The 144,179-nt window shown below is 36.6% G+C and overlaps 1 protein-coding gene across 1 annotated transcript; it reads left to right on the top strand.

Moving 5' to 3' along the window:
- The first annotated feature begins 27,118 nt into the window (after positions 1–27,118).
- Positions 27,119–100,134, top strand: LOC118851723 (solute carrier organic anion transporter family member 1B1-like). Its single transcript, XM_036761234.1, has 14 exons — positions 27,119–27,166; positions 42,208–42,348; positions 44,328–44,469; positions 45,498–45,630; positions 57,011–57,132; positions 57,395–57,541; positions 67,245–67,343; positions 80,133–80,378; positions 82,545–82,709; positions 88,852–89,047; positions 89,841–90,006; positions 91,162–91,346; positions 95,788–95,851; positions 100,047–100,134. Exons 2-13 carry the CDS (start codon positions 42,232–42,234, stop codon positions 95,810–95,812), a joined length of 1,743 nt encoding a protein of 580 aa, XP_036617129.1. The 5' UTR covers positions 27,119–27,166; positions 42,208–42,231; the 3' UTR covers positions 95,813–95,851; positions 100,047–100,134.
- Positions 100,135–144,179: the final 44,045 nt, after the last annotated feature.

The following is a 144,179-nucleotide window of genomic DNA, read 5'->3' as shown; positions in this document are numbered from 1 at the left end:
AAGCAGTGAGGGGAAATTGCAAAGAATCAAATTTAGCTTTAAGGGTTTAGGAAATATTTGCTACTAAGCAGAGCTACCTAAAATTGGATTGGGTTGCTTCAGTAGATACCATGTTCCCCTCCATAATGGTCTTCTAAGGTTGTTCTAAATCGTAATCGATTCTCATAAGAGTAAAAGGCTGATAGGATGACTGAGGCTGGTAGAGCAAATTGCCTCAACATTAGAGACTTTTCTTTGCTGGGCTGGCAATGTGTTTCTCTTTTGCCTCTCTCCATCTTCCTTGGCTTCTTTGTATATCACTGTTAATATTTTATCTGACACATTTACCTCTAAACTACCTTACCCCTTCAGTTTCTGTAGATTCCCTGTTGTTGATAATATGTATGGACTTTGGTCTTCCAATCCAGTTCTTTTGTACAGCATTGGTGTCCTTTTAGCTTTTATTTGCTTATTGGATTTGTGATTACTGTTGCTTAACCTTTCCTTCTTTTTTTTCTTTTTTGTACACTCGACTTGCATGCCCAAACATGACAGGCTTTGAATTATGTCCAAATATAACAGTGATCCATGATTCTGTACCCCACCTTCCCGCTACCTGAAGGTTAGATGTATTGTATTTAACTCCTCCCTGCAGGATTCTCCAGGATCCCGAAAAACTGAGAATGAGGTGGTTCTATTCTCCACCATTGACTAAAGGCCCCACTGATGATGTAGCCATTATTTTAAGGTAATAGGTAAACCAAGTGTCCTAGTTACATTCAACACACTAAGTCCAATTAGCTTTTACAGGGGAATATTTATTCCAAAGGTATCATAAGAACAGACATAAACATTACACAATCTCCTTTATACCACCTTAGTTTCTGGGAATGAGGAGATCAGTTTCAGTTTAACATAATCCTATACATCATTAGTTCCATTATATTCAAGTCCAAATCCTTCCTTAGGCTAATATCCCAGGACTATGAATTCTCAAGGGTTCTCTGCTAGTCTGGCTACAATACCCAGCCTTGATTCTTGGTCTCCAAGGTTTCCATAGGTCTAGTTCTCATGTCTAGGACTCTATTCCTTGTGCTTAGAACTGAAAATGACAAATAAAGCAAAATTCCAATTCAATTTTATGAGACCATGGGACCTAGAGCATAGGGTGACCTTCAGACTTGCTCTCCTTATCACATGGTATTACCTGCTGTAAATAAATGAATCTATACCCCTGAAGGTAGTCATGTTGAAGAGGTTTGGGGTTGAGGGGTGCTTGACACCCCAAAGTACTGACACACCAGGTTCTGCCAAAAGAATTCGACTCAAGCCTTCTCAGCCAAGGGAAAAGACAAAGTTTATTAAGGGTTTGCCATAATGGGTTGTCTTAAGAAATCCCACCCTTTGTGATGCCTGTTTCCACAAGCAGACCAGATTCAATCTACTGAGCCAAGTTGAATCTGAGCACCTTCGTGGAGGCAAGATGGAGATTATATACACAAAGATTGTGGGAGGGATTGAGGGGTGGTGTGGGGTGACTAGAGAAGGGGTTTAGGGAAGGACTTGAGGAGGAGTCTAAGGAGGAGCTTGATGGGACTGAGATGAGGTCAGACTCCATGGTGGGAAATAGCCGAAGGCTACATGGAGACATACAGACAATAGGGGGCAAGGGTAACAGAGCTAGGGTATAGACATTTTGATCAGGATTAAGTGCGGGGAAACAGCTGGACAATAGAGGGCTAGGCTAGGCAGAGACTTGGGCCCAATGATAATGCAAGGCCCATGGCCTTAGGGGAAGGCCAGATCTAGTTGGAAGACTCAAGGAGAGTTCAAGGGGGCTCCCAGAGACTGTACTCCAGGTTCAAGGGGGTTCCCAGAGACTTTGCCCTCATCAATGTAATCTTAAAAGCACAGGCAATTCTGGCTAAGGAGCCAATGGAAAGATTCACAACATAGGCCAATGTGGAATATACACTTGTCAGTTCTTCTGTCTCTCAGAGCATTTCCCCTCTACCTCCTGATATCATTTTAGGTGGGCACACACACACACACACACACACACACACACACAATTATTTTCAGACACAATTCAGATAAGAGATCACTTCAATGGTCCTAGTTGTCCTTTCTACATCCAGTGTTTCTCCTTTCTAATCCATCTTTCACAATTACCAGACTAGCCTAATTAAAGAATAATTTCAAATGACTCCTTGGATGAAAAATGTTCAGTAGCTTTGGTGGCACATAGAATCTGAGAATCCCCTTGAACTCCCCTTGAATCTTGCCACTTGATGAGCCTTTTGCCTGGGACTATAAACCTTCCATTATCACTAGACCCAAATGCGTGTTACCCTCAAACTACTCTAGCCCTCCTTATTCTGTTATCTCCAAGTAACCTTCAGCTATTTCCCACCCTTGATCCTATCAAAATATCTATGAACAAATATGCTACCCTTAAACTAGGGGGGGGGGGGCCTCCATTGTCTGTTACCTCTAGATTGCCTCTGGCAACTTCCCACTCCATACCATCAAAATCTCATTTTCTTAGTTCCTGGAGTCTGACCTCTTATCACCCCAGTCCCATCAAGATCCTCCTTAGATTCCTCCTCAAAACCCTCCCTAAACCCCTCCTCCCATCACCCCAGAACCACCCCCTAGATCCCTCCCACAGTCTTTCTGCATATAAGATCTATCTTGCCTCCATGAAGACACTGAGATGCAATCTGGCTGAGATTCAATTTACCTCAGCAAATTGAATCTGCAAATTGAATCTGGCCTGCTTGTCAATATTGACAGTTTGTCAGTATTTTGGGATCCTGAGCATCCCTAAAAACCTCAACATATGTTTCCCTGACCTCAACAGCTTGTCATCAGCTTTCAGATTATAAAGTACTGAACTACATTGAAAGATGAAATTCCTTTAACTGGGAATTGCCAAGTCCAGTGAAATCACAGGTCTAATCCCTATCCTTCTTCTCCATTGGATTCTTTTTAAAAATAATTTATTTCTTTCCAATTATATATAAAATATTTTTAACATTCTTTTTTTAAAATTTTGAGTTCCAAATACTTGCCTCCTTCCTTCCCTCCCTCCCTCCCTTCCCCTCTCATTGTGAAAGCAAACAATCTGATATAGGTTATAACTGTGCAATCATACAAAACATATTTTCATATTAGTCATGTAATAAAAATAACAGACCCCCTCCCCCCACAAAAAGAAAAAGTTTAAAAAAGTATGCTTCAAGCAGCATTCAGACTATCAGTTCTCTCTCTGGAGGTGGATGGCATTTTCCATCATTGGTCCTTTGGAATTGTCTTAGATAATTGTACTGCTGAGAATAGCAAAGTTATTCATAGTTGGCCATTGCACAATATTTCTGTTAATGTGTACAATGTTCTCCTGGTTCTGCTCACTTCACTTTGCATCAGTTCATGTAAGTCATTACAGGTTTTCCTGAAAACATCCTGCTCATTCTTTCTTTTTTTTTCTCTTTTTTTCAAAGGGTCAAGGTTTATTGTAATACCAATAGAAGTGGGCAAGATTCTTAGGCAATCTGCAACTCAATGGTGATGAGACTGATGCTTATATATAAAAAGGACAATGAAAGGATCTGGATGGGATTAAGGAGTGATAAATAGCCTGGGGTGGCCCAGGTACAACAGTGCAAGCAATATCACATAGGCTAATAAGGTGATCTAGATAGGATTAAGGTGTAGTAGGCATATGCATATAGTCTGGGGTGGGCCAAGAACTACAGTGAAAGGAACATCAAGTAAGCTAATTAGGTGACCTATGCGGGCTGGGGTGGGCCAATTGCCTGGGACTGAGATCAGAGATCTGGGCTGCTGGAATGTATGGAAAAATTCGGGGACTGGGTTGCTTTCAAAGACATGGTCTTTTCCTTTTAGGGTTCCAAGTCCCATCACTCCATCATTCTAACCTCTAGCAAAGAGGACAAAAAATCTTTTGGGGTAAGGGGCAAAGGTCTTGCCTTCTGAAACTGCTTCCTGCTGGCAAGGAACGAAGAGTTGTTCCTGCCTCCAGGGGGTCCCAGGGAAGAGATTCACTGGAACCTTGCATGGACTGCATCAAGGGGATGATGGTTGGACATGGGCTGGTACCCACCATTTGCCACCAACTATAAGTGAATGGCCCATAGTCTGGAAGACAAAAATCTGACAAGAAACTTCAATATCTAGGGCCCAAATATAAGGAGACTTAAAAGTGATGTCTGAGGGGCATCTAGGTGGTGCAGTGAGTAAAGCATAGGCCTTAGAGTCAGGAGGACCTGAGTTCAAATCCGGCCTCAGACACTTGACACATGTACTAGCATGTGACCTTGGGCAAGTCACTTAACCCCAATTGCCCTGCCAAAAAACAAAAAATAAAAAAAAATAGGTTTTAAAAGTGATGTCAGAATGGGGGAAAACAAGAGCCCCATTAGAATCATTCACATTTGACATACAGGATTATTTGATCACATTTATTCAAAAGTTTCCATTCTGATTCCAATTCTTTTAGGAGGATCAGATGCTATTGGGATTCAATCCTATACAGGAGAATATAAGTAACAACATTTTTGCATGTAAAAGTTTTTCACCCTTGAGTTCAATTTCAATACAAATGAATTTGCCAGGGACTGCCTTTTATTCAAATTATAACAAGAGATTTTGAAGGATACTTAAGTAATGACTGGGCCAAATTTTTCTATAGGTTACTTTGCTTTAAGAAAATTGATTGCACTAAAACTCTCTTCCCCAAACCAAACTGAAGATGTCTCTAATTTAAGTTTAGTAATTAATAGCAATACCCAATTACTAAGTTGTTAAGGATATAGAAAGGAGCAATTTTGGGCTGAATAGCTCAGATCTTAAACACACATTTTATTATCCCAGCCTTAATCTATGGGATACTAAGTCACATGACTATGCCAGCATGCAGATACCAAGCCTGAGAACTAATTTACCCAGTTGTTTGGAATATGGAATGACTACACATTCAAAACAGCAAGATCTCACATACTTGCATTGTGCTCATATCTTTTATTGACCATTTGCTCTGATTATAGAAATTTGCTATAAAGGGATAAAGAAAGGATATGATTATTAATTACACCTAATAGCTAGACTCAGGAATAGCCAGGTGGGTAACATTCCTTTTCAAAGCAATACAATGGGGAAACTGACCCAGGAGGATCCCATGTTAGATTGAGGCTAAAATTGTCCTCTCACTTTTCCAGCTGCAGAGCTCCACCTGTATCATATTCCCTCTGAGTGTGACATTTCTCTCAGATGGTGGTTTATGAACTATTGATCATCAATGGATTATTACGATCCAATAGACAACTCAAAATAAAATCAGTTACAATCTCAAGAGCTTTTACATCAAACAGCAAGCTTAGGGAAACTTTTACCATGACTTATATCACAAATTTAAAATTTTCCCTTGTGTAAAGGCCAATATTAGAGATCATTTCTGTATACCTGCAGATCCTCAGCAAGCCAAGTTCATTGTTTAGGAACTACATAACCAAATAAACACTTTTGAAAGAGTACAAAATAAGGGGGATCAACAGGGAACCCTGAGAAGGGGATTACTGCCCACCCCATTCACCCTTAGAGCTGCTGTGGGCTGGGCCTTTTGACTAGCCCTGAGGACTGCTCTGAATGGGCAGAACCTATCTGGATAAGACTTGCACCTCATCCCCTCCTTTCCACACAAACAGTAATCAATTATCACTTTTGGTTTCAGCATTAAAAATAACGCAAATATCTTAGTTAACCATCTTATAATTTTCATAAGTGAGAGCCAAATGGTTTTAGCTGCAACTTCCTCTTAACTATAGGCTAAGGTGAAAAAACAGTTTTCTTTTTTTTAATTAGATTTTTTATTTTTAGTTTACAACACTTAGTTTTACATGTTCTTGAGTTTCAAATTTTCTTCCCTTCCCTGCCCTCCCTCCACCCCCAACCCAAGACGGCATGCAGTCTAATATAGATTCTACATAAACCTTCACATTAAACTTATTTACATAATAGTCAAGTTGCAAAGAAGAATTATAACCAGTGGAAGGAATCGTGAGAGAGAAGAAACACAACCAAAAAAAAAGAGGAAAAAAAAAGGAGAACAAATAGTTTGCCTCAATCTGCATTCAAACTCCATAGTTCTTTCTCTGGATGTACTTAACTTTTTCAATCATGAGTGCTTTGGAGCTGTCTTTGAGCCTTGTATTGCTGAGGAGATCCAAGTCTATAAAAGATAGTGATCACAGATTCAATGTGTCTGTTGTTGCATATAATGTTCTCCTGGTTCTGCTCCTCTCACTCAGCATCAGATCATGTAGGTCTTTCCAGGTTATTATGAAGTCCGTATCTTCCTCATTTCTTATAGCACAATAGTATTCCATTACATTCATATACCACAATTTGTTTAGCCATTCCCCAATTGAAGGACATCCCCTTGATTTCCAATTCTTTGCTACCACAATAAGAGCTGCTATAAGTATTTTTGTACATACAGGTCCCATTCCAATTTGTGTGATCTCTTTAGGATACAGCCCTAGAAGTGGCGTTGCTGGGGCAAAGGGTATGCATATTTTTATAGCCTTTTGGGCATAGTTCCAAATTGCTCTCCAGAATGGCTGGATTAGTTCACAACTCCATCAACAATGTAATAGAGTTCCAATTTTCCCACATCCTCTCCATCATTTATCATTTTCCTGTTTTGTCATGTTAGTCAATCTGACAGGAGAGATGTGGTACCTAAGAATTGTTATGATTTGCATTTCTCTAATAAAAGTGATTTGGAGCATTTTTTCACATACCTATAGATGTCTTTAATTTCTTCCTCTGAACACTGCCTGTTCATATCTTTTGACCATTTCTCAATTGGGGAATGCCTTTTATTCCTAAAAATTTGGCTCGGTTCCATGTATATTTTATATGTGAGGCCTTTATTAGAGACATTGGTTTTAAAGATTTTCTCCCAATTTTCTGCTTCCCTCCTAATCTTTGTTGCATTGGTTTTGTTTACACAAAACTTTTCAGTTTAGCATGATCAAAATTATCCATTTTGCATTTTTTAATGCTCTCTATCTCTTGTTGGGTCATGAATTCTTCCCTTTCCCATAAATCTGACAGGTAAACTATTTCTTGCTCTCCCAAATTGCTTATAGTATCAGACTTTATTCCTAAATCATGTACCCATATTGACTTTATTGTGGTATATGGTGTAAGATCTTGGCTATGCCTCGTTTCTGCCATACCATTTTCCAATTTTCCCAGCAGTTTTTGTGAAATAGTGAATTCTTGGCCCAGAAGCTGGCCTCTTTAGGTTTATCAAAGAGTAGATTGCTGTAGTTGGTGAATTCTGCATCTTGTGTACCTACCTATTCCACTGATGTACCACTCTTTTTCTTAGCCAGTACCAGGCAGTTTTGAGGACTGTTGCTTTATAGTACAACCTGATATCTGGTATGGCTAGGCTACCCTCCCTAGCACTTCTTTTCGTTAATTCCCTTGATATTCTGGACTTTTTGTTCTTCCAAATGAATTTTGTTATTATTTTATCCAGCTCTGTAAAATAATTTTTTGGTAGTTCTATTGGTATGGCACTGAATAAGTAAATTAATTTAGGTAAAATTGTCATTTTTATTATATTAGCTCAGCCTAACCACATGAGCAACTGATGATATTCCATTTAATTAGATCAGACTTTATTTGTGTGAGAAGTGTTTCATAATGGTGTTCATAAAGGCCCTGGGTTTGTCTTGGCAGGTAGACTCCCAAATATTTTACAGTGTCTACAGTAACTTTAAATGGAATTTCTATTTCTATTTCTTACTGTTGGGCTTTGTTAGTGATGTATAGGAATGCCAAGGATTTATGTGGGTTTATTCTATATCTTGCAACTTTGCTAAAGTTGTTTATTATTTCAAGTAGTTTTTTACTTGAATCTCTAGCATCCTCAAACTAAATCATCATATAGTCTGCAAAAAGTGATAATTTAGTTTCTTCTTTGTCTATTCTAATTCCATAAATTTCTTTTTCTTCCATTAATGCTAAAGCTAACATTTCTAGTACCAAATGGAATAATAGGGATGATAATGGACATCTTTATGTCACCCTGGATCTTATTGGTAATGCATTGAGCTTATCTGCATTACATATAATGCTTGCTGATAGTTTTAGGTAGATGCTATTTATAATTTTAAGGAAGACTCAGTTTATTCTTATGCATTCTAGTGTTTTTAAAAGGAATGGCTGTTGTATTTTGTGAAGAGCTTTTTCTGCATCAATTGAGATAATCGTATGGTTTCTGCAAGTTTTGTTATTGATGTAATCAATTATGCTGATAGTTTTCCTAATATTGAAGCAGCCTTGCATTCCTGGAATAAATCCTATCTGGTCATAGCATATTATTCTCCTAATGAGTTGCTGCAATCTTTTTGCTAATATTTTATTTAAAAATTTTGCATCGATATTCATTAGGGAAATTGGTCTATAATTTTCTTTCTCTGCTTTGACTCTTCCTGGTTTAGGTATTAGTACCATATTTGTATCATAAAAAGAATTTGGTAGGTAAAATCATCTGGCCCTGGAGATTTTTTCCTAGTGAGTTCATTGATGGCTTGCTCAACTTCTTTTTCTGAGATAGGGTTATTTAGGTAATTTACTTCCTCTTCTATTAACATGGGCAATTTGTATTTTTGTAAATATTCATCCATTTGTTTGAGACTGTCAAATTTATGGGCATACAATCGGGAAAAATAATTCCTAATTTTGGGTTTAATTTTCTCTTCATTGGAGGTGAATTCACTCTTTTCATTTTTTGATGCTGGTAATTTGGTTTTCTTCTTTCTTTTTTTAATCAAATTGACCAAGGATTTATCAATTTTATTGTTTTTTCCATAAAATCAGCTCTTAGTTTTATTTGTAAGTTCAATAGTTTTCTTGATTTCAATTTTATTTTACTTTTTTTCCAGAGGTCAAACTCATCAATTAATTAGTTTTAGGAGATGATGACATGTAATGTATTGCCACTCTTGTGACAAAATCTTCAACAACATGTAGCGTCTTTTTAAAATTATTTATTTAATATTTTTAGTTTTGAGCATTGATTTCCACAAGACTTGGAATTGCAAATTTTCTCCCCATTTCTACCCTCCCTCCTCACTCCAAGATGGCATATATTCTGATTGCCCTGTTCCCCAGTCAGCCCTCCCTTCTGTCACCCAACTCCCCCCCATCTCCTTTTCCCTTACTTTCTTCTAGTGGCAAGATAGATTTCTATGCCCCATTGCCCATATATCTTATTTCCCAGTTCCATGCAAAAACAACTCTTTTTTTGGACATGTGCTTTTTAAAACTTTGAGTTCCAAATTCTCTCCCCTCTTTTCTCCCCACCCACCCTCCCTAAGAAGGCAAGGAATTCAACATAGGTCACATATGTATCATTATATAAAACCCTTCCACAGTACTCATGTTGTGAAAGACTAACTATATTTTGCTCCCTCCTATCCAGTCCCCTTTTATTCGGTTTCTCCCTTGACCCTATCCCTTTTCAAAAGTGTTGGCTTTTGATTATCTCCTCCCCCTATCTGCCCTCCCTTCTATTGTTCCCCCTTTTATATCCCATTCCTCCTTCTTTCCTGTGGGGTAAGACACCCAATTGAGTGTGTATGTTATTCCCTCCTCAGGTCAAATCCGATGAGAGCAAGATATCACTCATTCCCCCTCACCTGCCCCCTCACCCCTTCTTACAGAACTGCTTTTTCTTGCCACTTTTATGTGAGATAATTTACTCTATTTTATCTCTCCCTTTTTCCCTCTCTCAATATATTCCTCCCTCATCCCTTAATTTGATATTATTTTTTTAGATATCATCCCTTTGTATTCAACTCACCCTGTGCCCGCTGTCTACATATATATATATATATATATATATATATATATATATATATATATATATATATATGTATGTATGTATGCATGTATGTATGTATGTATATTCCCTTCAGCTACCCTAATACTGAGGTCTCATGAGTTATACACATCATCTTTACAGGTAGGAATGTAAACAAAACAGTTCAACTTTAGTAAGTCCTTTATGATTTCTCTTTCTTGTTTACCTTTTCATGCTTCTCTTGATTCTTCTGTTTGAAAGTCAAATTTTCTATTCAGCTCTGGTCTTTTCACTGAGAAAGCTTGAAAATCCTCTATTTTATTGAAAATCCATATTTTGCTTTGGAGCATGATACTCAGTTTTGCTGGGTAGTTGATTCTTGGTTTTAATCCTAGTTCCATTGACCTCCGGAATATCATATTCCAAGCCCTTCAATCCCTTAAAGTAGAAGCTGTTAGATCTTGTGTTTTCCTAATTGTGTTTCCACAGTACTCAAATTGTTTCTTTCTGGCTGCTTGCAGTATTTTCTCCTTGATGTGGAAGCTCTAGAATTTGACAACAATGTTCCTAGGTGTCCTCTTTTGGGGATCCTTTTGAGGAGGTGATTGGTGGATTCTTTAAGTTTCTATTTTTCCCTCTGGCTCTAGAATATCAGGGAAGTTCTCCTTGATAATTTCTTGAAATATGATATCTAGGCTCCTTTTTTGATCATAGCTTTCAGGTAGTCCAATAATGTTTACATTATCTCTCCTGGATCTATTCTCCAGGTCAGTGGTTTTTCCAATTAGATATTTCACATTGTCTTCCATTTTTTCATTCCTTTGTTTCTGTTTTACAATACCTTGATTTCTCATAAAGTCACTAACTTCTACTTGCTCCAATCTAATTTTTAAGGTAGATGGTTTTCTCGCATCACTCTCATTTCTCTTCCTAATTTTTCCTCTACTTCTCTTACTTGCTTTTCCAAATCCTTTTTGAGCTCTTCCATGGCCTGAGATCAATTCATATTTTTCTTGGAGGCTTTTGATGTAGGCTCTTTGACTTTGTTGACTTCTTCTGGCTGTATGTTTTGGTCTTCTTTGCCACCAAAAAGAGATTCCAAAGTCTGAGTCTGAATCTGAGACCATTTTCACTGCCTGTTCATGTTTCCAGCCAACTACTTGACCCTTGAGCTTTTCCTCAGGGTACAACTGCTGGTAGAGTAGAGAATACTTTGTCCCAAGATTGAGGGGCTGTGCTGCTATTTTCAGAGTTACTTCTACACAGCAAACTCTGCCACACCTGTGTGCTACCTCCCCCAAGAACTGCAACCCTGGACCGCTACCCAGATGCAAGCAGGCTTTGCACTCCCGCTCTAATCTGCCGCTTAACTCCTCCCACACAGTGGGCCTGGTGCTGGAAGCAACTGCAGCAGTAGCTTTGGAAGCAGCCTCAGCGCTGCATCACCTCTGCTGTCCCCTGGGCAGCGGCAGACTGCGAACTCCTTTCACTCTGTCCCAGCAGCTTTTCCCACTAACCTTCTCTGTTGTATTTGGTGTTTGGGGGTTATGAAGTCTGGTCACTGCCACAGCTCACTGATTAAGGGCGCTACGCCTATTCCATCTGGCTTCCAGTCTGGTTGGTCCTGGCATGGCCCACTCTGGACTCTGCTGTGCTCTGCTCCTAGCTCTGTATGATAGACCATTCCCAGCAACCATCCAGGCTGTCCCTTTGGTATTCCGTCAGTTCTGCAGCTCTAGAATTTGTTCCGAGCCACTTTTTATAGGTGTTTGGAGGGATCTGGGGCAGGGGGAGCTTAAGCAAGTCCCTGTTTTCCAGCTGCCATCTTGGCTCCACTCCTCCCCCCCACCCCGCCCAGTGTCTTGATTTCAATTTTATTAATCTCTCCTTTGATTTTCAGCATTTCTAATTTGGTATTTAATTGGGGATTTTCAATTTGTTCTTTTTCTAGTTTTTTCAGTTGCATGCCCATTTCATTGATCTCCTTTTTATCTATTTTATTCATGTAAGCATTTAGAGATATAAAACTTCCCCTAAGAACTGCTTTTGCTGCATCCCATAACTTTTGGTATGTTGTCTCATTATTGTCATTCTCTTGAATGAAGTTATTAATTGTTTCTATGATTTGTTCTTTGGCCCACTCATTCTTTAGGATTAGATTCTTTAGTTTCCAATTAATTTTTTATATCTTTTCCATAGTCCTTTATTACAAATAATTTTTATTGTGTCATGATCTGAGAAGCATGCATTGACTATTTCAGCCTTTCTACACTGGATTGTGAGGTTTTTATGCCCCAGAACATGTCCAATTTTTGATTATGTGCCATGTACCACTGAGAAAAAAGTATATTCCTTTTTATCTCCATTCAGTTTTCTCCAGAGATCTGCCATATCTGCCTTTTCTAAAATTCTATTCACCTCCTTAACTTCTTTCTTGTTTATTTTGAGTTTAGATTTATCAAGTTCAGAGAGGGGGAGGTTGAGGTCCCTCACTAGTACAGTTTTGCTGACGATTTCTTCCTGTTTCTCCTTTAACTTCTCCTCTAAGAAATTACATGCTATACCACTTGCTGCATATATGTTAAATAATGATATTGCTTCATTTTGTATGGTGCCTTTTAGCAGGATATAGTGTACTTCCTTATCCCTTTTAATTAGATCTATATTTGCTTTTGCTTTGTCTGAAATTAGGATTGCTACTCCTGCTTTTTTAACTTTTGCTGAAGCACAATATATTCCACTCCATCCTTTTACTTTTACCCTGTGTGTATACCCCTTTTACAAATGTGATTCTTGTAAACAACATATTGTAGGATTATGGTTTTAATCCATTCTGCAATCTGCCTCTGTTTTATGGGAGTGTTCATCCCATTCACATTCACAGTTATGATTACAAGCTGTGTCTTTTTCTCCATCCTGTTTCTCCCACATTTATGCTTTTATTTCTGCTTCCCCCTTCTGCTCCTCAAAAGAGTTTTGCTTTTGATTGCTGCCTTCCTCAATTTACCCTCCCTCTTTATTTCCCTCTCTTATCTTACCCTTTTCTCCTTGCTACTTCTTCCCTACCTTCTGACACACCCCACCCACCCCCGCCCCCCCGCCTTTTCTTTCCCCTTTCCCCTCCTACTGCCTGTAGGACAAGTTTGATTTCTATACTTTTCAGAGTATGTTATTCTCTTCTTGAACCAAATTCAATGAGAGTAAAGCTCATATGTTTTTGTTCCTTTTCATTTGATGTAATTTACCCTTTTCTACTACCTCCTTACCTCTTCTCCTAGAACCCTCCTTTCACATTTCTTAATTATGTTTTTTATCATTATATCAGTTATCTTATACTGACACCCACAGTCTATGTGTATCCCTTTCAATTGTCATAATTGTACTATTCTCAATATCGACAATTTCTGCTGTCATTTAATGTAGAAGCTGAAAGATCTTGCGTGCTCCATGATATTTGAATTGCAGTATTTTCTCCTTGACTTTGTAATTCTGAAATTTGGCTATAATATTTCTTAGTGTTTTCAATTTGGGATCTCTTTCAGGGGGTGATTGGTGAATTCTTTCAATGAATATTTTACCCTCTGGTTCTAGGACCTCTGGGCAGTTGTATTTGATATTTTCTTCAAAGATACTGTCCAGGCTCTTTTTTTCATCGTGGCTTTCTGATAGACCAATACATCTTAAATTGTCTCTCCTGAATCTATTTTCCAGGTCAGTTGTGTTTCCAATCAGATATTTCATGTTTTCTTCTATTTTTTTCATTCTTTATATTTTGTTTGACTACTTCTTGATGCCTCACAGAGTCATTAGCTTCCACTTGCTCAATTCTAATTTTTAATGAGTTGCTGTCTTCATTTTGCTTTTGAGTCTCCTTTTCCAATTGGTTGATTTTACCTTTCAGGGTGTCATTTTCTCTATTTAGATTCTGAATCTCCTCAGCCATTTCACTAATTTTACTTTTTAAAGATTTGATCTCATCCATGTTTTTTTTCCCATTTTTTCTTTTACCTCCCTAATTTGGTTTTTAAAATCCTCCTTTAGATCTTCCAGGAATGCTTTTTGGGCTTGAATCCAGTTCATACTCCCTTTTGAGGTATCAGATGTGGGTATAGCGTCAATGCTGTCCTCTTCTGAATTGGTATTTTGGTCTTCCCTGTCTCTATAAAAGGTCCTCGGTTTTTTTGTGTCCTTCTTCATGTTGGTTAGCTTTTTCCTGGCTTTACAGTGGATTTCTGCTTTTGGGGCTCAGGAATTGCTGTCCCAGTTTTCTTGTTCTGGGAATCATAAGCCTAGTTACTGGCTTTGTGTATTATGGCCTTTGGTTTCCTGAGATGTGGGGGAGGGGCCGTCTGGCTGCCAGAAGTTTCTTCTTCCCCTGGGCATGCTCTCCAGCACCAGTGGTCTCAGCTGTTGTCTGTGCTGGTGTCTGCCACTGTATAAAGGCACATCTGGGTTCCTGGTGTTGACCCTTGATGGCTCCACCCTTCTGGGATTCAGGGATTCCCACTGTTTGGATACTGAAACCCCACTTCTGTCTCCACTATTCCAGCATTTTTCCTGAGGAATTCTCAGGGTCAGTGAGGGAGGGAGGGATGACAGCTGTTTACCATTATGTCTCCTGGAAGTTCAAAAAGGTTTGTTTTAAACCTTTGGGCTGCAAGCCTCAGAACTGAGCTACTGCCTCTTGCCACTTCAACAGACTTGTCCTGTGTTGGGAGGCCTGGGGATCTCCACAGGTTTCAGGCCCCCAGCTTTCTCTCAGTCTGGATCACTAGCTGGTTTCCACAGCTGCTTCCCCTTTGGTTCTGTCTGGTGCAACTCTGAACTCCAGGCCCTCTCTCAGCCTATAAATCCATCCTGTTGACCTTTTGGACTCTCCTGGCTTGGAAATTTGCCCCACTCAGTCTACTAGTGGCTTCTAACTCTTTCAAATCTGCTCAGATTCACATTTTTAGAGGTATCTGACAGAACTTGTGAGAGAGCTCTGGTAAGATGCTGTTTTCATGTGGCCATTTTCGCTCCTTGAAAAAAAAAACAGTTTTCTAAATGGCAGTTGCAAAACATGATAAGCCAAGGTTAGCAGGGAAACAACTTTTTCCACTGCCTTTTTAGTTTCTCTCATTTCATACTCTAATGACATCCAAGTAATAAAAAGATGCTTGACATAACTGATACAAAAATTTACCAATTTGAAACTTGAAACAAATCCATTACCAATCAGGTGACTTCAATTTTGTTGAATTCATTTCCCAATTATTTTACACAGAAAATAGGCATCTCATGATTAACATGTTAAAACTACAACTTTAGCAAAGTGGGCTTACCAAGTGCAGAGGCTAACTGACCTCCTCATACTGCCTTAATCTGTCCCATCTTCTTCTTGGCTGCTGGGGGTGGGTGGGTAAACAGGATGTGCTGAAACTTTCAGGCTTTTGGGGGAGTGGGGGAGGGCTACAGGGTGCCCAGGGTCCAGGGCAGTTGCCAGTGGGTCTCTCACTGTAGCTGCTGCCCTACCTCCCCCCAACTTCCTTTTGTCAGGTGGTGGAGGGTTATTTTGCACGTGACCTAAGTTCCCTACCACTCTCCAGCACTTTCTTTTCTTAATCTGATCAGGGATGATATGGGGTTAACAGGAAAATGGGGGCTATTTGCAATGCCCAAACTGAGATACCCTCTGGAGTCAAAGGAAAGGAGTGACCATGATTGTAAAGAGATGTTTCAAAACTCCTTAACGATCATTTTCAAAACTTCCAGAATCTGCTAAGATGTTTTTGGCTCTTCTAACTTTTCACTATAGCTTTTGGTTAGAGCTGAAACTACAAGAATAAGACTCTTAAGAATTTTTTTTTATTTTTACTCAAAAAACTTCACTTCTATATCCATTCCTTAAAAATTTAGAGTGGGGCATTGCACTTGCTAGTCAGGTGAGATGGGACATCTGGAAAAAAATCCAGTTGGTGTCTTTTCACTGGTAGTGGACAGTTTCAAGGCTTCACTTTTAAGGCATCTCTTTTTGAGATCTTATAAGCTGAATTTGTTCCATTTTCAAGAGACTGTCTAGTGGGAGCAATGTTACACAAAAGCTTTTCTTTAGGTGAGGCAGGAAATTGTTATGTACTAGTTACCCTGCCTCTTTTTGATCTGAAAGGAAAAAGGTTTCCCCTTTTTATCCTTTGTCTGTCTCTTCAGTTTCAGAACTTGGCTAGAATTCTAATGGAGAGAAGGGGAAAGAGAGAGAGAGAGAGAGTTAGCTAGTTAGTTTTTAATAAACAATTTTTTCTTTCCAAAAGTTTCCAAACCATTGTCCAAACCTATGTACACAATGTTCATGCCCCTCTCATTTCTGCATGCTACAATTTTCTTGGCTTTCCTTCTATCTACTTATTTCTCTGGTGGACTTTGATTAAAGCCCCTTTAAAACTGCACATATCTTATTTCTTTCTAATTCTGATCTGACACTTCTCTTACTGTCCTCTGTTTGCCTTTATAAATAATATAACCTAAACAAACTGTTTTTCTTTCTCTTTCTCTGTCTCATCTTCCCAATCTTCTTTTTAAAATTTATTATTCATTTATTTAATATTTTTAGTTTTCAGCATTGATTTTCACAAGAGTTTGAATTACAAATTTTCTCCCCATTTCTACCCTCCCCTCCCCACTCCAAGATGGCATATATTCTGATTGCCCCATTCCCTAGTCAGCCCTTCCTTCTGTCACCCCACTCCCCCCACACCCTTTTCCCTTACTTTCTTGTAGGGCAAGATAGATTGCTATGCCCCATTGAGTGTATGTCTTATTTCCTAGTTGCATGCAAAAACTTTTTTTTTTGAACACCTGCTTTTAAAACTTCACGTTCCAAATTCTCTCCCCTCTTCCCTCCTCACCCACCCTCCCTAAGAAGGCATGTAATACAACATAGGCCACATGTGTATCATTGTGCAAAACCCTTCCACAATACTCATGTTGTGAAAGACTAGCTATATTTTGCTCCTTCCTATCCTATTTCCCTTTATTCAATTTTCTCCCTTGACCCTGTTCCTTTTCAAAAGTGTTTGCTTTTGATTACCTCCTCCCCCTATCTGTTCTCCCTTCTATCATCCCCACTTTTTTATCTGATTCCTCCTTCTTTCCTGTGGGGTAAGATACCCAATTCTGTGTGTATGTTATTCCCTCCTCAGATCAAATCCGATGAGAGCAAGATTCACTCATTCCCCCTCACCTGCCCCCTCTTCCCTTCCTACAGAACTGCTTTTTCTTGCCACTTTTATGTGAGATACTATCTCACATGCTATCTTTCCCTTTCTCACTCTCTCAATATATTCCTCCCTCATCCCTTAATTTGATTTTTTTAGATATCATCTGTGTTGGTAAGCAAAATGGGCTCCTTAGCACTTAGTTCAACAAGTGCCCTTGAATAGTTTGGCTTTTGTTCCCTTTTGAGTAATTTAGTTTATTTCATTGAGCCTTACTAGGTGCTAAACCCCAGGCCCAAACCCCTATTAGGTATAAAACCTTAGTGGATGTGGATTGGCAACCAAGGTGGGGCCCAAGGTGGGGCTAACTCCAGGGAGGGCCTAGTTTACATGTCTGGGAGAGCAGAGGCTCTTAGACCACGTGGGTTTAAGTCACCTCTTTGTGACGATTCTAGGTCACGTGGGTGAGTCGCATGTGTGACTCACCCCTGACGCTGAAAAAGATATAAAAAAAGGGGTTGGCCTCCTCTTCCTTGGAGCTGTTTCCCGAAGCAGTGGTAGCACGTGTGACTCTGGGCCAGCCCTTGTTCTGAGCTCCCGGGCTGAACCTAGATGTTGGTAACTATGAATCTGTATTGGGTCTGTCTGTTGATGTTTGCACTTTATAATTTGCTCTGAAGTTCAGTGTGCTGGGCTCTTCCCCTGAACTAAGTGAATGAAATTTGTATGCTGAATTAAAGTAAGCTTGTCAACCCCTTCACCTTGCTTTCCTTAGTTAAGCTGATCAAAAGAACCTGTGCTGTTGGCAGCTTTCTGGGTGCTGGCTGTGGGTGGATCTTACACCCCCACAGAAGCTGCTAGCTGGATTGTTGAAACATAATCCCTTCATATTCAACTCACCCTGTGCATTCTGTCCATATATATATGTATGTATGTAAGTATGTATGTATGTGTGTGTATGTATGTATATTCCCTTCAGCTACCCTAATACTGAGGTCTCATGAATTATACATGTTATCTTTCCATGTAGGAATGTAAGCAAAACAGCTCAACTTTAGTAAGTCCCTTATGATTTCTCTTTCTTGTTTACCTTTTCATGCTTCTCTTGATTCTTGTGTTTGAAAGTCAAATTTTCTATTCAGCTCCGGTCTTTTCACTGAGAAAGATTGAAAGTCCTCTATTTTATTGAAAATCCATATTTTGCCTCGGAGCATGATACTCAGTTTTGCTGGGTAGGTGATTCTTGGTTTTAATCCTAGTTCCATTGACCTCCAGAATATCATATTCCAAGCCCTTTGATCCCTTAAAGTAGAAGCTGCTACATCTTCTATTATTCTGATTGGGTTTCCACAATACTCAAATTGTTTCTTTCTGGCTGCTTGCAGTATTTTCTCCTTGATCTGGGAGCTCTGGAATTTGGTGACAATATTCCTAGGAGTTTTCTTTTTGGGATCTTTTTGAGGCAGTGATCAATGGATTATTTTAATATCTATTTTGCCCTCTGGTTCTAGAATATCAGGGCAGTTCTCCTTGATAATTTCTTGAAAGATGATATCTAGGCTCCTTTTTTGATCATAGCTTTCAGGTAGTCCAATAATTTTTAAATTATCTCTCCTGGATCTATTCTCCAGGTCAGTGGTTTTTCCAATGAAATATTTCACATTGTCTTCCACTTTCTCATTCCTTTGGTTCTGTTTTATAATATCTTGATTTCTCATAAAGTCACTAGCTTCCACTTGCTCCAGTCTAATTTTTAAGGTAGTATTTTTTTTCAGTGGTCTTTTGGACCTCCTTTTCCATTTGGCTAATTCTGCCTTTCAGGGCATTCTTCTCCTCATTGGCTTTGTGGAGCTCTTTTGCCATTTGGGTTAGTTTATTTTTTAAGGTGTTATTTTCTTCAGCATTTTTTTGGGTCTCCTTTAGGAAGTCATTGACCTGTTTTTCATGTTTTTCTTGCATCACTCTCATTTCTCTTCCCAGTCTTTCTTCTACTTCTCTAACTTGCTTTCCCAAATCCTTTTTGAGCTCTTCCATGGCCTGAGACCAGTTCATGTTTTCCTTAAAGGCTTTTAATGTAGGCTCTTTGACTTTGTTGACTTCTTCTGGCTGTATGTTTTGGTCTTCTTTGTCAACAAAGAAAGATTGCAAAGTCTGAGTCTGAATTTGAGTCCATTTTCACTGCCTAGCAATGTTCCCAGCCAACTACTTGACCCTTGAGTTTTTCATTGGGGTATGACTGCTTGTACAGTAGAGAGTACTTTGTCCCAAGCTTAAGGGGCTGCACCATTGTTTTCAGAGCTATTTCTAAACATCAAGCTCTGCCATACCAGTAATCCTTCTCCCCCAAGGACCACCAACCAGGACCATGACTCAGATCTGAGCAGGCTCTGCACTCCCACTCTGATCTGCCACTTAATTCCTCCTACCAGGTGGGCCTAGGGCTGGAAGCAACTGCAGCTGTAGTTCTGTAAGCTTGCCTTAGAGCCACACCACCTCTTCTGCCCCTCGGCCAGTGGCCAAACCGTGAATTCCAGTCCCCACAGCTTTTCCCACTAACTTTCTCTGTTGTCTTTGGTGTTTGTGTGTTGAGAAGTCTGGTAACTGCCACTGCTCACTGATTCAGGGCACTAGGGCCTATTCTGCCCTGCTCCAGGTCTGGTTGGTCCATGCTGGGCTCTGCTCCGTTCTGTTCCCAGCTCTGTATGATAGACCTTACCTAGTGACCATCCAGGCTGTCCTGGGCAGGAGACCTGCTTCCCTCTGCTATTTCATGGGTTCTGCAGTTCTAGAATTTGCTCAGAGCCATTTTTATAGGTGTTTGGAGAGTCCTGGGGGAGAGCTTTGGGCAAGTCCCTGCTTTCCAGCTGCCATCTTGGCTCTGCCCCCCATCTTCCCAGTCCTTTGAGGCTGCTGCAGTGAGGGAGAGAAGAGAAAGAGAGAGGCATTCCAAAGAAAATTCTAGCTACAGTCCTTAGAGGCTTCTCTTGCTTGCTGGCTGCATTTTAAACTTTACATAATGTCAGATTATGCACAGACACTCACACCACACAGAGACATATATAGAACAGATTAACAGGACAAACAGACAAAGTGATGCATATAATGACAGGGGAAAATTCAAAAGCTCAGAGAGGCTTGTCAAAAATTCCCTACATAAATCAGGCATTTTTTCCTTGGCCCTCTTGATTGTGTTAAGGCCAGGCACAAAGCTTTCCTTTTCAAGGTCTTGAAGACTGAGCTTTTTCCATTTCTGTGAAAGATAACTAGGGCAAATTTCAGGGAAGTCCTGTTCAGTTTGGCTTCACATCTGAGGCTCTGGGGGACATGAGGCAAGAGGAGAAGTGAGATCCAGCAGGCAGGGTCATGGGGACTGGGAATCCTTCCGTGAAGGAGGATCCCACAGTGTAGCGGGAGTAGGCCTCAGGAAACCAAAAGCACCTGTAGTTTCTCAATTCCCTAGCACCCTAGAGAATTGAGAGAATTGCACATATGCTTCCAGATAGGGTGTCCCCTATGTGGCAGAAAGTGTGCCCGGGTCCAAGGAATTGAACTAGTATACCTGAATGGAGCCTGAGAGCCATAGGCTCAAAAATCACCTCTAAACCTTCCTAGGTGCTTGGAGAGCAACCCCTGACTGAAGAGTAAAAAAGAAGTAGAGAGAGAGAGAAGGCTTATGTACCTTCCAGTCTTGACTAGAGGAGGGCTTAAAGGTGTCAGGCAATTCCCCATAAGAGGGCAACCAAAAATGATGCAGTTTGGGGTTGCTGGGGACCCTGAAATGTGAGGGTATAGGGAGTCTGCCTAGAAAGAATTCAAGTACTGAAAACATCCTCCAATCAAAGTGGCAAGTTTTATTGTAATAGCTATAGAAGTGGGCAAGTTTCTAAGGGAATCTGTGTGCTCATCATTTCTTGTAGCAAATAGTATTCCATCAAAATCATAGACCACAACTTTTCAGTCATTAACCAAATGAGGGACATCTCCTCAATTTCCAGTTCCTTGCCACTACAAAAAGAGGTCCATATAGATCTTTTTAATTTTTTTAAAAAAATTTCCTTTTGATATAGACCTAGTAATGGTATTGCTGGGTTAAAGGGTACATAAAGTTTTGTAGACTTTTGGTCAAATTTCAAGACCGCTCTCAAGTCCCCATTGGCTTCTGAATAGTTTTTACTCTTGTTCCTAGCATTCAAGACCATCCATAATCTGTTTCAACCTTGCCTTTCTGTCCCAAAAACCCATTGCTATGGGATTCTATCCTTATTGGTGGAGATGAATCCCCTGCCATGTATTAGGGGGTAGAGTTGGTGAGTGGGGAGTGAGTAGAGAATGAGTTGGTGACCTCAAGCTTTTGCCAGGCCCATTTCAAGACTCTTCAAAGGTAATACACCTTCAAGACTCTGTGGGGTCAGTTCCCTTTGGGTACCCATCAAGTTTCAAGCCTTCTTTAGGATTCTTCAAGTTGAGCCATGTTAGGCACTTTTGGCTTCCAGTTTCAAGAAAGAAGATAGAAAATGCCAATCCCACTTCAATTGGCTGAAAGAAAAGACTGGGAAAACAGGAGAGGAGCAAGCAATCTCCAACATGTCCCTATTTTAGCTATCTCAGGTAAAGGTTTTGGGGAATATCCCACTGGATGAGATCAAGGACGTTCTCTGTTGTTTGAGCTAAGGTATCTCATTCTTATTAGAGAGCTCTTTTACTCTGTTTTTTTTTTTCTAGTATATATTCCTCTAAGTATACCTTGTCAGGATCCCCATGCCAAGACCACCTTTCTCTTTTCATTCCTCTGTTTTACTATTGGGAGACATCTTGTTTTCCTGACCTAAGGCCCAGCAATCAAGCTGTACCCTGAGTTTGGCATAACAACAATCCTTTGTGCTAACCCTCTGGATGAATTCCATTGTTACTAAATCAGAGAACTCATGGCCTCTGAGTTTGGGCAACCAGCAGCAAGCCCGGACATGAAGCGTCCCTCCTGACAGATAGATAGATACATAGATACATAGACATAGGTTTAGCCTCACTGCCTTGTTTCTGCTAATAATCATTGTTAGCTTTTTTTGGATTTATGCTATTTTATTTTGTGGATCATAGTTAACAGTTGGTACATTACCTCTGTGATCCATTTTATCTATTTTTCTATTTTTGTGATCTATTTTTGATCTAATTTGATCTATTTTTCAGACATAACAGTGGTTGCAGAAGCTCTGTGACTCTTTGATCATTTATTTTCAGGGTTTGACAGTTTGATGCCAGAAGTGGGATCAGAAAGAGTTAATTCCCCCCTGCCCTACCCCCAGTGCAACCTGAAGTACAATACCTACAAAGGCCCTATGAGCTTGACTCAATTCACACTTGGAGAATGGCCATGAGTGATATTTCTTTCTCTGAACCTAAAGCTCCCATGGTTGATCAAGTTCTGCTCCCTTGGAGGACTGAAACTTTAGTTGCAACTAAAGAAAGCATTGATCCATCTGCTCTTGGTGAAGTATCTCAACTTCTTTGGAATAGGTACTTTTGTGTTCATCTCCCTTTGGTTATAATATGGGAAACTTGGTAACTAAGAATGAGCTACTAAAAAAATTGGCTGCAGGGCATATGCAAGTTTCTTAAGTAATTGCCAGAATTTGACATCATTAGCCAACTTGGGGTTCTTTTGTTTGGGATAAAATAAATTACTTTAAGAAATGTCAATATAACCAACAAGAAAATTAAATGGTCCAAATGAGATGTTTTTAGTAAATGGCTACTCAAAACCACCAAGCAAGAAACCTACTGTAACTTGGATTCTTTTAAGGGAAGCTTAGATAGAATTATGCTGCCTTATCATTTTGTCGGCATTTATTAATGAGCTTTCATATATGAAGCAATGTTCTCAGTAAGCAGGAGTAACTCCCCTTTTAGGCTTTCCAGGGGAGATTAGTTTATAAGAAAAGAGGAAAAAAATCCTACCCGGCAATGTTTTTTTCTCTGATTTCCGCATTGACTACATTGGAATTACAGAAAAAGTCAGATAATCAAGGTTTGTAGAATTGCTTAAAAGACATAGAAAATTTTTGAATGTTTGGGGATCAAGGACTTTAGAAATTAATCATTTTAATATTGTAGGGGAGAAATCCCAGGACTTTGGGTATTTCCAGGTACTTACACCCTTCTGAAATATCTTATTGAGTTTTGGGGTACCACTCTGTAGAATTTGTTTTAAGGAAAAATAAGAATTAAATTCTATAAAATTCTATAAAAGTAAATGGCCCTTAGATATTTTTTCCCATAGAGGTTAGATAATTTTGCCCCCTAAAGATTAATGGCCTCATTTTAGGGCAATGAAGGAAGGCGACTAGTTTGGAAAGAATCCCAGCATAAAGAGAAAAAGCAGGTATATGGTTTGCACCTTATAGCCACCTTTTGTTAATGCTTCCCTGACCATGAAAATAGATAATATTGCTTAACCCAAAGATCTCCTTTAACTCCACCAGATCATGCTAATGAGAAACATTCTGTTTGCCTTGGGCTGGAGTCAGATATTTCAGTAGTAGAAACAAAACATGGAAGAGATACCTTTCCTATAATTGTTGCATTTTGGTGTGACCCAAGGACTACACAGGACCAGTAAAAGGTGGTTGGCAGAAAATCAATGTCTTCTGCAGGTAGCCAGCTTTCCATGAGCACCAGAAGATGGGAAAAGTGTGAGATGAAATAGGAATAAAAGGAATTTGTCAACAATGAAGCAGAGATCCCAAGGAGACAATGGGATGGGAAAACAGAACATGGATTATGGAGAGGAGAGGGATAAGGCACACATAGTTGCAAGTCCAGAGGTGAAAATGAATGCTTATTAATTGTTCATATTTCTATACAATCTGAGATAGATAAATACCTTACCTCCTGTGAGGTAAGGTTTTCAAGTATCATTTCTATTTTAAAGACAAGGAAAGAGAAGTTAAGAAGAGGTTAAGTGTACTATTGTCACAGAGCTAGCAAGTGGATCCAAACTATGGTCTCTTTAAGAAAAAATAAAGTTTTATTGATATTTTAAAAAAATAAAGTAGGGAATCTGCTTCCAGGGTGGAGGTTGCATTGTCTTAAGCTTCATGAGTTTTGTGCAGCTGTTTTCAGAGAAACTTCTAGGGACCTATAAGTTTTCAGTTCTTCCAAGCTTGTATGATCTAAGGAGGGGTTATGTTTAGTACATTTCTGGCCTATGATCTGGTCTGTGAGTGAGCACAAGCATTCTTTTCTGCCATGGAACTGTGAGGAGGGTCCCAGTTCCACTATGGAAGTATAGTGCTCCTCCTTGCCCTGGGACTGACACCCAGGACTTCAACTTGGATCCAAGTATGGGCAAAGCATCCTGCCCCTAGCACTAGCAAAGAGACCCCTGTAGTCTCCTTCTAACCAGTTGTTTGACCCCCTTTACTTCTGTGGGCTGAGAGCTCTGGAAACAGCCTTTGCACCTGCTAATTCAGTGGCTCCCAAGGCCCTCTTTTAGTTTACTGGGGCCTGGTCTGTGCTAGCATGTCCTGCACTCCACTCTCACCTCAGTGAAGAGACCTTTCCTGCCTACTTTCTAAATTGTCTTGGATTGGAAAATTGTCTCACCTCATCTTTTTGTGGGTTTTGCTACCCCAGAATTTGTTTTAGGCCATTATTTAAAATCTTTGGAGGAGTTTTGGGGAGAGCTCAGGTAAGTGACTGCCTTTCCTCCGCCATCTTGGCTCTTCCCCCTCCCCACTGTGTGATTCTCATATGTATTCTCCCAAAAGTTCACCATTAGAAGGAGTTCACCCAGTATTCTGGAGGCATTCCTGGCTTTGTCTAAACATTTGACATTTGAAATATCAGTCTGACTGCTCATGGAGTGGAACCAGATCACCTTCTCTCCCTGTCACACAATTCCTTGATAACATCTTTTTCAGAGTTCCTCTTTGGTTATATGTGGCAACCACTTTATACCCAACATACACTTTTCCATTGCCATCTTGGTAATAATCATCTTTAGGTCTTTAGAGGCAGTGATGTTATGCATCTTTCTGCTGTGTTACACCACCAAGAAAATGTTAGTATTGAAGAGAGTAGCCTTTGCTTTCATCGAAAGCTTGGGGTTAGTAAAAAGAGCTTTGCATATCCATTTGTACTGTCTGTCCTACTACACTGAATTCTATCTTATGAACATGATGAAATTGAATGAGGCATTCTTTACATACTTGGTCTTTCTATGTGGATGAACAAGCCAAATTCCTTTTAGTGAAAGTAGTTTTCTTCCAGGAGGCTCTGTAATATGCTGATACTTAATGTAATCTTTTTTTTCAAATATATATATATATATATGTATATGTATATATGTGTGTGTGTGTACATATATATATACATAAAACTTAAATGCACAAGAAAAGAAAAAGAAACATATTACAAACTTAAATACTCAAACTTAAATAAACATTTTTAAAAAGCATTGCCATGTGCACAGCATAATGTAAGAGAGGATTCAAAATACGCAGCAATAAATTTCCATTTCAAGGTCTATGTAATAATTACTGAACATTGTGTCTCCACCATTTCTTTTCTTCCTTGTAAGTTTTCTTTTGTTCTCTGGCACTTTTTACCTTGTTCTTTTTCCTACATTCTGCCTCCCTCCACCAAGATGGCTACAATTAAGCATGGATATATAAGTGTGTGTGTGAGACACATGTGTGTATATGTATATATATGTATATAAACACAAACACATGTACATATATACACACAAACATCTATATACATACATATACAAATACACTTATGTACACATACATAGATATCCATAATCATACTCATATGTAGACATACACATTCATATACATCTATGTGAGTCCAAACTATATTTGTTTTTCCTCTGTTTGTCTGAGGGTAGATAATATCTTCCTTCATAGGTTCAAGTCTTTCCTTATTTTTCTAAGACCATCACCTCATAATTTCCTATAGCACAGCAATATCCCAACCTTATACTGTCTAGTTATTTTAAATAGTCTAAAACAATATTGATTAACATGGCTGACATGTACTGTAGTTTCCCTACTTTTCTCTTTTGACTAAATCTATTTTAGCTTTCACTTTGAGATCAGGACTACTCTCTCTGCTTTTTTCCCCTAATAAATTCTACTCCTCATCTTTATTTTATTTTTGTTTGTATCTCTTACTTTTTATCCCTCTTCACTCCTCTACATTATTTCTACCCACTACCTTGACATAATAATTTGGAGATCTTATCACATGGGCAAACAGTCTTATATTTCTAGCAGGGAATTGAGCATCAGCATTGTATTGGCATTTGGAACTGCAGAGGGCATTAGAATAGGGATGTTTAACTTGAAGTTTTTTAAAAAATAATTTTGATAATATTGTTTCAATATTTTTCATTTTCTTTATTATTTCATGTATTTTGTTTTATTTTTTTTTCCCTGAGGAGGGGTCCATAATGTATCACCAAACTTCCAAAGGGATCTATGACACAAAAAAGTTCAAAACTCCTGCATTAGAATATTATGAGAAAAAATAGTGAATTTTATATTGCTAAGAGCTAAAAGAACTTGTAGAAGTAATAACTTTTTTCCCTAAATTCAATTCTTTTTTATTGAATGACTCAAAATAATTGGGAGAATTTGAGAAAAATATTGTCTTGGAGTAGAAACACAAGGTGACTATCATAACTCACCAATATTGACCAATGGTAGCCCATAAATAATTCTTGGAGCTAAAATCAAGTTAACAAGCATTTATTTAATGTCTATTATGTTCCAAGTACTGTGCAAAGCTTAGGTGATGAAATTGAATGTATTTTAACCTTTTCTGAAAATACCAGTGTGATCATTTTATTGACATAAGTTTATAATCCATGGAAGTAGCTGGGAAAAATAAATGCCCATTTCCAAAGTTTTAATTAAAGAGGCACTTTGCTTCTATTTATCTAGGACTATGGCCAGACAAATGGTTAATGCTCACTGGAATATCTGAAAACAAACAAATAAGCTGACTATTTAAAGACAGTCTGTTTTATGTTAGCACATAAAGGCATAGAGCTGCAGCTGCTGGATTTTAATTCTAAGTCTAGGTAAGAATATCTGTATTTGTTAATCTAAATATTTTTTTCCCTATCCAACAATTTGGGTAAGCATTATGAATGATCATTGAAAAGGTTTTGCTTTATGTACCTGATGCTTCTTTTAAAAAATCCTTGCTCCACTTACTTAAAGCTTGTTAAATATTTATGTTCTGGTTTTACTTTTTCCTTAAACTTGAGAATTTTGCATGAATCAATTTTGAAGGGAGAAGCACTGTTTATGTTCTTAAGTAGCTAAGTTAGAGTTATACCAAGAAGATAAGGTAGGATGGGTTAATGTAGGAAGTCTAAATGGGGTTCCAATTCTCATCCTTTTTTCAAGTAATTCCTACTTCATTGTTCCCCAATCTCCTATGTGCCTACAATCTATTTAGTCAAATTATTCATAAAGGAAGCCCATCTATGCCAGAGATAATATCATAGATAAGGTCCTAAGGAGCAAAGGCACTGATGATAATTGAGATGAGGGGAACTGAGAAATAGTTGACTGAAAATAGAAAGATGCCAGGAAACATCTGAACTCATTCTGGGATATTTTTTTTTTCATTTTGACAACAATAAATATCAGTACAGGAATAATTAAAATTCCAAAGGAAATAATAGAAAGTAAGAATAGTATCTCTTTTCCCTCCTCTTCAACTGCCAGAGATTCATGGCCTTCTCTTTGCAGGATTCTCAAAGGCATATTTAAATTCTATCTAGTTGCTCTTTGGGTTTCAGAAAGTTTTTATATATACAGATGGCATGTTTATTGAGAGGAATTGTGGTTGAATAGAAAGAATTGAGATTACTAGGTAATACTTCCAGCTATGCTATCAGCTAACTATATTCATACTCAGGAAATTCATTAAACCCACTACCTCAAATCAGCTTGTTTGATTTGTTCTCTAAGTTCCTTCTTAGCTCTAAAATTAAATTGTGTGCTCCAATTCTATAAGAAAACTTTTCTTGTGGTTTCCTTTGTTTTGTTTGTTTTAATTTGATGTCTTAACCAATTTAAAATATCTATTAAGATATGTTAATCAAACATACTAAATATCTATTAAAATGTTTGTTATTCAAATATACTCAAAGACCAAATAAATATAAACTGTGCTAGACCAAAAGCCTCAATTGTTAACTCAAACATCATTTATGTATTTCCCTTTTAATGGTTCTGAATAAAATATAACAATTAATTGAAATACTGTGTTGGGGAACCAATGTAATTCATTAAGTAACCATATTTGATCAATTGCGCATTACTTTTCCCTTTTACTAAATGTGTTATCAAGCAATCAATTTAAGGTGTTTTAAGTAATTCATTTCTACTAATGTTATTTCACTAAAATATCTTCACAATATCCTACCATTCCTACTTGTGATCTTATTGTATCTTTCATATTCTCATGAGCTAAAGTCTCTGGAAAAGTCACCTACAATCAGTGTCCCTACTTCTCCTTCCAAACTGTTCTAAACCTATACAAACTGACTTCTGTCCTCAATGTCCAAATGAAACTCATCTCAAAAAAGTTACCAATGATCTGTTTATTAACATCCAATTTTTAAATTTTGAGTTCCAAATTCTCTCTTCCTCTTACCACTCCCTCACCAACTGAAAAAGCAAGTAATATAATATCAATTATATATATGAAGTCATGCAAAACATATTTCTACATTAGCATTTTTTTTAAATCAAGAAAGATAAAGATCATGGAAAAATATGCTTCAATCTGTATTCGGAATTCAACAGATCTTTCTCTCTCCGAAGGTGGGTAGTAATTTTCATCATGGATTCCTTGAAATTGTCTTGGATCATTGTTTTGGTCAGAGTAGCAAGTCATTCACATTTGAGCATTATTACAATATTGCTATTACTGTTTATAACATTTTCTTGCGTCTCCTCATTTCACTTATCAGAAGTTCATATAATTCTTCCCAGGTTTTTTGAAACCATCTTACTCACCATTTCTTACAACACAGTAGTATTCCATCATAATCATATGCCACATTATGTACAGCCATTCCGCCTTTGATGGGCAGCCCTTCAATTTCCAATTTTTGCCAGTATAAAGAGGTGCTATAAATATCTTTGTACATATAGGTCCTTTCCCTTTTTCTTATCTATCCATTTCTTTTTTACATATAATCACAACATAATCAACTAACTCCTGTGCTCTCTGTCTATGTAGAGCCTTTCTAACTGTGTCAATAATCATAAAGTTTTTAGGAATTACATGTATCATCTTCCCATCTAGGAATGCAAACAGTTTAACCTTATAAGTCTTTTATGCTTTATTTTCCCTGTTTACCATTTTATGCTTCTCTTGTATCTTGTAGTTGAAAGTGGAAATTTCTATTTCTATCTCTGGTCTTTTCATCAAGAATGATGGAAATAAGTCTATTTCATTACATATCCATTTGTTCTCACAAAGGATTATACTCAGTTTTGCTGGGAAGGTTATTCTTGATTGTGATACTGTTTTTTGCCTTCTAGAATATGATACTCCAAGGCCTCTACTTTAAAATGATAGTTGCTAAGTCTTGTGTGAAACTGACTGTGGCTCCATGATATTTGAATGGTTTATCTCTGGCTACTTGAAGTATTTTCTCTTTGACCTGTGAGCTCTATAATTTTGCTATAATATTCCTGGGAGTTCTCATTTTAGGAAGTAATTGGTGGACTATTTACATTTATAGTTTATCCTCTTGTCCTAGGATACTCGGGCAGTTTTCTTTCATAATTTCCTGAAATAACGCCTTGGCTTTTCCTTTGATCATGGCTGTCAGGCAGTCCAATCATTCTTATATTATCTCTCTTTGATCTATTTTCCAGGTAAATTGTTTTTCTCAAATGAGGTATATCATGTTTTCTTCTATTTTTCATTCTTTTGATTTTGTTTGATTGTTTCTGCATGTCCCATGGAGCCAGTAGCTTCCACATGTACAATTTAATTTTTAAAGTATTGTTTTTTCATTGAGCTTTTGTGCCTACTTTTCCATTTGGCCAGTTACACTTTTTAGGAAGTTGTTTTCATTTGGCCAATTTTACTTGTTAAAGAATTCTTTTCTTTAGTGAATTTTCATACATCTCTTCCCATTTTTTTGTACTTCCTTTACCCCAGCTGTTGACTCTTTTTGCATGATTCGCTTCCATCACTTTCATTTCTTTCCCCAATTTTTTTCTACCTCTCTTATTTGATTTTTAAAATACTTTTTGAGCTCTTCCAGGAGTTCTTTTTGGGCCTGACACAAATTCACATTTTTCTTTGAGGTTTCACATGTAGCCCTTTTGACATTGTCATCTTCGTCTGAGTTTTTGATCTTCCTTGTCACTAAAATAACTTTCTATGGTAAAATTCTGTTTTGTTGTTTGTTCATTTTTGTAGCCTACTTCTTGACTTTGAACATTATGTTAAAGTTGGGCTCTGCTCCAGGGGTTGAGGTGGTACTGTCCCAAGCTTCAGGTGTTTCATACTGTTATTTTCAGAGATAATTCTGGAGGCTGAAGTTTTCAGTTGTTACAAGGTTATATGATCTAAGGAGAGGTTTGGTCACTGCTCTCAGCTTGTGCTCTGATGACCACAAGCCCTTTTTCACATGTTGGACCTGTAACAAGGATGTCTGCTCCCCCACAGCCTCATGCTCCGGTGGGTTAAAGGTCCTCCTCAACCTCAGCTTGTGACCTGAGTCTGTGGAACAGATCCCCTTTCAGGCAATGCAAGAGTCCTGCATCCAATGCCAGCAAAGGGTCCCATGTAATCTCCGTCTGACAAGTTGTCTGACCCCCCTTAACGTTTGTGGGCTAAGAACTCCAGGAGTGTCTGTTGATGATTTACTCGCCCCCAAGGCCTACACTGGTTTCCTGGGGTGGGGCCTCACTACTGGGTTCCGGGGACATGGCCTGTTGCTGGCTTGCATGGACCACCTGTTCTGAACTGTGCTTCACTCTCATGTCAGTGAGACAGACATTTCCTGTTGACCTCCTAAGTTGCCGTGGGCTGGAAAATTGTTTCACCTTTTTATTTTTTTTTTTGGTTCTGCCACTCTAGAATTCATTTTGAGGAGTTGTTCTAAAGTTGTTTGGAGGAGGATTTGGGACAGCTCAGACAAGTTTTTGCCTTACTCCATCTTTGTTTCTATTCCATTTCTGGCTTTTTTTTTGCACTATTTTTAGAGCTAGTTCAGAAGGTTTGTAAGTTTTTGATGCTTCAAAGTTGATGTGATCCAAAAAGAGGTATGATCGCCACTCCATTGATACTTCAGGCAATTCTGTTCTTAGGACCCCTGCTCCCTTGGGACAGCCAATGCTCCTTTCAGCGCTGGTATAGGTCATGGGGTACGCCAAAATTTACCCTGTATTGCACTCAGTGCTACCCTGGGTGTCCTCTGTAATCTCTTTCTGACCACTTGCCATATTCACTTAGTGTCTCTGTCTTGTGAGTTCCCAAATTCACTATTTATGTTGTTTCCACCAAAATACCCACCACTGATATTGTGCCACATGGGCTCTGGGTCGATCACCACACTAGTATCACAGACATTTCTTTCTGACCTTCTAAGTTGTGTTGAGCTGGAAAAATGCCTCACTCCAACCTTTTGTTGGCTTTGCCACTCCAGAATTTGATTCTGGGTGTTATTTTAAAATTTGTTTATAGGGGAATTTGGACAGGTCATGGCTCCTTCTTCTACTCTGCCTTCTTGGCTCCACCACCAGAAGTCTCCTCAATGATCTCTTTATTACCAAATCTGTGCTTTTCCAGGAGAACTTTTGGGCCTGGGACTAATTCATATTTCTCTTTGAGGCTTTGTATTTAAGTGTTTTGACATTGCGGTCCTCTTCTAAGAGAAAGGAGAGCATTCCAGGCATGGGTAACAGCTAGAAAAAAATGACTGAAGCCGAAAGATGGAGTGTGTTGTTTAAAGAACAGCAAGGAGGTTAGTGTCACTGGACTGAAGAGAACATGTTAGGGAGTAAAGTAGGACAGGGATAGGCTATAAAGGGCTTTGAATGTCAAAAAGAGCATTTTGAATTTGCTCTTAGAGGAAAGAGGAAATCACTGGGATTTATTGAGTAAGGGGTGTATGTGACATAATCAGATCTGCATTTTAGGAAAATTCCTTCAGTGGTTGACTGGAGAATGAATTAGAATGAGAAGATTCTGATTTACATGTGTTGTCTACCCCATGAAGATGTTGGCTTCTTGAAGCAAGGAGTGTTTTTGCTTTTTTTTTTAATCCCTAGAACTTAGCATAGTGCCTGGCTTATAGTAAGTGCTTAGTAAATGTTTGTTAATTGGCTGGTCTTTCCGAATTCATCCTCAAACAAGAGACACAGTTTTGGCTGTGAAGTCTATGTTCAAAGTTCTTCTAACTTAGGAAGATGCCAATCACACATTGATGTGTATATTTTAAATGAACTTGGTTTATCTTAGATTTCTTCTTTTCATATTTATTCCATCTTCTGGCACCAAAAGAGGCCTGGACAATAACCACCTCTCCCAGAATACATGTCTTCCCTACTTTCTTCTTTTCCCATATCCCTGTTACAACATTGACACTTTTAGGCCCTGCCTCTACATCACTTTCTCAGGATCTCTGTGAAAGTTATTGACCAACCCTCAGCTCATTCTCCTTCTTTTCTCAAGAACAAAAATAAAACGTTCCTCTTTGCCATAGCCTCTACCTTAATCATAAAGAACTTAATCATAGATAGAGAGGCAGAATGATATAAATAGATATATTCATGATATGTTAAATACTCCAACTTTCCAATTCACAAATCTCCTCCCAAGACCTCTACCTTCACTGTAACTACAATGAGCAAAATAAACAACAACAAAATAAATCAAAAAAGAACCTGACCCTTGAAAATTACTCTGATGACAGAGAAGAACAAAACACAAACTATGTCTGTATCCCAAAAGGTAAAAAAAAAGAAGAAAAATGACCTATATGTAAAAAAAAGTATTTATAGAAGCTTTTTTGTGGTGTCAAAGAATTGGAAATTAAGAGGATGACCATCAATTGCGGAATGCCTGAACAGGTTGTGGTATATGATTCTGATGGAATATTATCTTTATTGTACTATAAGAAATGATTGCCAAGATGCTATCAGAAAAACCTAGAAAGACTTACATGAACTGATGCAAAGTATAATGAGCAGAACTAGGAGAATATTGTACAATGTTGTACAATGATCAATTGTGAATGACTTAGCTATTCTCAGCAATACAAAGATCCAAGACAATTCCAAAAGACTTATGATGAAAAATGCTATCTCCAGAAAAAGAACATATGGTGTCTTAATTCAGATCAAACCATACTTTTTAAACATTATCTTTCTTGGGTTTTTGGGCTTTTTTTTCTTTTACAGTGTGACTAATATGGAAATATGTTTTGCATGACTGCACATGTATAACTTAGATCAAATTTCTTGCCTTCTCAATTAGGAGAGGAGAGAGGAAGGAAGGTAATTCAGAACTCAAAGTTGTAAAAGAATGTTAAAAATTGTTTTTACACATAATTGGAAAAATAAAATGTTGAATATATTTTTAAAAGCTCACTGAAGAAAATAATTCCCTAAAAATTAAATTTGGGCAAATGGAAGTTAATGATTCCAGGAGACATCAAGAAGCAATAAAAAAGGTCAAAAGGATGAAAAAAAGAAAAAAAATGAAGTATCTCATGGAAAAACAACTGACCTAGAAATAGAATGAGGGAATATAATTTAAGGATTAATCAACTACCTAAAAACCATGATAAAAAAACAGCCTATAAAGAGGGTGCACAGGTGATAGGATGGAAGGAAATGCACATTAATAATAACTGTGAATGTGAATGGTTGAACTCACTCATACAATGAATGTGGATAGCAAAATGGGTTAAAAAACACAATCTAACAATGTATTGTTTACAAGAAACACTGTCAAAATGGAGACACCCAAAGAGTTAAAATAAGGAGCTAGAGTGTATTATATATTTGCTTTAACTGATTAAAAAAAAGGCAGTAGTAGCAATCATAACCTCAGACACAAATGCAAAACTATTTTTAATTAAAAGAGATAAGTAGAGAAACTACACTTTTGTTAAATAGTACCATAGGCAATGAGGTAATACCAATACTAAAAATATTCACACCAAATGGCATAGCATCCAAATTCTTAAAAGAAAAGTTAAAAGAGCTACAAGAGGAAATAGAGAGTAAAATTATAAAAGTTAGGGACCTCAACTTTGCCCTCTCAAAACTAGATGAATCTGGCCCCAAAATAAAGAAGAAAGAACTTAAGGAGACTAATAGAATATTAGAAAAATTTGATATGATAGTTTTCTAGAGAAAATCCAATGGGAATAAAAAGAAATATAACTTTTCTCAGGACTATATGGTGCCTACACAAAAACTGACCATACAATAGGGCATAAAAGTCTCACAACCAAATGCAGGAAAGCTGAAATAGTAAATGGCTCCTTTTCAGACCATAAAGCAATAAAAATTACCTTCAATAAGAGGCCATTGAAACAAAGATTAAAAACTAATGGGAAGCTAAATAATCTAATCCTAAAAAAACAAGTAGATCAAAGAACAAATCATAGAGAGTATAACTAATTAGGTTAAAGAGAAAGGCAATACTGACATAACATACAAAAATTTATTAGATGCACTTAAAGCAGTATTTAGGGGAAAATTTATATATCTAAACACTTATGTGAATAAAATAGAGAAAGAATAGAGCAATGAACTGGGCATCCAAATTAAAAAAAAAAACTAGAAAAGGAACAGATTAAAAGTCCCCAACAAACACAAAATTGGAAAAGAGAGATTAATAAAATTGAAGGTAAGAAAACCATTGAACTAATAAATAAAAGTAGGAGCTGCTTCTATGACAAAACATCATAATACATAAACCATTGCTTAATTTGATTTTAAAAAAAAGACAGGACCAGGACTTCTGAGAGCTAAGATGGCAGAGAAATCAGCAAAAAAGCTGTCACTCTCCTATATTGACCTCTGAAAAAGCAGAAAATAGCACTCCAGGAAAAATCTTAGAACAGCAGAGCCAGTGGAAAGATGGAGTGGAATAGTCTTTAAGCCCAGGAAAGTTGGAGGATCAGCAAGAAAGGTACCTTTCACTCGAGTAAAAGGGGAACACATTCCAGGACTGGAAGCATCTCAGCAAGCCAGCTTCAACCCAACCTCAGCAAACCTGTGGGAGATCCTTAGTGCCAGTATGGTGGAACAGGCAAATGCCAACACCAGGATGCCCCCCCCCCACCGCCAAAGGCCTTAGCATAGCAAGGAGAACTGGCAGACTCCAGCTCTGAGAACCACACCATGTGTCAGTGCAACCCCAGGCAGGCAGGCTTCCTACAAAGGCCAGGTCGCCATGTGCTTCAGTGATTGTTGGATCTCCCCATGATTCAGTGTAGACCTGGGGAAATGCAGAAAAACCCCACCTGGCCTCAGCACACACCAGACACCACCACTAGGATGCCAGCTCAGTATGAGATAAGCTGCCAGACCCCTATAGCCTCCAGTTGCCAACATCTGAGGTCCCAGCACACAAAGCCAGTGACCAGACCCCTCTCCCCCAGCACAGAAAGCTTGAAACAGTGCTCCCTGTGCTTCAGCAGGATAGCTCAACTTTAAAAGCCAGGAAGTAGGCAAATGAGATGAGAAAGAAGCAAAAATGAACATTGGCCATTGAGAATTAACTATGGTAACAAGGAAGATCAAAACATAAACTGAGAAGAGGACAATATTGTCAATACACCTACATCAGAAACCTCAAAGGGGAATATGAATTGATCTTAAGCTCCAGAATCCCTCCTGAAAGAGGTCAAGAAGAATTTTAAAAGTCAAATAGGAGAAATAAAAGATAAATTGGAAAAAGAAATGAGAGGTATACAAGAAAGAGTCAACAGTTTGGGAAAGGGAGTACAAAAATTGACTGAAGAAAACAATTCCTTCAAAAATACAATTGGCCAAATTGGGGAAAAGTCCACTGAAGAAAACACCTGCTTTAAAAGTAGAATTGGCCAAATTGAAAAGAAAGCACAAAAGCTAACTGAAAAAAAATCCTTAAAAATTAGAATTGTGCAAATGGAAGCTAATGACTCTTTGTGACACTAACAACCAGTCAAACAAAATAAAAGGAATGAAAAAAGAAGAAAATTTAAAATACTTCATTAGAAAATAACTTTCCTGGAAAATAGATCCAAGAGAGCTAATATAAGAATTATTGGACTACCTGAAGGCTATGCTCAAAAAAAGACTCTGGACAGGCTCTTTCAGGAAATTATCAAGGAAAATTGTCCTGATATCCTATAACCACAGGGTAAAATAGAAATTGAAAGAATGCCTCAATCACCTCCTGAAAGAGGACCCAGAATGAAAACTCCAAGGGATATTGGAGCCAAATTCCAGAATTATCAGGTCAAGGAAAATATATAGCAAGCAGCCAGAAAGAAACAGTTCAAATAACAAGGAGCCACAATCAGGATTACACAGAACTTACCAGTTTCTACATTAAAGGATCAGAGGGCTTGGAATATAATATTCTGGAAGACAAAGGAGCTTTTATAACCACCAAGAATCAACTACACAGCAAAATTAAGCATAATCTTTCAGGAGAAAAGATGGACATTCAATGATCTAAACAGGAAATTTGATCTTCCAATACAAGACTCAAGAGAGTTGTACAAAATTAAACAGGAAAGAAAGACAAAATAAACCATGTTATTCAAGGTTAAATTGTTTATATCCCTACATGGACATATGATACTTATAACTCTGGAGACCTGTATCTCTTTTAGGGCAGTTAGATGGAGTATACATAGAGAGAAGGTGATTATCTTGAATATCCTTCATTAGACAGAGATCCTTAAAAGCAGGGACTCTCTTTGGCCTTTCTTTGTATCCCTTGCACTTAGCCACTTAACATTGTACCTGGCACATAGTAGGTACTTAATAAATCCTATTGACTGTTTGACTAACTGTGAGAGATGGTGAGATTTCAGTTGTGATTCCTGAAGGTGAGAAATTAATAAAAACAGCCTCAGGGCTGGTGACTGGAAGACTGCTAATGGAACCTGTATTTGAGATTTTTTTAAACCAAGGATTTTAATGCAAGTTCATTAAAAGCATATATGGAATGGGGGTTGAGAAGGTGCAGTGAGAGGTGGAGGGGGGGTGTCTCTGGCACTGACTAGAAAACTAGAAGACTGTTGTTTCCTTGAAAGGCTACATGAGGAACCCAGAAATCTCAGGCCTGTGTGGGCAAAACTTTGCTAACCTCTAGAAGGGCACCTAAACTGACAGTGCAAGCAGCCAGGGCCTAGCAGCATCAATTTAGGAATTCCAGGAGAGAGGTAGAGGAGAGACACCATCCTGGGGATCTATCAATTTGTATAGAAATAGATCTCCCATGAAAAACAGAATAATTACCTGTTTCTATTCCATATGGTAGTAATGGACTTTGAGGTTGACTTTGATGTGATGATACAACACAAAATTAAGAGGTGAAAAAAGGATCGTACTGGAAGGAAGGGAAAGGAGGAAGCAGAATGGGGTAAATTACATCATATGAAGAGGCACAAAATATCTATTACAGTAGCTGGAAAGAAGGGAGAGGAGGAGAGCATTGTTTGACCCTCTCATTGGATTTGGCTCAAAGCAGGAATAATATACACAGTCATTAGGTTATAGAAATTTATTTTACCCTATAGAGAAGTAGGAGGGAAAAGGGGGGAAGGGGAGCTGGGGCTGATAGAAGGGAGGAAAGATTGATGGAGCTGGTGGTCACAAGCAAAACATTGGTGAGAAGGCACAGAGAGAAAGGAGAGGGAAAAGTATGAATAAGGGGGAAATGGGAATAGGAAACAGGAAAAAGACATTGTTAGTAAGCATAATTCTAAATGTGAATGTGAATGAACTCTCCTATAAAAGAGAAGTGGATAGCTAAAAACCAGAATCCTACAATATGTTGTTTACAAGAAACACATCTGAAGAAGAGAAATACACACAGAGTAAAGGTAAAAGGCTGAAGCAGAATATGCTTCAGTTGAAATAAAAAAAAAGCAGGGGTAGCAAATCTGATCTCAGACAAATCAAAAGGAAAAATAGATCTAGTTAAAAGAGAGAAAGAAGGAAATTACATCTTGCTAAAAGGTACTATAGATAATGAAGCAAAATCAATACTAAACATGTATGCACCAAATAGTAGAGCAACTAGATTCTTGGAGAAGTTAAGTGAGTTACAGGAATAAACAACAAAACTATACTAGTTGGGGACCTCAACCTCCCCCTCTCAGAATTAGATAAATCTAACCACAAAATAAACAAGAAAAAAGTTAAGGTAGTGAACAGAGTTTTAGAAAAGTTAGGTATGATAGACCTCTGGAGAAAAATGAATGGGAATAGAAAGGTATATACATTTTCTCAGTGTTAAATGACACCTATATAAAAATTGACCACATATTAGGACATAAAAGTTCACTATCAAATGCAAAAAGGCAGAAATATTGAATGCACACTTTTTGTTGATGATGCAATAATAATTACATGTAATAAAGGGCCATAGAAAGATAGATTAAAAACAAATTGGAAACTAAATAATCTAATCCTAAAGAATGAGTGGATCATACAAGAAATCATCAAAACAATAAATGATTTCATCAAAGAGTGTGACAAGAATGAGACAATGTACCAAAATTATGGAATGCAACCAAAGCAGTATTTAGGGGAAATTTTATATTTCTAAATGTTTATGTGAATAAAATAGAGAAAGAGGAAGTCAATGAATTGGGCATGCAACAAAAAAAAGCTAAAAAAAGAAAAATTAAAAATCCCTAAATAAACAACAAATTAGAGATTCTGACAAGCAAAATAGAAAATAAAATTGAAGGTAAGAAAATGAATTATTTTTTAAAAAAACCTAAGAACTGGTTTTATGGAGATAAACAATAAAATAGATGAACCTTTGGTTAATTTGATTTTAAAAAAAGAAAGAAGAAAATCAAATTACCAGCATCAAAAATGTAAAGGGTGAATTCACCACCACTGAAAAGGAAATTAAAGTAATAATTAGGAGATATTTTGCTGAACTGTTTGCCAATAAATCTGAAAATCTAAGTGAAACAAATGAATATTTGAAAAAAATGAATCACCCAGATTAACAGAAAAAGAAATTGAACAAGCCATCACTGAACTCTCTAAGAAAAAATCTCCAGATGAATTTACAAGTGAATTCTACCAAACATTCAAAGAACAATTAATTCCAATACTTTATAAACCCTTTGGGAAAATAGGTGAAGAAATTCTACCAAATTTCTTTTATGATACAAATATGGTGCTAATACCTAAACCAGAAAGAGCCCAAACAGAGAAAGAAAATAAAGATGAATTTCCCTAATGCATATTAATGAAAAAATTTTAAATAAAATATTAACAAAAAGATTAACCAATTTATCGTGAGCATAATACACTATGACCAGGTGGGATTTTTACCAGGAATGCATGAATTGTTCAATATTAGGAAAACTATCAGTATAATTGACCTTATCAATAAGAAAACTAACAGAAATTATGTGAATATCTCAATAAATTCAGAAAAGGCTTTTGACAAAATATAGCACCCATTCAGTTTTCCTAAAAATGAACAGTAGTATCTATCTAAAATCATTGGCAAGCATTATATGTAATGGGGATAAGCTAGAAGCTTTCCCAATAAGATCCAGGGTGAAACAAGGTTGCCCATTATCACCACTATTATTCAGTATTGTACTAGAAATGTTAGGTTTAGTAATGAGAAGAAAAAGAAATTGATGGTATTAGAATAGGAATAGGAAACAAAACTATCAAATTCTTTGGAGAAGGGAAGAATTTATGACCAAACAAAAGTTAGAGAACATTATTAAATGTAAAATGGATAATTTTGATTACATTAAATTAAAAAGTTTTTGCACAAAACCAATGCAACCAAGATTAGGAGGAAAGCAGAAAGCTGGGAAACATTTTTTTTACAGTCAGTGTTTCTGATAAAGGCTTCCTTTCTTAAATATGATGAGACTTGAATCAAATTTATAAGAATATAAATCATTTCCCAATTGATAAATGGTCAAAATATATGAACAGGTAGTTTTCAGATAGAGAAATTAAGGCTATTTATAGTCATATGAAAAAATGTTCAAAATCACTATTGATTAGAGAAATGCAAATTAAAATAACTGAGGTAGCACCTTATACCTATCAGATTGGCTAATATGACAGAACAGGGAAATTAAAATTGTTGGAGAAGTTGTGGAAAAATTGGAACACTAATACATTGTTGGTGGAGTTATGAACTGATCCAACTATTCTGGAGAGTAATTTGGAACTATGTCTGAAGAGCCATAAAAGCATGCATCCCCTTTGATCCAGCAATACCACCACTAGGTCTGTACCCCAAAGACATTATTAAAAGGTGAAAAGGATCCACATGTACAAAAATACTTATAATAGCTCTTTTGCAGTGGCAAAGAATTGGAAGTTGAGTGGGTGCCCATCAATTTAGGCAATGGCTGAACAAAAAAATGCACTTTTGATTAAATTCCATCTAATAAATATTTACTGTCTTTATAGAGCATAGATTTCCAGGCTTAGAGCCTAGAAGTACAAGGTATTTAGAGAATATATTCTCTGAACTCATAGAAGTTGCAATCTAGTAGGGGATTGTTTCATATACATACATAAATAAAATACATGATAAAATAAGTGCATTTGAGAATTGCAAGTAAATTGCTTCAAGAGTTCTGAGGAGGTAAATTTTTTACTAAGTGGCATGTCAAGAAAGGACTTCAGAGGAGAGTTGAAGGAATATTTCATTGGGGCTTGAAAAAGTGAGTGGGAATTCAAGAGTTTGAAAACTGTGTATATGTAGGAGGGATGACAGCATTATAGGCACCAAGCTGGAGATCCATATGTACAACATGTAAATGAAAAAACTGTGCTCAGTATGGTCTGGTGAAAGATTGGCATTCTTAGAAAATCAAGGGCACCAAGATAACCAAGATGGATTTCCATTTATTTGGGCTTGAATTTGGGCCCATTATAGAAAAAGTTTCAGTGTAGATTCTCCCTCTGAAGAATGCTCATAGCATCTTCTCTCTTTTCTAATTATCCAAATCTTATCCAAAGGACAAGGACTAATTTAAGTCCCACCTCCTCTATCAGGTCTATTTCATCCCACAATGATCTCTGCAATCTCTGAATTCTAGTTTCCACTACACAACCCAACACGCAATATTATACATTTTGGTGCTATCTTTCTGCTGTTTCTTGTGTATAAGTATTGTCTTTCCATTTGCATTACACATTACTCAAGGGAAAGCTTATTATTTTATAGTTTCCTTATGTCTATCTACTGATAAATTAAAGAGCTGGAAGTAAGTACTGTTCAACAAACATTTATTATGAAGGCACTATGTTTGATACTGGGGATAAACAAAAGTATGACCCTGTCCCTAAGGAACTTAGATTTTATATGGAAGTAACCTTAGAATCAGGTCATTTAACCTAACTTCATAATTTTTCAGATGAGAAAACTGAGATCCCAAAATATCAAGTACCATCGTGTGTGGTACAAGGTCACACGAATAGTTACAAATCTGGGAATAGAAACCAATGTTCTTTTTCCAAAATTCTTTCTCTAAATCATGCTATTTCACAATAAGACCTACAAAGGTACTGATCTGACAGCAGACTTTCCAGAAATTCTTGGTATTTGATTGCTGTGGAGATAATGACTACAGCAAAACATAGGAGGAAAAGTGTTCTGGGTTTTATTCCAGCTCTCTTAGTAAGATTAGCTATGTGACCTAATAAAGTCATTTTACCTGAGTCTTAGTTCTTCATTTATAAAATAAGAGGAGTTGATTGGGTGTTGCCAAACATCCCAAGTAGTGTTCATAGTTGTTGTTCCTATTATATACAGATGTGTATCACAACTGGGTTTCGGAAAAATGTTTCTATCCCTTCGCACATTAAAATTATACAAAATTTGATCTTCTCCCTCCAGGTAATAGTTTCAAGAGAAGAAAGAATGACAGCAGAAACAGAAAACTCAGATTCCGGAAAAGATGCAAATAAAAATTCAACTGAGAAAACAAACATGGATTCATCAGTCAAGGAGAAAACCAAATGCTTCAGTAGCTTTAAGGTTCAATGAATTATATTTTTTTCAGCATAAAAATAATTACACCTGTAATTTTAGTTGAAAAAAAAATTCCAATTGGAAGGGAAGGATGCTTTCTAGGGGAGGCAGTGTTGCAGAGTGGATTGAGAACTATTCTAGGAGTCAAGAAGCTCTGGGTTCAAGTCTCACCTCTGAAACATACTGCCTATGTGGCCCTGGGCAATTCATTGAACCTCTTGGTGCCATGGGAAATTCTCTAAGGCTAAGTTGCAGAAAAGGTGTTTATATTGCTAGAAGGCATTGCCTCACTGTATTTTCTCATATTGGTGAAATCCTAGGTTTGGGGGTAGGGATGGAAGTTTCCAGTATATTCCTAATTTGAATAAAGTCCTCAAAATCTAAAATCCTCCTTCACATTTCAATTTAACATGAAACTCAGAACCTTCAGATAGGCTTGGAAATCTTTCAGTGATGGTTCCTTAGTTAAACTACATATTTAGAGCTGACTGAGTTTGGAAAGCTGAAACTCAGTATTTTGGTACCTTCAATCTACTCCTTGGAAGATAAAAGTACAGATTTGAGGGAAAATGCAAGGTACTTTTTATTTTAATAGATCTAGTTAAAAATGTATCAGGATGGGTTTATTCACTCATAAGCAAAAACTGGCCTTGCCAAAACAGTGAGCCATGAATACCATGTTTGAGACTTTCTCAGTGGGAGCAAGATCATCTCAGAAAGAAAAATAATTTTGTGCTCCAGAGAATAGTGGTATGTGCTCCAAGGTGGAATGAGATGAAAGACCAGTGCTGAACAGAAGAAGAAGTGAAAAATATTGCTTGTTTTCACTCTTTGCTGAGGGGTACCAAAATGGTTATATATTGAGCAGACACAATTGGCTTGCTATCTTACTGAGACATATATGTCAATCAATAAATCAATCAATTAATGAAGTGGATGGTGGAATGTATAAATAAAAAAGTAATCAGACCCTTACTCTATGCCAAGAACGATGCTAGATGGTGGAGATACAAATACAAAAGCCAAACAGTCCCCATCCTCAAATAGCCAATCTAATGGAGAGACAACACATATAGGGCAGTGGGGCCCCTGAAAAGAGGTTCTAGTCTGGTGGGTAGACACTTTAGGGGAGATTAAACAATCACCAGGGTGAATGGTGAGATGTGACATAAATCATGATCTAGTCTGGAGCCAGCTAAATTGAGTGGGATAGGTGAATTTGCTCTCAGTTATCAATCAAGATAGCTCAAGCCCAAGGCAGAAGTTCTGAAGCTTAGTGGATTGAGTCCATCAGGGAATGGAAGCATGATTTCAAGAGATCTAATGCCAGAGTGCTATCCCAGATGGGAAGAGCAAAAGTAGTGTCAGAAAAGGCAGTAATATGGAGTTACAACAATCATAAACTGATCAATAGATTGGGATGGTGGTGAATCTATGATAGCATAGTAGAGGGAGCACTACAACTGAGCTCTCCTCATATTCTCCTCCAAACAACTTTCAAATAACACCTCAAATCAGTTTCTGCAGTAACAGAGACAACAAAAGATCAGGTTGAGACTTTTTGCCAGCTCAAGAAAACTTGGAAACTTGGAAGAAGATGTTTGAAACACCGGGGTAGGAACCAGCCCAGTGGGTCTTAGTGGGAGCTACAGAAGCAGCAACAGCTTCAGAAGCTCTCAAGACAGGGACATGCCAGTGCATAAAAGAACGCTTGCAGTCACAAGAACTTATGAGCCCTGAGGAGCAGTGTTGTTTGCAGTCACAAGGGATTAGGAGCCCTGAGAAGCAGTAACATGTGCAGCTGCAAGGGAATGGAGGCCTTTTCTTGGTGAGAATGAGAGTGGAACAAACAGTGGCCACACCTTAAAAGTGAATGGCCTTGTCTGAGTGAGGTAAAGATAACCTAAGTTAATGTATGCAAATACAGAAACTCCTCTAAGTTTTTGTTCAAACATGTTTTCCTTTTCATTTTATCCCCTATACAGATGTTCATGGTTGCCATTATCTGTAGCTTTATGTGCAAAGCACTACTAGCAATTTTAATGAAAAGTTCCATCACTCATATAGAAAGAAGATTTGACATAAAAACATCTGAAGCTGGTTTAATTGATGGAAGCTTTGAAATAGGTAATTTTATTTAATTAAAATTAGTAAGATATATCAGTGCATGAAAAGAGAAAGAACTTTATAGGTCTGTACTTTATTAACAACAATCATTTGTCATCTAGTTTCAAAGTATGTCTTTGACACTTTTTTCTCTCTTTCTCCCTCTCCTGATTTCTCTTCCTTCCTCAGTTCTTTCCATAGCTTGCCATATACAAATAAGCAATTGCTGTCTCAGCACTCTGAATAAGACAACTCAGAACCTTCAGGGAGTCTTATTTTTATTCTAAAGATTAAATGGACTCACACAATACATTGTCCCATTTTGACATTTTATTTGTTCTTTTTTTTTTTTTTGGAGGTGGGAAGGCAGGGCAATTGAGGTTAAATGACTTGCCCAAGGTCACACAGCCAGTAAGTGTGTCAAGCAGCTGAGGCTGAATTTGAACTCAGGTCCTCCCCACTCCAGGGCCAGTGTTCTACTCACCACGCCACCCAGCTGCCCCCATTGGTACTTTTTAAAACTCTATTTTCCTTCAGTTTTGTTACCTCTGATTTTGTGTGTTATCCCATTTTAATTTGACCAGGTGATGGCCTATCCTTACATATGACCTTGTTATTGTCCTGGCATTTCTTGCTCACCCCAATCATTTGAACTATTTTGCCATATTAAATAACAGATATCCTGTTCATTCTCATCTTTTTCATGAAATTTTGTTAATATTCTTTCTTTTTTTCTTCAAATAACCCCTAATAAAACTTTAATAATCAGCATAAGTTCCACAAACTGCATGAGTCTTTCCTTGATTATTTTCCCTTATTTGAACTCAATATTATTGTACTTAGCATCAGTTTTACTTCATATATGTAAGTTCTGTGTCCTTCGCTAGATCATAAGATACTTGCGTATAGAGGTAATAGCCACATTGTTCCGTATTTCGTCTATCCTCCTTTAGTGCTTACCAAAGTAATAGCCTTACATTACTAGGTGCTCAAGTCATCTTGTATTTATTGAATAACATCATACTGAAATACAATTTTTCTTCCTCTAGGCAATTTGCTGGTAATTACCCTGGTAAGTCATTATGGACCCAAATTTCACATACCAAGATTAATTGGAATTGGGTGTTTCGTTATGGGAATTGGAAGTATTTTAACTGCATTGCCTCATTTCTTCATGGGATAGTAAGTATTAAGCAATTATAACAAAAGCTTCTATTTCAGAAGAGCTAAATTTGTGAAAATAAGGGGTTAGCTTTTTACTTGTATTTGTTCATATTAGAGCTTGCATAAGCTTATAAACAAGAAAAATGCTTAAGAATAATAGGAAAGTGAATGAGGTGTTTATAACTTTCCATGCAATGTGTACTTCATTTCAATGTTCAGCAACCAGTAGTTTTATCAGTGAGGGGAGGAGAAAAAAAGCATCAGTAAAGCAGGTCAATTGATTAAATGAATATTTCCCTTATCTTAGAATATATGACACAGGAAAAAAGCAAAGGGCTTAATTCCAAATTAAATATTGTCTGTGTAGCAATTTTCAAAATATTTAACTTTGTAAAGAATCTGTGATGTCATTAGTGTAGGGAATTCCTGATAAGGAAATTCCCTCTAACAATGATAACTGGTACCAGCTTTGCAATTTATAATTTTAAAGGATTGCCAGGAGCACTGAGAAGTTCAATGATTTTTCCTGAGTTACACAGCAAAAATGTATCAGGAACACAAGATGAATCTGGATCTTCTTGATACTAAAGCCACCTATCCATTTTTCAACATTGCACATCTGAAATTTTTTAAATGAAAACATGACTCAGGTGTTGTTTAGATGGCGCAAGTCCTGTTTCATCCTTGATAGGTAGGATAAACTATTTTATCTCACTGATTTGATGTTATTCTCATTTCCAACTCTTAACCTAGACTTATGGGCTGACTAGCCATATGGCTAGTGAATTGATGAACCCTCATGACTCTTTGAGGAGCATGATAATTAAAATGCTTGTGGTACCCTATCAATGTGTTTTGTAAGCATTTTACTGGTTTACTTCTATGTGGCAAAAGAATCCTCTAAATTTAGTTTGCAATCAGTATACAACAGAACAATAGGATCTATTGTAAATAACATAGGCCCTGGAATGAGGGCAATTGTACCCAAGTTTTGGCTCTGTCTTTACTAGCTGAGTGACCCTAGAAAAGGCCCTACAACTCTCTGAGCTTTAGCTTTACAGCATCTGTAAAATTAAGGGATTGTATGGAGTATATAGATGGTCTTTAAATTTCCTGAGATTTCCCACATTCTATACATGACATTAGTCTGAAACATTTATGGTGGCCATTTCATGCTTTTTTATTTGTTTGTTTTTTTCCATATAGGCTTTTCAGAGTACTTTTAAATATAATATTACAACCTTCAATGGACAAAGTACCTTGAAAGATCCCCCAGTTTTGTGTGCTTTTAATTTTTTTACTCTAATCATTCTTCTAGTATGTCAGGTTCATAACCTTGATGTTATCATTGACTCCTCACTATCCCTTACCCTGAATATTTTGGTATGATGAATAGAGTGCTAGACATGAAATATAGAAAAATTGACTTTTTCAATCCTGCCTGTGTTAAAATTATATCCTATCCTGGTCCCCCTAGCCACCTCTCCAATTCAAGTTAGTAGAATAAGTATAAAGTAGCCAGAATAAAGGGGCATTAGCAGGAAATAAGATTGCAAGGGGAAACTGGAAGTCATATACAAACCATCCCAAAGATTGAAGGAGTATAATTTATAAATTGTGTCATCGACTAACTCAAATTCACATCCTAGTAATATTCACTGAATCGGGAGAAGCCATCTAGGTGCCCTTTGGTCCTATTGTATGTAAATCCCAGACAAATTCCAGACCTCCATAGTAAAGACCTACAGATCACTAAATGTTGCTGAAAATTTTGAGATGTTGTGGACACATTAATTTTAAAGTTTTATTGACAACTTTGAAATGATTTTGGATATGTTAGTGTACTAACCCTGCTTCTTTCAAAAAAAAACCCAATAAAATAAACCTTTAAACTCTTGCTCTCTGAGCACTCTTCCATCTCTATTGGGGTCCATGCTGACTAGTGCTCCCAACACAGATCCATGTTTATGTGAGTGATACTCTCTGACTTTCCACTTTCCAACCTCTTCTTCCTGCTGTCTGACTTCCTTTACTATTTCATCCCCTGTCCCCACATCATTTGCCTTTTGATTGTATATATACACATACGTGTATGTATGTATATATACACACACACATATGTGTGTGCATAAATTTATTCATTCATCCTCTAACTGATGTGCATTCTCTGTTTACAATTTTTTCTTTCAACACTTCAACCAAAAGAGCTGATTATAAGTACACACAGAGGGGTGTGTGTGTGTGTGTGTGTGTGTGTGTGTGTGTGTGTAAAATAACCTTATCCTCATTCTTTGATCTTTTTCTGGTATAGTCCTGGTAATGGTATTGCTGGGTCACAGGGTATGCATAGTTTAATAGGTTTTGCTTTAAAGAACCTGTTTTTCTGGTGGGTGCTCCAGCATCTGTCATTTTCCTGTGGTGTTTTTCATTTTAGCTAATCTGATGAGTGTGAGATGGTGCCTCAAAGGTGACTTAATTTTAATTTCTCTAATTATTAGTGATTTAAAGCATTTTTACATGTATTGATGGCTTAGATTTCTTCTGAAAACTGCCTATTCATAGCTTTTGACCATTTATTAGTTAGGAAATAACTCCTTAAAATTTTGACTTAGTTACCTATGATTATTACAAATGAGACTTTTTTACAGAGAAATTTACTGCAAAGATTTGTTTCAAGTTTCCTTATTTTCTTCTAATTTTAGCTACATATTTTATTTGTGCAAAACTAATTTATGCAATAAAAATTGTCCATTTTACCTCCTATGTATATCTCTATCTCTTGTACGGTCATGAATGCTTTCCCAATCCTTTGATCTGACAGGTAGTTTCTTTCATGGTCCCCTAACTTCATCATGTCATCCTTTATGTCTAAATAATGCATGTACCCATTTAATATTTATGTATCATAATATGTATATGCAATATACATATTATGTAATATGTAATATATACATTATAATATATGTAATATCTTATATATAACAATACAAATAATTTATGTAATATAATATATATATACATACAGAAAGAGAGAATGTTGATCTTAATTTATACCTAGATAAATGTAAACATGAAATTAATAAGAAATAAGTTTAAAATATAATATTAGAAAATTTAGGTATGATAGAAGTCCGGGGAATATCGTATGAAGATAGAAAAGAACGCATCTATTTCTCCACTGTGTATGGCACCTTCAAAAAATTGACCATTATTAGGGCATAAAAAAACTCACAAACAAATGCAAAAAAGAACTCTTAAATGTAACTTTTCCCAACCATGATTCAATAAAAATTACATTCAATAGAGGACTTTTAAAGCAAAGATTATCAATTAGTCAGAAACTGAATAACAATCCTAAAGAATGAATGGGTCAAGGATTTCTGGAAGTGGAGCCAAGATGACAGAGTAGAGGAAGTACCCAGCCAACCTCTCTCAACATTTTCCTTCAAACGACTTAAAAATATTGCCTCTGAGAGAATTATGGAGAAGCAAAGTTAACAAAAGGACAGGATGAGATATTCTTCCAACCAAAGACAATTGAGTAGGCTGGAAGGAGAGATCTCTAACATAGGGGTAGAATCTGGCTTCAAGTTTGCATGAATGAGACCCCAATGGGAAAACTAGGTGGTGACAAAAGGAGCAGCAGGAGCTTCAGGAGCTCTTGAGTTAGAGATTTTAAGGGAACCTGGCAACTGGTAAAAAATTTTACAGGGGGCACCTTTGCTAGTACTAGATTACAACCAAGAATAACCTACTCAACAAAATCGAGTATAGTCCTTTTTTGGCAGGGGGTGGGGAATGGACATTTAACAAAATAGCAGATGTTCAAGCTTTCTTCATGAAAAGACCAGAGATGAATAGAAAATTAAACTTTCCAAAACAAGACTGAAGAGAACCATAAAATGATAAACGTGAAAGGGAATCAAAAGAGACTCAATAAGAATAAACTATTTACCTTTCTCTATGAGAAGATGATACATGTATCTTCTAAGAACTTTATCATTATTAGAACAATTAGAACAATGCTACCCAGAAAGAGGGAAAGGGAGGTGGCTCATTATGTTGAGATGATGAAAAAGTAGATAGGCAAGAAAGATGAATGCCCTGGGAGGCAGGGCAAGGGAGGGGAAAGAATATGAAAAGTTATCTCACTAAAAGAGGCACAAAGGAGCTTTTACAATTGAGGGGAAATTGGAGGTTGGGGGAGTGCATATAATGTTTGAAACTCACCCATAAAAGAAATTTGGATAGCAGATTGAATTAAAAACCAGAATTCTACAACATCTTGTTCACAAGAAACACTCAGAACCCAGAGACACACACAGAATTGAAATAATGGGCTAGAGCAGAATCTACTATGCTTCAGCTGATATAAAAAAGAAGGGGCAGCAACCATAATCTTAGACAAAACAAAAGGAAAAATAGACCTAATAAAAAAGAATAAGCAGGGAAACCATATCTTACTAAAAGGTACCATAGAAGATAAAGTAATATCAATGCTAAATATATATGAACGAAATTGCATGGCATCTACCTTCTTTTAAAATGTTAAAATACAAGATGAAATGAACAGTAAAAATATGCTATTTGGGGAACTCAGTTTTATCTCCTTAGATATAGCTAAATTTAGTCATAAAATAAATAAGAAAGAAGTTAAGGAGATGAATAGAATCTTAGAAAAGATAGATTTGATAGACCACCAGAGAAAACTGAATGGAAATAGAAAGGGGCACACTTTTTGTCAGCTGTACATGGCACCTTCACAGAAATTGACCATATATTAGGGCATTAAAGTCTCACAAACAAATGCAGAAAAGCAAAAATATTAAATGCACCCCTTTCAGGGAATGATATAATTAAAATTAAATTAAATAAAGGGACATAGAAGCATAGATTAAAAATTAATTAGAAACTAAAAATTTTAATTCTAAAGAATGAATGGGTCACAGGACAAATGAAAGATACAACCAATAATTTCATTAAAGACAATTACAACAATGAGGCAACATTCCACAATTTGGGGGTTGCTATCAAAGTAGTACTTAGGAGAAATATATACCTCAACACATGCATCAATAAAAGAGAGAAAGAGATCAATGAATTGAGCATGCCACTAAAAAAAAACCTAGAAAAGGTACAAATTAAAAATCCTCAATTAAACACCAAAATGGAAATTCTGAAAATAAAAGAAAGTACTAATAAAATTGAGAAAAGATTGAACTAATAAATGAACCAAGCAGATTGTTTTATGAAAAAACAATAAAATAGATATTTAGTTATTCTTTTTAGAAGGAATGAAGATACACAAATTATTTGTCTCAAAAATGAAAGGAGTGAATGAATCACAATCAAAGATGAAATGAAAGCATATATTAGGAGTTATTTTGCCCAATTATATGCCAGTAAAATTGACAATCTAAGTGAAATGAAGGAATATTTAAAGAAACATAAACTCCCCAGATTAACAGAAGAGGAAAGAAAATAATTAAATAGCCCAATCTTAGAAAAAAGTAATTAAACAAGCCATAAGTGTGATTCATAAGGAAGAATCTTCAGAACCAGATGGATTTATGACTGAATTCTACCAAATCTTAACAAAAACAGATAATACTAATACTATATAAACTATTTGAAAAAATATGGAAGGTAGGAGTCTTACCAAATTCCTACTATGATACAAACAAGGTTTTGATACCTAAACCAGTGAGAGCTAAAACAAAGAAAGAAAACTATAGACCAACTTCCTTAACGAATATTTCTTTAAATAAAACAGTAACAAGGAGGTTATAACAACATATAATATTTTAAAAATCATATATTGTGGCCAAGTAAGTTTTACAACAGGAATGCAAGACTGATTCAATATTAGTAAAGAAAAAAATATATAAGCATTATTGACAATGTCAATAACAAAAACAATAAGAAACCATATGACTATCTTAATAGATGAAAAAAAAAACCTTTTTAGAAAATGCAATACCCATTCCTACTAAAAACACTAAAAAGCTTAGGAATAAATGGAGTCATTCTTAAAATTATAAGTAGTATCTATCTAAAACCAAGAGCAAGTATTATATGTAACAGGGATAAATTTAAAGCCCACCAATAAAGTGCTAATGGTAAGCAAGAATATCCATTATTATTCAATGTCATGCTATAAATGCTAGTTGTAGCAATGAAACAAGAAAAGGAAATTGAAGTAATAAAAAATAGGCAATGAGGAAGCAAAACTTCACTGTTTGCAAATGATATGATGGTATTCATAAGGAATGCTGGAGAATCAACAAAAACACTAATTGAAACAACAACTTTAGTGAAGTTGCAGAATATAAAATAAATCCAAGTAAATCATCAGCATTTCTATATACCAACAAAATCCATCAGGAAAGGATAGAAATAGAAATACTAAAATTTAAAATTACTGCAGACAATATAAAATACTTTCCCAAGTAGAAGACAAACCCAGGGATGATATAAACACAATTACTCTAGACTTTTCACACAAATAAAGTCATATCTAAACAACTGGAAAAATATTTATTGCTCATGGGAAACCTGAGCCAGTATAATACAAATCATGATTACATGTAAATTAATTTACTCACTCATTGCCATACCAATCAAACTACTCAAATATATCACATAGAGCTAGAAAAACTAATAGCAATACTTATGTGAAAGAACAAAGGGCCAAGATTATAAAGGGAATCAATTTTAAAAAGGGAAGGAAGGTGGTTTAGCTTTACCACATCCTAAAATGTATTACAAAGGGGTAATCATCAAAACAATCTGGTATTGGTTAAGAAATAGAGTGGTGAATCAGTGGAATGGATTAGATACACAATACACAATAGTAAATGACTATAATAATTTAGTATTTGATAAATCCAAAGAACAAAGCTTCAGGGACAAGAACTCACTATTTGACAAAAACTGCAGAGAAAACTGGAAAGCAGTTTGGCAAAAGACTAGATATAGACCAAAATCTCACACCCTATACCAAAATGAAGTCAAAATGGGTTCACGATTTAGACATAAAAAGTGGTAGCATAAGCAAATTAGGGGAGCATGGAAAATTTTACCTGTCATATCTATAAATAAGGAAAGAATTTAAGGCCAAACCAGTGATAAAAAGTCTCATGGAATATAAAAAGGATAATTTTGATCATGTTAAATTAAAAAGGTTTTTTTTTCCACAAACACGACTAATACAGCCAAAATGAGAGGAAACCAGGAAACTTGGGGGAAATTTTACAGTGAATTTCTATGACAAATATATCATAGGGAAAGAAGGCAAATATATTAAAATGAGCCATTCCCCAATTGATAAAAGGTAAAAGGATATGAAAAGGCAGTTTACAGAAAAACAAATCAAAGTTATCGATAGTCACATGAAAGGGGCAGCTAGGTGGCACAGTGAGTAGAGCACCAGCCCTGGAGTCAGGAGGACCTAAGTTCAAATCTGGCCTCAGACACTTGACACACTTACTGGCTGTGTGACCTTGAGAAAGTCATTTAACCACAATTGTCCTGCCTTCTGTCCTGCAAAAAGAAAAGGCACATAAATCATTACTGATTAGAAAAAAATGTAAATTAAAACAACTCTTAGATACTATATCATACCTATCAAATTGTCTAACATGACATGAAAGGAAAATGATAAATGCTAAAGGAGGTTTGGAAAAATTGGGACACTAATTCACTCTTGGTAGAGTTGCAAATTAATTCAGTCATTCCGGAGGCCAATATGGAACTCTGTCTAAAGGGCTATAAAACCATACATATCCTTTGACCCAGCAATACCACAACGAGGTCTGTATCCCAAAGAGATTAAGAAAAGAGAAAAATTCTCTACTTGTACAAAAATACTTAGAGCATCCCTTTTTGTGGTGGCAAAGAATTGGAAGTTGAAGGGATGCCCATCAATGGGGAATAGATGAATAAGTTGTGATATATGACTGTGATGGAATGCTATTGTGCCACAAGAAATGATAAGCAGGATGGTTTCAGAAAAAAAATTGAATGTCAAAAAATGTTACATGTAATCTGGAAATATTAATGAAGTAAATGTTAAAAAAGAGTAATGGGTAATGAAACAAATCACAGAAACAATTGATAAATTCTGCAAATAAAATTGAAATAATAATACAACATAAAATACCAAACTTTATGGGATGCAGCTAATTCAACAATGCATATCTCTACTCACTTGTATTAATAAAAGAGGTAAAAAATTGGTTATGCACCCAAAAAACCATAGAAAGCAAAAAAATTAAACCACCCAATTAAACAACAAAATAGGAATTCTGAAAATTAAAAGTTAGATTAACAAAATTAAAAGTTAAAACTTATTGAAAGAACAAATGAAATGGATTGTTTTGAAAAACAGCAGTAAAATAGGTAAAACTTTATCTAATTTGATTTAAAAATGAAAATCAACTTACTAGTACCAAAAATAAAAAAATGTAAATTCATGACTGATAAAGAAGAAATAAAACTATTAGGCTCTATTTTGCCCAATTATATACAAGTAAAGTTGACAATCTAAATTAAATAGATGAATATTCACAAATATATTAATTTCTCATATTATAAGATGAAACATAATGCTTAAATAACCAAATCTTAGAAAATGAAATTGAACAAGATATACATGAACTCCTCGAGGGGAAAAACGTATTACTAGATGGAATTACATGTGAATTCTACCAAATATTTAACAAGCAATTAATTCCAATATTACATACACCATTTGAAAAAAGATAATGGGGTAATCATTGCTTTTCTTTGGATAGAACTGGGTAAGCTGAGGAATGAGATCCAAATATAGATTGAAAGGGGGGAGGAGTGAATGAGAGGAAAAGGAATGAAAGCAACAAATGTAGACAGTTTCTTCTATGAGTTTGGTTGAGAAAAGGAGGAGAAACAGGAGTACTGCTCAAAGTGATGGTAAGGTTTATTTGTTGTTTGCTTGCTTGTTTGCTTTAGAATGGGGAAGATATGTGCATGTTTGAAGACAACCTAAAAGGATCCATAAGATAGAGAGAAACTTAAGATTACAAAAGTGGGAATTATAGATGTAATACTTTATATGCAGTATCAATACTGTATGCCCTATAATATGTGGTAGTGCTTAAACTGAAATATATTCAGGTACATTCAAATACATACACATACATACATGTACATATGTGTATATATACATATATGTATATATGTATGTTATTATATATTAAATAGATATTTTGTCAGCAAAATATTTGTTCAAAAACTGTATTGCATTTAGAAGAATGGGATGAGGATATAAAAGATATCAAAAGAAGGATGACCCAGTAAATCTGGTTTAGAACTTTAAGGGCCTAAGACAAAACCACGCCCGCAGTTAATCTAACTACAGAGTTTCATGATAGCAAACTTTGAGCAGTCATACAAGAATGGTAAGAGATATGTACACCACTACCTCACTCCTATTCCAGTGCCTCACATATCTGATTTGAGGGAGTAAAGTCCCATATGTGTATGGGAGATGACAAGACTTGATAGAATTCAAGCTGCTATTGCCTCACTTCCCTCCTCCTCCTCTTCCTCCTTCACCTGCTCCTCCACCTTCTTCTTCTTCTTCTTCTTCTTCTTCTTCTTCTTCTTCTTCTTCTTCTTCTTCTTCTTCTTCTTCTTCTTCTTCTTCTTCTTCTTCTTCTTCTTCTTCTTCTTCTTCTTCTCCTCCTCCTCCTCCTGCTGCTCCTCCTCCTCCTCCTCCTCTTCCTCCTCCTCCTCTTCCTCCTCCTCCTCCTCTTCCTCCTGTGCTAAGTGTTTACAATTTTTATCCCATGTGGTCATCACAACTATGGGAAGAAGATGCTTGTATTATCCTATTTTATGATGAGAAAACTGAGGCAAACAGGTTAAATGACTTGCCCAGGGCCACACAGTGTTTGAAGCTGAATTTGAACTTACATCTTCCTGACTCCAGGTCCAGCACCCTATTCACTATGCCACCTAGCTGGTCTACCATGTATACACGTTGCCTTTCCTAAAACAATTTAAAATCCTTGAAGATAGGGATTGTTTCATTTTTACCTTTTACTCCTAGAATCTTATGCATAGTAGGAATTAGTAAATTTGTTTTGGTTAATTGAGTTAAGGGCTATGCTCATAAATATACATCAATCACACTCTCTTTCACTCTTCATGTCCCTTCTTCTCATCCTGTAGGCAAAAGGGCTAGGTCCAAATGGCCTACATTAAGTGAAGTAAATTATCTTTTTGAGAAAGCACAATCTACTTTTCCCTCTCTTTTTAGGGTTTTAGAACTTTGAGTTATTTGTGATCTCTGCACAGGACAATCCCTTTGTTCCCCCAATGGCTAAATGACTGACCAATTTGATGGGTAAATAGGAACTAACATATTCCTGTACTAACTTGTGGATCTCTATGGCCTTGGACTCATTTTCACATATGTCATGTTAAAGGTACACAAACACAAATGATACAGAAGAGAATTTTTTCATCCCTTTAACTGTACTTAAGGGCTTCTTTGGCCTTTAGTTGCTGATATTACTTGAGAAAGACTGTTGTTATTCCTGAGGGGCATTCTTTGTCCATCATCACCCACTAATTCTAAAAGACAGACAGAAAAGCAGAGTAAAGTTCAATGTGTAAGTGTATTGGGGTGAGAAAATTGTAAGATGAAATTGGTCTACAGCAGAGGTTCCCAATCATATTTGGTCTACGGTCCCCTTTAAAAAAATTACTCAGCTCTCTGCACCCCCCCCACAACCTACTTTCTTTAGCCCTTTAGCTTTTTTTTTGAAATTTGCATCATTTCAAACAATACATATAAAATATTTTCAAATGACGCATCTTAAATTTAATAATTTATTGTAAATTTGTTGTATTTACCTGCATTAAAATTTTGCTGATGTGATGTTATGTAATGTAACAATATAGTATCAATATCATATTGTAAACAAGTTATTACATCATTATATGCACATATTCCTTCCAATGCATGCTGTACTTCCTGACGATGCGCCACATGCTCACCTGCCAACATTTGCTTGTTAAGACTTGTCAGTGTACTTTACCACTGATCAGTTATAACTTGAAGCTTATTTGGAAAATAATGTAATTGTTACAACTTTAACTCTGTTACACAACAGATGAAACATGTAAGAATGGCTTTTCAAAACTTTCTTATATTTTTGTCTTTCCTTATGCTTCTGCCGTGCCTTTATTTTTCTTCAAAGACCTCCAACTGTACTTGAGACTACTACTGCCCCCTGGATCATTCCAGCCCCCCCCCCCAGTGGTATTGATCACTTTGGGAACCTATGACAGGATGAGGGTATATGAAATTGTGAATACCTTATAACTTAGTATTCTGAATATATTATCCTAGCTACACGTATGATACATCATTAGATGGTAAAGCACTTGATAACTCAACGGTTACCTACTTTCCTTGCACAACTGATCAACATTCAGCTGGAAATACGACATCGCCAATACTACTAGAATCAAGTAAGTATCATTATTCATGCATTAGGCATTATTCTTTAATTTAAAAAATTTTAAGAATGGTTCAATAAAAGAAATATTTCTTTTTTAAAGAGAGGATTTGATAAACTGTGAGACTGAATCTGGTCTCTAGTTGAACCAATAAAATAAAGTCAAATTAAAGACGTAATGAGTATTATATGTTCAGGCAAAACAAAGATATAGCTGCATAATTAAGTATATTATGGTAAAAATAAAAAAAAACCCTGATTTCTTGTGTTCCAAGGTTGCAAAAATGAATCTACTTCACCCATGTGGATATATGTAATGTTGGGAAACATGCTACGTGGGATTGGAGAAAGTCCACTTGGACCTTTGGGAATCGCATATATTGATAACTTTGCTAAAGAAGGCCATTCTCCTTTTTACATAGGTAATGTACTTTTGTGATCCTTTTGTCTGTTTTATCCTTTCAATCTATTCCTTTTTCCAGAAACAAATAATATACTTGACCCATTAGAAACAACTACTGTGATTAGTTCACCTCAGTTTAAAAAATATTAATCATTTATTTATTTTTAACATTTTTTTGTGTTCCACATTTTCTCCCCCCCCACCTTCCTCTCTCCCACCCACTGAGAAGACAAGTAATATTATAGCCTTTATAGATGTGAAAGAATGCAAAACATTTGCACATTACCCATATCACAAAAAGCAAGAAAATAAAGTGAGAAAACTGTACTTCAATTTATACTCAGAGTTCAGAAATTCTTTTTCTGGAGGTGATAGCATTTTCATCATGAGTCCTTTGGAATTAGCCAAGTCTTTCACAGTTGATCACCATTAAAATAATGTTGTTACTATATACAATAACCCAGTTTTGCTCACTTCACTTTGCATCAATTCATAGAGGTCTTCCCATTTTTTTTGAAACCACTGCCCTCATTATTTTTTATAGCATAATAGCAACCCATCTCAATCACGTGTCACAATTTGTTCAGCCACTCTCTAATTGCTGAGTTTCTCCTCAATCACCAATTGTTTGCCACCACAAAAGATTTTCTAGGAGTATTTTTGTGCATATAGGTTCTTATTTTATTTGGTGAGCTTTTGGACTTCATTTTCTATTTGGCCAATTCTGCCTTTTAAGGCATTCTTCTCCTCATTGGCTTTTTGGAGCTCTTTTACCATTTGGGTTAGTTTATTTTTTAAGGTGCTGTTTTCTTTGTATTTTGGGTTTTTCCTTTAGCAAGCTGTTGACTCATTTTTCATGATTTTCTTGCATTCCTCTCATTTCTTTTCCCAATTTTTCCTCTACTTCTCTTACTTTATTTTCAAAATCCTTTTTGAGCTCTTCCATGGCCTGCAACCAATTCGTATTTTTCTTGGAGGCTTTTTATATAGGATCTTTGACTTTGTTGTCTTCTTCACCCTGTATGTTTTCATTTTCTTTGTCACCAAAGTAAGATTCTGTAGTCTGATCTTTTTTATGCTGTCTGCTCATTTTCCCAGCCAATTACTTGACTTTTGAGCTCTTTGTCATGGTATGATTGTTTCCAGAGTGGAGAGTGCTCTGTCCCAAACTTCAGGGGTTTTGCCCAGCTGTTTTCTGAGTTACTTGTAGGCACCTGTGAATTTTCAGTTCTGCTGAGGTGGTATGATTCAAGAAAAGGTGTTTACTCCTCTCCTGGCCTGTGCTCTGGTCTGTGAGTTGTCCCAAGCACTCTTTTCTGCCTTGGAACTGCTAGGAGGACGCCCTGTCCATGACCACCACAAGCTCTACTACACCAGTGCTCCTCCTCACCCAGGACTGCCACCCAGGACTGTAACCCAGATCCAAGCAGGGTAAAGCAAGAGACTGCCTCAGTGCCAGCAATGAGATCTCTGCACTCCTGCTCTGATTAACTGCTTGATCCCCCCATAGTCTGTGGGCCTGGAGCTTCAGAAGCAGCTGCTGTGCTGCCTCTGTTGCTGCTGCTGCCTACACCATCCCAGGCCTGGAGCCAGACTACACCCTTCTCTCACCCAGATTCAACAGAGTTTTCCCACTGACCTGCTAAGTGGTGTTTGGCATTGTGTTGAGAAATCTGGAACCCACCACAACTCAGTGATTCAGTGCCCTGAAACCTGCTGCACCTGGTCTGCTCCAGCCTGGTCTGTGCCGGCATGGCCCCCACTCCCAGCACGGTGTGATAGAACCTTCCCACCAGCCATCCAGGCTGTCTTGGGCTGAAGACTTGTTTCACTCTGTCGTTTTGTGTTTAGAGTCATTTTTTTTACAGGTGTTTGGAGGGATTTTGGGGAGAGCTCAAGGAAGTCCCTGCTTTTTCTCCCCTATTCTTCTGCTTTTTAAGGAGTTCTTTTCTTCACTGAATTTTTATGCTTCTTTTACCATTAGGCCAATTTAAGGTTCTATTTTCTTTAGTATCATTTGTGTCTCTTTTACCAAACTTAATTTTTTTTCATAAATTTCTTACATTACTCTCACTTCTATACCAAATTTCCTCTGTCAGTCATCTCTTTCTTTAACTCTTCTAGGAATTCTCATTTGACTTATATCCAATTATCATTTTCTTTTGAGACTTTGGTTGTAAGGGTTTTTACATTGTTGTCTCTTTCTGGGTTTCTATCTTTGTCTTCCCTGCCACTATATTAGCTTTTTATGATCAAGCTCTTTTTGTTGTTTACTCATTTTCTAGTCTATTTCTTGGATTTGAACTTTATGTTAAAGTTGGGATCTGCTCACCTGGATGCTCACTGTCCCAAGCTTCAGGTTTTTTCTTTCTGCTGTTTTAAGAGCTAGTAATAGGGGTGTGTGAGTTTTCAGTGCTTCCAATGTGGTGTGATGTGGGGGGATGTGACTGCTTTCTTGTGGTGTGCACTCTGGTCTTTACCCAAGAAAGGTCCTGATCCACTGCAACTTCAAGAACTACTGCTCCTCTTGAACTTGGAACTGTGACTAGGTCTTCTACTTTCCTCCAGCCATAAGTGCTAGCTCTCCTCTCTTCCTTGGAACTCTGACCAGGCCCTGTGCTCCCTTGTGATTTATGAAAAAGATTCCTCTCTGCCCTGGAACTACAACCCAGAATTGTATATGGGCAATAAAGTTGCCAATCAACACCAGCTGCACTTTGTGCCAGCAAAGGCTCCCCTGTCATCTTTTTTTCTGATCAGTTGTACAAAGCCTTTTCTACCTCTGGGCTGGGAGCTCCTGAAACTGCTGCTGCTATCACAGCTGCCTTCAAGGCCTAGGCTGATACTGCTGCCACCACGTGCATTCAGGTTTCACAGACTTCTTTTGCTAACCTCTTTAGTTTTCTTAGCCTCACCTCCACCTTTTTCACTCTGCCATCCCAAAGATTTTGAGTTGTAATTTTAAAGTTGTTTGAAATTGGAATGTTTAGAGAGTTTGGCTGGGTTGCTGCCTCTAATAATCTATCATGGCTTTGCCTTCAGTCACCTCACTTCAGTTTTGGAAAGCATAGCTTTCTCTCCTATCCTGATAGCTAATTTCTAGGCTGTTGTTGATGTTTAAAGGACTTTATTACCAAGCAAGATAAAGTTATAAAAACATGTTAAATTAACAAAGAGGGAAATTATAGGAAATGTGATTATCAATTCTGGTCCTTATTCACAATTAGAAAAAAGGTTGTTCTACAGTAACAGCTACATTGTACCATGACTGAGTTTTAATAAACTCCATTTAATAAACTCCACAATTCCAAAGGACTCATGATGGAAAATGCTATCCACATCCAGATAAAGAACATGACATCTGAATGCAGATCAAAGAATACTATTTTCTCTCTTTTTTTGTTTTTGTTTTTGTCTTTCTCATGGTTTTTCCCTTTTGTTGTGATTCTTTTACTACACGACTAATGTGGAAATATGTTTGATACGATAGTACATGTATAGCCTATATCATATTGCTTGCCATCTTGGAGCAAAAAATTTGGAACTCAAAATCTTACAAAAGTGAATGTTGAATGTTATTTTTAAATGTAATTGGAAAAAATAAAGTGCTATAAAGTGGGCAAAAAAAGGAAAAAGAAAAAAGGTTGTTCTGTATTCATTACTCATCATCTTCCTCCATGACCAATTTTATTGATTTTATCTGGAGTCAGCAAAATCAACCCTATATGGTCTAGACATTAAATACTCTCCTAAGTTTTAAGTAATGGAGATTCAATTTTTTTAGTTTAAATAGTATCTCCTCAATTATATATCAAGAAAAATTTTAGCTTTCAATTTTACAAGATTTTGAGTTCTAAATTTTTTTCTCCCTCCCTTCTTCTGAAAATGGTAGGCAGTTTGATATAGTTTATACATGTGCTATCATGTAAAACATATTTCCATATTCATCATAGTTGTGGGAGAAGAAATAGATCAAAAGGAAATGAGGATGACGAGGTTCAAGAATCAGGTTGTCTGGAAAGAATTCAAGAGGAAGATATTCTCCTATTTAAGAGGGCTACATTAATGCAAAAGTAGTGGACTGGTCCTTGGGGTACTAGCATCTTGGAGAAAGACAGGGGCTTGCTTTTGTACACAAATCTTGTAATGCTCTATTTCTTGTTTGGTCATGAATTCTTCCCCTTCCCATAGATCTTACAGGTATTGCTCTTGCTATTTTAATTTGATTGCTTCCTTGTTAATGATACCTTTTAGCAAAATGCAGTTTCCTTCTTTATTTCAATTAGGTATTTTTTTTTTTACTTTACTTTGTCTAAGACCAGGATTGCTACCCCTGCTTTTTTTTTTACTTCAGCTGAAGCATAATAGATTCTGCTCCAGCTCCTCACCTTTACTCTGTGTTTCTCTGCTTCAAGTGTGTTTCCTGTAAGCAACATATTATAGGATTTCATTTTTTTTATCTACTTTGGTATCGTCTTCTGTTTTATGGAAGACTTCATCTCATTCACATTCCCAGTTTTGATTACTCGCTGTGTATTTGCCACCATGCTATTCTTCCTCCTCTTAGTCCTCTTTCTCCTTTCACCCTGTATCAGTAATTAAGTTGGGACTTTCTTTTACTGTTCTTTTAGTACTTATTTAATCAAGCACCCTTGAAGAGTCTGGCCTTCAGTTTTTTTGATTAGATCAGGAGTCTTTGATGACTTGCTTGCCTCAAGGGAAAGCCTAGTTTACATGGGTTTGAGTCACATGTTTGTGATGCTTTTAGGTCACATGGGTTTGATTCGCATGTTGTGATGACCTTTGACCATGAACAGGATATATAAACTCAGAGGTTGTCATTTTTCCTTGGGGCTCTCACTCACTGGAAGAGTGGCGCATGACTTGGAGCAAGCCATTGTTAAGAGCTCCCTGGCTTGTAAATCCAGATGTTGAGCTTTCCTGGTAACTATGAATTGTGATTTGAATCAGACAAGGTTTGTCTGCTGATGTTTGTAATTTCTATTTGTATTTCCTCTAAAGTTCAGGGTGCTGGCTTTTCCTCCTGAACTAAGTGAGTTATATATGTATGTTTGATTAAAGTGAGATAGTTAGCCCCTTAAAGTTACTTTCCTTAGTAAAGCAGATCAAAGAACCTGTGTTAGCAGCCCTTCTGTAGTACTGGTTGTTGTTGGTCTTAGCCACAGTAGCTGCTAACAGATTGTAGTTACACACCTTTTCCCACCTCACCAGTGTTTTGCTTCTGTCTACCACTTCACCGATCTGTTCTCCCTTCTGTTAGTCCCCACCTTTACTTATTCTCCTTTACTTAATCTTTACTTTACTTAATCTCCTCCCTTTATTTAATCTTCTCTCCTCATCAGGTAAGATAGATTTCTACATTCAATTGATCTTGTATATTATTTCCTCTTTGAACCAATACTGATGAGAGTAAGGTACAAGTGACGCCCATCACCCATTCTCCCATCTTCCCCTCCAATGTAAAAGATCTTTCTCACCTCTTCATATAAGATAATTTGCCCCATTCTACCTCTCCTTTCCATCTGCAGACTTTGTACTCCTCTCTCTCATCCCTTAATTTTTGTTTCTTTTTTCTATTTTATTTTTTTATTATCAATTTGGCAGTTATCAGCTAAGATGAACATTTACATATACAAAGGACAGAAAAAAGGATTGCATGTGAAATTGTGAATCTATCACAAAAAACACATGATTTTTAAGCACACATCAATTTTAACATGTTAGCACCATCAGAGCTTTTCTTGTCTTTTTTCTCTTCTGAATGTTCTTTTTTTTAATTAATTTTTTTTATTTTTAGTTTTCGACATTCACTTCCAGAAGTTTTAAATCTTTCCCCCTCCCTCCTCTTCCCCTCCCCAAGATAGCATGCAATCTGATATAGGCTCTATGTATACATTCCTATTTAACGTATTTTCACATTAGTCATGTTCCATAGAAGAATTAGAAGGAATGGGGGAACAAAAAAAAATAAAATAAAACAAAACAAAACAAAAATAGAAAATAATCTGCTTCAACCTGCATTCAAACTCCATATTTCTTTTTCCAGATGTGGATGGCATTTTTCATCATGAGTCTTTACCAATTGTTTTGGGTCCTTACATTGCTGAGAAGAGCTAACTCTGTCAAAGTCAGTCATCACACAATGTGTCTGTTATTGTGTATAATGTTTTCCTGGTTCTGTTTACCTTACTCAGCATCAGTTCATTCACATCTTTCCAGGTTTCTCTGAAGTCTGCCTGCTCATCATTTCTTATAGCACAATAGTATCCCATTACATTCATATACCACAATTTGTTCAGCCATTCCTCAATTGATGGACATCCCCTCGATTTCCAGTTCTTGGCCAGCACAAAAAAAGAGTTGCTATAAATAGTTTTGTACATATAGGTCCTTTTCCCATTTTTACAACCTCTTTGGGATACAGCCCTAGAAGTGGTATTGCTGGGTCAAAGGGTATGCACATTTTTATAGCCCTTTGTGCATAGTGCCAAATTGCCCTCCAGAATGGTTGAATGAGTTCACAACTCCACCAACAATGGATTAGTGTTCCAACTTTCTTACATCTTCTCCGACATTTATAATTTTCCTGTTTTTTCATGTTAGCCAATGCGATAGGTGTGATGTGGTACCTAAGAGTTGTTTTGATTTGCATTTTTCTAATCAACAGTGATTTAGAGCATTTTTTAATGTGGCCGTAGATAAGTTTAATTCATTCCTCTGAAAATTCTCTTTTCATATCCTTTGACCATTTATCAATTGGGGAATGACTTGTATTTTCGTAAATTTGACTCAGTTCTCTATATATTTTAGAAATGAGGCCTTTATTAGAGACACTAGTTGTAAAAATTCTTTCCCAGTTTTCTGCTTCCTTCTCAATCTTGGTTGTATTATGCTTTGTTTGTACAAAAACTTTTCAATTTAACATAATAAAAATTATCCATTTTGCATTTCATAATGTTCTCTATCCCTTGTTTGGTCATAAATTCCTCCACTCTCCATAAATCTGACAGATAAACTATTCCTTACTCCCCTAATTTGTTAATAGTATCAGTCTTTATATCTAAATCATGTACCCATTTGGACTTCATTTTTGTATACAGTGTCAAACGTGAGTCTATGCCCAGTTTCTGCCATACTATTTTCCAGTTTACCCAGCAGTTTTTGTCAAATAATGAGTACTTATCCCAGAAGCCAGAGGCTTTGGCTTTATCAAATAGTAGGTTACTATAATCATTGACTTCTGTGTCTTGTGTACCTAAGCTATTCCACTGATCTACCCCTCTATTTCTTAGCCAGTACCAAGTAGTTTTGATGATTGCTGCTTCATGATAACAATTAAATATCTGGTATGGCTAGGCCACCTTCCCTAGTATTTCTTTTCATTAATTCACTTGATATTCTGGACGTTTTTTCTTCCAGATGAATTTTGTTGTTATTTTTTCTAGCTCTATAAAAATTTTTTTGGTAATTTGATTGGTATGGCACTGAAGAAGTATATTGATTTAGATAGAATTGTCATTTTTATTATGTTAGCTTGGCTATCCATGAGCAACTGATATTTTTCCAATTATTTAGATCTGACTTTATTTGCATGAGAATTGTTTTGTAATTGTGTTCATATAGTTCCTGGGTTTTTTTCTGGCAGGTAGATTCCCAAATATTTTATAATGTCTACAGTAACTTTAAATGGAATTTCTCTTTCTTTCTCTTGCTGTTGGGCTTTGTTAGTGATATATAGAAATGCTGATGATTTATGTGGGTTTATTTTATATCCTGCAACTTTGCTAAAGTTGTTTATTGTTTCAAGTAGTTTTTTACTTGATTCTTGAGGATTCTCCAAGTACATCATTATATCATATGCAATGAATGGTAACTTAGTTTCTTGTTTTCCTATTCTAATTCCTTCAATTTCTTTTTCTTCTTTTATTGCTAAAGCTAACATTTTTAGTGCCATACTGAATAACAGTGGTGATGATGTACATTCTTGTTTCACTCCCAATCTTATTGGAAATGCATCTAACTTATCCCATTACATTTAAGGAAGGCTCCATTTATTCCTATGCTCTCTGGCCTACCATATTTTTTAAGGAATTGTTTTCCTCAGTCAATTTTTGTTCTTCCTTTTCCAAATTGTTGACTCTTTCTTGCATACCTTTCATTTCTTTCACCAAATTTTCTTCTACCTCTCTTATTTGACTTTTGACATTCTTTTTGAGCTTTTCCAAGAAGAGTTTTTGGGGTTGAGATCAATTCACATTCCGCGTTGAGGTTTCTGATGGAGGTGTATTGACAATGTTGTCCTCTTCTAAGTTTTGTTTTGTTGCCATAGTGATTCTTAATGGTCAATCTTCATTTTTGCTTCTTTCTCGTCTTGTTTGCCTATTTCCTGGCTTTTAAAGTTTAGCTCTCATGATGGCATACAGGGGCCACTGTTCCATGCTTTTTGTGCTGGGAGACAGGGCATTGTCACTGGCCCTGTGTGCTGGGGCCTCAGGTGCTGGCAGCTGGAGGCTGTAGGGGTCTGGAAGCTTACCTTGGACTGAGCTGGTGTCCTAGTGGTGGTGTCAGGTGTGTGCCGAGGCCAGGTGGGGTTTTTCCTGCATTTCCTACATTGCTACACTGGTGCACAAGGACATCTGGATGCTGGAGGATGTCTACCCACCCAGGGCTATACTGAAGCACAGGGAAGTCCACTGTTGGAAGATGCCTGCCTACATGGGGTTTCACCAGAGCTTGTGGTGGTTCTCCAAGCTGGAATGTGTCAGTTCCCCTGAGTATGCTGAGGCATATGAGGGGTCCTGGTGTTGGTGCTTGCCTTCTCCACCACCCTGGGACTCAGGATCTCTTGTTGGTTTGTTGAGGTGGGGCTTGTTGCTGGCTTGCTGGGCCACCTCCCATTCTGGACTGCACCCCCCTTTAACCTAAGTGAGACAGACCTTTCTTGCTGATCCTCCAACTTCCCTGGGCTAAAAGATAGTTCTATTCCATCTTTCTGCTGGTTCTGCTGTTCCAGAATTTTTCCTGGGGTGCTTTTTTCTGTTTTTTTCCAGAGGTCAATAAGGGAGAGTGACAGTGATTCACTGCTTACTCTGCCTACTTGGCTCCCAGAACTGCACATTCTAAACTTCTAATAGCCATCTACTAGTGCCTCCTTGAGTTGTTACTGTCAGAGATGCAGGAGTCTCTCCCTTAACCTTCACCCTGATTGAAGCAAAACCCTCAACCAATTTTTCAATAGGTGGCTCTGTGCACAGATAACAAATTGCTGTTGCTATTTACTTTTGTCACTTGGCACATGTACTCCTTACTACCTAAAGGCTATGTGGCCCAGGAACATAAGGTGACTCCTCTGACTTCCTGATTGAAATGCCTATCTTATAGTATGTATGTTGCTTTATTATTGTCTAAAGTTCATGTCATGAACCATAGAGTAAAAAATACCAGTTAATTATCTCACCACTAAAGGAAGGACATAGCCTTAAAGTATTAGAATATATAACTGTAATCATCATTTTAAATCTTTTTTTCTTGACTTACCTTCATAATAATCTTCTATTAATATATTTTGATAAAAAAGAATTGACTTAAAGAAACCTATTTCTTCAGTATGTGATCACAGTATTGTATTTGCAACAAAAAAAGGAATGTTGTAGCCATTGAAACAATGTTGCTTTTAATGACTGAATTATTTTATATTTCAGGTCTTTTGCAATCGTTGTCATTGGTTGGCTCAATACTAGGCTTTCTGCTAGCAGCATTATGTGCAAGAATATATGTGGACGTTGGATATGTAGACCTAAGTAAGTACAAAGAAATCAAAGCAATATTTAAAAAAAATATTCCCTGTTCATCATGCTTTGAAAGAATTCAATTCTAATTACAACTTATAATATCTGCATGTTGTAATATAAGATGAAATGATATTTTACCATTTTGCAAATATAGAAATCTTGGAGAATGGTAACAAATAAATTTTAGATTCTGTGTGTATAAGTTTAATTAAATTAACTGAAAGTAAAACATTCAGATAATCATTTGGGATTTTTATTTGTTGACAAATAACTAATTTTATAGCTTCTCCTAACCAAAACTACTAAGAATTTAGATGAATAAATAGTTCTTTTGGTAGAATCCAATATGAAAATGAAAATCACTATAGAGTTATTAACTTGGCAGTTAACTATATACCTGAAATATTTCATTTAAGTCTTCCAGTCACCATCTTTTCATGAAATTGGAGGACATTAACTACACTGAGAACATGAAACTGCTTTGATAATTTTTTCCATCTAAATTTTCCTGTGCACATTCTTGTTTAGTAATGTCTGGAGCTGATAGATACATTTGTGTTCCTTGTTTTAAATTTTCTATAGAAAGTAGTCTCCAGAGATTACTCAAGGAAAATCACAGGAGTCATATTCAAATTGATAAGGCTAGGCTTACTCAGATACCTGCTCCCTCTGGTTCTCTTTATGAAACAACTTCATTTGGAATACAATCTTCCTCAAATCATACAGGAATTATGCCTTTTCAAACCCTCATATTCAGGATTAATAGTCAAAGTCCTTTCAGCAGAAGCCCCCATCCAAAGGTCATAGCCTGGGCTTTCCTTGGAAAGAGGATCCACAAGGGTTCCTCAGTTCAGACAATATTGGAAGGATTGCTCTTGAGGTTAACCCCACTAGATCACCTTTAAAAATAGCTGGGCATCAAATCTCAGAAAAATATCATCTCGCTAATCAACATTGCTTGCCTACTGAAGTTAGATTTCAGGTAGGAGGGACTCAATACTTTTATGGGATAACCCCCAAAATGTTTATTTGGTATTCCAAATTTTTTTCTATTGTATATGTACAAGTGAAGTGGCTGAATATTCACAAAAATATAAACTACCAGATTAACATAAGAGAAAAAGAAATGCTTAAATAGCTCAATCTTAGGAAAAAAGATATGAATAAGCCATAAATGAGCTCCCTAAGAAAAAAATTCCCCAGGACCAGATTCACAAGTGAATTCTACCAAACACATAAAAAATTAATCTCAATACTATATAAACCATTTGAGAAAAAAAAGACAAAGAATGAGTTCTACAAAATGCCTTTTATGACACAAACAATGGTTTCAATGCCTAAACCAGGGAAAGAAAAAATAAAAAAATAAAATTGCAAAACAATTTCCTTAATTAATATCAACGCAAAAAAAATTAAAAATACTAGCAAGGAGATGACAGCAATTTATCACAAAGATCAGACACTATGACCGGAGGGGGGGGTTGATACTGGCAATGAAGGGCTAGTTCATTATTAGGAAACTATACGAATTATTGACCATATCAATAACAATAACAACAAAATATATGATTATATCAATAGATGTAGGAAAAAGCCTTTGATGAAATACAACACCCATTCTTATTAAAATTGTAAAAAAACAGCATAGGAATTGATAGAGCCTTTCTAAAAATAAGTATTACCTTTCTAAAATCAATACATAATAGTAAATAACTATAGTAATCTAGCATTTGATAAACCCCAAAATCCAAGCTTTGGGAGTAAAAACTCACCATTTGATAAAAAATTGCTAGGAAAACTGGAAATCAGTTTTCAAAAACTAAGTATAGACCAATATATATGAGTATATATATATATGTAAGTATAGACCACACATAATACCAAGATTAGGTCAAAATGGGTACATAATTTAGACATATAGAGTGACATAATAAGTAAATTAGGAGAACATGAAAAAGCAGAGATAGAGAGGATCATAGGAAGTAAAACAGATAATTTTGATTACATGGAAATTTCTTGCTTTTGTACAAAAAACTAATACAACCAAAATTAGAAGGAAAACTAGCAACTGGGGTGAGGGGAATTTTAGAGCAGGTTTCTCTGATAAAGGCCTCATATCTCAAATATATAGGGAATGGACTCAAATCTATGAAAAATAATAGTCCTCTGCAACTGCAATAGACCAATTGATAAATGGTCAAAATATATGAACTGGAAATTTTCAGAAGAAGAAATCAAAACTCCCAATAGTCATATGAAAAATTCTCTACACCACTACTGATTAGAGAAATTCAAACTAAAATAACTCTAGATACCACCTTGAACCTATCAGAATGGCTATCAAGGCAGAAAAAGAAAATGACAAATGCTGGAGAGGATGTGGAAAAATTGGGACACTAATTTACTGTTGGTAGAGTTGTGTACTAGTTCAACAATTCTAGAAAACAATTTGGAACTATTCCCAAAGAGTGATATATCTGTGCATACCCTTTGACCCAGTAATACCACTACTAGCTCTGTGTCTGAAAAAGATCAAGGAAAAGGGAAAAGGTCCTATTTGTACAAAAAAATTTATAGTAGCTCTTTTTGTAGTGGAAAAGAATTGGAAATTGAAGGGATGTCCATTAGTTGGGGAATGGCTAAACAAGTTGTGGTATATGATTGTCATGGGTTACTACTGCACTATAAGAAATGAAAAACAGAATGGTTTCAGACAAACCTGGAAAGATCTGTATGACGTGAGCAAAACCAGGAAAACACAGTAAGAGTAATATTGTAATGATCAACTGTGAATGATATTATATTCAAATCAAAACAGAGAAAAACAAAAACATAAACAAGACAATGATCTAAGAAAGTTTTAAAAGACCCAAGATGAAAAATGTTATCACTTCCAGAGATTGATGAACTCAATGAAACTGAAACATGCTTTTTAAATTTTTTTACATGTTTCTCAATTTTTACTTTATTTTTTGCAACATGGCTAATATATAAATATATTTTGCCTGACTTCACATGTATAATTGATATATTGTTTACCTTCTCAGTGGGTGTAGAAAGGGCAGAGGGAGAGAAATTATAATTCAGAATTTTAATAAATGAATATTTAAAACAAAAAATATTGGTTAAAATAAGACATTGGCCCTGACCTCATTGACTTTGTGGACACTGTGGTGTTGTTGCTAGAGAAACTATTAGATGGTGACTAGCTGATCTCTGGAAAGCAGGAAGATAGTCCTTCAATGGAATCTTACTTGAAAACCTTTTAGTTTTTATCTGGGTAGAATCAGCCACATTGAAATGACTAGTGAGAGTCCTGAGTCACCATGATGAGTAAGTGGAGCAGGACTAAACCTGATTGCCTGACATTTTGAGGCAGTCTCCAAATATGAGATGAATTCAGTGTCAATTTTGCCTTCTGTGCCTCTTTTACCATTGGGTTGATTCTCTTTTAATTGTATTATTTTCTTCAGTGTTTTTGTGCCTCTTTTACCAAGCTGTTAATTCTTTCTTCATAGTTTAATTGCATCACTTTCATTTATTTTTCCCAATTATTCCTCTACCACTCATCTCTTTCTTTAACTCTTCCAGGAATTCTTGTAGGGTTTGTATCCAATTAGCTATTTTCTTAGAGGCTTTGGTTGTAGCTGTTTCCACATTGTCTTCTGGGTTTATATCTTAGCCTTCCTTGCCACTGTAGTAGATTTTTATGGTCAAGTTCTTTCTTGGCTTTGGTGTTTGCTCATTTTTTATTAAATTTTATTTTACCAGAACACAAATACAAAATGGAGAAAAGAAACAAAAACATATCATAAACTTAAATATTGAAACTTAAATATAAAATAAGAAAAAAAAAAGCATGTCATGTGCATAGCAGAACATAGGAGAGGATTCAAAATATGTAACAATAAATTTCATTTCAGAAAGGCCTGTATGATAAATAATACACCTTGTGTTGAAAATTGTCCATATTTTCTTTGCTTCCTTGTGTTTTCTTTTGTTCTCTGCTGTGCACTTTTTAACTTTGTTCTTTTTTCCCCTCCCCCTACCCCCCAGAAGGCTACAATATAATTTAGATATTTCTTGATATATAAATATACATACAGATATAAACATACACTTATACATATACACATGCATATATATATATATAGTATATAGACATATACTTTCCCAAACATAATCTCCTCCTGATCTTTGTTTTTTATGTTCGTATATATCTTTTGTTTCCTATCCTTCCTGCCTCCTCTACTTTACTTCTACCTGCTACATCACCTTCTTATTACCTTGCTCATTTTTATAGACAACTGTCCCATGCTTCAGAATTTTTCCATGATGTGATTTCAAAACTACTTCTAGTGGTCTGAGAATTTTCAGTCCATCCAGAGTGGCTGTGATCTGGGGAGAGGTGAGATCACCAATGTCTGGTCTTTACCCAGAAAAGACCCTGCTCCCTTGTTGCCACAAGTGTTAGCCCTCCTTTTGGCCCTATAACCAGGTCCTCTACTTTCCTGCAGTGAAAAGCACTAGGACTTTTCTGCCTTAGAACTGTGACCAGGGTTCCTGCTATCCTTAATCCACAAGCACTAGTGGTCCTCTCTGTCTTGGAAATGTGACCAGGGCTCCTTCTCCCTTGTGACTAACTCCTCTCCACACTAGAACTGTGACCCAGAACAGCATTTGGGCAATAGCGGGGCCAATCAGTGCCAGCTGCACCCAGTGACAGCAAAGGGGCCCTTGTAAGCTCCTTCTTTCCAGTTTTCTGATTCCCTTATCATTGTCTCTGGGCTGAGAACTCCCAAAGCTGCTGCTTTCAGTGTTTTAGTTGCCTCCATGTTCTGTCTCTGCTACCAGTGCTGGTGATGCTGCTCATGCACACCATGAGTGCTCCTGCCTGGCCTCTTCCATAACATCACAGACCTCTCCTACTGAACTTCTAAATCATCTTAGGCTGGAAAAAATGCCTCCCTGACATCACTCGATAATTGTCTCTGCCACTTCAAAATTTGTTTTAAGGAGTTATTTTAAAATTGTTTAGAGGGGTATACTGTAAGAGTTCAGCTGGGTTTCTGCCTGTACTTCATTATCTTGGCTCTGCCCAACCCTCCAAGCTATGACAACAATCTTCAAATCCACTATATCACACTCTATTTCTAAAGAAGTACATGGTATTATTGATTTAATCAAATGAAGTAGTTTGATTGGATTTTAATGCCTCAGTTCACCTCTAATAATGTAGAATTCTATGATTTTATTTGGGATTTACCCTCCAACATTTTAAAATAATATTTGATTTTTCCCCAATTACATGTAAAAAACAATTTTATCACTTTTTTTTAAAAATGTGGAGCTTTAAGTTCTCTTCTTCCTCCCTTCCCCCCTTCCTGAGATTGTAAGCAATCTGATATAGGTGATACATGTACAATCTGACATAGGTGATATATGTAAAACATATTTCCACATTCATTTTCCAGAAGAAAGGAGAGAGAGAGAGAGAGAGAGAGAGAGAGAGAGAGAGAGAGAGAGAGAGAGAAAGGAAGGAAGGGAGGAAGAAGAAATAAAGAAAAGGAAAGAAAGAAAGAGAGGGAGAGAGAGAGGGAGAGAGAAAAGTATGCTTTGGTCTGCATTCAGACTTCATCCAACACCACCACCCCCAGAGGAAGACAGGAATTTCCATGATGAGTCCTTTGGAATTGTCTTGGTTCATTGTATTGCTGAGAAAAGTTAAGTCATTCACAATTGTTCATCATACAATATTGCTGTCACTGTGTACAATGTTCTCTTGGCTCTTCTCACTTCACTCTGCATTGGTTTATGTGAGACTTTCTAGATTTTTCTGAAATCATCCTGTTTGTCATTTCTTATAGCATAATAGTATTCCATTATGATCACATACTACAATTTGCTCAGCCATTCTCCATTTGATGAGTGCCTTCTCAATTTCTGATTCTTTGCCATCAAAAAATAGCTGCAATGAATATCTTTGTTCAAATAGGTTCCCATTTTTTTAATCTTTCTGGGTTGCACACCTAGTAGTGTTATTGCTGGATCAGAGGGTATGCACAGTTTTATAGCCCTTTGGACATAGTTCCAAATTACTTCTTGGAATGGTAGAATCAGTTTGCAGCTCCAATAACAGTATATCACTGTCCCAATTTTCCCATATCCTCTCCATTATTTATAGTTTTACTTTTCTATATTATTATTAATATAATAGGCATAGGGTGGTACCTCAGAGTAGTTTTAATGGTCATTTCTGTAATCAGTACTGATTTAGAGCATTTTATTTCATTTGATTATAGGTAGCTTTAATTTCTTCATCTGAAAATTGCTTATTCATATCTTTGATGATTTATTTATTGAGGAATGATAAGGATTCCTATAAATTTGACTCAGTTTTCTGTGTATTTGAAAAACTGAGGCCTTTATCACAGACAGGTGCTTTAAAGTTTCCCCCAGTTTTCTATTTTCCTTATCATCTTGGTTGCATTACTTTTGTTTGTACAAGTTTTTTTATTTCATATAATCAAAATAATTCACTTTACATTTTGTAATGTTATCTCTTTGATCCTTAATTATTCCCTTATCCATAGATATTACAGATAAACTATTTCATGCTCACCTAATTTACTTATGTGTCACCTTTTATGTCTAAATTGTGTATCCATTCTGACCTTACCTTGGGATACAGTGTGAAATGTTGGTCCATATCTAACTTTTCCTATAGTGTCTTCTAGTTATCCCAGCAGTTTTTGTCAAATAGTGAGTTCTTTTCCCAAAATCTTGAATCTTTGGGTTCATCAAACACTAAATTAGTATTCACATTTACTGCAATGTATTGTGTACCAAATCTATTCCATTGATCCACCACTCTATTTTTTAATCCAGTACCAGATTGTTTTAATGATTACCTCTTTATAATACAGTTCAAGATCTTGTATGGCCAGGCCACCTTCCATTACATTTTTAAATTAATTCCCTTGATATTCCTGAAATTTTGTTCTTCCAGATGATCTTTTAATTTTTTTCTCTGGTTCTATAAAATATTTTTGGATAGTTTGATTAGTATGGCACTGAGTAAGTAAATTAATTTAGATAGAATTGCAATTTTATCATATTGGCTCAACCTACTCATGAGCAATTAATATAGTTTTTTTCTATTTTTTTAAATTAACTTTATTTGTGTGAAAAGTGTTTTGAAATTGTGATCATATAGTTTCTGTTTTTTCATGGAAGGTAGACTCCCATCTTTTATATTGTCTGCAGTTATTTTAACTAAAATTTCTCTTTCTATCTCTTTCTGCTGGCTTCCAACACTTCTTAGGGAAGTTTAATCGTTTAGCTTCCAGCAAGGTTGAAACTCAAATTCTTAAAGACAGGGTCTGGCCAGCCTTCAGTGTACTTCAGCGAAGCCCAAGGCAAATAGGCATTCTCCAGTGTTCAGACCTCCATGTGCTTCAGTATAGTACCAGGGAAATGCAGAAAAATCTTACCAGGCCACAGCATATGTCAGATACCATGACTAGGACCTCAACTCATCATCAGGTAAGCTGCCACACACCTACACTCTCCAGTAGCTCCAGTGAACACCCACACAAAGCCCTCAACACAGCAGCAGACACAAGGGTCCCCTATGGGCCCCAGGGCAACATCAGGTAAACAGCCAGGGCCTGTAGCCACTGGAACAAGAAGCCTGAGACAGAGCCCTTTCCACTGTGGGAGCTGAGATCTAATTTAAAAGAAAGAAAAAAGGCCAAAAATGATGAGCAAAAAAACAACAACAACAAAAGAATCTGATCATAGAAAGGTATTATGGTGACCGAGAGGGCCAAGACATAAACTCAGAAGAGGACAACAATGTCAAAACACCTATGGACAAAACCACAAAGAAAAACAGGTAGTGGTCTCAAGGCCAGAAATATCTCATGGAAGAACTCAAAAAGGAGCTTAAAAATCATGCAAGAGAGGTAGAATAAAAATTGTAAAAAAATGGGAGTGATACAACAGAATTATTATAAAGAAGAATCAGAAAGCTTGGACAACAGCTTAAAAAGTAGAACTGGCCAAAATGGAAAAGGAGATAAAAAAATCCACTGAAGAAAACAACTCCTTAAGAGATACAATTGCCCAAATGGGAAAGAAAGTACAAAAGTTAACTGAGGGGAAAAAAATCTTAATATACATAATTGGGCAAGTGGAAACTAATGACTCTATGAGACACCAGTAATCAACCAAACAAAACTCAAAGAAGAAAAAAATTGAAGAACATGTAAAATACCTCATGGGAGAAACAACTGACCTGGAAAATAGATCCAGGAGAGACAATATCAGAGTCATTGGACTACCTGAAAGCCACAATCAAAAGGAGGACCTGGACAGCATCTTTCAAGAAATTATCAAAGAAAAATGCCCAGATGTCATGGAACCAGAAGGCAAAATAGGCATTGAAAGCATCCACTGACCACCTCAGGAAAGAAATCCCAAAATAAAAACTCCAAGGAACATTATAGCCAAATTTCAGAACTATCAGGTCAAGGAAAAAAAATGGTCTAAGAGGCCCAAAAGAACAAGGCAAATATCAGGGAGTCACAATCAGGATTACACAGGACTTGGCAGTCACAACATTAAAGTATCAGAGGTCATGGGACACGATATTCCAGAGGGCAAAGGAGCTAGGACTACAACCAAGAATCACTTACCCAGCAAAATTAAGCATAATACATCAAGCGGGAAAATGTCATTCAATGAAATAGAAGGATTTGAAGCTTTCATAAGGGGAAGACCAGAACTAAGCCAGAAATTTGACCACGAATATCAAGACCCAAGAGAAGCATAAACAGCTTTAAAAAAAGGGAAAAAGAAAGTATAAGGGAGCTAAACTGCATTCCTACACAGGAAGATGATACTTGTAATTCTTAAAAATAATATCACTAAAAGTACAGATAGAAGGAATATACATAGTATATGGATATAAGGTAAATTTGAGGGAATGACACAAAAAATTAAAAGATGAGAAAGAGGAGTACAATGGGTGTAGAAGGAAGGGAGAGGTGGAGAGAGGGAATGGGGTGATTATTTCACATGAAGCAACACCAAATACCTATTACAGCGGAGGGGAGGATGAGATGGTAGGCTATGAGTATCACTTTAACCTTGATCTACCCAGTATTTGGCTCAAAGAGGGAATAATATACACAATTGGTTGAATATAGAAATTTACTTTACATGACAGGGAAGCAGGAGGAGAGGGAATCAAGTAAGGGGGAGTGGGGACTGACAAAAGAGGGGGGGCAGATCAGGGGAGGTAGTAGACAGAAACAAAACACTGGTGAGGAGGGAAAAGGTAAAAGGAGAGAGAAGACAAACAGGAGGAAGAATAGGATGGAAGGAAATACACAGGTAGTGATCATAACTGGGAATCTGAATTGGATGAACTCTCCCATGAAACAGAAGCAGATAGTAAAGTAGAAACAAAATAAGAATCCTAAAATATGTTCTTTACAAGAAACACACTTGAAGCAGAGACACAGAGTAAATGTAAGGGGCTGGAGCAGAATCTATTATGCTTCAGCTGAAAGAAAAAAACAAACAAAGGATAGCAATTCTGATCTCAAAGAAAGTAAAAGCAAAAATAGATCTAATTAAAAGAGATAAGGAGGGAAATTATATCTTGCTAAAAGGCACCATAGACAATGAAACAATATCAATATTAAACATATATTCAGGAAGTAGTAGAGCATCCAAATTCTTAAAGGAGAATTTAAATGAGTTACAGGAAGAAATAGAAAGGAAAATTTTACCAGTGAGGGACCTCAACTGCCCCCTCTCAGAACCTGATAAGTGCAACAAAAAATAAACAAGAAATAATATAAGGAGATAAATAAAAATATCAGAAAAGTTAGATATGACAGATCTATGGAGAAAACAGAACGGTAAAAGAAAGAAATATACCTTTTTCTCAGCAGTACATGGTACCTACAAACAATTAACCATATAATAGGGCATAAAAACCTTAAAATCAAATGTTAAAAGGCAGAAATAGTAAATATATTCTCTTTGGATCACAATGCAATAAAAATTACATTGAAAAAAGGCAGGGGAAATATGGATTAAAAATTAATTGGAAACTAAATACTCTAATCCTAAAGAATAAGTGGGTCAAAGAACAAATCATAGACACAATCAATAATTTCATTAAAGAGAATGGCAACAATGAGACAACATACCAAAATTTATGTGATGCAGCCAAAGAGTACTTAATGGAAAATTTATTTCTCTAAATTCTTGCATCAACAAAATGGAAAAAGAACGCATCATTGAATGGGGCATGTGAACTGTAATGGCATGCAAAGTGGGACTTTTTTCTGTTTTTTCTTTTGGAGAGCTTCTCAGCACTAAGGAAATCAAGTGCTTTGATTGAGCCTTGCCTTTGTTTCAATCAAGAGTCTTTGATTGAATCAAGAGTTTTTGACTGGAAACAGTATATATCCTCTGAGCTTAGCATTTTGCTTTGGGAGAATCACTCGTTGGGAGAGTGTTTGTGTGATTTGACCAAATGAGACTCTGGGTAGCCATTAAGGAGCCCCCCAGCTTTGAAAACCCAGATGTTGGTGCTTTTTGGTCTGGTAACTATAGATGTATTGTTATGGACAGACAGTTAGAAGCCTTCTCTGCTGATTTGTGTTATTTGCTCTGTTTATATAATTTCTGCTTGTAATTTCTGTTTGTATTTTCTCTGAAGATCATGGTGCTGTCTTTTCCCCCTGAACTAAGTGAATAACATATATATGTTTAATTAAAGTGAGATTGCTAATCCCTTAAAGTTGTTTTCCTTAGAAAAGCAGATCAAAGAACCTATGCTAGCAGCCCTCCTGTGTGCTGGTGTTATTGGCCTTACACCTCCACAGTAGCTGTAAGCAGCACTGTTGCTTCATGAATAAAAAAAACCTAGAAAAAAAACAAATTAAAATAAACAATTGACCACCAAATCAGAAATCTTGAAAATCGAAGGTAAGATTAATAAGATTGAAAGTAAAAGAACAAACAAACAAAAAAAACTGTTGAGCTAATAAATAAATCTTGGATGTGGTGTTATGAAAAAACCAATAAGATAGATAAGCCATTGGTTAATTTGAATTTAAAAAAAAAAAGAAGAAACTAAATATCCCATAACAAAATTGAAACAGGTGAAATCACCATCAATGAAGAAGCAATTAAAACAAACCTTAGAAAATATTTTGCCTTATATGCCAATAAATCTGACAACCTAGGTGGCATAAATGATTATTTACAAAAATATAAATTACCTAGATTAACATATCAGGAAATAGAATGCCTAAAGTACTCCATCTTAGAAAAAAAATGTGAACAAGCCATTAATAAAATCCCTAGGAAAAAATTCTCAGGGTCAGATGGGTTCATGAGTGAACTCTACCAAACATTTAAAGAACAATTAATTTCAATACTATATAAACAATTTTTTTAAACAGGCAAAATACATATGATACAAATATGTTACTGATACCTAAGCTAGGAAGAGTTAAAAAAAACCAGATAAATAAAATTATAGACTAATTTCCCTAATGGGGCAAAAATTTTGAATGAAATGCTAGCAAAGCAATTACAGCAATATATCAGAAGGATTATACACTATGACCAAGTGAGATTTATACCAGGAATGCAGGGTTAGTTCAAATTGGGAAAACTTTCAGCATAATTGACCATATCAATAATAAAACCAACAGAAATCATATTATTATCTCAATTAATGCAGAAAAAGCTTTTGATAAAATTCAGCACCCATTCCTATTAAAAACACTCAAGGGCATAGGAATAATAGGAGCATTCCTTAAAATTATAAGCAGTAGCTATCTAAAAGCATCAGCAAACATTATCTGTAATGGGGATAAACTAGAAGCCTTCCCAATAGGACTGAGGTGAAGCAAGGATGCTCATTATCACCACTATTATTCAATATAGTACTAGAAATTTTAGGTACAGCAATAGGAGAAGAAAAAGAAACTGAAGAAATTAGAATAAGCAATGAGGAAACAAAACTATCACTCTTTGCAGGTGAAATGATGGTATACATAGAGAACCCTAGAGAATCAACTAAAAATCACTTGAAATAATCAACAACTTTAGCAACATTGCAGGATAAAAGATAAACCCACATAAATCATCAGCATTTCTTTATATGACCAATAAAACCCAGCAGCAAGAGCTAGAAAGAGAAATTCCAACTAAAATAACTGCAAATAATATAAAACACAGAGGAATGTACCTGCCAAGACAAACTTATGTGAATACAACTACAAAAAACTTTTCACACAAAGTCAGATCTAAATATCTGGAAAAAAATATCAATTGCTTCTGGTAGGCCATGCTAATATAATACAAATGACAATTCTACCTAAATTGATTTGCTTATTCAGTGCCATACCAAATCAAACTACCAAAATATTATTTGATACAGCCAGAAAAAATAACAACAAAATTCTATGTTGTATTGAATTAAATATCAGAAATAGAATGATGCATCCTTTTCCAATGTGGTTTGACATATTCAAGTTTTACTAATATTAATATTTTTCATTGATCTCATTGCTGTGCTTTATCCTTCACTAATCTATTGTTTATACATATTTTTTCCTTGTGCGAATGAATTTTCTCATTGCCTAAAGATAAATGTGGTAATTTTAACTTCAGTGAAAGAAAATGGTAGTAATTCTTGCAATGACATATTTCCATTGTGCATTTTATTTCTAAATAGATTTTAAAAATAAATTTCTATTATAGGCCTTATAACAATAAATCCGAGTGATTCCCGTTGGGTTGGTGCTTGGTGGCTTGGCTTTATCATAGCAGGGATCATTAGCATTCTTTCTGGAGTACCATTCTTTTTCATGCCTAAGAGCCTGAAGAAATCAAAAATGGAAAGTAAAGTTCCAGCGTCTTTGGATAACTCTAATATCAACGACAGAAACACCCAAAAGCTGAATTTTAAAAATCCTGACCAAAAGAAGGATCCTCAAGAATCATCAGGTGAATATTTAACAAATGGACCTTGCCCATCTTTATCTATGCAAATTAAGTGTTGTAAAGGATAATTCTAAATCATAATTAATCCAAAAATCAGTCCTCTTTGAGTGTGAAATGGAGCTGGATTGAAATAATGATTTTTAAACTTATTTCATCTAAATGCGATGGCTTCCATTGTAGCCCTATTACATTTAGTTTGTACATATGGCTAATAGAAGAGAAGAGAGTGAAAATTCAGTCATTAATGGCAGAAGGTTAATATAAATCATCATAATAAGTGTGTAATCCTTAGATAGATGACAGAACATGGAATCATAAAAGTGAAATGAATATAAAGATGATGTTTTACAGCCTTTTCATTGTATAAAAAAACTGATGCCCAAAGGGTGGAAATAGTTTCTCCAGATAAACAAGATCAGTGACAAAGCCAGAACTAGAACCCAAATCTTCTGATTCCAGAATGAAGGAAACTGAGAAAAAAAAGCTCAAAGAAGCTGTAGATTGTCTGTAGATTGTCTTAAATGCTAACAAGAGCTTTGCCCCATGTCCCCTATCCTGCTCAAAAATATGCATAACTTTTATGAATATTTGTTGAAGTCAAGGGAATTATGTTTTAATATGTAGAAGAAAATTATCTACTTAACACGTCATAGGATTTAGAGTAGAACGAGACCCTTAGAGTCCAAGAAATAAAGTTACTTGTCCAATCTCACATAAATGATGCATAATGGAATTGGATTCAAACCTAGTTCCTCTAACATCAAATCCAGGGATAACGATAACATTGTTGTTGCAATTTGGATAAAATTTAACTGCAATATGGTGAGTCAACATCTAAATCTAAATTAATATTTGTCATCTTACTATTTTACTTTTACTGTGTTATATACAGTAACCCATTCCTGACTGAGTAAAATTTAAACTTTTTTTTGATTGGTATTCAAGATCCTCCAAAGCTGGTACCACTTTATCTCTCTAACCTTGCCTCAAGTTATTTTTCCACCAAAAAGTTTAAGTTATAGCCAAAATCTATTATTCTCTTACTAGCACTACTTATACTGCCTTGGACAAATCTATGCCTTTACCTCTATCTCTTCCCTATGCCTATGATATACTCCTTTACCATTCTTAATTAAAATCCATTTCCCTGACCATAGACAACAGAAAAATTAAACACATCTGGATAAATTTGTTTAGTACACTTAATTATTTTTCTTTCACCCTATATTCATCAAACATCAACACCTTTAAAAAAATCAGTTCCCCTACTCCTAGTACTTTGTTCCAATTGCAATAATCCTATGGACCTCTCCCTTCCCACTTCTCTCTTCCCACATCACTCCCTCCCCCCACACTATATTCTTTAACAACGATGCTATGCTACACTTCACATATAAAAGGACTCAAAAGCATCTGGCTCTTTTAATGTTGGGATAACAGCAAGTGACCATATGAAAATGAACAGTTGTATTATGGATATGATTGGTTTACAGTACATTGCCAATGATCAAGAGGTAGAATAAGGGATATTGTCAAGGAAATGGATATTCCAAAACTAAGGGGAACCAGCCATATGATAAACACAATGAATAACACACAAAAGGCAAATATGTCTTACTGGGATCCAAAAAATGGAAATGGCCCCATGGAAAGCCAGCAATGCATTGGCTAAATCCTCTGTGGAGAAGCTACAGAAGCACATGGCTAAAAGCTCACAGATTAAGAAACCCTCCCAAAATATGCACTGTATTGATGACAGGAATATCAACATTTATAAGATAATGGAGCCATTGAAAGTGGTGCAACTGCCAATACATAGGCACCATTTCAATGACTGTTGATGAGGAAGGACAGAAAGATTCAATGAGGCAGTATAGTGTAGCTGAAAGAACAATGGGGTGAGAGTGAGAAGAGATTGATTTTTTTAAGCCATCCTGTCATTAGTTAGCATTGTGACCTTGTATAATTCAAATTATCTCTTTGGGCCTCAGTTTTGTACTCTGTAAAATTAAATAGGTTTGGTGTTTAGCTCTAACATTCTATGATTCTGTGAATAATAGTTTAATACAAAAGCCTAATACTTATCTATCCACAGAGCAAGGAAAAAAGGTATTTCTTGAATCTGTTGAATTATCTTTTTTCATAAAAACTCTTATCTTTTTTTTCTAGGTTATTTCCGCTCCTTGAAATGTCTTCTTAGTAACTGCATGTACCTCATCTACTTGGTTTTATCTTTGTTGACATTTAATGCCTTAGTTGGGAATCTGACGTATCTACCAAAATATTTAGAACAGGGATACGGCGAGTCAATTTCTAAATCCACCTTAATATTTGGTAAGTCTTAGTATTTGACTTTTACTGTATCATATACAATGAACCATTCCTGACTAAATTTAAACTTTTTTTGATTGGTATTCAAGTTCCTCCAAAGCTGGTACCACCTTATCTCTCCAACCTTACCTCATATTATTAACCATCAAAATGTTTAAATTCTTACCAAAAGTGTATTATTCTCTTCCTAACACTTCCTGCACTGCCTTGGGCAAGTTTACCTGCATTTCCACCAGCTCTTCCCTATGCCTGTAATATCTTCCTTTCCCTTTAAATACAACAAATTCCAACCTACTCTTTATAGTCCAATTCAAGTGCCGCTTATCACAAGAAGTTTTTATCTCCTTAGTCGGTAATGACATCTCAGTTCCAACCTTACATAGCATTTTGCTCCATACCTCTTTAACTCATTTACAATACATTGTTCAACATAGTTATCTATATTTGTGCTTCATTCTCGTGGTAGACTCTAAGCTTCATGAAGGCAGGAACTCAATTTTGTCTAAATGTCTCATTTCTCAGCCCTTGCAGAGTGCTTTTCACATAAGCAGGTGCTTAATGCATGTTTGTTGATTTGATCAACTACAAAATGATTTTGTCTCTCTTCTCCAGCTAATTGTTCCCACAATCATACTCCTTTCTCAGTGAAAATAGAGCACTGGATTTGGAACCAAAAAGACTCATCTTTATGAGTTTAAATCTGGCCTCAGGTACTTACTAGCTGTGTGACCCTAGGCAAGTCATTTAACCCTGTTTGCCTCAGTTCTTCATTTGTAAAATGAGTTGAAGAAGAAAATGGAAAAACTCTCCAGTATCTCTGCCAAGAAAACCCCAAATGGGGTCATGGAGAGTTAGACATAACTGAAAAATGACTTAACAACATCTAGTAGGGTTCCTTTCCTAGAGATCAATCCCTCAAGGTTCACTGCCCTTCATCTTTCATCCTTTTTTATAATCAAACTCTCAGAAGAAAAGCTATCTACTCTTTTTACCTCCATATCCACTCTTTTCACTTTTTCCTCAACGCTGTGTAATTTGGCTTTGGATCTCATCATTCCACTAAATTCAGCCTCTCCAAAGTTACCAGTCAGGCATCATGGCCAAATCTGATGACTTTTTCTTTGTCCTTATTCCCTTCTCTCCCTCTTATTAGTAAGTGAAAGTGTTCAACAACCCCTACCTCATGCATATTCTCCCAACTTTCGATACTCTTCTTTTTTGATTCTCCTCCTATGAGTCTAACCACTTTTTCAATCTTCTTTGCTGGTTCATCATCTAGCTCTCTCCTGTATCTGTGCGCATAGCCAAAGTTCCCTTGGGCACTGTTCTCTTATCTCTATATTCTTTTACTAAATGTGTTCACCAACTCTCCTGGATTTAATTATTATCTCTGTGCCAACAGCTTTCAGACCTATATATCTAGTCCTCATCTCTCTCCTGAGCATCATGTGTATCTTGAGATCTTCCATTTGGAAATTCTGAACTGGATATCTGACAAGGACCTGGAACATAACAAGACCAATAGAAAATTAATTTATCTTTATCCCAAAAGAACTCTTCCAATAAAATGCTATGTTTCTTTTAAGGTCAACACCATCTGCATCACTCAAATTCATGACCTTGGCATTACCCTTGACTTTACACTTTCTTTCACTGTACATATCCAATTAATTATTAAAATGTCTCATCTTTATTACTACAATAACTTGTACCTCTCTCTTTCTCTTTATTCTCATGATTGCCACACTAATATAGTCTTTTATCACTTCAAGGGTGGATTATTTCAAGAGCCTTTTGATTGGTCTTCCTTTCTCAAATATCCCTCCATTCAAATACCTTCTTCACACAGCTGCCAAAGTGATTTTCTAAAAGGACAGATTTCACTATGTTACTCTCCTATTCAATACAAGTCAGTGAATTCTTATTGCCTCTAGGATAAAATACAAAACCTGTTTAGTTTTTTTAAATTCCTTCACAACCTAGCCCCAACCTATTGCATGCATTACTGTTTTCCACCCTTTCTGATCCAAGGAAAGTGGACTTTTCTTTACTGCTTTGCACTGTCCTTCCCACATGTCTATAATATACTTTTTCCTCACATTCAACTCATAGAATCTCTTATTTCCATCAAAGCTCAATTCAAGTGCCATGTCCTAAGCAAAATCTTTTATGATCTTTTCAGCTACTGGTGTCCCTCTGACAAACAAAATAAAATAAAACAAAAAAAAGTATTTTACATATATGTTTTTGTATGTTTAACTTGTTCATGTTGTCTTCTCTGATAGAACATAAACTTTTTAAGGTAAGAACTGTTTCACTTTTATCTGTCTATCCCCCATAACTAACACATTATCTGCCATATATTTGGAACTCAATAAATATGTTTTGATCCATTGATTATGGTTTTAAAGCAATATGAAATGTTTCTTTTTAGATCATAGATATGTTCCTGAAAAGCTGCAGGCAAATTGAAAATTTGTATATTGAACTAATTAACTAATATTTCTATGATGAAACTTAAAAATTCTGTTTTTCTGAAGTAACAAATACCCTCTAAATTGTCTTTTGAAAATAGGAGACATAAGCTATGAGAAGTTTTGAAAAGTTGTATTCTTTCTGATACACTACTCAAGTTATCTGTCTCTTTGTCTCTATCTGTCTCTCTCTCTGTCTCTCTCTCTCTCTCTCTCTCTCTCTCTCTCACACACACACACACACACACACACACACACACACACACACTGACAGAACTATGTAAGCAGTTCTTTTAAATATGATTGCTCCTTTAAAAAGCATTTGTACCAGTCAACCTTATGAACAGCTTCGTTAATACCTTAATTTTTACTAGTAATGTCAGATACATTTATGGAAAGTCACCTAATCTCGTGACTGGCATTTCAAGGAGCATTCACAAATTGCAAATCATTGATAAAATCATTGACAAAAACACTAGACCAGCTCCCTAGTTATTTAATGTCCCAAAAAGATAGTTTCAGTATGCAGATAAAGCTGCTGGTGTGACCATTTTTCCAACACCTAATCAGTATTCCAACAATTTCTTTTCTTTGAGCATCCTCTTTATCACCAATACCTTTTGCTCCAAGATTATATAGAACAACAAAATAGAAGACTCAGCTTGAAGGTCACATATTGCCTTTCTCTATCCCATCAGCTATTGGTGCTTTCACCTTAAAGATGTCTTTGTATTTTTAATGTATTCTTAGGCATTGACTTTAAAAATATTCATAGAGTCATTAACAGGTACAGTAGTACCATACCAGCTAACCATACCTATGAGAACATATATATTTAATAACCAATTTATTATATGCTAGGAGCATAGTCTTATGTTTAAAGAAAATCAATGAGGCACAAGTAGCATATTCAAAAAAATCTTATAAAGGACAAAGCAGGATGTATACAATTGGATTTTACAGAGGGCAAAAGAGAAGGTAGAGATTTATAGACCAAAGGTCTGATAGCAGAAGGGGAAAATGTACAACAGGTAAAGTAATAAGTCGTTCAGCAAATACTAGGGGATTTTCACTGGAATTTGTAGGCAGGCAGAGCAAGAACTAATCAAATAGGACAAGGTTTAAAGTTAGATATCACAGTTAAAGTAAATAAGGGTAATAAAGGTGAGCCAGAAATGCTTCCATCTTTAACTAGAGCTAAACTTTTAATGTCTCAGCTAAATTCAAGACACTTTAGCTGTTTACATGGCTTACTGTAACAGGTAAATTGGTGACAATGCTAAAATTTTCTAATGACATTCCATGCTTTTGACACTAGATCATATGAAATGTGTATCTTCACCATTGATTTCCTCCATGGATGCCTGAATACAAGTTTTCTGATAAGCATTTCCACAGATAGGTTCAAGTATTGCAAAGTATTTAATACAACAGTAAAACAAAGCAATACAATTATTAGCTTTATATTACATAGGATTTTCAAAATTTCCTTGATCCATCCCACTATCGGCAAGTAACCTCAACTGGCTCAGTCACATATCCCTACACTTTTAAAAATTTCATTTGGTAAATGTCAAAATATAATTCATGCTCCAATTTCAGCTATTGTCCTTTGTCAACAAGAATATCATAATAGCTGAAATAAAGCTCAGTGATCATAAGACATCTCAAAATTAATTGTAACAAGAATATGTTCAAATAGTGTTCACAAATTTGTGGACACCAAAATTCAACCATCCTCCTTTGGCCTCAATGAGATCTAAAACTCTTAAGTTTTTCTGTAATATTCCACTAAATCCTGGTCTTTTTGCCTATTCTAAATAACATGGATAGCTAGCAAAGATGAGGACTTTCTATTCTCCCAAAGTGGGTAAAAATCACAAAGTATATTCCTGCCCTTTTGGGAAATCAAAGCTCTTATTTCATATTCCCCTCTACTTGAGTTTCATGTCCACACAGTCAGTGAAAATGGTTCCCAACTTTCTTTAATTTTCTCTCTTTCTTCCTATGTACTTTAAAAGACCTGTACAATATTTCCAAGCTTTAGATTCCTCTCTTCTGATTCAATACTACACCTTCCTTTACTTCTTTGCTTCCCAATCATATTTCACACCTAATCTCAAGACTAGTTTTCTATATTCTACTGACTTTGTCATTTGCAAAGTAGTGTCATACTAATTAAGCTAAAACAGTCAACTTTTCCTACAAATTAAAAATTGAAGCTCCTTAGAGATCAAAGGAAGGGTTACAAAGTTGTGAAGGAGTGTTCTCAGTTGGAAAATTACCAACATTCTTATTTGGATGGAAACTACCTTAAGAGATTTCCTGCTCCAAAAACATACTAGGATATTTAAGCATTTTCAAACCACATTTTAGGAATAATTAATGTATAGTAAATAGATTTACTTTCAGTTAATTTCTGCAAAAGATAAACCTTCCTCTTCTCATTTTATGAGATATGCATTTATCTATTTACTTATTAGGCTTTTCACTCCAGTTACACTGTTAATTTGGCCAGAAGAAGGAGCAAAAGTATCAAGGTGGGGGGAAAATATTCCCAGACTTTTTTCTGCTGGCTCTTGAAATTTATGTTCCACTAAATGACTAAGGGGACAGTGGAAGACTCTGTTTTACAGTTCAGCATCAGAACTGCAATAACCATGGAAAATCAGAGCAAATGAAGGTTCAGTAGTTAAATTAAGTAAACGCAAGATTTTAATGTCAACAAATCCTCCATGGCAAGGGTATTGTCTTTCAACTGTTTTTACAATTATGTATTTTTTCAGAGTTTAACTATGCTAGAGCTTTTTTATCAGTAGTAGATTCAACCAGGAATAATTTAACTTCCAAATTTACAGACAATTGCTGCAATTGGAATTATCATTCTTTATCCCGAAGTTTAACCAGACCACCCCAGCACTACTTAGTAGTCAAGATAGCTCAATGATCACCCTGAATTTTTTTTATCTAACTAGTAGACAGCTCAAAGGGGTGCCTTTAGAAGGAGTAGCCTGACCAGATCCCATGATGGGAATAAATTTAACCAGAAGTAATCAGACTAGAAATTGATAGATATAAAAATGCTCTCTGAATTACCAGACCAGAATTACCAGAGTAACCCATGGAATCCCTCAAAAAAAATGATTGCAGGCCACAAATTTTTATATTAGTCTCAAACCAGATGAGAAATTTTTTTCATTTTTTTTATATACACAACACAGTAATTTGAGAGATGGATAATCAGATAGTAATCTGAGAAATTCCAAAAAAAATGCTGGCTCTTCCAACATAGAATTGAGGTTTATATCAGGTTTGTATTATTTTAACCAGACCAGACCATAAATGATCCCAAAATCGATTACTGATCACTCAAATCAGAGTTTTATATCAGTGTTAAACTGTACCAAACTAGGGTTACTCATAAATGTAGACAAAACAAAACAGTAATGACAAATGACAGACATATCAGTCTTTTTTTTATCCATCTGTGGTTGAAGTGATAGACAAATAGACAATACAGGCAGTCAATACAGGCAATAGAGGACAAAGAACACTAACCTGTCTCTGTGATCTTCAGCAATTCAATTAGAAAATGCCTATATTGACTAAGATTTGTCAGAGAGCTACAGTTACAAACTCTCAGCTTTTTTTCCCTCTTCTTTCCTTTTCAGGAATAATCATGTTTCCTGTTACTTGTATTTCATTTTTCCTGGGAGGATTTATTGCTAGAAAATTCAAATTGGACATATTTGGAGTTACTAAATTAACCTTCATTTCTCAGCTTTGTGGCTATTGTATACAACTGCTGATTTTGACATTAGACTGTGGGAACAGACCAGTAGCTGGGTTAACAGTAGCCTACAATGGGTATGTATTGATGTAATGCAGCAAGGTGGTACAGAGTGCTGGAACTAGAATTAGGAAGATCTCAGTTCAAATCCAGCTTCAGAACTTAACTCAGTATGTGACCTGGGAAAGTCACTTAACCTCCAGTGGCTTCAATTTCCTCGTCTGTAAAGTGAAAATAATAACATTTAGATCCCACGGTGTTATAAGGATAGGATGAGACAATATTCACAAAAGACTGCAAACCCTAAAGCACCACAAAATGCTACTGGAGATTATTAGGAAGAAAGCAAACATTTGGAGCACATATAATGTGCCAGATACTGTACTAAGCTATTTAATATGGCAACAATTAAATCTGATGATATCTAATCATGTTTGCATATATGATACAATGCCACCTATTTTGAATACTGCATAATATAAACATATGAACATTTTTCATTCATATAATTTAATAACCTTTGTCAGATAAGAAAGTTGTTACCCAAAGAGGGGAACTGAATTGTCCAGGTTAATATAGCCAATTAACAACAAAATGGAAACCTAAACCTAAATCCATCAGTATAGCACTCTCTTCTGGGAAAATGGTGTCTCTTAAAAAATCCTTATCTACTTCCATTGTTTTTCCTACTTAAATTATATTGAATGACTGTGATAAGTCCCAATATTTTTTGTAAGTATAGAAGTAAATGTATATTTTTCAGTGTTGCCTTTATGATATTTTTATCATCTTTGTTTTCTTCATCTATTTAGTATATAATTTCTTTTATTCTTCCTTTATCTCTGATAAATGTCTATATTTTGTCTATAGAAATGGCCCAGGGACAGACCTCCAAAATATGCCATTTTCTTTCTGCAACTCAGACTGTAATTGTGATGCCAATGTATGGGATCCTGTCTGTGGAGATGATGGACTCTCTTACATTTCACCCTGTTTAGCTGGATGTGAATATTCAGTAGGCCATGGAAAGGATGTGGTATGTATGGTGATTTTTGTTCTCTCTTCTGCATTGCCAAGTAAGTACCCTCCCCTTCTTTTTCCAGTAATTAAACTGTAATCAAGTAAACTCTGTCCTAGTTCTGTGAAAAGGTATTTCAATCTATTCAAATATGGTTCTATTTAAAATCACTGTAACTTTCTAAAACAAAATACCACCACTAGCTTATATGTGTTGTGGCCCATTAATAAAGTATAAACTCCTTGGGTTCTGAGGTAGTTTCCTATTTTTATCCCCAGCTCTACTATAGTGTTTGTTACATTGTAATTGTTCAACATGTAATTTTTATTTATGTTATCTATGTAAGTATATACAAAATATAAACATAAAGCATTTTGAGAAAGTAGGTTATGAAACACAAATATAAAATCTCCTTTCTCATTTGCATAGATGCAATCATAATCACAGACTCACACTTATTTATATGTATACATATAATATTATGTATATATGTATGTACACATATGTATCTATGAACTTACACAAATGCTTATCGAATCTTGATCCACAATCACAACTACTTGAACAATGAATACAGAATAGTGAGTTAATGTTCTTACATAACTAAGTGGAAATGTATGTCTAAGTAATGAATATGTGTGTGATTAAGTTTTAGTGAGGTTGGAGTATGTTATTTTAAAACGATCAGCCAACTGTTCTTCCTTTTGCATTTTAGACGTTCTATACTGACATTTTTAATATAACAAGTACAAAAGTAATAGTTGCTTCCAAATATTTTTCACTGATAGATAAGACCGTAAAGTACATAGAAAGAGTACAAGGAAACCAATTTGCCATTCAACTAAATCACAGTAGTGGTGGGAAGAGCACTGGTTTTGAGTTGGAGGACCTGATTTGAAAAGTCCATTTCAGCCACTTTTTATTTCTGTAATCCTGATCAATTCACTTCCTCTCTTTGGATTTCAGTTTCCTTATCTATGAAATGAGAAGTTTATATTAGAGGATTTACAAACTCTAAAACTGTGATTAAATCAAAGATAAATAAAAGATATTTAAAATCTCTAGTATTTTATTTAGTTGATAGATGCTTTATTCTTTAAATACAAAGACTTTTTGTATTGTGTATTGTGTTTTATAAATTGCTTTCTGTAATAAATCAAAAATTGTTTTTAGGTGTTTCATAACTGTAGCTGTATTGAAGTTAACAGTTTCCAATCCAGAAATACCTCAGCTCATTTGGGTGAATGTTCAAGGATCGATGATTGTTCAAGAAAGTATATCTATTATGTGGTAATACAATCTTTGGCTTACTTTTTTTATGGACTAGGATTTACCCCTGGAACAATGCTGGTTTTTAAGTAAGTAATATGAAAATCATTCTATATGATTCACCAAATAATTCTGTCTTTCTTTAAGAATCAAACAGATCAAAAGGTTACACTGACCTTCTTTATTTTCATAAAAATAAGCAAATACTGAAATGGCAAGATTAAGTTACCCCAAAGGTTATACGTTCTGTTTCTTTTACATAAAAACTACTTTTTTGATTTTCTGTTTAAAAAAAAAAGATTTCTTTTCATGATGGTAAATATCTAAACTCCAATATCAACTTTAGCTGATGTGATCTCTTATTTTAAAAATACTAATATCTTTGACATATCATGATATTCCCTTTCAAGAAATGCAACTGACCAAAGTCATAAACTACCCAGAAGCATCAGATATTTACAATATAAATACTTCAAGAAGAAAATAGTGATGTTACTGAAGAGGTAGAATTTCAAATGACATCACTAAAAATAAAATTGTGTATATCTTACCAAAAAGGAAAGGGCTAGTTGCTGATTTGGGAGTTTCTTCAAAATCAGCTTATCCAGGAATGGGGGAAACAGAAAATCAGACAGACATTATAAATTATTTTTAAGTATTTGAAGGCCTATAAAATGGAAAATGGGCTAGACTTCTTAGGTTTCAGAATGTAGAACTAGAAGTAATATGTACAAGTGGCAGACAGGCAGATTCAAGCTTGATGTAAGAAAAAGCTTTCTAATAATTACAACTGTTTAAAAGTAGATTTTTAGATTCAGCTAGGTAGCATAGTGAATTGAGTACTTGGCCTGGAACCAAGAACACTCATCTCCCTGAGTTTAAATCTAGCTTCAGATACTTATTAGTTGTGTGACCCTGGGCAAGTCACTTAACCCTGTTTGCCTCAGTTTCTTCATCCGTAAAGTGAACTGGAGAAGGGCATAACAAACTACTCCAGTATCTTTGCCAAGAAAATTCCAAATGAGGTCACAAAGAGTAAGACATGACTGGAATGACTGAACAACAACAGGAACAAAAGTAGATTTGGTGGATCTAGCATATTGCAATATTGTCTTTCTCTAGATGACCATATATTGAGTATATTTAGGAGGAAAACTTATCTAGATATAAGAAGGTTTTTGTGATACTTTCCAATTCTTAGTGATTCTGTCTATATAAAATCATTGTTGATAGTTTTTGATGAAGATAAAAATTAATTCCAACTTAAATGAGAGGACCGATAAATGAGCAAACATTTATCAAGCATTTATTATATGCCAGAAATTATGAAACTCTAAGATAGAAAGAGTAAGAAAAAATGATCTTTGCCCTGAAGGAGCTCACATTCTAATGAGAGAGACAACATAGATAAGTCGCACCCTACATATCTAGCTACACACATACACACGCACGTGTGTGTATATGTGTGTGTGTGTGTGTGTGTGTGTGATCAATGGAAATGAGCACTAAACAAGATGACACAAGAAGCTAGAGGGGACCATTAAAGAGTTCCCTGGAAAAGATGACACTTAAGCTAAGTCTTGAAGAAAAGTAGAGATTTTATGAATATAAATTGGAAGAGAACCCATTCTAGCCATGGAGAACAGCCATTGCCAAAGCCTCAAGATGAGAGATGATATTTTGTGGGAGAGGAGCAGCAAATAGTCCAGTATAACTTAATCATAGATGGCATAAAGGAGAGCAGAATTCAGAAAGATTAGAAAATGGTAAGGGAGCAGTTTATAAGAAATACAAATGATAAACCAACAAAAATTCATCCTGGAGATATGGAGAGATAAGAATTATTAGTAAGAGGTAGGAATGGGGAGCAGGTTAACATTATTAGACCTAAACTTGGGAAAATAATTTTAGCAGCTTAGTAAGGGATGAATTTAGTGGGGAGAGACTAGAGACAGGAAGGTCAGTTAGAATAATATTGTAGTAATCTAGGCAAGAGCTGTGATAATTTAGAGTAGGCCTGAATTAGGAAAGTAGTTATGTGAGTAGAGAGAAGGGGATATGTGTGAGAGATATAGTAGAGAAAGAAATTATATTTGGCAAATGATTGGACATGTGGGGTAAATGTGAGGAATCCAAGATGACAATGAAGTTTGATCTTTGGTGACTAAAAGGATAGTGGGTCAACAATAGAAATAAAGCAGTTCAGAAGAGAAGAAAATTTTGGAGTAAAGAAAATTATTTCTTATTTGGACATGTTAAATTTGAGATCCCTAAGGTGATCCAGTTTTAAATGTGTCCAAGGCAGTTGGTGCTGTAGGACTGGAGCTCAAGAGATATTATTTATTAATTAGAGATTTATTAAGAGAGGTCTTAATAAATTGATTCTGGAATAATCTGCATAGAAATGAAAATTAAAGTCCTAGGATCTGAAGAGAATCATGTTATCAAAAGCCTTGGGGATATCCTGAGTTAATTCTTGTAAAGTGAATGAAGATTCAGCAAAATAGACTGAGGAGGAGCTAGACAGGCAGGAAGAGATAGGAGAGGGAGAAAGAGAAGGACAGGAAAAGAGAAAAGCAGAAGCACAGGGACAGGGACAGAGAAAGGAAGAGGAGAATCACAAAAACCCTAAGAGGAGAAGTTGGGGATTAATATTGTCAAATGTTGCAAAGAAATCAACTAAGATTATTATCAAGAAGATGACATTAGATTTACCAATTAAGATATTAGTGGTAACTTTAGAGAAACCAGTTCTAGTTGCATGCAAATTTCACAGAGTTTGGAAAGGGGTGAGAGAAGAGGAAATAGAAGCATTGACTGTAGATGCCTTTTTTCAAAGACATTAGCTGAGAAAAGAATGGGAGATAAGGAATGATTGCTGGTAGGCATGGTAAGATCTAGTGAGGATTTTTTTAAGGATGCGGAAGACTTAGGTCTCTTTCCAGGCAGTAGGAAGGAGCCAATATATAGGGAGAATGCAAAATGGTGGGTACAGTCTTCTGGAACCAGAAAAAGTGGATGGAATCAAAGGCGCATGTATAGGGATTTGCCTTGGCAAATAGAAGGGCCACTTCCTTTTCAGAAACTAGAGTGAAGGAAGAGATAGTGGGAAATTATGTCAGAGTAATATGAGATGAGGAAGAGGGCCAAAGAAGGATCCCTGAGTGGGTGCCCTCATTATTTTGGTCAAGTATAAGGGAAGGTCCTCAGTAGAAGGTATAGGAGGAGAGAGTGGCATGTGGGAGTCTACTGGGGGGAATAGTAGGATTGTGTTGCTATAGTAATGTTCCCATTGAAATTGAATACCATAAATTTGAAGCAACCACAGTTAAATGTAGCTTTTTATTTTCTCAAGATCCATTCAAGACCATGTTAGCATAGAAGACAAAGATTCTAGGGATTCCATCTTGGCTTTTGTAAGAAGCTAGAAATTGATGATTGCACATTTTTAAATGGGTTACCTCCACAACCCATTTCTTCTGCATGTATTTAGTATAGCCTAAATATTGTCCAAGATCTTATTTTCTTAAATGCTGTGATGCCTTTCTCACATAGTACATTGAACATTGTAATAGTACAGTAAAAATGCTGTGGTTCCACTATTGTTGCTGATGAGAATAGATCATCATAAAAATGCCAATCTATATCTTCCAATACTCATATACTTATTTCAGCTACAAATGATATCAAAATGATTTTGCTCACTGGGTCTCATGTGATTCTCTCATTCATTTTCCACTATGCTCTTCTCCCTGTTATTTTTAAGAGGTATCATAGCCAATAATCTGATGTACTCTAAAATAATGTAGCCTTTGTTCCTCTTCTACACAAATAGAATGTTTTCTTTTGACTGAGGAAATCTCTGGGTTATTTTGACCTCAATCATCATGACTGGTTTACAACAATAAAGCATCTCTAAGAAATTATGAAAGAAGCTCTCCTTACAGTGTCCATGACCAATAATAATATAACCTGCAGTTAAATACTTCATTATTTACAGGGAAACTCATTCCATTTAGCTCACTTACAATTATTGAAAATTGCTTTAAATTGAGATCAATTCTACCCCCCTATACTTCTATCTAATGCTACACCCTTGGAAATGACATAGAATAAGTCTAATCCGTACCCACATGAAAGTTCTTATTTGTACTTTCTCTAGGTAAATACCCCCAATTCATTTTCTGGTGACAAGCATATCTGTAATTGGTCAATTCAGTCCTTTATATGATATTATATTACTTGGTCTATGCTCAAAAACTTTCCAGCTTATTAATGTTCACTAGCTTCATGTCCCTATATATTAATATCACTTTCAATTGCCTTTAAAAGTAGACATTTTAATCCTTGTGGAAGGTTTAATGAATTGTAAGTCATTGCTTATATATACCAATGGGAATTGGGTCATTTAAAAGCATTATTTGCTGAAGATTTACCAGTATGGAAAGCACGTGAAGCGTACTAAAAAATGTGTTTGTTACATAATGTGATAATCTGAAGATGCTTTACTGTTCTTTGTCTATATTTCAGGAATGTTGCTCCTCACCTGAAATAACTTGCAATTGGTTTTTTTCACTGTGTTTGAGATTATTAGGTATGATTTTTTTCTTGTAAACTCAAAAATATTATGAAATTAAACGCAACAATATTTATTAAATGTGAGAAATTGTATTAAGGATATATCTTGCCTTTAAAGAACATATCACTGATAAGGGGAGAGGGAATAGATATACATAAATAGAATGAGATAGGGGCAATGGATGGATTGAAAGTGTCCTAGGAAAATCTAAGTGGTAAGTAACCCTTTTTGACTGGGGAAATCAATAAGGGTCTACATGACACTTCTGAGCTTGGCACTGAGGAATGATTTCAATAACTTAAAAAAGAAAGATTGAATCCTAAATGGTTGTGGGAGAGTACAAGCAAAAATCAGAGGACAGATAATGACCAAACGTAGATAAAACCAAAAGTGTTCAAAGAAAGGGAATGTAAACAGGACACAAAGTTTGATTGAAGTAAAGTTGTGGAAAGCCCTAACATTTAGGCTGAGGGCTAGGTCTTTTCCTTAGAAACATGCACTGGATTTTACTTTTTCATCAGGAGAATTATATGGTCAGACTTATACAATAGGAAGTTTATTTTTGGCGACTATATGAAGAAGTATTGAGGAAGGGAGAGATTGGAGGAAGGAAGAACAATTAGGAAGGTTATTATGGTAGTCCAGGCATGAGATGATGATTTCTAAACCTGGATGGTTGCTGAGAGTGAAGATTAAAAAGATAGGTATAGGAAATGTGGAGGCAAAACCAATAAACCTTGACAGTTGATGGAGATAATGGAAAACAAATATACAACAATGAAAGGCCTTTGCAATGGGATTACTGGGGATACAGTAACATCAAACAATAGTGAAATTGTGAAAAGGGAGCAGAATTAAGCAATCCCAAAATGTCAGACCTGACATGGAACTTAGAAATCATTTAGATCAGCATCTCTTATGACTTAAAAATACAATTTTTTCTGATGCTTTCTTATATTTCCCAAAGACTCTCCAATGATCCAAAATGAAACCCTCTCTTGTATCAAAGATAACCAAAGCAAAGCTATGCACTGACCATTCTGCACCTATACATAGTCTACTACCTATCTTCTGAGAGTAAGAAAGCCTTGGCATTATGTATTTACTAAATCATGGAATTTTAAAGTTGGAAGGAAAAATCAGTGGTCCTAACCCATACCCAATGAAAAAACTCTAACATATACTTGAAAAGTTATTATCTAACTGAAGATATCCAATGAAGCTAAGGAACAATTATTGGCACCCAATTAATTTTGGATAACTCTGGTTCTACTAATACAGAGATTTCAAACTGCCCATAGGGCATGATGCAGATTAAAATGTAATTGGGAAATATTTAACAAAGTAGTATACAATGTAACATAGATGATGTTAATTTAATCATTTTCTAAGTCAATATGCTAACTGTAGGAATCCTTGCTTTTTGAATTTGACACCACTAATCTAGCATTCCTTTACATCAAGCCTCAAATTGTATCTTTGCAATTTCTTCCATTTGCTCTCAGTTCTTCCCTCAATAGCAAAAGAAATAGACAGCTATCATACCCCTCCCACCAACACATGGCTTTTCTTCTTCAGACTAAACATTCCCAGTTCCTAATTCATGATTGGCTACTGAATTGATCAGAATTCTGAGGGTCTTTCAAGGTTTCTTTTTTCCTTTATATTGTTTTGGTAATATTTTTATGAATTGTTCTTCTGGTTCTGCTTTCCCTGGTCTGCATCACTTCATAGACCTCTACCTAATATTCCCTGAACGTTTCATATCATGATTTCTTGTATCACAATTGTTATTATTATATTACAAGACCATTACTAGGTCTATATCCCAAAGAAATCAAAGAAAAGAGAAAAGGACCCATATGTACAAAAATATTGAAGTAGCTCTTTTCTTGGTGGCAAAGAATTGGAAATTGAGGGGATACCTATCAACTGAGGAATGTCTGAACAAGTTGTAGTATATCACTGTGAGGAACTACTGTGTTCATACCTGTATGGACGGATTGAAAGTGAATCAGCATAACCAGGAGAACATTTTACATACTGCGAAAGATTTAGCTATTCTGAGCAAGACAGTGACCTAAAACAATTCCAAAGATCCATGAGGAAAGAAGAACTCTGAGTACAGATTGAAGCATGTTTTTATACTTTATTTTTCTTGCCTTTTTGTGTGTTTTCTTTTTCAATGGCTATATGGAAATGTTTTGCATGACTTCATATGTATAATTAATATCTTATTGCTTGCCTTTCCAAATATAGATGTGTGGAAGGATGAGGGATAGAATTTGGAAATCAAAATTCTTTAAAATGAATATTAACAATAAATAGATATACATAGATAAATAAAAGGGGAAAAATAAAGGCAATGCCATTTCAAAGGATGGAATACTAGCTTCTAGGAGGATCAGGAAAGGTTTATATGAGAAATGGTATATAAGCTGAAGTTTGAAAGACTCTAGGGATTCTAAGAGCTAGAATGTAAGAGAAAAAAAACCCTCCAGGAGTGGGCAAAATCTGCTTAAAGGCAAGGAATTGGAAGAAGGTATGATATATAGGTAATAGGTAGAAGATGAATTTGGTTGAAAATAGAGTGAATGACAGAGTAATATGTAATAATACAGGAAAAACTAAGGTTGAGGTCAGGGCTTTAAAGTTTTGTAAATATTTAAAGGTAGTTTTGCATTTGATTCTAGACATAACTAGATGTCATGGAGTTTATGCAATGGGGAGTGTGAAATGGTCAGTAGATTTACTTTAGCAGTTATGTGAAGGATAAAACAGAAAGTGGAGAAATCTCATCAAGGAAGATCAATTAGGAGGTTGTTGTAATACTTTAGTTATGAGGTCCTGAACTAAGGTTGTCACTGCATGAGTGGAGAAGAGGAAATGGAATACAGGAGATGTAGAGGCCTGAACAGACAAAATTTGGCAACTGCTTGGCTATATGGCATGAACAAAAATGAAAAATCAAGGATGATTCTGAGATTGCAAACCTAGCCAACTGGAAGGAAAATGGTTCACTCAGCAGAGATACCAAAGTTCAGATACTGGGGAACCTTGAGAGGATGTTAAGGAGTTCTGTTTTACACACATTTAGTTAGAAATACCTGCAAGATGCTCTGATCAAAGTGCCAAAAAGGCAGTGATTTATAACTGGCACTCAGGAGAGAACCTAAAGCAAGATATATATGTATATGTATATATATATATATATATATATATATATATATATATATATATATATATCTTGAGATTTATTTGTTTAAGGATAATGATTAACCCAATTGTTGTTACTGTGAGTGAAAGTGTAGAAAGGAGAGAAACCAAGAACATAGCTTTGGGATCCACCTAAGGAAAAGGATGATAGATAAAGTCCAGAAAAGGAGACTGATAAATGGTCAGATAGGGAGAAAACAAAGCAAGAATAATGTCATGAAAACCTTGAGAGGACAAAATATCCAGCAGGACAAGATGTTCAACATTATCAAATGATGTAGAAATGTCATGAATGATAACAACTTATTAAAGACTTTCAGACCTGTGGCATTTATGAGCATTAGAAATAAATAAATAAAGTTGGAAAGCACTGAAAGGGATTTAAAAGTGAGAAGAGATGAAGTGGAGTAAACAAAGATAGATACCTTTTTCCCTAGTAGTTTGGTGGCTCTGATAAGGGAGAAGAGATGTATACTTTTGGAATTCCCTTACTTATTACTCTTTACCACATTCCCAGCTATGATTTCCAACTCTATCCCAGTGTTTGTACTCAGGTTCAAGGTGCAAGTGTGCGTGCTACAGTGTTTAGAAACAGAATCTCTCTATACTCTCATCCTAGTCAGACTACATATAACATTCTGTGTTCTACGTGTACATTTTAAGAAAGGTATGGATGAATTATAACAAGTCCGTGGAGAAGCACCTAGAATTGGAGCACAGTATTCCAGATATGGTCTTCCTAAGGCATAGTATAAGAGGACTATCAGCCTCACTTGTTCTGAACAAATTTAATGATTAACCTCGGCTCTGTAATGTTCTTCAATATTTAGTATTATTTTTCAATCTTTTTGTTTTTCTTTGTAATCTTATGAGTTTATTTATGTTAAAAATATTATTCTGAAAAGAAATTGATAGGTGTTCACTAGGCTGCTGAAGGGATCCATGACAGAAGAATCCCTGCTCTAGTTTGACATTTGGTTGTTTGACATTGCAGGAGGAATGTTGGCCCCTATTTATTTTGGAGCAGTGATAGATTCAACATGTCTAAAATGGGCCACTAATATTTGTGGAGAACAAGGAGCTTGTAGAATATATGACCCCATATCACTTAGGTAAGTTGCTATAAAATGATTTTATGACCTGATTTTTTCCAATAAACTACCTATATTCCAAAAAAATGCAATTCCATCATCTTTCGATATTAAACATTATGATTGGTTGGTTGTATTTTTGTTTTGGAGAACTGATAATGACAAGGTTGATTCTAGATTGCATTATGTTCAGGAATCATAGATGAAAGGACAAAGATGAGAGTAATAGGTCCATGCTCACATTCATTATTCAGAACTATATTGTCATGGTGGGAACAAAAATGAGACGTCTTTACTTTCCCTATGCTACAAAGAGATAATATGTTCTAGCAGAAATAACTGAAGTTTGCTTTTACGTTGTACTTTATTGCATACAAAAGAACTTTCTCATTATACGCATAAGCTCTTTAAAAATCACTAGAAAGGAACTAGAGTAAAATATCTAAATTTTGGTCTGTACTCAACTGAAGCTGCTTGAGTAAGTATTTAACCTCTTATGTCTGTTTCCTCATATGTGAAACAAATCTAGCACCTCCTCTACATATTTCAGGACATTGTAAATCAACTCAATTTAGTTAAAAAACATATAGTTGGTATCTTATATATAGAAACACTGGGATACAAAGATGAAAAATGACAAGTTTTTGCCTTACAGTACTTATAGACTAAGAGGATGGGGTGAGACAGATGCAGAAATAGTTATATTAAATATTAAAATGAAAAAAGTGCATAGAAATCAAACAGAGGGATATGAAGTAGGGTTCATTCTAGCTGAGGGGAACAGAGTTGCATCATGAAAGAAGAATACTGGCCCTGAGTCTTGAAAAAAATAAGGGATTTCAATGAATAGAGGTTGGGGATACAGTCCTTGGGGGTGGGGACTGAATAAATGATCACAAATTTATTAAGTGAACTTCTAGGAGTGGAGTCACATGCAGAGGTAGAGAAAACATTCAGCCAACCTCTCCCAACATTCTTCTCCAAAATATTTCAAAATATGAATCAATTAAATTCTAGGGAAGTCAGAACCAATAAAAAAAGCAGCTAAAACGTTCTTCCAGCTTATGACAACTTACAAGGTTCATAGGAAGAATCCGTGACTCTGGGCCAGTCCCAATACAGGGATGGGACTTCATGGTGGTACATAAGCAAAAGCCGTGTTGTGGGGCTCTCAATTCAGAGACAGTCAGAGTTCAAGGGCAGAGAGGAACACCGTTTGGTTATGAGGGAGAAGGGGCCTTGCAGAGCAATATCACTTTTGATCACAAGGGATCAGGACTCTAAAGAATAATATCAACTTCAGTGTCAAAAGGGAGCAGGGGCCCTGAGAAGCAGTATTGATTGCAATCCTAAGAGATCAAGGGACCATACAATGGACCAAGAGAGCAGTAACCACATATCTTCCAGTATCATACCACCTTAGAAGCACCAAAAACTGCCAAACCTCTGAAATTACCTCTAAAAACAGTAGTACAAAAAAGCCAAAAGCTTGGGACAGTGCCCTTCTCTCTCTCTTTACAACTTTAGCATAAAGTTCAAAGTAAGAAATAGGGTGGAAAAATTACCAAACACCAAAAGAACCTCTCCATAAAAATCTACTATGGCGACAGAGAAGATCAAGACACAAACTCACAAGAAGGAAATGATATCAAAACAGTTACAAAGCTATATGAGTTGGACACAAACCCTACAAAATTTGTGGAAGAGGTTTTTAAAAAGAGTTAAAAAAATTCAGAGTAGAAAGTGGTGAGTTTCACTACACTTTCCATTGTTCTCAGGTACTGTAACCTGTTTATGGATTTAACAGGTTCAGAATAACTGAACTCTTTGGTTCACTTTGGTATTGGTTTTCTTGCCATGGTTATTTGACTGTATGCTTATGTACTGAGTTAAAGGTTAGAACTGAGTTCCTCCTCTGCTCTTGAGCTTAGAGCCACACTAAATTATTGGAATGTGTTCCTTGCTCTGTACGTAGCTAGGGCGTCTCTTGCTTGTGACTGCAACCACTCCTTTTCACTGTGGAGCTGTGCCCTGGAATTAGGTAATGGATGACAAAACTGCCTGCTGGCTCCCATTTCTTTTCCCAGCACTGGTTTGAGTCCCCTGGGATGTCTTTCTTCCTAGTCCAACCTTTAACCTACTCCAAAAAAAATCTCCACTATAACACACCTGACAAATGCTCATCATAGCCAAGAACAGATAGAAATTGCCATTAGCTTATGTACCCCCAGGGTTATTAAAACTTGTCAAGTGGCATGGGGAATACTTTGATTGGATTTTTAAAATGATTTCTAATCAACAAAGTAATGAAGCTCTTGATAAGCCTTTGGAAAAACATAACCCATTCATCATAAATCTCTTTACAAGTCTTTCATTTAATGCTTTATTTTATGCGTGCTTAGTTCTAGCTAAAATATACACCCTTTCATATTAAATACATGTTTATCCATATCAACTTAAAAAATCATATATATGTAGTGTGTATACATGCCTACACACACATATATACATATATATGTATATATGTTTATATATGTATATATAGATATATGTGTGTGTCTAGTATTATATACTAGAAAGTTTGCTGAAAGCTAAAGAATACAAGGAATGGAAAAAGTCAATGCTAATATTTTCCTCTGAGTTTGCCAGGAAGTATAGTCTATGTTCTATGTGTCGATATGGTAGTCATCTAGTCCTCTTTGAAGAGTTCCAAAGAAGAGGAAGCTGCTATTTCATGAAGCAGTTTATTTCATTTTGTGATGATATAAATGTTAAGAAAATTTGGGGTTTTTTTCTAATATCAAACCTAAATTTGATGCTGAAACTTGCACTGGTTGCTCCTAGTCCCTGGACATGACAGACTTCCAATTCCTGAATACACCTATCATGTCCTGTTTCCTTCTCCAGTCTAAATACCTATTCCCTTTGTCCCCAACAAATTAACATGCGATATATCCTCATATAATGTTTCCTGAATATATCATTGATATCTCAATCTTAATTAGTTTAACAGGTAACTCTTTTCCCCTGAACCTTCCCATACCATACTTACCCCAATGAACTTTCTATTTTTTAAGGACACCACCATCTTTAAAAGTAGGCTAGCATGCAAGTTCCGTTTCCCTCACCTCTCCAGCCACCTATCCAATAAGTTGAACAATTTTGTGGATTCTGTCTCCAGAATTTTTCACACCATTTTCTTACCTCCCATTCCTCCCATTTCAATATTCAGATCCATTTCATTTTCTCCATTCCAATTGTATTCATCATCACTTCTCTCCCACTATTGTAATAACTTTCTAATTGTTTCTCTCTTTCTCTCTTTCATCTCCAATACATCCTTGTCAAACTATCACTGTAGTTTTCTAAGATACAAGTTTGTCAATTGTCAACCTGTGTTCTATAATTTTAAAACTATTTTTAGAAAGGAATTTGAACAGAATTTATTTCCTTTGTAAACTTATGTAACTTATTCTGTGTATTAAGAAATATTCTGAGAAGACTGCCACAGCCTTGACCAGATTGCCAAAGGAGTCCATGAGGTAAAATGGTTAAGAAACACCACACAGCTAATATAAAATACAAACTCCTCAGGATTTCATTTGAAGTCCTAAAGACTTTTGACTATTCTCTTACATCAAAATTACTTCTCCTGGTTCTTTACATTTGGACAGGACCTCCCCCAACTACACTACATTCTTATGCCTCCATCTTTATGAATTCTTGTCTTCCTTCAAGGCTCAGTTCTTCTCTTTTCCTGATCCTGAACCCACCCCTTCAAAATTGTTAGTACTCCCTCCCTATTAGAACATCTCAAATTATCTAATATTTGCAATTAACCTCATTTGCACTATCCTAACTAGTCTGATGATCAGTCCTAAGATCACTTGAGAAAAAAAAGGAAACTTAGAAAACTAATTCTCCTTTCTCCATCATACATTAGCTAGCTCATCTACCCAGACTAATAATCCTCCTCCTGTTTTAAATCTTTTTGCCTCTACCATAGCTACAATATGATATATATAGATACTTTTTTGTGCCCTGAGCAATCATTGACAGCCTCAGATAATTGGAGTATTACTATTAGAATTCTTGACCTTCGTATTATAAGACCATGCAATTCTATTGTATTTCTTTTCAGTTACCTGATATGATCTCTATCACTTGCACATTTGTTGACATAATCCAAGTTTCCTTCTTTCTGTGTCATGCTAATAATTTGTATTCAGGTATTTCAAACTGAATGTCCCATAAAAATCTTAAACTCAGCAGTCCCAATCAAAACTCATTATCTATCTCTACCCCTATCAAAAAAAATCCCCTCTTCCTAGCTTCTCAATGATTATCTAGGACACCACCATCTTCCAAGTTACCCAGGCTCTCAGTGTAATTGTCATCCTCAATCCGTCACTCTTTCTAATGGCCCATACGTAATCATTTGCCAAGATCTGCCCATTTTAGTTTTGAAATATTCTCGTATGTGCCCCTTCTTTCTTGTCACCTGGTCACCAACCTGGTACAGAGCTTCATCACTTCCTATGTGTATTTTTTTTCAGTAATCTATTGGTTGGCCTCCCTGCCTCAGGTCTCTCCTTACTCCAGTTCATCATCCACTTAGCTGTCATTTTGATATTTCTAAAGTGTGTACCCAAACAATAACCATTCTAGTTAATGATGTTCAGTGACTCCCTATTACCTCTAAGAACAAACATGAAATACTCTGTCTTTTAAAGCTCTTCATAACCTGGTCCCTTCCTACCCTTTCAGTCTTACTCTGTAAGCTCTTATCCTTCATTATGATCCAGTAACAGTGGTCTACTTGTTCCTTGCACAAGACAATCCAACTCCAGCACTGTGTATTTTCACTGGCTGTCCCTCATGCCTAGAATTCTCTTCCTCCTCATTTTTGCCTTCTGGCTTCTGTAGCTGCCTTCAGCTAGATATTTGTACATAGTTGTTTGCCTGTTGTCCTCACCGTTAGACTGTGACCTCCTGCACAGAAAGCAGGGACTGCTTTCTTTTTTTACACTGTATCTTCAGCACTTAATGAAATGCCTGGCATAGTTAAACACTTAATAAAAACTTACTGATTTGACATGATCAGAATTTCATTCTTGAAAATATCTCATTTCTCTTGGACTGACTTTCACAATTGACCATGAGAATCTAGCTATATTTCTTGGAAATCTTTTAATTCTACTCTCTCAAAATTTACAATCTGTTATATTGCCATATTATATTCAGATTTCCCCCTCTTTATCACAAGCCTCAGAAGAAATGTTTGTTTCATCTATAGATTCCATTTATTTCCACTCTGGCAACCATTTTTTTCTTATTGATCAGAAATAGACCCAGTTCCTCTTTCTAACTTTTGAAAAATTTCTGAACATCATTAAGGCAAGTGAAAAGATTATCCATTTATTTTTTCCCCACAGGAACTTAGGCAGATCACAGGATGACAGATTTAAAGCTTGACCCAGGTTCTCTAACTCTAAATCTTGGACTCTTTTTCCCAGACCAATGCCTAGATAATTGAAATCCTCTGCCTACTACAACTTCTTTCTGTTGCCACATTCATTTTTTCCATTTTTTTCCTTTTCCTAAGTGGATTAGAGCGTATTTACACCATGATATTGCTTCTGTTTCTGCCAAGACACCCAAGACTCCCAAATTTAGCTCATGCTTTTCATTCCATAAGGATATTTTGTAATAAACAGTCATTCTCTACCATCACATGAATCTAATTTGTTGCTATTGAATAAGTTACACTTTTCTCTCTCCATGGATTATCCAAGAATCTCATCCTCAAACATCTTAGTGATATCCATGTTACTCTTGTATTAGAGGTGCTCATTACAAAAAAAATTCCCAAAACGAATTTGGGATATTCTTTTGTTTATTTTGGCTGAGACTCTAGGAGACCTAAGGAAATGTGTTTGTTAAGCCACAAAATATACTGGAGCTGATTCCCTTCTTCTAAGTACATTTTTACAGTAGTTCACAAGAGGGGAGAATAGCTTTTACTAAAAGGATTAAAATAAGTTGGCATTCTTTGAATCTGCAAGAATTAGTAAGAAAGTGTATGTGCAGGCAAAGTGGCATGGATAGAACATGGTTTTGGAATTAGGAGGATCAGGATCTAAAACCCACATCAGTAACTTAATAGCTATTGGACTCAAGAAGTAATTTAACTGCTCTCAGCAGTTTCCTGATATGTAAAAATGGAGCTAATAAGAAAATCTACTTCATAAGATTGCTGTGAGAATCATGAGATAGTAAATGTAAAGCACTTTGCAGACCTTAAAGCAAATTATAGGATGTCTCAAAACTCTTAGGGCAGTTTTAAGTTATTAAGGGCTAGTAGAACTGAAAAGTACAGTAAGATTTTGTATAAATGTTAGCTACTAATACACATACACAGATTATATATATATATATATTTGTATGTACGTATGTACATACACACATATATGTACATACATATGTCAGAAATTCCTAAATTGATTTATGAAACTACCTTTTTTGGTCCAGTTACTCTTTTAAGGGGAAAAACATGATTTTAATTGTTTTTATCATATGTATACTTGTATTATTTCTATAGTTAGCAATTCATTGTAAATCTAATAGTACATAAATAGCTGCATTTCAAAATTTATGACTTTTTTTGTATCTTTTTACAGAAGCAAATTCTTTGGCTTGATTTTAGGAATAAGAGCACCAGCATACATCTTATATTATTTTATACATTATTAAGAAACACTACAAGGAAAACAGTACTGTGCCTTCTAAAGGTGAAGAAAGAAATGGAGATGAACCAAATCTTAAAGAACCTTTAAACAATATTGAACAGCTGGAACTTTCTGCTAATGTAGATAATGACACATGTTTAAAAAAGCCTATATGTTACCTGTTCACTAACTTTGTCTCCTTCTTAGTGAGATCCAGAAGGATCGGAAACCTGATATAAGGTCTAATCAGGTCTCTGAATTAGTTACCAACCTCCTATTGAGCTCAGCAGTATTGATTTCTGTTCCTTTTCTCTGAGAATTCTGATGTTGTTGTCTCGTAGAGAATTAATTAAAAATATGAAACTGATAATTGCATGAAATCTAAATGAAATGGATGTGTTGGAATATCTTTCTGCACTGTAGTTCTTTGATTATAAGGAAAAATACATTGTGCACATATCATGGATCAATAAAAGTAATTTTTGAGATTAACAAATATTTGTAGGTTAGGATTTTCTCTGTTAATTACTTTGCTGAATTAGTCAAATAGGCAGAAATTCTGGGCACAGTTCAAAAGAGAGAAAACTTCAGGTAATATTTAACTCCCTTGAATCAAAAAGAAATGTGGCCATTCTCTTATTTGACAAAGTTAACCCATCTGCCAATGTATGGAATCCAGCACCTATTATGAAACTATAGCTTTCTTTCCCTAATGTTAGCATAAAACCATTCAGACATAGGTGCCTACTGTGTTCCAGGAATTGATTGAACCTCTGGGGATAAAATAAGAAAGAAAAGACAGTCCCTGCCTTCAAATAGTTTACAATGAATTGGGGAGAAAATACACAAAAGGAGTAGGGTCAGCTAGTGGTTAACTGGTGAGGAGACATGATGTTCATGGAATTGAAACCAAGCAAAGAAGTTAATAGATAATGAAATTTTAGCTGGAAAGTTCTGAGCTTTCTAATAAAGTAAAATGGAGAAAAGTTTATTGCTTCACACTCCAGTCTTCTAATCGGGGAAGCAAGGCAGCTGAGAAGGAAGTGAAGTGCAAAATTCCTGGAAGAGCAGTAAGGGGCCAGGTTACAAATAGCTTTAAATGGCAGAGAAGTTTATACTGATCTTGAAGGTAGTACTGAACCAACGGAGCAGGCAATTGACATGGGGAGATTTACATTTTAGAAAAATCACATTAGTAGTTTGAGTGGTTGCTGCATCAGAATAGGGAAAGATGGTCAGGGAAACTAGTCAAAAGTCTGTGGCAAGTAGTCCAGGTGAGAACCAATGTGAATTTGATCTAAGCTTGAAGCTCAGATCTCGGCATGGAGAGCAGAAGACATCCACAAGGGGGAAGGGAAAGGGAATAAGCTTTTTTGTATAGCACACTATGTGCCATGCACCGTGCTAAGCCCTTTACAAATTTTACATTTGATCCTCACAATTCTGTGAAGTAGGTACTATTTTATCTTCAGCTCACAGTTGAAGAAATTGAGTTACACAGAGACAAGTGACTTATCCAGGGTCACAGAGTTAGTAAATTTCTGAGCCCAAATTTATGTTCAGGTCTCCTTGAATCAGAGCCAGCATTCAATCTGATATTCCACTAGCATCCTCTATGCAAGTGAAAAATGAAATACAGTCAAATAGTATATAATTGGGAATGGCAAGATTTGGCGATGGGATGTATATGTGAGATGAATGAGAATGAGGAACAATGGATGAAAAGTTATAAGCAAAGCATGAGTAACTGGGAAGTTCCAAAGATTTAAGTTCTTGTGGTGAAAAGGTAATAATTTCTATTTTAGACATCTCATGGGATTATTTCTTATGGGATACATTGTGTAGAATGGTCAAGAGATTTTTCTACATGAACACGAGTCAGCAGTATGATGTTGAAATATTTTTTTTATAGAAACCTAATGTTATCCTGTACTTCACAATGAGAACATTCCTTATAAGAAGAATAAAAATAATTTTTCTGTATTCTTTTGTTGATGACTATTCTGATGATCTGATTACACATATTTAGTTCTGGTGGGGGAGATGAAGAAGGAGAAAGAGTAAAAGAGGGAGGAAGAGGATGAGAAAGAGGAAAAAGAGAAAGAGGAGTAGGAAGAATTTAGTCTTGTTCTGTACCACCCTCAAACTTGACACAATAAAAACTTCCTAAGACAATGGAATGAGCTGGGACATAACTTGGAACAATGCACAAAAATTACTAAACAATCTGCTCTTTGACCTAATTATTTTATTGCTGGGCTTATACCCAGAGAGATCAACAAAAGAGAAAAAAGGTCCTGTATGTCCAAAAGGCTGGGCGTCTAGTTGGCGTAGTGCTGGGCTTGGAGTCAGAAAAATTCTTCTTGGGTTCAAACCTGGTCTTAAACACTTACTAGCTTTGTGACCCTGGGCAAGTCACTTAACTACTTAACCCTGTTGGCCCTAGTTTCTTCATCTGTAAAATGAGCTGGAGGAGGAACTGGCAGACTACTCAAGCATCTTTGCCAAGAAAATCCCCAAAAGGGTCACAGAGTTAGACACAACTGAAAAACAACTCAAAAACAACAAAATATGTACAAAAATATGGCAGGTAGTTTTGTGGTAGCAAAGAGCTAGAAACTAAAGAAATGTCATAATGAAATAAAATTGCATCATAAAAAATTACCAAGATGATGGTTTCAAATAAATGGGAGTGCAGAGGCAGCAACCCAAAGGGAAGAGGGAGAACATTCCAGGAATGGGACTGCCAGAGACAATTCCAAGAACCAATAGATTGTCTTGTTTGTGGGACAGCTAGAAAAGCCAGTGTCTGGATCAAAGAGTAGACATGAGAAATAAGAACACTAGAAAGGTAGAGTGGGGCTAGGTTATAAAGTACTTCGCATGACAAACAAAGCACTTTGTATTTGCTGCTGTGGGCAATAGGAAGCCACTGGAGTTTATTTAAGCAGGGCAGTAACATGATCAGACCTTTATTTTAGGAAAATCCATTTAGTAGCTGAATGGAGAATGGACTAGAGTATTTTTTTTGTAAATTTTTTTCATTTTTAAACTTAAATACAAGAAAAAAAAGAACATTTCCATGTACACAGCAGAACATGAGAGGATTCATTATAAGCTAATAACTTTCCATTACAAGAAAATCTATATAATAAATACTACACATTGTTTTCAAAGCTACCCAGCTTTTCTTTGCTTCCTTCTACTCATTCTTTTGTTCTCTGTATACTTTTCACTTAACTTTTTCTCTCTCCTCTCCCTCCCCTGCCCAAGTGAGGGCTACAAATAAATGTGTACATATATATACACATATATATCTATATCTATATCTATAACACATACATATATACCCATACATGTATAGAGATTGTCAATTGAAATTTCCCCCCAATTTTCCACATTCTTTCTATTCTAAGAAAATTTTAATTTAAAATGACCAAAATTGTCCATTTTATACTTCAACAATGGTCTCCTCTTATAAAATAGTTTAAGGTCTGAAACTGCTGAATATCCCTCCTTTGCATCTTTTTCCCTCTAATTTCTTTGAAATTCCTAACCTTCTGTTCTTCCAAATGAACTTTGTTGTTTTTTTTTTCTAATTCAGCATATTTTTTTACTTATTTAATTGGGATGGCACTGAAAAAATAGATTAGTTAGGTAAAATTGGCATTTTTATTACATTGGCTTTACCTACCTATGCACAATAAATACTACTCCAATTATTTAAATGACAGTATAAAAAGTGCTTTATGTTTATGTTCATGTAGTTCTTGCATCTGTTTTGGCAGGTACACTCTCAGGTATTTTATACTATCTAGCTATTTTAAATTGTTCGAAACAATGCTGAAAATATTGGTAGTACCTACAGTAGTTTCCCTATTTTTCTTTCAATTAAATCTATTTTAGCTTTAATTTTGAGACCATGCTTACCACCATGCTTTTCACATAATAAATTCTACTCCAGCCCTTTATTTTTCTGTGTGTATCTCTCATTTTTGTTTCCTGAAAGCAACATATTGTTGAATTCAGATTCAGATCCATTTCCATTTTGGATAAATTCATCCTATTCACATTCTAAGCTATACTTACTTGTTGTGTATTTACCTCCTTCCTATTTTTCCTCATTATCCCTCTCATCCTATTTATGCTTTCCCTCCTCATTCCTCTAATTTACTTCTACCCATTACCTTGCTCTCATATGCCTTAACCTACCCACCTTAGTAAGATCCCTCCTTTAGCCTCTCTCCCTTACCTTATCCCCTCACCCTCTAATTATTATTTAGAAGACTTTTATGCTCTCCTAATCAGCCATGCAACTTCCACACTGTCTATGAAGTGAAAGCTCCTGAGGCTGAGGCTTCTTCCCAACCCAGCTGTCCCCAGGGCTTGTTGACTCTGCAGAGTGGGCCTGGAAGTATTTGCCCTTCACTTAGGCTGAACCTCTAGTCCTGGAGGTTGAGTCTTTCCTGGAATCTTCTGAAGTTGTCTTAGAGGGATGGCTGCTTTCCCCAACTCCTGTTTATTTCTGCTGCTCTGCATTCACTCTGAGATGATATTCTGTCTTTTTTGTGGAAGAAATTTGGAAACCCTAAAGTTTTCTACCTATCCCACTATAGTCCCAGAATCTTCTCCTAGTGGGAAGAGCATTAAGGCAGGCATACCTACCAGAAGGCTATGGCATAAGGCTTGAGGGATCAGGCCAAAGTGGTGCAATCTCAGAGGATAGAAGGGAGCATATTCTAGAGATGCTGCAAAGGTAAAATTGGCAGGCCTTGGCAACAGTTTGGATGGTGGTGTGGGGACAGTGAGAAGTAGTGAGGAAGCCAGGATGAATCCTACATTGGTAGCCTGAAAGACTGGGAGGTGTTCTCTCTACAGTACTGGGGAAGGTAGGAAATGATCAGGTTTACGGAGAAGATAATGAGGTCTGTTTGGGATATATTTAGATTAAATGTCTACTTAGTTCAAGATGTCTGAAAGACAATTGGAGATGTGATGTTTCAGGTCAGCAGAGATATTGGGGCAAGAAAGGTACCATCAGCATGTAGATGGTAATTAAATCCATGGAAGCTGAGGAGATCATCCAGTGAAATACTACAGAAGGAGAAGAGAAAAGGGCCCAGGACAGAACCCTGAGGAACACCTACAGTTAGAGGGCATGATCTAAAGGAGGATCCAGCAAAGGAGACAGAGAAGGAGTGGTCAGATAGGTAGAAGGAAACCAAGAGAGAGTCGTGTCCCAAAAACCTAGAGAGAAGTGACTTCCAAGAGGATAGAGTGATCAACAATGTCACAGGCTGCAGAAAGATCAAGGAGAATGAAGATTGCGGAAAAAGTCACTAGATTTGGCAGCTAAATGGTCATTAATAACTTTAGAGAGAGCAATTTCAGTGGAATGATAGAATCAGAAGCCAAATTGTAAGGCATAAGAAGACAGCAAGGGACAGAAAGTGGAAGCACCTATTGTGGCTGGCCTTTTTGAGAAGTTTAGCTACAAGGGGCAGAAGAGAAATGGAACAATAGCTAGCAGGGATGGAAGGAGCAAGTGAGGGTGCTTCCAGAATACGGGAGACATGGGTATGTTTGTATGCAGTAGGAAATGAGGCATTCAAGAGGAGAGATTAAAATAAGTAAGACTAGAGGTGACAAAGGTCATGGTGCTGATCAGAATTCCTAAGTCTTTTGATAATTGATTTTCATTACAATTCCTGTCTAAGGAAAGGCCTGCAAGCCAGCCAGATACATCAGGAAAACAAACCTTTAATGAAACTTTAAGCAGAAAAATTTTTGCTCTTTTCACCCTTTTTCCACGAAGCTATTCAGAACATAGGATAAAAGGATAACTGAATGTACCAGGACACAGAAAGCATTTGATTTTGACAGCATATACTCTATATTACAGAAAACCTTACATCAAATAATCCGGCAATATCAGTTTGGCCTTTGAAAGTGCAGAAAGCATTAGAATTGAGATGCCTAACCTTAATTTTCAAAAATATTTGGATAAATGGTTTCTTATATGATACTATATATTATATTTTATAGATTAAAAAAAACCATTATTCTGAGAAAGGATCCATAGGTCTCTCTACACTATCCATGACACAAAAACATTAAAAGCCTTACATATTACTATTAAGATAGAAAGTATTTAGTTTTATATTCTCAAAATATAAAGGTATCAAGAGAAATATTTATTTTTCTGAATTTTCTTAAGTTCTTTTCTATATAGAATAGCTGAAATACCTAGGAGAATATGTGTGAGATGTTCTCAGGGAGCAGAATACAAAATGAATGTCCTTTTCTCAGTATTTAAGTAAACAAATATTGAGTTGTACCAGATAAATCATTCCCACTGCTAAAGTCAGGTTAATGAGCATTTATTAAATGCCTACTATGTGTCAGGCAACTGCTAAGCTTGTAGGTGAGGGAACTTCAATGTACTTAATATAATTTCAAAATTCTGTGAGAATGTAAATGTCAAATTTTCATCAATAGGGCTTATACTAAATGGAAGAATCTGGAAAAGAATGAAAATAATTTCCCAGAAGTTTTCACTAACTAGATAATGTCCTTCTATTTATCCAAGACTACAGACAGATTAGATTTTTAATCATCACTGAACTGATTAAAAATGACAACAACATGACTACTTAAAGACAATCTGTCCAATATTAACAGATGAAGGGATGAATGCATGTGGTGCTGCTGAAGTTGAATTCTGAGTCTAGGTAAGGACCTTCAGGATTTTTAATTAAATATTTTTCTGACCCCAAAATTTGGGCAAGCATTATGAATGATCTTGAGAAATGTTTCATATTACCCACATAATGTGTATTTAAGACTTTATTTACTCAAAGCTTCTTAAAGCTACATCTGTGCTATTTTTACTTTGTAATTAAAATAAATTTGAGAAATGGACATAGAGCAATTTTGAAATGAGCAGCATTGTTTCTGCTCTTCGGTAGATAATTTGTGTTGTCCCAACTAGCCAAGGCAGGATGTGTGAATGGGGTCCTGATTCCTCTGCTCCTTTTGTCCTATTCCTTACACAACCTACCACACAACTGTTCCAAAGACACTTTCTCACATCCTATACCTACCTTATTTTTGAGCAGGTCCCAAGCAGAAAAGGTACTGATGGTAGTAGTGGTGAGGGTAACTGTGAGAAGTTGAATGAGAATATGAAGATATCAGGGAATTAACTTTGGCAATAGTTGCTGTAAGTATAAGGAGAATTCAAATTTCAAAGTAAAAAGACAGATAGCAAATGAGAATAGTATCCCTGAATCAAAGTGCCAAGTAATACAGTCAATAATAGAGATGTGATTGTTACCCAGGCAAGGACCTTCGCTCCAAATTCAGTGATTTTCTCAAGATACTGGAATCACCTGATGCTTCCAAACAGAACCTCTCCCTTTTCTGATTTCCTTGGAACTTCATCCAGAATTCTCTTCAATTGTGGAAATATTAGCTTCCTTATATCATAGTCTTGCTTCTTTCTTTGTGATCCCAACCTGTGATTTCATTGGTTTAGGAACTCCCAAAGACAGTATCCCCTCTACCACTGCAGATCAGCAGCTGTTTCACAACACCATTATAGAGAATTGCTTGGGGCACTGAGATGTTAAGTTACACACAAAGTAGAAAAGAGTGGGACTAAAACTTAGATTTTATTGACTTGAATATTAATTCTCTATCCCGAGTTCAAGGCTATCTCTCTGTATCGTACACTTGAACTGTCTAGTCTCTTAGCAGGTCATAAGCAATTTATGTGTGGTAAGCTTACCAATGTCTTGGGTAGGGTAGGTGTGCAGTATTTTTTTAATTAATTGAATTAAAGAAAATAACTCAGAACAATGAATATATCATTGGCTTTGGAGACAGAGAAACTGAGATCAAAACTTGTCTTCTATACTTATGACCTTCATGACCTTGGGCATTTTTTAAACTTCTTTAGGATTCATTTTCCTCACTTATAAAATAAGAAGGTTATATCTGCTGATCCTTGAGATCCCTTGCATCTCTACATTTGTGATTTAATATTATTTAATAAATCAATTTTGTCATTGTGTACATTACTGATAGATTGGACTACTCCTAAGATCTATGATTTGATTGGTGTGAACATTTTCTCTACCAAAGTACAGGACAACCTTTCAACAACATAGATATATCTATGATTTTTCATGGCCAAATAGGTTTATCCCCAATTGGCCAGCCACTCCTATATTGCTCACATCAGTCAATCAATCAATAAACATTTATTAAGTATCTCCTGTGTGCCAGACACCCTGCTAGGCACTGGGGATACAAAAAGAGGTAAAAGACAGTCTCTACCTTCAAGGAGCTTACAATTTAATGGGGGAAACAACAAGCAAAAATATATACAAAGCAAGTTATATATAGGATAAATAGGAAATAATTAATGGAAAGAAGCTACAAGTATTAAGAGATGTTGGAGTAGGTTTCCTGCAAATGATGGGATCTTAATTGCTGAATGAATCTGGAGAAACTCAAGAGACTGTGTTTATTGAATCCTCTTAATTTGTGCTAGCCAAGCACATCTGAGACCTTACTAGAGCAAAGCAATACTACTCTTCCCTAATTGATTTCCTAATGCATTCCACACAGGAGCTGTTCCAAACCTTTTCTTTCTTCCTCAAGCCTCCCATGCTACTTCCTCCTTCAGCCCTCTCTGCTAGGATAATTACTTTTTTCTTCACCATAGAATTGAGTCAATTTACCAAGAGCTCCCTGCTCTCCCTCCCCATCTCGTATCCTTCTGACATCATTCTCCATTATTTATCTGTTACACCAGTCTCTGATTATATTACCCTCTGCTTACTAAGGCCAGACCTTCTACCTATATGGCTCTTTCTTTCCTTTACTAAATTGTCATCACCATTATCCCCATTCTCTCTCAAATGTCCAGTCACCCCTCCTTCACATACTGACTCCTTTCTGCTGCCTCCATGTACACCCTTAGTCTTTCGTATTCTTAAAAAGTCCTCACTATATCTATCATTCCTACTTATGATCACCCTGTAAATTTCATCACTTCTCAGTTAAAATCCCCGAAAAAGCTATCTATAATCAGTGCCTTTACTTCCCTCTTCTCACTGTCTTCTAAATACTTTGGCTTCTAGACTCACATTCAATTGTTACCTAATTTACTAAAGAGCTTTTAATTACCAAATCCGATGGTCTCTTCTCAATACTCATTTCTTTACTTCTCTGAACCATTTGATACTATTGATCATCTCCTCCTGGATAATTTCTTCTCTCTCTCTCTAGATTTATTCCTGCCTATCTGTCTACTACTTAGTCTCTTCTGGTGGATCTTAATCTGTCTTATGCTTGATAATTGCCGGTGGCCCCCAGAGTTCTCTCCTCGGCCATCTTATTTTTTCTTTACTTTCTCACTTTTAGGGTTCTTCAGCTCTCATGTTTTCATTTATCATTTCTATGTAGATCATTCCCACATCTATCTATTAAACCCTACTTTTCTCCTGAGCTCATTTCTGTTCTCAAGTTGCATGTCCTGAAAGACCTATCAAATTCAACATATCCAAAATTGAATCCTATATCACAAAATTTCCCCTCTTCTGATCTTCCTTTTTATTGTTGAAGGGAATATCATCTTTCCATGCACCCAGTTTTGAAATGGGGTACTAGGTGGCTCAACAGATAGAGTGCTGAGCCTGGAATCAGGATGTTAGGACTCCTAGTTGCAAGCTCAAATCCAACCTCAGACATTTACTAGCTGTGTGACCCTGGACAAATCACTTAACCCTGTTTGCCTCAGTTCCATATCTGTAAAATGAGCTGGAGAAGGCAAACCACTCCAGTATCTTTGCCAAAAAGAAAACAACAAATGGGGTCATGAAAGGTCATACATGACTGAAAAACAACTCAGTAAGAATCATCATTGACTCCTTTTCCTCACTCATCACACATATCCAACCAGTTTTCCAATCTGTAATTTATTTTTTTACAATTCTCACCAACACCCCTTTCTCTCTATCCACATATCCACAGCCCTCAATCATTCCTTTATCACCTTTCTCCTTGGATTATCGCAATAGCCTTCTCATTGGTTCCTCTGATTAAAGTTTCTCCTCACTCCAATTCATCCTCCATTCAACTGCATAAGTAATTTTCCTAAAGTATCAGTCATACCATGTCGCCTTTAATTCATCAGACAGTAGTGGCTCTCTATTGCTTTCAGGACTATATTTAAAGTAGTTTTTCTTTTCAATTTAATGTTTTATGCCACCTAGCCATTTCATACTTTTCCAATATTCTTACGTTCTACTTCCTTCCTTTCTCTCTTTGATCTAGCCATGCTGGCCTAATCGCTCTTTAGAATGCTAGCTCCTTGACATCATGGACCCTTGATTTTCTTGGTATCTCTTGTGCTTAGCCTAGTGTTTGGCTGATATTAGATGCTTAATAGAATGGTTGTAAATTGATTGTTCATAAAGATGTTTTTAACTGATCCTTAAACAAGGGAAACATTGTCAGTTGCTAGGCCTATTCTCAAAATTCTTCTAGCTTAGAAAGACGTCAATTTCACATCCATGCACAATTTTTTAATGAGTTTTGCTTTATCTTAGACATCTTCTGATATTTATTCTATCTTCTGACACTAAATAGATGTGGATGCTTCTAGAAATACGGCTTCTCTAGTACTCCTCCAGTACAGAATGAATCGTCTCTCATTGTTCTTGACACACAGGTTCAGATAAAAAGGTCAGTGTACGCTTTGTTCAACACTGTCACTTCTAGGCCCTCCCTCTGCCTTTATTACTCAATAACCTCTCCTCCTTTGAAATTCACTATAATGAAATATATGAACTCCTCAAGAATCCATTGAAGATAACTACAAACCCTCCTTTTTAAATAGTTCTGTACCACCATAACAAAATTCTTCTCCTTTCTCGTTTTAGTCTTTATGATAGCGAATGTCATCATATGTGTTGAGGTTCCCTCAGATACCCTGACCTTTCAATTCTTCAAACTTCTCATCCCCAATACTTATATTTTCAATATAACTCAGCCAAACATAATCATTCTTAGACACTTAACTCCTTTCAAAGAACAGTTGAAACAGTATCTCCTACAAAAGACCTTTTCCATCTCCCAATATTTTGTGTTACTTTGTATTTATTTTGTGTTTGTTTATATGTGTAAAATGTTGTTTTCCCAGGTGTAATGTAAGCTCTTTGAGGGAAGTATTTATTTCATGTTTATTTTTATCCCAGTGACTAGAGCATGCCCCAGAACATAGTAGGTGTTTAATAATGCTTGTGGGTTGTTTTATAAATACACACAAATAGAAGCATGTAAAACATTTAGATCTGAATGTATGAATATATTTATATGCATACATACTTGGAAGTATATAGAGGAACATATAAACATTGTTCCATTACATTGTTTCTATTCCATCTAGCTTTTAAGAGAAAATGACTAGTATTTTGTACTTCATTTTTATTTCCTCCAGTGCCTACCAAACATAAATACTATATTATTGAATAGCATCATGCTGAAATACAATAGTTCTTCTAAGCATTTGCTGGTAATTACATTGGTAAGTCATTTTGCAACCAGATTTCACATGCTAAGGTTAATTGGAACTGGGTGTTTGACCACGGAAATATTTAAGTGGATTACCTCATTCTTCATGGGATAGTAAGTATTAATTAATGTTGTTGTCATTGCTCTTGGGGTTGCAGCTGCTGCTGTTTTCTTGTTGTTGTTCAGTTGTTAATGTGTACTAATGCATTGTTGGTGGAGTTGTGAACTGATCCAACCATTTTGGAGAGCAATTTGGAACAGTCAAAGGGCTATAAAAATGTGCATACCCTTTGACCCGTAATACTACTTCTAGGGCTGTATCCCAAAGAGATAACGGAAATGAGAAAAGGACCCACATGTACAAAATATTTATAACAGCTCTTTTGTGGTATCAAAGAATTTGAATTTGAGGGATGCCCATCGATTGGAAATGATGAGCAGGTGAACTTCAGAAAAACCTGGAAAGACTTGTATGAACTGTTGCTGAGTGGGAATAGAACCAGGAGAATATTGTACACAGTTACAGCCACATCGTCTGAATAGACTTAGCTCTTCTCAGCAATGCAAGGTTCTGAGACAACTCCAAAAGGCTCATGATGGAAAATGCTATCAAAATCCAGAGAAAGAATCACAGAGTCTGAATGCAGACTGAAGCATATTATTTGCTCTCTCTCTCTTTTTGTTTTGTTTTATTTCTTGTGGTTCATTCCATTGGTTATATTTCTTCTTTACAACATGAATAACATGAAATATGTTTAATATGAACGTATATTTAGAGCCGATATCAGATTGCATGCCATCTTGAGAAGAGGGAAGGAGGAAGGGAAAAATTTAAAACTCAAAAGCAGGTGGAACTGAATGTTGTAAACTAAAAATAATAAATACTTTTAAAAATATAGTCAATAATATAGTATCTTTTTTTTAAGCTGCTAAGCCTTAAAACTACTCCACAACTTTTGGGATACTCTATACTGTATTTAAAAACTATGGAAAGATAAATTTTGAAGGGACCTCAGATATCATCTAGTTAAACTCCTCATTTTTCATGTGAAAAGACTGAAGCTTATGAAGATAAACTTATTTGCATGAGACTTTTAAGAAAATAAATAAAAATTTACATGAAGCGATTATAACCACAAGGTACTATTTTAAAAATGGAATGGTTGAATCAGTTAACAACTCCACTCACAGTTCTTTAATGTCTCGTTTTCCCCACATCCACTTCAACATTTGTCATTTACCTTTTCTGTCCTATTAGCCAATCTAGTAGGTATGAGGTAGTACTTCAGAATTCTTTTAATTTGTGTTTCTATCAATATTGAGTTAGAGGACTTTTTCATATGGCTATAGACAGCCATAACAGAAAACAGATATCTTTTAATCATTTATTTTATTTTTTAATAAATTTGGCTCAGTTCTCTATATATTTGAGAATGAGGCCTTTATCAGAGAAACTTGCTTCAAATTTTTTTCACAGTTGCTGTTGCTACCTGTATTTCCCTCATTTTATTCTCCCACCCTGCCCTAGTCTATTCTATTGTCTCTCTCCTTTAACTCTGTCCCTCTTCAAAAGTGTTTTGCTTTTTACTACCCAATACCCCAATTTGACCTCTTTTCTATCACTGTCCCCCCACCTTCTCTTATCCCCTTCCCCTCCTAGTTTTTGGTAGGGTATTGAGAGCTCTGAAGCCTCGCAACTATACTCGGGTTCCCCCCAAGCCCCAGGCCTTTGCCTAAGCAAGCACCTGATCTCGCGGACAATGAATGGGGCGGGAGCCGAAATATGGTGAAGGACTCTGTTTATTAGTTCAGCAAGCAGCACCTTATATCTTTAGTGACACAGGTACATTCTTTGGTTACGTGGGTGAAGGACAGGTAAAAATCAAGACACCTGATACTAGGACCACCCGACTCCGCCTACTCTCCTCCCCTTCTCTTCTTGCGCTAACCCGAAGCTCCCTGCAGTCAGGCAGTCCAGGCAAAGAACCGGAAGTTCCACGTGCTCTGGCAAGCCCAGACGGAGAGCCGAAGTTCCATGCGGTCAAGCAGGTCCGGCAAAGACCTGGAATTGCTAGGGAGGCAACAAAGAGACCCCTCCTCCTGGCTCCACCCATATCCAAAGCCCTGAGTTATCTCAGCAGGCCCCTGGGCCTGGAGGTCCGAGGAGGACAGGGCTCAGCTCTAACGCGGCCCGCAACAACTCCCCCTTTTCTGTTTGCAAAAGTCAACGGTAGTGACTCAATGGCTGTATACAGGGCCCCAAAAACATACTCGTCACTAAAGGTACAAATAGCAAAAAAGGCAAAGCCCCCACAATGGCCACAGTCTCTAAGACATGACTAAGCCAATTGAGGGTTAAAAAGATCTTAATATAACTCAGAAAATCGTCTATAACACTGTCAGGTTGTAAGTTCTCAAGTACTGCCCCTCCTTCCTCAGTGGCCAATTGTAACACCTGGGTAATTTCTGCTGTAATGTTCTGACTATGAAATAAGGCTTAAATATAACATTCATTATCCTAAGGACACAAGTAGACAAAAACTTATTATGACCAAACAAAAAACCTAAGGTACTGTATGGAAAATAGTCAAGAATACATTAGGAAATGGGTAAATGTTTTGAAAATACTAATAATTTTTGAAACTATCAATAATCTAATTTTCTGCTACTTCAATATTCCACTCATCAGTATTCCACTCAATGACTTGTACTCCCCTTTTTTGTCTTGCTGACACCTCACCACTATAGGTACATCTGAATTTTTCCTTTAACTATCCCCTAGTAAATAACATTGGAAAGATTGAACGAGCATTGAAAATCAAAGGGGGCAGTCCCCTTTGTAAATACAGATACATAGACCCAAAAGGAAAAGCAATGATGTAATTGTCCCTTTAAGATTCAAAGTCTTTTCCTGTATAGCTGTCCAGCAGGGAGCATCAAGTCTTCTGGTCCTTGGCATCTGCTCCAACATCTCCAGCACAGAGGCTTCTTCTTCTCTTCTTGCAGGAACCAGCTTTCTGTCCATTCTCCTACAAGAGTAATCTTAGCAGAATTTTAAGTTACCATTTCTAATCCTTATAACCCTGATCATTTTACAAATTCAAAATTGGAACCTTGACCAATTGTTCTGTTTAAGAAATTCACATCAGAACCCAAATTCTTATATTTTACATTACTCATCATTAATTTTCCCCACCAGAGGGATGAACTCCAGTACATACATAAATACATTAAATAACCAATTTTCAACACAGTACATATATATGTCATAAACTTTTGTCATGCCATGTTTCTTTGATGGCATTTCAGGATAATACACAAGCCATTCTTCTTTTAACATTACTAATTGTAACAAAGCTTTAGACGCTTGATATTAACCAAATAGCAAATAATATTCTCACAAGCCCTTGACCTAATTGTCTCCATACCATTACTGAGAGAAAACCTAACTTATGCCATACAAAACACTGATCCCAGTCCTATAGTAATCTAAGATGTTCCATAATTAATATTAATAGATATTCACTATGCTTACAAAACCTTCTGATAATAGAAATTTGCCACCAAGAGAGTAGGGACACAGAGTAGGGGGATGATATTTTTCCCAGCTTCCTGCCAACTCCAGGCAGAGGCCATGTTAAACTGCAAGCTGCATTGAGTCAGGCTTAGACTGCCAGGTTTCAATTAAGGCATCAGGTCAAAACGGTCCCACCTCAGCACATGCTGAACAGTTGCCCTTCAACCCTGCCAAGAAATCATACCTGCAGCTCATGCTTGCTCTCACAGGGCTGCTGGCATCTTGGGTCAGCCTTCCTTGATACTCACACCTGGAGTTAGACTCAGAAAAACAGTCAGTTAACAGTCCCATAAAGTCTTGAATGGCGATTGAATGAATATAATCTCACATTGCTTCAGGAACATCCTTAAAACTAGCTCTAAATAGCTTGTATGCATTTCCTCCCTTGTTCATAAAATCTTCCCCTTAAGATCATAAATTACTGCTCTAACACATTTGCATCAGTTTCTCTTCAATCTTCCTATTCTTCTCTAATTATGCCTGATCTGAAAGAATTGAGCCATATAACTTTATCTTTATGTTTTAGATGATGGAATGAATTCAAATCCACATTTAACTTTTCCCATTAATACAGAAATATTCTACAACTTCTCTTTTGTCACTACCTGCTTATTTCTGATTACAGAGATCTGCCATAAAAAAGCATCATATCATCTCACCCAGAACTTGGATAACTCACAGAAAACTGCAACCAATTAGCTTACAGGTGGAAATTCAGCAGGCCTTCTGAAAATCATACAAAAAGAGTTTACAGAGCGTTTTAAAAACAATTTAAAATTTATCGTGATATAAACAGGGATGGTCACTAAACTTTCATGAAGAAAAATTATTTGGAGAGCTTTAAAATGAGATGTCTCCTACTTAAAGCAAAATAACCTTTAAACATTTGGATTCATTCACAAATTAGACCATAAACCTCCAGATTAACATAAATACAGCTTTAGATATGATAAGGCTTGAAAATCACACTCCTATATTTTCAAAGTATTGAACAACTGAATTCTTGTTATTACAGAATTTCTAAAACACCTATAGGAATTGTTGATCCTGTGACTTCTGGTATTTCTATATTAATACATAAATACATGCATAACATATATTAATACATTAATATCTTAAATACACTTTATTAGGAATATTTGCCTGGCCATGAATGAATTTATAGAGAAAAAAAAAATTTATTTGCACCCCTTTCTCCAAGCTTCATCTTAGCATTCCAATCCCTGACTCTAATTCTTCTGCTTTTACAAAAAGGGTTTGAATTAACAAAAACCTAAGGAATTTGAAAGAGGTGAGCCACTTCCTTTCAAGCAAAAGGAGCAAGCTAAAACAATTTCAGTTGCTGAGCAGAACTGACAAAGGTGAGTTAAAGAGGAACTCAGGATTATCCATGATAAAATCTCAGCACAGGTAATTACCTTGGGCCGGGAAGTCCATTAGAACAAAAGAGCCTGCTTATGTTAATTTCCCAGGCGGGGAGCTTCCTTGACCAAAGTAAATTTAACATTTTTAACAGTCATACCTTACATAGACAGAGCTTAATGAATCAAAACTTTCTTATAGTAAATACCCAGAGTACAATAAAACCTTTCATCATTAACTACAGGTTACAAGCTTTTGTTTCAGCTCCTAAGGTGGAGTGGGGGGGAGGGGGTGGCCCCGAGCACATGGACCCTGAGCCATGTGGACCCTCTACCCCCCAATCAAACTCCTCCATACCAGTCTCTCTCTCCTTCCCAAACTTTTACCTTAACTTTTTTCTTTTCTTTTTACCCTCTGTATCTCCAATTACAATCTTTCTTTCCCAAACTACCTTGAACATTTCAAGCAAATAAATTACACACTCACCAGCTTTTCCTTTCCAGCTGGCTTACTTTTCACCTTAAAACTTAAAGATTAAAATGAGCAACAGCTTAAAACTTTTTGGAAGAGAGAACTTTGAACTTGCCAGTCAAAGGTGAGTAGGATTCTGGAAAAAAGAGAGTCCAGTGGTAATGATGAGGGCACAGTCTCTGGGAACCCCCTTGAATTGGGAATACAGTCTCTGGGAGCCCCCTTGAACTGTCCTTGAATCTTCCAACTGGATCTGGCCTTCCCCTAGGCCAAGCCTCGAATTGTCATTAGGCCCAAATCCTACCGAAACCTTCCCACCCTTGATACTATCCATATCCATGCCTTCAGCTACTTCCCCCCCTTAATCCCATTACCTCACCTTGCCCTCCTTGGATTTCCCCTCAAGACCCTCCCTAAACCCCTCCTCTGGTCACCCCAGACCACCCCTCAATCCCTCCTACAATCTTTGTGTATATAATCTCCATCTTGCCTCCATGAAAGTGCTCAGATTCAATCTAATCAGTAGGTTGAATCTGGCCCGCTTGTGGAAACAGGCGTCACAAGGTGGGGAGATTTCTTAAGACAGCCCATTATGGTGAATCCCTATAAACTTTGTCTTTTCCCTTGGCTGAGAAGGCTTGAGTCGAATTCTTTCGGCAGGACCCGGTGCGTCAATATTTCGGGGTGTCGACCACCCCTTAACCTTAAACCTCTTCAGTACCTTGTCCCCTCTCCTTGTACTGGAAGACTCAGAGTGTCTCTTTATTAGAGATTCACGCATTTTCGTATGTGCCTTAGTGCCAAATGGTATAAGAAATTCTGACTTTATCTTAAGCCAAATTAGAACACATTTTCACTTAAATTAAGGGAAAAGTTCCCGCTTTCTTTCTTTCTCTCTTCAGATCCTTCAAACTGGCCACATTTGAAGGAATGAAGTGAAAAGAAGAGCATTATTTCCAGCAATTTTCTAAAACTACATTTTTCTCTCTCTTCTCTCTCCCCCGCCCCTCCCCCCTCTGAAGAGCCTGGAGCCAGGGAGGGAGAGAAAGAGATGTTGGATTACAGGGTGTCAGATTACACACTCACACAGAAGACACAGAGACAGGGAGACACAGAGGGATTTTTTGAATCCTACACACAAAGTGCTTGGCCCTCTGATGTAACAGAGGCCAGGTGCCATGCTTACTGGGTCGTGGAGACCCTGCTTTTAAGATAATCTGGGCAGATCGCCCTTGGTCTCTTCCAGTTCTTCAGGAGATATTTTCCCTTACTAGCTTCTTCCGAACTTTCCTGTAATGTATTTTAAGTTCCCAAATGCACGGATTGAAATTATAATGAGGAGTTGAGGGAGGGCCGAAGGAGACTTCATTCTTTCCTCCGGATCACAGTCAAGTTGCCTTTTCTGGGATCGTCCTTTAAGTCTGCCAAGTTTGCAAGTTCCTCTCTCTTGCTCTGTTCCAGCAGCCCCAAAGTCTATAGAACTTTTGTTTTGAAGGAACTTCAGTGTCTGCAGCTGCTGCTTGATGTGATGCCCCTAACTTTTCTAAATAAATCATGCATCCTTGCTTCTTGCTAAGCTTGTGAGCATTCTATGGAATGTCTCTAAGTCCTTAGAGTCTGTAAAGGATGCACACTGCCCCATGATAGAAGATAGACCTCCTACCTCATCAGCTTTGCTGAGTTGTCCGCAGAGACGAGAAATAAAGCGTTTCTCTCTGGGTGTTTGAACTGGCCCAAGGCTGTGCGCTCGCGTAGTCTTCCCTCCTGTTGTCTCCTTTCCTGCTCCCAGAAGGAGGCACCTTGGGTGTCGCAGGTGCACACGGTTGTGGCCGGACCATGTAGTTGCCCCACGATTTGGGCACCACTTGCCCCGGCCCACGTTGAGCGCCACTTGTTGCGGGTTCCCGAAGCCTCACAACTATACTTCGGGTTCCCCCCAAGCCCCAGGCCTTTGCCTAAGCAAAGCACCTGATCTCGCGGACAATGAATGGGGCGGGCCGAAATATGGTGAAGGACTCTGTTTATTAGTTCAGCAAGCACCTTTATATCTTTAGTGACACAGGTACATTCTTTGGTTACGTGGGTGAAGGACAGGTAAAAATCAAGACACCTGAATACTAGGACCACCCCGACTCCGCCTACTCTCCTCCCCTTCTCTTCTTGCGCTAACCCGAAGCTCCCTGCAGTCAGGCAGTCCAGGCAAAGAACCGGAAGTTCCACGTGCTCTGGCAAGCCCAGACGGAGAGCCGAAGTTCCATGCGGTCAAGCAGGTCCGGGCAAAGACCTGGAATTGCTAGGGAGGCAACAAAGAGACCCCTCCTCCTGGCTCCACCCATATCTCAAAGCCCTGAGTTTATCTCAGCAGGCCCCTGGGCCTGGAGGTCCGAGGAGGACAGGGCTCAGCTCTAACTCGGCCTGCAACAGTAGGGTAAGATAGATTTCTATACTCAACTTAGTATGTGTGTTATTCCCTCTTTGAGCTAATTCTGATGAAAGTAAGGTTCACTCTCGCTCCCCCTCACCTCTCCATTCTCCCCGTCCCCTATAAAAACGTTTTCTTGCCTCTTTTGTGAGATAATTTCCCCATGCTATCTCTTCCTTTCTTTCCCAATATATTCCCCTTTCACCACTTAATGTTATTTTAAACTAATATCTCTTCATATTCAACTCACATCTATACCCTCTGTCTATATATACTCCTTCTAACTACCCTAATAATAAAAAGGACTGATGAGTTACAAATACCATCTTCCCATGTAGGAATGCAAACAGTTTAACCTTATTAAGTCCCTTATGATTTCCCTTCTCTGTTTACCTTTTTATACTTCTCTTGAGTCTTGTATTTGAAAGTCAAATTTTCTATTCAGCTCTGATCTTTTGATCAAGAATGACTGAAGTCCTCTGATTGAATGTCTATTTTCCCCCAGAAGAACTAAATACATTTTTGCTGGTAAATGATTCTTGGTTGTAATCCTAGCTCCTCTGCCCTCTGCAATATCACAATCCAGCCTTCTGGTCCTTTAATGTGGAAGATGCTAAATCTTGTGCTATCCTGATTGTGGCTGCATGATGCTTGTGTTTCTTTCTGGCTGCTTGCAATATCTTCTCCTTAACTTGGGAACTCTGGAATTTGGCTATAATATTCCTGGCAGTTTTCATTTGGGGATCTCTTTCTGGAAGTGATCAGTAATTCTTCCAATTTCTATTTACCCTCTGTTTCTAGAATATCGGGCAGTTATTCTTGATAATTTTTGAAAGATGATGCATGTCTAGACTCTTTTTTTATTATGGCTTTCAGGTAATCAAGCAATTTTTAAATTATCTCTTCTGGATATATTTTCCAGGTCAGTTGTTTTTCCAATGAGATATTCACATTGTCTTCTATTTTTCATTCTTTTGGTTTTGTTTTATTGTTTTTTGATTTCTGATAAAATCATTAGCTTCCATTTGCACCATTCTAACTTTTAAATAATGTTGGACCTCCTTTTCCATTTGGTTAATTCTGCTCTATAAGGTATTCTTCTCCACATTGACTTTGGACCTCTTTTACTATTTGGCCTAGTCTGTTTTTTTTTCAGGGGAAAAGAGCAAGTTTATTAGGTATTCACCATAATGGGTTGTCTTAAGAAATCCCACCCTTTGTGACGCCTGTTTTCACAAGTGGGCCAGATTCAATCTACTGAGCTAGATTGAATCTGAGCACCTTCATGGAGGCAAGATGGAGGTTATATACACAAAAGTTGTGGAGGGATTGAGGGATGGTCTGGGGTGACTAGAGAGGGGTTTGGGGAGGATCTTGAAGGAGTCTAAGGAGGACCAGATGAGGTCAGAGTCCAGGAACAAAGAGAATGGGATTAAGGGTGGAAGTAGCTAAAGGCATGGATATGGATAGTATTAAGGGTGGGAAGTAGCAGGACAATAAAGGGTGAGGCTAGGTAGAGATTTGGGCCTAATGATAATGTAAGGCTTATGGCCTTAGGGAAAGGCCAGATCTAGTTGGAAGATTCAAGAACAGTTCAAGGGGGCTCCCAGAGGCTATATTCCAGATTCAAGGGGTTCCCAGAGACTGTGCCCCATCATTCCCCCTCAAACAAATAGGACCCAAATTCTTTTGGGGTCAGGGACGAAGGTCTCAGCTTCTGAAACTGCTTCCTGCTGGCAAGGGGTTAGAGCTGTCCCTGTCTTGATGGGTCCAGTTCAGGGGAACATAATCTGAGTAGTCATCTGGAGGCTTGGAGCCTGGAGGAGACAAACCTGGCAAGGAGGTTAAGCAAACAACCAAACAGACAGTATAGGAGTATAGACAAAGGAGATTTCCCTGGAGGTTATTAAAGATGACTATTTTGTACCTAGCTCCCCTAATCACTTGTTCTGTGTACCACACTGCTTCGGGGTTCAGGAGTGTGTAGCATATCCAAATTAGGGCGGGGTATCTAAGAGCAAGGCTTGATATTTGGTGAGCCTGTGGTTAGCTAGCCTTCTGCTTCTAGGATGCTCTGAACTCGATGGGGAATCAGAGCTTCCAGGGGCTGGTCTGCTAGAGGTTTAGAAGCTTCCTCAATTGGAATGGCCGTAGCAGCCAGAGAATCTAATTGTTTGAAAAACAGGCAACTGGCTTGGGGTCAGGCCCTAAGGACTGAGTTAGGATTCCCAAAGCCTGTCCTCTCCTTCATCAGCAGAGTGAGTGAAAGATTTTTCTAGATTGGGTAGAGCTAATGCTGGAGTGGTGGTCAGTTTAGTTTTCAAAGTCCCAAAAGCTTGTGCTGGGTAGGGGCCCCACTCTAGAGGGAGTGAGTCAGGGCCTTGAGTGCCAATTAATGGTTGTAGTCCCTCCCAAGTCTTGGGCTTAATTGGATATTGAAGGCTATGGGGGAACTATGGCTGGGGTGGCAGAAGTAGCTTGTCCAGGAATTCCCTGATCCCAAACAATTGGCTCAACCCTCTCCCACACTTCTGGGGGAACATGGGGAGGTGTGGTAAACAGAGGGAAAAGGGAGTTATGAGGTTTAACTAGAGAAAATTGGCTTCCCCATTTCACCATCAGCTCCCTTCCCAACAAGGGGGCAGGACCAGAGAAGGAGTTTCAAACAACAAATCCTTGATGCCAGTGACCCGATGGGTCGAGGGGCCTGTAGGGCCAGAGCCATTAGTTAAAAAAAGAGAACATAGCTATGATAAAGTGGGTAAACTTACCTTCTGCCTCGATTTTGCCCAGGGCTCTGTGAGAGAGGTGGAGAAAGTGGGAGCACAGCCAAGCCCCAGGCTTTCCCCTCCTTCCAGTCTTGAGAAGACTGGAGGACAGGGTACTGAGAGGAGGCTCTACCATTTTTCCAACCTTGGGGATAATCCTTCCTCCAGTGTCCCTCCTGGTATATGCTGGGCATGGTCCTGGAGGCGGGGATCCTGGAGGCTTCCTCCAGGGGGGCGCCCTAAAGGGGCACTCCTTGAACCAGTGACCTCCTTGTGGCATCAAAAGCAGGTTTCCCACTGCCAAGTCACAGGGTTTCCTCCAAGGGGGCGCCTGGAGGGGCGCTCCTTGGGTCTTTTCCTGGCCATGGCAGCAGCCAAGAATTGAGCGTGTTCTCTGTCTCTACTCTTTCTCTGCGTTTTCTTTCCTCTGCTGCAACCAGGTCTATTTTGAAATTCTGAAGGCTGTCTCCAGTAATTGTGCCTGAGGTGTTTGGGGTCCCATTGCCAATATCTGCAGTTTCCTCCTAATATCTGGGGCAGACTGATTAATGAAATACATGTTAAGTATTGCTGCCCCTTCAATAGAATCAGGATCCAAATTTGTATACTTCTTAATACCTTCTACTAGCTGGGCTTGGAAAACAGGGTTTTCCTTTTCTCCCTGAGTTATCTCCCTAATTTTTTGAAAGTTTATTTGCTTTTGAAATGCAGTTCTTAGGCCTTCTAACAGGCAAATTATCATATGGTCTCTCTTTTCTCTATCCTCACTCCTTTGATAATTCCATCCTGGGTCACTAGTGAGAACAGCAGCTGTACCTGGGGGATATTTCATGGGGTTATTGCTAGCCAAACTATCCCCAAATTTTTGGGCTTGTTCCCAGATTCTCCTCTTGTCCTCAGTGGTACAGATAGAGAAAAGGATATGCAAATTACACCAAGAAAGTTCAAATCATAGGGACAGATCCCTAAAACCCTCAGTAAACTTAGAGGGGTCTTCTGAGTATCTCCCCAGTTTTTGTTTAATTTGGATGAGATCTGAAATGGAGAATGGAACATGCACTCCTTATTCCTGTAGGGAGGCAGGCACTTCCCTCAGGGGAAAAAGCTTGAAGGTGCTGTGAGACCTGGAGCTTGGGAAGGATATAGGAAGTCCTGCTTCTGGTGAGGGAGGGGCTGGGAGCTGCCGCCTGACCTAGATTAGACTGCAAGGCCAGGGCATCTGGCTGGCAAGGGAGATCAGCTGGTACCTGAGGAAGGGTAGGGGCCAGAGGGGAGATACCAAAGAGACCCAAGTGGGTGCCACCTCAGAGAGAGGGGCCAGGGGAGGAGGTACTGCCGTGGGGCAGGGCCCGACGCTGGAATCTGAGTAGGGGTTGCCTCGGAGGTAGGGCCTATGGTGGTAGATACTGCAGGGCCTGAAATAGGGGCAGGCCATGAGGCCAGAACCTGAGTAGGGGTCCCTTCAGGGAAGGGGCCACAGAGGGGCACCTCAACAAGACCCTTGGCTACCTGAGCAGGGGTCGCCAAGGGGGTTGGGGCCATGGGAGGAGATGCAGAGTAGGAGACTTGGACCGTGAAGGAGGCAGGAAAAGAGGAGGGTTGCACTACAGGAAACCATGAGAAAGAGGGGATGGCCACGGAAGGGGAGCACAGGAAACAAGGGCGCTCCGGGGAGGTTGGGGAGCAGGAGGAGGGGCTGGGGCTGAAGCCCTGGGGGCTTCAAAAAATGTCCTGTTGACCCCCATTGCCCCTTTGTGGCAGGGCTCTAGCTGTGAGCATCTTACAATCTTTCCTGAGAATGGAGTTCTGAGAGAGCTCCACGGAGGTCATTATGTTAGGAATTTCTGTCCATTTTCTTTCTCGCTGACAATATAATTTTAACTGTAAAAGAGTATTATATTGTAAAGTCCCCAAAATAGGCCAATCTTCATGGCCTTCTAGGTGATATTGTGGCCAAGCAGTATTGCAAAGGTATACCAGCTTTTTCCTTTTAAGTTCTTTAGAGAACTTAATTTTTTCCAATTTTGTAAAAGACAGCCCAAGGGTGAATTTTTGGGGATCAAGGAGGTTTGACCCATTGTGAGCCTGGGGGGCTGGAAGTCCCTTCCTCTGCAAGGAGGATCTGGGAGTAAGCCTCAAAAAGGAACAAAGCAAGACAGGAAAAAATAGAAAAAAGAAAAAAAAAAAAGAGAGATTTAGAGAATTGAGAAAACTGGGGCGAACTTCTGGATAGGACGTCTGTCCTTGTCCTCTATGCTTCAGAAGGTGTGCCCAGGTCCATGGTTTTGAGCATAAACCACTGGACTGAATACCTGAAAGCGTCAGGCTGAGTCCAAGACAGCAAGCAGCTGTCTGACCTACTGGGGACCTGGGAAGTCAGGCCCAAAAAGCACCTCCAAAATGCTTGGAGAGCGAGAAGGGGTTTGGGATAGGGAGAGGCTTACCTTCCAGTCTTGGCTGGAGAACTTCAGATGAGCAGTATTCCTGGTCTCAGAAAACCAAAAATGAAGAGGTTTAATCAAAATGAATATGATAGGGAACCATAGGTTTCTAGGGGTGTTCAAGACCCCAAAATACCTACACGCTGGGTCCTGCCAAAAAAATTCGACTCAAGCCTTCTCAGCCAAGGGAAAAGAGCAAGTTATTAGGGATTCACCATAATGGGTGTCTTAAGAAATCCACCCTTTGTGACGCCTGTTTCACAAGCGGGCCAGATTCAATCTACTGAGCTACATCGAATCTGAGTCTAGTCTGTTTTTAAGGTGTTATTTTCTTCAGTATTTTTGTGTCTCCATTACCAAGCTGTTGACTTGTTTTCATGAATTTTTTGGATCACTCTCATTTCTCTTCCCAATTTTCCCTCTACCTCCCTTATTTGATTTTAAAATCCTTTTTGAGCTATTCCATGGCCTGAAACCAATTCATATTTTTCTTGGAGGCTTTGTATGTAGGAGCTTTGACTTTATTGTTTCTGAGTGTGTGTTTGATCTTCCTTGTCACCATAGTGACTTTCTATAGTCAGAGTTTTTTTCTTTCTGTTGTTTGCTCATTTTTCTAGTCTTTTACTTGACTTTTCACTCTTTGTTAAAGCAGAGCTCTGTTCCAGGGTGAAGAGCACACTGTCTCAAGCTTCAGGGGTTTTGTACAGCTACTTTCAAAAATACTTCTAGGGACTTGTAAGTTTTTAGTTCTTCCAAGGTGGTATGATCTAAGGAGAGATGTTTACTCATTTTTTGGCCTGTGCTCTGGCCTGTGAGCTACCACAAGCACTCTTTTATGTCCTAGAACTGAGGAGAGTCCCCCTTTCCACTGCTCCTCCAAGCTCTGCTATGCTAGTGGTCCTCTTCACACTGGGACTGCCACCTAGGACTGTGACCCTGATCTAAGTATGGACAAAGCAACAGAGTCCTTCCTCAGTGCTAGCAAAAAGACCCCTGTAATCTCCTTCTGACCAGTTGTTCAACCCCTTACTGTCTGTGGGCTGAGAGCTCTGGAAACAGCTGCTGCTGATGCCACTGCTGTTTCAATCACTTCAAACCTGCTTCTGGTTTGCTGGGGCCAGGTTTTCACTGGCATGGCCTGTGCTGAAATGTGCTCCACTCTTAATCAAGTGCAACTGACCTTTCCTGCTCGCTTTCTAAGTTGTCATTGGCATCTGTGCTCTGCAAGGTCCAGAAACTGCTATTGCTGCTACTGGTTTTAGTCATCTAAGGCCTGCTCCAAGTTTGCTAGGGCCCAGTCTATACTGCTATTGGCTTTGCTGGACTGTGCTAGTCTCCCACCCTGGTGCAGCAAACCTTTCCTGCCCACCCTCCAAGTTGTCTTGGGTTAGAAATTTGCTTTACTCAACTTTTTGTGAGTTCTGCTGCTCTAGAATTTGTTTAGAGTCATTTTTAAAGGTATCTGTAGAGGTTTGGGGGAAAGCTCAGGCAACTCCCTGTCTTTACTCACCAACTTGGCTCTGCCTCTCGAAGTGTTCTTATACCCAAATACCTTACACAAAATTTGTGTATACCTTTATGTGTACATGTTGCTTCCCCTATTAAAATGTAAGATTTGAATAGAGGGAATTTTTTATTTTTGCCCTGTCCTACCAGGGCTTGACACAGTACGAATTAATAAATTTTGTAGGTTAATGGAGTCAGCAGATACACTTATAGATAACCACCAGTTATTTTAGCGGCCTTTGTGACTGCTTCCTCCCCTCATCCTGTGGACCGAAGGGGTCTAATCTAATTGGGCTGCATCAAGTGAAGCAATAGTCTTTTTGTCAAAGTACCAAACCATATCCCTTCTCGTTCTATGATTTTTAATCTTCTGGTTATTTGTGATCTCTGGCTAGGACAAACTGCTTGTTCCTTGATGGCTGCGTGACTGTTTTGTTTTTCTGATCAACTTAATATTTAGACAGGAATTAACAGAATTCCTATGTGTGGGTGCTCATGCACTTGATCCCATTTTCAAACACATCAGTGGGAGATACACACAAAACCATAGAAAAAGGAAGACTTTTCATCCCTTCGCCTGTATTTAAGTGCTCCTTTTAGCCCTTGCCTGCTGGTACTACCTGGGAAAGACTGTATTGTTATTCCTAAAGGGCATTCCTTCTCCATCATCACCCACAAACTCTACTGAAAGATAGAGAAAAAAACACTAGAGCAAAATTTAATTATACGTGTTGGGGATATAAGTAGTGCATATGGATGAGGGCATACATACTAGATAATGAATGCTTTCACTTTAAATCATTTTTTAATATTTTAAATGTTATCCTAGTTACAGGTATGATACTTCATTAAATTTTAAGCCCCTTGAGAACTCAGAAATAACCTACATTGTTTGTACAACTGATGAAAATTCAGCAGGCAATAAGATGTCATCAGTACTACTAGAATGAGGTAAAGATTAGTGCTCCTGTATTAAATATTCTTTAATGCAAAGAAATATCATTATGAAAATGTTTCAAGCATAGATATATTTCTTTTTCCCAAGGTAAAGTCCTTAACAGATGATGAAAACACATCTGGCATCTACTTGGACCAATAAAATTAAGGTCAGACTAAAGAGATAAACATCACAATATATATTGATATGAAACAATGGTGTATCTGCGTAACTAAGTGTATTATGAAAAAAATTACCTTCATAGGCTGCAAAAAATGAATCCGGTTCATATGTATGGATATATGTGCTGATGGGAACATGCTTCACGGGACTGGGGAAGCTCCAGTTACACCTCTGGGAATTACATAGATTTATAATTTTGTTAACAAAGGACATTCTGCTTTTACATAGGAGGTGTATAACTGTGATCTTTGGCCCCATTGCAATCCTTTAACTATATTCCTTTATTCCAGGAACAAATCTCCAAACTCAACTCTTTGGAAACCCTATGTCAGGGCTGTCCAACCTTAGGTTATCTTGGGGCCTCATTAAAGTAAAATAATTATTAGAGAGCCACACCCAGAGTAAAAAATGCAGTATGCTAATAGAAAGTGGGGGAACGTGTGTCATCAATACAACAGGCCAAGGCACGAAGGAGAAAGCAAACACAAAACAACAAAGCGACAATACAACAGTATAAAGGTAGGTGCATACTGACTAGTCTGCATCTACAGACAGAATGTATCCCACAGATCGACTGAAAATTCCGCATGATGTGTTCTGTCTGTAATACTGCTTAAAAACACTAAAGGAAATAATATCAATGACATTATTTATTAGTGATGGAATTTAAAAACCTAATACACATCCACGCAAATTATTATTTTATTTTTTCACTCATGAAAATTAAAACCCACAGGCAGGCCACATAAAATCGCACTTCGGGCCCCATGCAGTCCACAGGGTGTTTTTTTGGACAGCCCTGCCCTGTGTGATTAGCTCATGTCAGTTCAGCTTTGGAAAGCACAGCTTCCCTCTTACCCTGGTCCCTGATCCTGATTCTTAAAAATAGCATGTAAACTTTTTTTTTTCAAAGAGGGTATGGGGTATTTAAAGAACTTTTTACTACCAAGCAAAGTGAAGAGACATAAATTAGAAAGGATAAATTTTCAAAGATGTAATTTTCAATTCTGATCCTTTATACCAAATTAGAAAAAGTTTATCCTTTCTTAATTCTCCTCACCTTCTTCCCTGACCATCTTTTTAATTTTGCCTGGGGTCAGCAAGCCAACTTCTCTTTAGGCTGGATATCAACTATCATAGGTTCTTAGAGATACAGATCAAAACCATAAGCCTACTAGGTATCTCAATGAACAGAAACTCCTTTCTTAAACATTAGCTTTGGGTATTAGAGAACCAAGTATTATTTTTCTCCAATTATATGTAAAATGATTTTTAACAATTTTTTAAATTTTGAGTTCTCCAAAAACTCTCTCTCTCACATTCTCCTCTGCCCAGTGAGAAGGCAAGCAATTTAACATAGGTTATACATGTGTAGTCAGGCGAAGCATATTTATTTCTATGTAGTCATGCTGTGAAAAAAAATACAGACCTCCAAAAAAAGGTTTAAAACTGTATGCTTTGATCTGCATTCAGACTCCATCAGTCTTCTAAGGAGATAGCATTTTTCATCATAAGTTTTTCAGAATTGCCTTGGATCATTCTATTGCTGAAAAGCGAAGTCATTCATAGTTCTTATCATACAAAACTGCTGTTACTACGTACAATGTTCTCCTGGTTCTGCTCATTTACTTTGCATTAATTCATGTAATTCAGGTTTTTCTGAGAGCATCCTGCTCATTTCTTATAGTATATAGCATATTATCATTTCTCATAGCACAATAGTATTCCATCAAAATTATACACCACAACTGTTTAGCCATTCTCCAATTGCTGGGCACCCCCTCAATTTCCAAATCTCTTCCACCACTAAAAAGATCTATTATAAATATTTTTGTACATATAAGTTTTATATACCTTTGGGATAGAGACCTAGTAGTGGTATTGCTGGATCAAAGAGCATGCACAGTTTTGTAGCCCTTTAGGCATAGTTCCAAATTGCTCTCCAGAAGGGTTGGATTAGTTCACAACTCCACCAGCAATGCATTAGTGTCTCAATTTTCCCATATAACCTCCCACATTAGTCATTTTCTTTTCTTTCAAATTAGTCAAGGTATAGGGTGGTACCTCAGAGTTGTTTTAATTTGCATTTCTCTAATCAATAGTGATTTAGAGCATTTTTATATGACTATAGATAGCTTTGATTATTTCTTTTCTCATATATTAATTTTGTTTTTTTAGATACCATCCACTAATTTAGTTGCCCCAGAAGCCTGCTCCGGTTTGCTGGGGTGGGTCTATGCTGGTACAGCTTGCACTATAGCTAGACTAATCTAAGTAAGTACAAAAGGATTGAACCAGTATTTATAGTATTTTATTCCTTGGTCATCATTCTTCCAAAGAATTCATTTCTCAACTTTTCTTGAAATATTATGATATTATATTATGATAAAAAATTCTTTATCTTCCTATTTATAAGTAGGGAAACTATGAAGAACGGTAACAAGAATAAATTTCAGTTCAGTTATATAAAAAGTCTAAAACCAATTTGGAATAAAACATTCAGGTAATCATTTACCAATATCTTACCTGACCAGTTTCTCCCACTCAGAGCTCACTAGGCCATTTGTCATAATAAATAGTTCTTTTGGAAGAACATAAACGAAAGTGAAATCATCATGGTATATTAATTGGGTGCTGACAAGATGTCTAAAATATTTTACTTCATTTCTCAACTAACTTCAACAGTTCCATCATCTTTTTCATGAAACTTAAGGATTTTTCCACTCTGAGAAAATAAATCTGCTTTGAAAAAATATTCCACTCAAGTCTTGCTGGTTAACTAAAGGCTGGCACTAAGTGACAGGTATATCTGACTTTCATCCTTAAAGTTATTGAGGAGTAGTCTCCATAAGTCACTCCAGTGAAATTGCTGGCAATATAACCAAACTTTTATGGCTGGAGTTATTTGGATGCATGTTACCTCTGGGATTCTTTATGAAACAAGCTGTCTTGGAATGGTCTCTAGAGCAATCCTACTCAGACCATGTAGTGAACACTCCTGATCAAGACATAATGCTAAAGATAGACAGTCAGGGTCATTTGGGCAGAACCTCCCTTGTAAGAGTGACAGTGGGAACTTTCCTTGTCTCCAAGGTTCTACAGGGATACCTTTACAATGTACCTTGTAAGGGCTGATCTCTAGATTGGCCCCACTATATCACAGTTTTTAAACAGTTAAGCATAAATATTAGACAAGCAAAAGCTTGTTCAACATTTTTGTCTCCTGATGTCAGTCAGCATGATGAGACTCAACACTATTAGGTAAATAAAATAAATGTAAAAATGTTTATTGATGTTCAAAAAAATTTTTTTTGCTGTATATACAAAAATTCCCAAAACAATTATAACTAAACTTCTGATCAATTGTTTTAGATCCAGGTTAAGACAGTTTGTTTATTAATGATTAAGCTAATCAAGGATTGCAGATCACCTGACTTCTAGCTTCAAGTTCTTTCAATTTAACCCACATTCTTAGGCAACTACTATGTGCCAAACAATAGGGAAGATCAAAAGCTGAAAGGTACTTTTAGGTAAAGGTTAAGACAGTTTGTTCATTAATGATTAAGCTAATCAAGGATGCAGATCACCTGACTTCTAGCTTCAAGTTCTTTCAATTTAACCCACATTCGTAGGCAACTACTATGTGCCAAACAATAGGGAAGATCAAAGCTGAAAGGTACTTTTAGATAAAGGTTAAGACAGTTTGTTCCTTAATGATTAAGCTAATCAAGGATTCAGATCACCTGACTTCTAGCTTCAAGTTCACTCAATTCAACACATATACTTAGGCAACTACTGTGTGGAGTACACTTATGCTAAACAATAGGGAAGAGAAAATGTTGAATAAATTTTTGTGTACACTCGTGGTATAATTGCTATAGAAATCATTAATTTCTGTGATGAGCTTCTGTGAACTTATCAAAGCTGGTTCTTGAATGCAAGAGAATAGTCCTTTTAATGGGCTTTTACTTGATGATCTTCTAGCTTGGTAGAATTAAACAGAGACAACATGGCCATTAAGAGTCTTGTCACCATGATGAGTAACTAGAGCAAGACCAAGCCTGACTGGCTGCCATCAGGTGAGCCAGTCTTCAAATGTGATGGGTAGAGTACCAATTTTACATTTCAGAGCCAATTAGTACCCTTACTAAGAAAATCTTGATTATGCCCTGGTGATGAATACAGTCACTCATGTAGGGCTTTCTTAAAAAGGATCTATTGATGATAATTGCACTTGGAAAATTGCATTTCACCTTCTACTTTGGTATATAGAGCATTTAACTGTGCTTTGAAAATGTGGGTTTTACCCCAGACCTACCATTATGTATAGATTGTCTTCGGCATGTCAATTCTCTTGACTTCGATTTCCCCTTATATCTCTGTAGGGAGGTAAAATAGATGATTTCTTCGATCCCTTGTGGCTCTGAAAATCATATGATTGCTTCCATATTATCTTTAAAAAGAACATATATTTACAATTAATTTATTTCCAGTTACATGATTTCAGTATTATCCTACTAAATACATATACCCGAAAAAAAAAAAGTATTTGTAGTGGGCTGATCCTCTGTCTGGTCACTTATTCATTAAGGTTTGATACTGGAATGAAATGAGTGTAACAACAATGTTGCTAGCAGCTGCTGTAGGGGCATAAGACCAATAACACCTAGCACATAGAAGGGCTGCCAGCACAAGTTCTTGACCGCTTTTTCTAAGAAAAGCAACTTTTAGGGTTAACAATCTTACTTTAATTAAACATACATATGTTATTCACTTAGTTCAGGGGGAAATGCCAGCACCCTGAACTTCAGCGCAAATGCAAACACCAAATTACAAACAGAGACCAATATAAACAATAACAATATAAACAAATAACCACATTTACTGTCTATCCAAATAATATATAGTTACCAGAGAAGCACCAACATCTGGGTTTTCAAAGCTGGGGCAGGGATGCTTCAATGGTTTTATCCAGAGTCTCGGTCACCACAACGCACTATGTTCAACGAGTGTGCCCCCAAAGGCAAACACCAAACTCAGATCTATATATACTTGTCTCAGGGTTCAAGGGATGATACAACCATGTTGGACTCAACTCATGTGAACTAAGGCCTTCCCTTGTACAATAAGCAGGTCTCACAGACTCCCGATTTCAATCAGAGATTCCTTTAGTGTGAGATAGGCACTTCCCAACCCAAAGAGGACAAAATTCACTTTGCTTGCCCTTACGGTTTGAAAGGCAACGACTCATAAAAGTACTTAGATATCTTATGTTCAGTATAGCAATAAACACAACATCAGTGATAACTTCAGCATATTGCCCTATGCTAGTTCTGTTCTTGCCAACGTATGAGTATTAGAATGGTAGGTAAGAAGTAATAACATTTTTTCAGACACCAGATAACCATATCCAATACCAAATGTTCAGCTCCCACAACCAGTTAGCCCCTTATCATAACAACAGCAAGGAACTTAAAACACACTATCACAACATGGAGCCTCACCATCCCAAAACCTCTCTGACCTCCTTTGGGGGTCTTCCCAAGAAAAAATTTCCTCAACTGCAAAATGAACTGGAGAAGGAGTGGCAAACAACTCCAATATTTTTGCAAAGAAAACCCCCTAAATGATGTCATGAGAGTTGGACATGATCGGAACAACAAAAACAACATGCCTGTAAGACCCTCCTCTCGTTCTCTAAATGCATTGATTTCCTACTTATCCTACACTAAAACACCACTTCTAGTAGGCTGCTTCACTCTCCTGCTTCACATAGAACTTTGTTTCAGTCCTCTCAAATTCATTTATATGATATCATGCATTATAATTATCGGCATTAGCACCTTATTCGTCCAGTAGTCTATAAGCTTCATGAAGACATAAACAGTTTTATTTAAATATTGCATTTCCCAGATCTAGCATGGGAAGTTCTGTAAAGTTTTTTTCACAAAGCAGATGTATTAAAAATGTTTTTTTGATTTAATGAACTCCAAAATGCTCCAATTTCCCATTTTTTTCCTGCAAACTTCTCTCACAATCATCTTCCTTCATTCTTCAATATCTCCTTATCTCCTGGTGCCTTTCCTAGAGTACAAAAATAACTGAGATTCACAAATCTTTACGTCCTCATTAGTCCCTACCATATCCTCAACCTATTTTGTCCTGCATCTTTCATCCCTTTCATAGTAAAACTCCTAGAAAAAACTGTCTACACTTATGGTCTCCATTTTCTACTCCTTTCACTTGCTTCTCAGACCTCTGCAATTTGGCTTCTGACCTCATTACCCCATTAAAACTGTCCTCACCAAATATACAAGGGATCTCTTTTTGGCTAAATCTGCTGGTCTTTTCCCAGTCCTAATCCTTCTTGAACTCTCAGTAGTACATGGCACTGTTGATCATTCTCAGTTCCTAAATATTCTCCTTTTGGTGGCACTGTCTCTCTTGTTCTTCTTCTACCTGTCTGATACAGCCTTGTTAATTCATTGTTCATGACACTTCCCTCTCTGTGGGTATGGCCCAAGACTCTCTTGGGCCTTGTTGTCTATCTCTACATTATATCATAATGTAAATCATATACATAGTAGATTTCATAGATTTCACCAGTTCCCTTGAATTTAATAATCATCGCTGAGCAGGTAACTCCCAGATCTATATATTTAGTTCTATTTTCTTTCCAAGCTACAATTTCATGTCTTCAGTTACCTATTGGAAATACCAAATTGGCCATCCCACAAGCACCTCAAACATAAAGCAAAAAAACTATTATATGTTCCCCCAAAACACTCCCACTTCAGGCTTCTTCATGTACTATTCTGCTTCCCCCACTCTATAGTCATACAACTGGATTTTTCTTGTCCTTCATACTAGACATGTCTCATAGCTGGAATGCACTTCTCACCTCCATACAGAATTCTTTGTTTCTTTCAAAACTCAGCTAAGGTATGATATCTTACATGAAAACTTTACAGAACTTCTCAACTACTAGTGTCCCTCCAGAAATAAATAATCATTATTTATTTTGCATAAATTTAGTATATACTGTGCTTATTCATATTGCCTTTTCTGATAGAATGAAAAATTTTTAGGGGTGGGGAGTATTTCATTTTTATCTTTGTGTACCCAGTAACTAACACATTATCTGGCACATAATTGGAACTTAGCAAATGTGTTTTGGTTGAATAGTTATGGTTTGTGAAGGTAGTATAATTGAAACCCAGACATATTCCTGAAACACTCGAGACAAATTGATTTTTTTTATATTGAACTAACAAATTGACTCATATTTAGGATGAAACCTTTACAAAATCATTATATAAAATGATGATGAGTTGCATTGCAGTTCAAATAATTACCTTTAACCTATGTTTTGAAATCAGAGGACACCTATAAATGAAAAACGTAGTTTCAAAAAGTTGCATTCTTCCTGACACACTCTCCATGTTCACACTCCAAACACATAAAAAACAAACATACATTGTTTTGGAGAACTGTTTAATATACTTTTGTTTTTAAAACATCAGGGTAATTAATGGTTTCATTAAATATTCATTTTTATGGGTAGTTCCCGATATATTGAAGGGTTGCCTCCTGAACTTATGATTAGAATGTTCATAGACTATATATAAAAGGGTAAGCACTAATTGATTGACAAAACTCTAAAGCAGCTCCCCACCTTCATTGTACCATTCAGAATGTTTTAAGTGTTAAGAAAGACTAGAAGTTATGACAGTCTTCCCACACCTAATTGGTATTCTGAAGGGGGAAAGATCAATGAGGACCAGATAGATTTACAAGTGAATTCCATAAACATTCAAGAAATAATTCTAATATTATACAAATGATGAAAACAGGAAAAAATGGACCTTACCAATACCATCTAATAAATAAATGTGTTCTTAAACCAGAGAGGCCATTTTCCTAATAAATTGAGAAAAATATTGTCTAAATATTAGCAAAGAAACTTCAGCAAGATATGAAAATAATCCTTCATAATTGTCAAGCTGGATTATATATGCAGGAACTCAGGTAATATTAGGAAATGATAAACAGAAGACAATGTTAATAACAACACTAGTCAATATCCAAATTATGTCAATAGGTAAGATAAAGCTTCTGACAATATACACCACCCATTTCTGTTAAAAACACTGGAAAAAATGAGGATCTTATTGGGGAAAAGAGCACATAAAAGAGAATTTATCTGCTATTTTCCTAGAAAGGAAAGAAAAAGGGAGGAAGATTTCCCTAAGGAAAAAAAAGGGATTCTCTTGTGAGCATAACTCCAGATAATCCCTTAGGAAAAATGTTGTGAATTTTGAGGCCTATATTAGGTCCCACTTGGAACCTCAAGTGAACATTAGGGTGTGGGAACTAGGAAGGAGTATTTGAAATAACCCAGCATGTCAGAGGTGCTAGAGTGGGGAAGAGATCTGGAAGGAGTCTCTGGGAAGGATATCCTTTTGAAATTAGCTTTAATAAAAGAGTAAATTACAACTATGGTTTTCTTTGACTGTCTGAATTGAATTCTAAATTGGTTTTCAAAAAAAAATTTTAATGTGCTCTGTCTTGTCAAATGTCTTGTATAATATTTGTGTCTGTGTGTTTGAGAAATATTTCATGGTTTGTGGTGAGAAATTTCTAATACCTCTAAATTAGAAAAAGAGAATATTGGGAGAGAACTCACATTATAGGCTTTCAGTGGGAAATTAAGATTCTTTTTTGTGGGGGAAGGGCCCCAACACTGGTCAAGTTGAGACACCAAAAAAAATTAAATTAAAAAAATTTTAGAACTGATAAGGAATCAGAGCCAAAGCAGCCCAGGGAAAGAGAGGGCCATAGGGAGAAGAAAACTGAGGGTTTCTGAATTAAGGTTTAATTAGATCCTAAAGCTTAAAAATCTGTATGTTTGCATTAAATCAATGTATCTGATATTGACCAAAGTGTTTTAAAGCTGCAGAGATGGGGGTGTCTTACGTATGATAATGGGATGATCATTTTAGGGGTTCAGTGATCTGTTTAAAATGTGATTAAAATGTTAGACATTTAACTTCTAGTCTTTAAGGTACAGAAAAACTGAATGAAGTTGGTGAGTATAATTTTTTTTTTTATTTGAAATATAAAGGAATAGTTTAGATGAGGTGGGGGGAGCAGCAAACCCACATGCCCTTAAACACTCCCTTCCCCATTCTTCTTCATTCTGGCAGTTGAGTATGTTAAGCACAAGGAAATTTTGTTTTTAAGTTTCAGGGCCTGAAACTAAAAACTTGTAGCATGATTGGAAAATCAGTAGACAAAAGCTTATGAAAGGTTTTATTGAATCTGGGTACTGGCTATGGTAAAAATATTGATTTGTACAACTAATTATTAAGCTTTGCCCGTGTCAAAGACAACCGTTAGCTAACATAATTTCAAATTGTTAAACTATTCTTATAAGAAGAGCTATTCAGAACTAGGAATACATAGCTAAATAAAATATATTTAAAGGAATATATAAATACCAGGATGTAATTAAAATGTTTACATATTGTTATTTGGCAATGACTAGCCATACCTGATGGATTTGAGGTTGTTTTAAAATACCAAAAGTAATAGGGTCAGTAATTTCTATATGTGATAATCTGAAAATGTAATTAATGTCATCTTATTTCTAAATTGTATTTTTTAAGTTCTCTTAGGCTATAAAATTTGCACTATTGTTATGTAGAAAAGTATTAAAATAATTTTTGAATTGATCTTTTAAAAGGGTGTGATAAAAAGTGACAATTTGAACTTATATTTGGTTATAAACAAGTTAAAATATTATAGGTTTTCCATCTGAAATCTTGGATTTTTTATGAAAACATATACGGTGGTTTAGGGTGATAATTTCCATGTGTTGGTAATGAGATGAATGAATCCCTGTGGAAGGAGACTTAGAAATGAATTCACCTAAATTGATTATGAGTTTTTTCAAGTTGTAAATACATATTCAGATGTATTGTTGAAAAAAGCAATTTCTTTTACCTAAATGTTAAGAATTGTCTGTCAGAGAAAATGACAATGGGTTAAAAGCTGTT

This window comes from Trichosurus vulpecula, chromosome 5, assembly GCF_011100635.1.
Source record: "Trichosurus vulpecula isolate mTriVul1 chromosome 5, mTriVul1.pri, whole genome shotgun sequence".
NCBI lineage: Eukaryota > Metazoa > Chordata > Mammalia > Diprotodontia > Phalangeridae > Trichosurus > Trichosurus vulpecula.
This window is presented reverse-complemented; position numbering and strand designations above follow the sequence as displayed.

Bases quoted from the DNA above. Each gene is read 5' to 3' on its own strand.
- LOC118851723 (XM_036761234.1), top strand. From the start codon at position 42,232: ATGACAGCAGAAACAGAAAACTCAGATTCCGGAAAAGATGCAAATAAA. The intron at 44,470-45,497 runs GTAATTTTATTT...TTCTTCCTCTAG, and splicing joins TGATGGAAGCTTTGAAATAG to GCAATTTGCTGGTAATTACC. The intron at 57,133-57,394 runs GTAAGTATCATT...TTGTGTTCCAAG, and splicing joins GCCAATACTACTAGAATCAA to GTTGCAAAAATGAATCTACT.